Here is a 124,817-nt window from a genome sequence, read left to right as displayed (position 1 = left end):
ACCTGGGCCTTACAAAGGGATAGACAGCTGCAGGTTAGCAGCAGTTACAGGCGCTGTAGGGCATAAGAAGGCCCTGGCTGGGCTGTTAATCAGTAAGAGGAATGTAGCAATGGAAAAGGCTATCCTTCAGGCCTCCTAGAAGGCTGGCTGTGCTTAGCTCAGCACAGGAGGTGAACAGTACTGGAACTCTATAGGAAAGACAGAGCCTCAGGGAGGAGGGACTGGTCCCAGCTGAAACTGGGATGAAGAGATTGTAAGTCTTGAGTTTTCTTTTGAAAGACTTTCTGCAGGTTTTAATAAACTGGACCCTAGGAGGGGGGAATGTTCTGAATATCTGGCCTGTGTGGACTTTTTAAGGGAGACTGAGTTAAATGGAAGCTAAGGCAGGCCTCAGCAGAGCTATCTAGCTAGGAAGTGGGTAATGTGGGGTAGGAGTGCCCTTTGAAAAAGTGAGAGAAACATAAGGAGTAACAGACCCTGGCCAATCTTTATTTAGATGAAAGGCTTCATAAATTGTATTCACTGAGAATATTATATTCCTTATTTTGTATTCCCTGTATAATATAAATGTGACAACATGAATACTTGTCCTGAGGGCTGTTTGCTTGTCTAATTAGTTAGATAAGCCTTACTTGTAATCACCTTGAAGGGGCTTGGTACTAGATCTGTTTGGTGTGTCAGCTTAGTTGAAATACTTATTTTACATCTCATCATTAACTAGGGTGACCAGACAGCAAATGTGAAAAATCGGGACAGGAGGTGGGGGGTTAATAGTACCCTATATAAGAAAAAGACACACAAATTGGGACTGTCCCTATAAAATTGGGATATCTGGTCACCTTACCATTAACAGAGATGCTGTTCAAAACTTTTTTGTCTCGTGGGGCCAAGAGCTTGTTGATATAAGGCTCAGTCTTTACTTTGATTCAATCTCACTCAACTATGGTAACTAAGGTGACCAGATTAAGATAGCATTTCTTGTTCTGATGTTCCTGTGTTTAGGTTCAGGTTTACCTCTTTTGGGGGGGCAGGGAGGTATTAGCCTGGGGAATTGTTTTCTTACAGTGCTTCATGTATTTTCTATTGATTCCATACTAGCATTATTTCTGCCTCTGTAACATTAGTTGTCTACATCTCACTTAGAATGAAATAGTTTCTAGGAAAGCAAGTTAATTTGTGTGTTGCTTTTAAATGGGACCTTGAGCAATCAAGTTCTTTCTGCTTTTCTTTGGCACCAGAGCCCATTATGCTTTTTATATGGGAAAAATCTACCCCTTTGTCCTGGCACCCAGATGCAGCAGCATTACAGCAGTGGTGTGTTATTGTTTGCTACTATTACTATTTACAAAGCACACAAAATGTGCCATACATCAAATTAGTCTTTGCACCCAAAGAGCTTTCAAACTAAAATTGTGCTGTAAGTTTTAAGTATGACGTATGCATATAGTTACTGAATTGTTAGGAAAAGTCTTTTTATTCCCCAGTCTTCCTAAAATAGTTTTTAAAGTGACAATGTAAAACCCAGTAGAAATCATTCTGTCCTCCTCAAGAGGCTTATTTTTACAGATTATTTGCCACTTTCTTTTATATAGGGTTACCATATTTTGTGCCTCCAAATGGAGGACACTCCACGGGGCCTCGGCCCCGCCCCCAGCCCCGCCCATGCCCCCTCCCCAACTCCGCCCCCTCCCCAAAGTCTCCGCCCCCTCCCCTGCTTCCCGCGAATATTAAATTCGCGGGAAGCCTGAAGCTGGTAAGGGGAGGTGTGGGGGGAGCAGGCGCGGCCCAGGCTGGCCCCCCGGCGGCGCCAGCCTGGGTCGGCTCGGGCCCTGGGGTGCCAGCCCTGGCCGACCACCCCCAGCCCGCCCAGCACTGCCGGCCCCCGGCGGCCCAGCGCACCCCCCCCGCTATCCCGGACCGGCTCCCGGCCCCGCGCACCCCCCAGCGGCCCGGCCCCGCGACCCCGGACCGGCCCGCGGCCCCGCGCACCCCCGGCTCCCCGCCCAGCCCCGCGGCCCGGCGCACCCCCCCCGCTACCCCGGACCGGCTCCCCGCCCGGCCCCGCGGCCCGGCGCACCCCCCGCTACCCCGGACCGGCTCCCCGCCCGGCCCCGCGGCCCGGCGCACCCCCCCGCTACCCTGGACCGGCTCCCCGCCCGGCCCCGCGGCCCGGCGCACCCCCCCGCTACCCTGGACCGGCTCCCCGCCCGGCCCCGCGGCCCGGCGCACCCCCCCGCTACCCTGGACCGGCTCCCCGCCCGGCCCCGCGGCCCGGCGCACCCCCCACCCCGCTACCCCGGACCGGCTCCCCGCCCGGCCCCGCGGCCCGGCGCACCCCCCCCGCTACCCCGGCTCGCGGCCCCGCGCACCCCCCCGCTATCCTGGGTCGGCTCGGGCCCTGGGGTGCCAGCCCTGGCCGACCACCCCCAGCCCGCCCAGCACTGCCGGCCCCCGGCGGCCCAGCGCACCCCCCCCGCTATCCCGGACCGGCTCCCGGCCCCGCGCACCCCCCAGCGGCCCGGCCCCGCGACCCCGGACCGGCCCGCGGCCCCGCGCACCCCCGGCTCCCCGCCCAGCCCCGCGGCCCGGCGCACCCCCCCGCTACCCCGGACCGGCTCCCCGCCCGGCCCCGCGGCCCGGCGCACCCCCCGCTACCCCGGACCGGCTCCCCGCCCGGCCCCGCGGCCCGGCGCACCCCCCCGCTACCCCGGACCGGCTCCCCGCCCGGCCCCGCGGCCCGGCGCACCCCCCCGCTACCCTGGACCGGCTCCCCGCCCGGCCCCGCGGCCCGGCGCACCCCCCCGCTACCCTGGACCGGCTCCCCGCCCGGCCCCGCGGCCCGGCGCACCCCCCACCCCGCTACCCCGGACCGGCTCCCCGCCCGGCCCCGCGGCCCGGCGCACCCCCCCCCCGCTACCCCGGACCGGCTCGCGGCCCCGCGCACCCCCCCCGCTACCCCGGACCGGCTCCCCGCCCGGCCCCGCGGCCCGGCGCACCCCCCCCGCTACCCCGGCTCGCGGCCCCGCGCACCCCCCCGCTACCCCGGCCCGGCTCGCGGCCCCGCGCACCCCCCCGCTACCCCGGCCCGCGGCCCGGCGCACCGCCCGGCTCCCCGCCCGGCCCCACGCCTGGCCCGGCACCATGCCCCCGGCCCCGCGACCCCGGCCCGGCCCCGCACCGACCCGGCCAAAGAGGCCCCGCCCGAGCCCTCCATTCCTCCCTCCCGATTTTCCCGGACATGCCCGGCTTTTGGGGATTTCCCCCCGGACAGGGATTTGAACCCCCAAAAGCCGGACATGTCCGGGAAAATCCGGACGTATGGTAACCCTATTTTATAGACTGTTGAATACAGACAGATAAAATGTTATTGGTACAGAAGTAGAGATTTGAGATTCTAGTACTGTTCACCATAGGAAGCTAAGAGTATACAAGGGATATCATTAAATTTGCTGGATGTACAAAGCACTAATGAAATGAACTGAAGCAGTTACATCATTTTCTAATTAACCTTAAATATTACTGCAGGTCACAGTAGCAAAGTATTAAATATTGAACAGCAGAACAAGTTTTAACTATTAAATATGTCAGTCTTAAAGTGCCTCTGATTTCCCAAACTACTACTGAAACAACATAGAATAACAGACAAAATATGCTAGCTTTCTACAGAGGGCCATGTGGCCCATTTTAGATCCCTTGAAGTGGGATCCATGGACAACAGAAATGAAGAAGTAAGTCCTGCTATAAAGTATGCAGGATAATTGCTAATTTGGGGGCAAATTCTGAGAGATACTTGGCTTTTGTAACTCCTTTACAAAATAGATACATATGAAGGCGGCCAGCTCTTCTTTGGGTTGCTTTAAAAATTAGCAGTCTGTGTCTAAAATCCTGCTACCTGCTGACCTAAATTAGTTTGCAGTTATGCCCAGCAATTTGAATGCATCACTTACCCATTTATACCATTGATCAGTGTTTCATTTACCAAGCTATTCTCCCAAATTCAGGATACTATTTATTCAGTCTCTTTCCCACAACATAAACAAGTGAAAGATCTACTTTATCTTCTGTGATCATTTGGATCAGGGATCCTCTTTAGGAGTCTTTTCCTATGTTGCATGAATCAAGCCAAACAGTCTGATAGGGTCATCATGAATGGCTTCCTCTGTTGGTTTATTTTCAGCGGCCAGCTGGTCACTGTTGAGATAAATGCTAGTTTGGGAAGCCAGGGTGCTGTTTTTAGATGGCATCTCTTCTTCATTCACTTCTAACGGAGGAGCTTTCTTTTTCCTAGGCTTCCTGTGTTTTTCCTTGATGCTGTGATCGAGGGAGGCATAGCACATCTGACCTTCAGCGTCCACCTGAGAGGAAAATCATTTTTGTTCAGTTTAATCCTTTCCTTAATCACTACACCTTTTAAGATTTTCAGCTTCTTAAGGCAACCCACCAGTCTGGAACCTTCAGCATAGTGTTCTTGTGAGATGTTTCAGTTTTGAAGGATGAGGGATGTATTGTATAAGTCAGTGGTTTGCAAGTTATTTTCTGCCAAGGACCCCTTTGGCATCTGACTAAATGTCCTGGACCCCTTTCGTTTCTGGTACTATTGGAACATATCTGCCAATGTGACTTCTCTCTCACAGCATGTGTGAGGTCATGCTATGCAGAGGATGCCATTTTGTTCTCTGTGCGGCAAAAGTGCCAGAATGCTGTTGTGTTCTGGCCTGGCTCAAGGGACAGACCCCTGCATAACCCAGGGTGGACACCCAGGAGTGTGGGAACCCCACTTTAGGAGTTACTGGTATAAGTCAACCCCAAATTTTTGGGATCAGAGACATCACTAGATGGTTTCCCAATCCTGTTTCTTCTTTTCCCTATCCTGGTATTTAGTAAAGAGTTAACTCGGATGCCAGTTTTTTTGCAGGGTGTGCAAAATCCTACACCGGTTTTGCTTTGGGAGTAGGGAGGATGTGTGGTGTTGGCCACAGGGTGTGGTATTGACTCTGGGCCTTATGTTTTTAGGGTACTTGTACTGGGCATGTTAGAGATAATCAAATATAGAACTGTATCCCTAATGAATTCATGAGTACCATGTTTTTCAGCTTGCAACTTATTTGGCAACTTCTTATTAGCAATGGTTAGCAACATTTTTAATTTCAGGCCATTGCTGAATTTATAGTAGTGGATATGTCTTCCGCATAACCAAAAATCCTGGTTTTCTAGTTTTTAATACAGTATCCCAATACTACATGGCTGAGCACATTACAAAACATTGGTAATCAAAATACTAAAATGATTTCAACATGTAATCTTTCATCAGACTAATGGATGAATTGACAAGTTTGACACATCTGACTGGTACTTAGCTGCTTGCAATCCTCAGACTTCCTCAATTAAGGTCCTGATGGAGCAAAACACCCTACATACATGCTTAAGTGCTCTGCTGAATTGGTTTGTCCATTTTTGTAAGGAGAAGACTGAAGTCTTGGGTTATATTCTGCCATTGAGGAGCTCTGAGGCAAAGTGCCTTCCTTAATGCAGAAGGCTAAGAGTAAGAATAGAAATAAGGGTACCTTTACTTCATTAGCGTTTCTCCGCGGGTGGGCCTTCATTTGTTCATAGCAACATTCATCTAGAGATGATTAGAAATGGAAAAAATTTCATAGTGGTTAGAAGATTCTTCCTCTGTTTAAAGAGTAAACCGATACCCTGTTATAGAACTCAATTCTCCAAATCTACTTTAGTGGAAGTTCAGGTTCTAAACTATATTCCCTTTCTCACTCTCCCGGCTGCCAGGAAATAAAAAGCTAGGAAATCCCTGGGTAGAGTTTATTTTCACGGTATCACATTATTGGACAGTATTAGGTTGTCCAGAAAAAGTTTTACTGGAACTTTTAATTATGGGATAACTTAAAACATTGACAGACTTGATAGTGCCAGTCACCATGTAACTTGTCAGGTCTCACAAGCTAAATATAGCTGAGAAGGGACAGTACCTGGGTAAGAGAAATACCCGGAGTCAGTGTTAGAGTAACGGCAGGGCCTGGGGGGGGGCAAAATGACAAGGTTCTATTCCTCGCTTTGCCACTAACTTTCTATGAATTTGGGCCAAGTTACCTTTTCTTTTCATGCCTCATTTTATGCCTGATAACATGGACGTCTTCCCTCATAGAGCAGTTTTGAGGCTGAAGGTGTGAATACAAATTTGCACTGGTTCTAGTTAGACTGGTGCAAACCCCCTTGTGAACACTCTCTTCTTTGAGTTTAGTTTAAACCTATTGCTAATCTCTCTAAGAAAAAAACAAAATAAGCCTAGTTGAATCTGAAATAAGTCCACGCAGCCTTTTGTACTGGTTTAACATTGCACCTTTAGTTAAACTGGTGCAACTCTGCATGTAGACTAGACTGGCCCTTATGTGCTTTTGAGAACCTTTAAATAGCCCTCTTCATTCACATATCTTAATGTCTGGAGAGTAAAATAGCAAACTCAGTTTGCACTAGTCAATCCACTGTCTCAGCACTATCCCAAGTTCTAGGTTAATATTATGGGAATTAACACATTTTGGTTTTAAAATGAGCAACTTGGAGGTTCACTGCTTCTCTCCCCTGTAACTGGAACAAGTGCGTATCCATTTTATCAACAAACAGTGCTTCAGAAATTCATGTTTTAAGAGCCATTCATAAAGGATGTTAATCATTCTGACTCTAAGTAATGTATGTTGATTTTAATAAGTTCTTAGAATAAGATATCTTACCTAAAATCTCCTGATTGAGGTTGCCATAAACTGGGCATTCTTCAGTATAATCATCTTCATAGCTATAATGGGGAATCAGAAATAATTTTAATTCACTCTCTAATTGTGTGTTGAAGTATCTTATGCTGCACATAGCGAACCTGACCCTTTTTTATTTAAATTGCAGTGGTGTCTTGAGGCCCCAATCAAGGTTAGGAGCCCGTTGCGCTGAGCACTTTTCATATAGACCTACATACATAGATAACACTGGTTTACGATTTTTGAGAAGTCGTCTGCTTCAGAGATAAAATGTGCTATTTATTATGTATTTTGATGTGCTGAATTCAAATATGACAATTAAAACAACTGGCTACTGTTTCCATGATATTTAAGTTTTACATTTTATGTCTATGTATATTGTGTAGATAGTAGAGTTTTAATCATAAATTGTAAACCTAGGTCTTTTCATATGTTTATGGTTGCTTTACATGATAATATTTCACCTGTCCTGTTTGTTACACTTTAAAAATCAGCAAAAGGGTTATATAAATAAAATGTATTATGAAACAAAAGGCAAAAAACTATTATGTACATAATTTAGTCCTATTCAGTGTCTACTTGGCACTTCTTGGCTTGTCTTTTGTATTCATGGAGGCAGCATGCAGAAGTAACAATTGCTGGTATGATCTGTTGGCTCTCTCCAAATCATTGGCACTGCAAAAAGCATAGATTTCCTTTTCCTGTTCAACCACTGGCGAAGACTTGTTGCACAAGTGTTGCAGCATGTGTGGGGCCCACCTCTTGTCCTGATCTCCAATTTTGCAGCCAAAATAAAGGTGATAGGCTTTCTTAACCATAGTGGTTATACTGCGCTTTTGTGATGCAAAAGTCACTTCACCACAAACATAGCAGTTATCTGCACTGTTCACACAAGTACGAGGCATCTCTGCTCACTTTGGCTAAACAGAAATGTGTCCCTTTGCAAAATCAAACACTGACAAATAAGAGAACATGACACTGTATGATTTCTAGAGCTGATATAGGGCAACTTGTTCAGCAGAGTGATGTAAGCTCCGTTATGATTGCATCATCCATGACTTCTAGAAATAACATGATGCAATTCATATCATGTATGACGCAATACCAGCTTCAGATTGCATCATTCATTGTTTTGCCTAAAAAGCAAGTACTGTCCAAACCCAGTCATAGATTTATTCATAGATCCAGTCAAAGATGTATTTTAGTCATTTCTGGTTTAAATTGAGATCCCTTCCCTTTATAACTCACTTATCCTCCGCCATTCCCAAGTCAAGGGTCGTATATACTGACCCAATAGCATATCTTGAAAACTAGAGCCAATCAACAATTTGAAGCATCATTTTCGTTCTCAGTGACCCATAATTAGTAAAGTTTGACTACATTTATTTCAGAAGCATTTTGGCTGTAGAGCAGTGTAATTAACAAAAACCAATATGTGCCTTAGAAGAGATCACCTGTCTTGGCTATTTGGACTGTAAAGTGTGGGCGACCACAGGTATTATTTTATAGATAGGGGACCTGGGGCAAGGCGTCTGTGAAACAGCCAGGAGTTGAACCCAGATCTCCTGAATCCCAGTTCAGGATCTTAATTGTAATATCATCCTTGTAGTTCACTTGAAGAATTTAATATGCTTGTAATCCATTTTGTAAAAACCACACTTAGCCCAAATATTTTCTGACCTTCAAAGCTCTACAAACTGAAGGTGATGAAAGTGTAGAGGAGAAAAGCAGATCTGAAGAAGGAAAAAGAAATCATTGGCAAGTGCAATCCCCAGTTTGCATTATAGAACATCCAGAATCTTCCAGGTCTTGGTGCTCAAGAGCATCCTATACTCAATGAATGGTATAATTTAAAGGCTAGATGTTTTAAAATGGCGTGTGCCCAAAAAATGGAAATTGTGCATGCAGGCTTCTGCATGCTGAAAGATGTTTTGTATGACACATTCCTAGCTATGCATCTTATTCCGTGCCTGATCAGAATGAATGAAGTCATGGGGTATAGTTTTTCAAATGGTATTTTTCATTGTTTGGGCAGTTATGGCTGTCTACATGCTAACTTCAGACAAATCAACGGTAGGGTATTGTTGGAGGACAGCATTTTTGTATTAAGGTTTTTATGTGTTTGTTTTGAGGTGAAGAAGGGCTTTGTCAATGTCTCCGTTTTCTGAAAAACATGAGGTTAGATCATCCAGAGCCATTTTTTTAAACATATTCTGTAAAATATAAGTACAAATACTAAGAGTATAGAGTGGTAATTAATGAGAGCAGTTAGCAGTGAGTTCGGAGGGCTCATCTTCCTTCTCGCTGAGGCCAAGCAATAATAAATACCCATTTAGCCTGCTATCCTAAACTGATTAACTCTATCATACTTCTCATACTGCTAATAGAACTCCCTCCAACTGCTTAATAAAGTGAGTGCAGTATGTCCCATTACAAGTTGCATTCTTTCCTTCATTCCTTAAGTACCCTTTTTAGCTGTAAAAATGTTTCTATGTACAGTAACTCCTCGCTTAACGTTGTAGTTATGTTCCTGAAAAATGCGAATTTAAGCATTAAAAGATGTTAAGTGGGGTTAGGTTCCAGGGAAATTTTTTTCACCAGACAAACTATATATTGTATAGATATACACACAGTATACGTTTTAAACAAACAATTTAATACTGTTCACAGCTATGACGATTGTGAAGCTTGGTTGAGGTGGTGAAGTTAGAGGGTGGAAGAGGGAGGAATATTTCCCAGGGAATGTCTTGCTGCTAAATGATGAACTAGCAGTCGGCTGAGCCCTCCAGGGTTAACACGTTGTTGTTAATGTAGCCTCTCACACAAGGCAGCATGAACACGAGGGAGGGGAGACAGCATAGCAGACAGAGACAGACCCACACCTTGTGTGGGGGGGGGGCGAAGAGAGAGAGAGAGAGATGTACACTGCCCCTTTAAGTAAGCTGACCCACTCTTAAATGCATTGTCTTTTTAAGTGGATCAGGAAGTTGAGATAGCAGCTGCTGCCCCAAGCTCTCTATGCCTTTCTCCGTTCGTGTCCCCTCCCTGCTGTATATGGAGAAGGGGTAAGCGGGGTGCAGGAGCGGGGGGGAGACCCTGACATTAGCGCCCCTCTTTCCCCCTCTCCCCCCCACACACAGCAAGCAGGAGTCTCTGGGAGCAGCTCCAAGGCAGAAGGCAGGAGCAGCACATGGCAGTGGGGGGAGGGACAGCTGAACTGCCAGGAATTGATAGCCTGCTGTGCGGCTGCAGTACAGGGAACTTAGGGGAGTCGGGAGCTGATGGGGAGGGGGGAGAGGGAGCGGCCAGCCCACCCTGGTTCCAAGCCCCCACCAGCTAGCTGCAACGGGCTACTCCTCCTGCAAGCAGTGGACAAAGCAGGCAGCTGCCAAATGATGTTATAAGGGAGCATTGCGCAACTTTAAACAAGCATGTTCCCTAATTGATCAGCAACGAAACAACGTTAACTGGGACATCTTTAAGTGAGGAGTTACTGTACATCAAACAAGACCTTTTATATGTCCTCTGGTCCATTCCTTCAAATCCAGACATTGTAACTTAATACTCTATTTTACCCTTTTAAAATCAGACATAATTTATTTTCAACATACCTTGGATTATATTCTTGATAGTCTCTGTACGTGTAACCTGGAAAATATTTTAAAACACAAGTAGTTTAAGCAGAAAGAAAATATTAATTGTGTAATTGTTGAACAGTTCCATTTGCTGTCTTTACGGCTTTGTTCTTAACAGAATTGTGTTGTGTGACTCATGGAGAGAAACGTGATGTGAGTCTAAGAATGTCTCAGTAGCATTATTCATGCTGTTTGTGTGAGATTGAAAGCTGTAGGCTCTCAGATTCAGTTTGAGGATTTTTTTTCCCCCTCAGGAGTATCTAGATTTAAATTGTGGCTAACACCGTTTATTAATATTCTGTGTATTGTACTAATGCCTACAAGCCCCCATTAAGTCCCCATTTTAGTCATTGTGCCCAAAGAATTTACAGTGTAAACTTATGATGCACCACACTCGGTGGAGATAAACAGGATGTGGTAGAACAAGGAAACAATGAAAGAATGCTGTGTGAGTAAGCAGTAGCCTTGGTAGGCTCACCACCTTTTCCTCTTCATTTGGTTTTACAAATGTTACTAGTGATGTCTCAGTAAGGGGGTACCTACTGTTATACAAATAGGGAAAGCTAAGCAGAGAGTCCCAGGACACAAAGGGATGAATTGTTGGAGCTGGGTTTAGAATTCAAGAATTCCTGTCTCTCAGTTCTGCGTTCTGGCCTCCAGAATGTGCCTCTCAGAAAATCTGATTGCATGGACATCACATCCTCAATCTCATTGCTCCCCTGCTTAGTTTTGGAAATAATTTCATTTTCATCATAAAAATATTTTACCTTGCAGCTCATTGAGTAGGTGTCACCTTAGCAGCTCTCAGCCAAATCGTTTTTCTTGTGCACTGCTAGTACCAGTTGTTTACATAGGACTTCTTTATTCACAATTTGTATACCTGTGCACTGATATAGTTAAAGCAATATAACCCCCTCTCTAGTAGGGACACAGTTATACCACTCCAGGGCTGGTTATATCAGTACGGCTTACTCCTATATAGGAAGGGGAATAAGCTATCTTTATACTGGTGTAACTACATCCACTCTAGGGGTTGTACTGGTATAGTTGTTTCAGTTAAAAAAAAAAAAACCACCCCTATTCAAAAATAATTATACCAATGTAAAATCTGTGTGAAGACCAGACCAATAGTCATGGGCTAGCATCTATGAAGCAAAATAAGTCTCCTCTTTGTCAGCAATAGGATGGCTTGACAGCTACCTTGGTGTGCGCACACTCTCATGCGCACACACACACATACACAACCCCCCCTTCCTCCCCCCCCCCCCCCCCCCACACACACCCTTTGGAGCAGAGCTGAATTCCTAATGAAGAAAAAATAGAATTTGGATGAAGTCTGAAATTCTAATAAGCATTCCTGAATTCAGAGGGAGAAAATCTTGCCGCCTAGATTCATCGCTTGTATTAATGTGTGCTTCTAGTGCTGTCGTGTCTGAAATTCAGGTAGCTAAAACTTACAGATGGGGGAAATTGTCTATGTGAAAAATGTTGAAAACATTATCTGAATTAAAATCTGCCCCTTCCTCATATCTGGCTGGCTTGTTTGGGGACAGTAGGTTGGAGGATTGTTTTTAGCCTTTTTTTTTTTTTTTTTTTTTTTTAAATTATGGAGTAATACTGATTTGAAGGCTTTTATTTTTAGTTGTCATACCATGTGACATCAGGCATCCGTGCTTTGCAAGTTAAAAATGCATTAGTACTAGAATAAATTTTTAGAAAAAGATTCATTTTAAAAACCTTGTCTGCTTGCCAGAAAATTCCCAGTGGTGATGAATTTGTTTGTAGTCTCTCTCAAATACTCAAACACAATCTTTTGCGTGCGCATGCACGAACGTCATTTCTTACCTTTTTGCTTGTTTGCTATGCAGTATGAAATATTTATGACCAATGAAACAATCAGACCCATAGTCATAAAGGCTAGAAGTCCCCAGATTGAAAAGTGGCATTCAAACTCCATTTCTGTAACAGAAAGCAAATTCCTGCATATTATGCGTTGTCTAATAGCTGCACTTCCCCTCCCCTCTTCCCCCTTCTCGCCCCCTTTAGTTGAGGTGGTGACTTTAATTTTTTATTCCAGGCACAGCCACTGACATGCAACCCAATTAAATACTCGTGAGAACGTTTGGATGTCAAAGAGTACAAAACTAGTGTTGATAAACTACTTGTAGTGATGACATGTAACCCCACTCTAGGTCAAACCAAAATGCTGTTATCAGTTTATGATCCCCAAACTACTAGGAAAATAAAAAGGCTTCTACCACACAAATGCACAGATTTTTTTTTTTTCAAAAACTGCTAGTTTGTGGCTGAATTACGTGGGTTGGTGAGCCAAATTCTGAAGTTATAGACAAGCCTTTATATGAAAATTAATCTGGAATAAAGTATAGTGTGAATTGAACACAGATTAACTATTCCTGATTAACTCCATGTGTGGACACTCTTATTCCAGAATTAGAGTGCCTTATTCCAAACTAGTTTAAACTAATTCTGGAATATGAGCATTCACACATGGAGCTAATATGGAATAAGTGTTCTGGAATAACTCCCTGGATAGTCAAGGCCTTACTCTCTATTCAGGCAAAACTATTGGCTTCAGTGGGAGTTTGCCTCTTTAAAGGCTAAGACTTCATTATTTGGTCATATATTGGGACTTTTTTTTTTTTTTTTCCAAAAGGACCCCAAGGCTTGGTCTATTCTTGCATCTTCATATTTTCTGCTCCTTCTCCACATCTCCTTTCCAGTGAAAAATACATTAGCCCTGTTTCTCCCTCTTCCCCTACCAAAAACTGCCATTTTCTCCTCCTGACCAGCTGGGCTACTGGTCAGAAGTCTTTCTACCCCGTTAATGAGATGGGGGAGAGAAGTTGAGGACCCAGCACTGTAAGAATATAAGCAGCTGGGAGTCCATGGACCTCCAAAGGGTTTCAGAGGCAGATCTTAGCAACAATAGCTTCAAAGGAACCCTAAAGTAATAACCAGCCAGTATTAATTGTGCATATAGTGGGGGGGATATGGGGGCAGCTTGAGGCCCCTCCATCCCATGTCCTCCTCTCCTTGGTGTCCCAGACAGGTACTCAGGCAGGAACCTCCCTAACCAAATGCCTTCCTCATTTTTCACAGTGGTTCATCTTGTGATGCTAACTTAGCTCATTCAAATTCTCCACCACCAAGCCTGGGTGAGAAGACCATAGTGTGTTTGCAACCTCCTGCTCTGACATAGCCACAAAACTGGGCAGTGTGTCATGCATCTGACTACACTTATCTGCCAAGTAGTGGGAAAACTATTCCCAGAGAGAAACAGTCAACTGTATGAGTAGAGGCAACCTGAATCTACATCTGCTTCTCTGTAGGTTCTTGCTTCTCCCATCATGGCAGTATCTGAGCACTTGAAATGGATCTCTGCAGGAGAGGGAGGGCGTTGAAAGCACTTGAACTCCAATAATGCTGCAGGAAAGGACTGAGCTGGAAAAGGGGCCAATGTGGGGGTTGGGGCGTGGGGTGGCAATTGGAGTGAAGGTTGATCAGCAGGTCTGATCTGACCCTTAATGTCATTCTCATTTGATTGTCCTTGAACTTCCTTTGCCTATTTTTTACAAAGATCTAAAGGGGGGAAACTTTTTCCTTGCAGGAAGAGCCAGGGCTTTCACTCCTGTTGAGAAAAGACAGCTCAGCTCATTAGTTGCTGCTTGTTAGCTGCTGCTCAGCTCATTAGCTGCTGCTCACCTGGAGCATTGCTCCCTCTGGTTGCAGCACTTTTTATTTCCTAATGATGTACATACTGCAAGAGCTGCTTTTAAAAAAAAATAATAATAATAAAAGCCAAGTAGCGGTTGCTTCTGTGTAAAATGTCCTTTTCATAAGGTCCAATCCATCTGTCATTAAAATCAATGGAAAAACTCTAAATGACTTTTAAGGGTATTGGATCACACTCTTAGAATTCAATTTTGCTACCATTGAGGCCAATGACACAGCTTCCATTGATTTTACTGGGAGCAATGTCAGGCTCACAATTATTGCCCTGTGTCTGTACAGAACAACTGCTCAATAGCCAGAGCTAGAAATGTACCAGAAGAGCCAGGAGATGGTACTTGGTAGTAAAATTGCTCCCATCACAAATTGCACAAGTCTCTGGTATAAGATTCCTTCCCCCACAATTATTCCTCCTCACGCACAATTATTTCAAATTTGGTGACAATATATACCTCCAGACCAGTGGCACTGCTATGGGCACCTGCTTGACCCCACAATATGCCACCATTTTTATGGCTGACCTGGAACAATGCTTCCTCAGCTCTGGTCCACTCACGCCCCTTCTCTACCTACGCTACATTGATGACATCTGGACCCATGGGAAGGAGACTCTGGAAGAATTCCACCACGATTTCAACAGCTTCCACCCCACCATTAACCTCAGCCTAAAGCAATCTACACGGGGGGGGGTCCACTTCCTAGACACCATGGTACAAATAAGTGACGGTCACATTAACACCACCCTATACCGAAAACCCACTGACTGCTATACCTACCTTCATGCCTCCAGCTTCCATCCCAGACACACCACACGATCCATCGTCTATAGCCAAGCACTGATGTACAACCGCATTTGCTCCAACCCCTCAGACAGAGACCAACACCTACAAGATCTTCAAGCATTCTCAAAACTACGATTCCCGCCCGAGGAAATAAGGAAACAAATCAACAGAGCCAGATGTGTACCCAGAAGCCTCCTGCTGCAAGACAAGTCCAAGAAAGAAACCAACAGAACTCCACTGGCCGTCACCTACAGTCCTCAGCTTAAACCTCTCCAACGCATCATCAGTGATCTACAACCTATCCTTGTCAATGATCCCTCACTTTCACAGACCTTGGGAGGCAGGCCAGTCCTCGCCCACAGACAACCCACCAACCTTAAGCATATTCTCACTAGCAGTCACACACCACACCATAGTAACTCTAACTCAGGAACCAATCCATGCAACAAACCTTGATGCCAGCTCTGCCCGCATATCTACACCAGCAACACTATCACAGGACCTAACCAGATCAGCTACAACATCACCGGTTCATTCACCTGCACGTCCATCAATGTTATATATGCCATCATGTGCCAGCAATGCCCCTCTGCTATGTACATCGGCCAAATTGGACAGTCCCTACGGTAAAAGGATAACTGGACACAAGTCAGATATTAGGAATGGCAATATACAAAAATCTGTAGGAGAACACTTCAGCCTTCCTGGACACACAATAGCAGATTTAAAGGTAGCCATCCTACAGCAAAAAAAACTTCAGGACCAGACTTCAAAGAGAAACTGCTGAGTTTCAGTTCATTTGCAAATTTGACACCATCAGCTCAGGATTAAACAAAGACTGTGAATGGCTAGCCAACTACAAAAGCAGTTTCTCCTCCCTTTGGTGTTCACACTTCAACTGCTAGAAGAGGGCCTCATCCTCCCTGATTGAACTAACCTCGTTATCTCCAGACTGATTGATTCTGGCCTGCCTATTTATATCTGCCTCTGGAAATTTCCATTACATGCGTCTGATGAAGTGGGTATTCACCCACGAAAGCTTATGCTCCGATACATTTGTTAGTCTATAAGGGACTCTTTGTTGCTTCCCCCACAAATCTCCTCTTCTTTGTAGAATTGTTTTAATCATAACTTTCTCTCTGAAAGAATGTTGTTGGTTGTTGTACACTATCCATCCACAGCCACTTTTTGAAGCATTTTAAACTAAGCCATCGAATTTCCATTCCTTGGTTTTTTTTTTTTTAGCCTTTTCAGCCTCTCCCCTTCGGTATTCGTTTGTATAGTAGTACGATGATTTTATCTGTAGAGCACCAACAAGGTATTTCTCATTGTGTCCTATTGACCTCAGTCACTGCAGCTCGGATCTTGCCTCTGGTTTTCAGGGTGATTTGACCTGAGGCAACAAGACGGTCCAACAACTTGCCAGGATACAGTGGCACAGTGAGTGTATGGCATGGCCTCTCTTAGAACTCCCTGCTTCCCAGCTCTTTGCTGAAACCACCAGCTGACATGGCTGCTTCTTCATTGACAGCCAACTGACTTGTAATCAACTTGATACCCAGGCTGCAAGTTGTTCTCTTATTTAAGGGTTAAGGCCCTGATACGACAAAGAGAATGGCATATCGGGACCCCTATGTCTTTCCTGAGTCCCAGGGAAGTCAATGAGGCTTCACAGGTATAGAGATCTGCCAGTAACAGGGGCTAAGTGGTGTTACTTAATCATAGAAGATTAGGGTTGGAAGAGACCTCAGGAGGTCATCTAGTCCAATCCCCTGCTCAACACCAACTAAATCATCCCAGCCAAGGCTTTGTCAAGCCAGGCCTTAAAAACCTCTAAGGATAGAGATTCCACCACCTCCCTAGGTAACCCATTCCAGTGCTTCACTACCCTCCTAGTGAAATAGTGTTTCCTAATATCCAACCTAGACCTCCCCCACTGCAACTTGAGACCATTGCTCCTTGTGTTGTCATCTGCCACCACTGAGAACAGTTTAGATCCATCCTCTTTGGAACCCCCCTTCAGGTAGTTGAAGGCTGCTATCAAATCCCCCACCACTCTTCTCTTCTGCAGACTAAACAAGCCCAGTTCCCTCAGCCTTTCCTCATAAGTCATGTGCCCCAGCTTCCTGATAATTTTTGTTGTCCTCTGCTGGACTGTCTCCAATTTGTCCACATCCTTTCTGTAGTGGGGAGCCCAAAACTGGACGCAATACTCCAGATGTGGCCTCATCATTGCCAAATAGAGGGGAATAATCACTTCCCTCGATCTGCTGGCAATGCTCCTACTAATGCAGCCCAATATGCCGTTAGCCTTCTTGGCAACAAGGGCACACTGCTGACTCATATCCAGCTTCTCATCCACTGTAATCCCCAGGTCCTTTCCTGCAGAACTGCTGCTTAGCCAGTCGGTCCCTAGCCTGTAGCAATGCATGGGATTCTTCCGTCCTAAGCGCAGGACTCTGCACTTGTCTATGTCCAGGACTCTGCACTCATCAGGTTTCTTTTGGCCTAATCCTCCAATTTGTTTAGGTCACTCTGGACCCTAGCCTTACCCTCCACCATATCTACCTCTCCCCCCCAGTTTAGTGTCATCCGTGAACTTGCTGAGGGTGCAATCCATCCCATCATCCAGATCATTAATAAAGATGTTGAACAAAACTGGCCCCAGGACCGACCCCTGGGGCACTCCGCTTGATACCGGCTGCCAAATAGACATCGAGCTGTTGATCACTACCCATTGAGTCTGACAATCTAGCCAGATTTCTATCCACCTTATAATCCATTCATCTAATCCATACTCTTTTAACTTGCTGGCAAGAATATTGTGTTAGACCATATCAAAAGCTTTGCTAAAGTCAAGATATATCACGTCCACTGCTTTCCCCGTATCTCCTCATAGAAGGCAATCATATTGGTCAGACATGACTTGCCTTTGATGAATCCATGTTGACTGTTCCTGATCACCTCCCTCTCCTCCAAGTGCTTCAAAATGGTTTCCTTGAAGACCTGCTTCATGATTTTTCCAGGGACTGAGGTGAGGCTGACCGATCTATAGTTCCCCGGGTTCAACAATGTATGGAATATTTTGAGCACTATAACTACATTGCTCCCTCTGATTCAATCTCTCTCATGCTAGCATTCTCTCACATGGGGCATGAAACCTCCTTAGTTCATTTTCCTAAATATTAAGAAAAATATTTTCTTGGCAAGTGCAGTGCTGGTTTCAAGAAGCCCTATTTTTTTCTCCTTCTCCCAGAAGACACACTGCTGCAGTCAGATCACAGCTGTTGCTACTGTGAGACTTCTCCCATTATTTTGCAGTGCGTCTGAAACATCTTTCAGGCCTCTGCTTTCTGAGACTACAGTTCTGCCTGCCTAAAGTATTTCTAGGCTCTCCTTTGCTATGCTGTCTGAACACCAGTAACACCTTGTATGTTTACAAGTGCCTGCCATTTGAAGATCATGAATAGAACTTAGACTTCAGATCCCTATGAAATAGGTGTGCATTACCCCCATTTCTTCTCCAGGAGGAAATGAGGAACAAAGGGATCTCCTCTTAGGGGAAATTTCCAGGAACTGCAAAGGGTTTTGGGTCTCCTGAAAATCTCCCCCAAACTTGCCCAGTATCACAAGTCTTGCAGCAGAGCCAGGAATTGAACTCTGATCACCTGAGTCACGGTCCAATACCTTAATCACAAAACCATCCTTGCTTGTGTTGCTGTCTCACTCCTGAAGATATTTATTACCCTTCTCCCCTCCCCAACCTCTCTTTTTGCTTTTCATTTTCTCTACTTTCATTTTATTGCCAGGCATGGGGGAGAGAAGGAAATGACGTGGCTTGAGAGGGAGGAAAGTATAAGGAGCTGTAATGGATAAAAATGTCATTCCTGCCTTCATTGGATTAGAAAGTTTTGTAGAAGAGTCTCCCAAAAAGTGAGTTTTAAGGTGGCTTGCAAGTGGTGTTTTGTTTTTTTTTAAAGTGGAGATGGTGCCCCTTTCTGAAGTAGAGAAGGCCTGAAATTTAAAACAAACAAAAATCCAGTTTGTCCTTTTACTGAAGGAATATTGTGAATTTTAATCCTCCCTGACTTTGCTGGAGTAGGAAGAGCAGTCTGAGGTGTGAACTGAGCTTTCTCAGCCCCTAACTGAAGAGGCCGGGGTTACTGAACCTTTAAAATGAACAGTTCTCCCAGCAGGTTTGGGGGCATTTGATTTAATTTGGCATTAATAACAAACCAATATTTCAGTCTAGATAAAACTCACTTCTCAGTTAATCAGGTTTAACTTCCTGGGTATTTTAAGATGTCACAAGCCTCCTACGTCTTTTTAGAATCTCCTAGCAAAACCAGGAGATGCAAGATCTGAATTTCTAATGTAAAAAGACAACCAGACTATTTTAAAAACAAACTCCACAACTATTTAAAAGGGGGGGAAAAAAAGGCTTGTAACTTCATTAAGAAATATTTAGAAGGGCTGAGGGGAGGCACACACCCAATTGAGCTTTTTCCTCAGGGGGTCACTTTACATTTAAATCTTTAAAATTATTTTCCAAAGCCCTCATTCAAACATTCTGTTATTGGCTTTTATTTAAGTTGGAAATATAAATACACACATATTCCATTTCTATTCTGAATCTTTAATCGTTCTTACATAAGTGAACACATATTTGATCTGCTTGTCAGCCAACATTTTTTTTTATATTTCATGAACAATGAGTCTTAAGATATCCATAAGGCCCTAAGAATGCCTCTCTGTGTGCCCAACCCTTTTTAAATGTAAATTTCAAGCTAATTTCACTATCTAAACAGAAAATGAGCAAAATCTTGTAGTTCCATATTCCTAGCTTTATAGATATGTTCCCCTTCTTTTCCCCATCTGATCCTTTATCACCCGCATGCTTGCAATAGACTCCTACCTGTATTTACTATGCTAAATGAATTATTTCAATATCCACAACTTTGGAGGCAGTGGTGGGGGAAACCCAATAGCTCTGCACAGAAAAGAATGTCTCTGTAGATAATTGAAGCTGTCTATATCATTTGGATTGCTCTATGGATTAATTTCTCTAATTTTAATTCTCATCCACATAATCTGCTGTTATATATTGCAAAAACAGTACATTTTGTGTAGGCGAGAGATTGTTTTTAAAGATCTTTATCACCACATTTGGTTGCATTCTCTCCATTTATATGTAAATAAGTGATCAAACTGAACCCTCTTTTAAAAAACAAGACAAAAGATTGAAACAATTGAGTTGTGTGTTTTATTTAAAAAAAATGTCTCAGAACAAAGAAAATCTGTAGGAATAATAACTGTAGCTTGACGATAATAAATCTGCAATTTCATCAAGGGCTTCTAGGATCATTTTCAGACTCTGACAAAGAAACGTAAAGGGCTAGATTCCAATAATTTACTTGCTCTCAAAAGCAGCTTGCTCCAGGTACAAATCTTATCAAAGTCAATTGGGCTGCTTTTGGAGCAACATGCTCCTCTGTGTGTGAGGAAGAGGGTCACAATGTGGCCCAAAGAGCTTCATAAAACAATTAATGAGAACCAGGAATTCTAGGTTTCAATTTTTGTACCTTGTGGGGGGATATATTTAATACATTACATGGTTGTATATTAAAAACATTTTGCATTTGGGTCTCTTCTGAATTAATGCCACTTCTCGTGCTACTCTATTGTTTCCCTCAGCCAAGGAATTACTGGTTTGCAAACTACAGGTCAAATTGAGAGGGGAGACTAAATGAAACACACACCTTCCTCTGGTCCCTTTAGTCCAGGGGTTCTCAAACTGGGGGTTGGGACCCCTCAGGGGGTTGTGAGGTTATTACATGGGGGGGTCGCGAACGGTCAACCTCCACCCCCCAAAACCGCTTTGCTTCCAGCATTTATAATGGTGTTAAATTAAAAACATGTTTTTATATATTTATAAGGGGAGTTGCACTCACACTTGCTATGTAAAAGGGGTCACCAGTACAAAAGTTTGAGAGCCACTGCTTTAGCGTGTAAATTTCAACAACTGGATGATGCCTGTGTGTGCTTTTTTTGGCTGCTGATCTTCAGGGCAGAGTTTGCCCTTTGTTTTAGCATCTTGTACATTGCTTTGTACATTAATGGTACTATCATAGTGCTAATAAAAAGTTCAAGATTCTTTTTAAATATTTTTCTAGCAATGCAATTGCTTTTTACCCTTTTCTAATTCCCCTCTTCAGATATCTTGTGAATATCTTGTCCTGTTTGCAGAGCCCACTTTACTAGAATTGCAATCAAAAATCCACTGTCTGAACTCCTGCTCATCAGCTCTGATATAATCAGAAAGGGGGGGACACAGCAAGGCTTCTAACAGAATTAATTGGGTGCTGGTGAAAGGTGGTGACCTTTGATTGATTGACCGGTTTGGGGGCAATCAATGATTTATTTATCCTCTTATTTATCCAATAGTTATAGCTCGGGCTGTTACAGTGCCAAGCTTCCCCACACTGCTCCTGTACCTGATTTAGAGAAGCCATCACTAAGCAGGATCAGACAGTTCATTCTCTGTTCGGTTCTTTCAGCTGAGACTGCTATGAAGGCTTCTCTAAGTAAGGTACAGGAGCAAGGTGGGGGAGCTTAGCACTGCAGCAGCCCAAGCTATAGCTATTCAGAGGATAAATAAATGATTGAGGCCCCCAAACCAGTCAGTTCACCACCTTTCACCAGCACCCAATTAATTCTGATTTCTCATGGAAACCGACATCTGTCCACTTGGAACTGGATTCACCACATCCTCTAGCACCTTGTATCACAGAGGGAAATGTATTGAATTACTTTTGCGCACTACCAACATGATCCAGATTTTAAGGGGTGATTTGGAGGATAAAAGTCAGTGGATTTTGATGCTTCCATTGGCCCTTCTGTTTCTCTGTGCAGACTAAAATCTGATTTTAGTCTATGAAAAGAAAATATTCTTTCCAATTAAACAGTGGGATAATGTTCTGTAGTAATGACCCTTACCCAAAAATCCATTAAGTGACTGATGAATGTTAAATTAACATTAATAAAGCTTCCTCGGCTGTGAACTTTAAAGACAGGATTGATTCCCTGGAAAGGAGTCCTTAACTTGCAGTTAACTAGAGCGTGGCTAATTGCTTTTTAAGATCTCAAGTATGAAGTTTTATAAGGGAAAAAGCACACAGTAAAATCAGATCCCCCTATGCAGGCAAAAATTTTAAGTCTAAAAATTATGCCAGTGTTTCTTCTTCTTTAACAAATCTTCATGCACTTTGGCCCACTTAGCTGGAGATTAACTAAGGTTTATGGTGATGACTCATTATTATTAATATTCAGCCTTTGAGTCTCTAAGCAACATACTCGGGGGATATGTAATCCATTGAAACACTCTTTCTGTACAATACACCCAGAAACAAGAGATTAGGAAGAAAAGACGTACCTGTTCATATATTGCTGTTTTGTAGCAAGACCTCCCCCTTTATCTCAAACAAAATTTGGTTTTAAAACGTTGGCAGATGTTGATGTGCTGTTCTGCTTTGGCCTTGCAATTTGAGTATGTACCTGAGGACTTCTATTCAGTCTTAACATCTGTTCCTTGCACACTTATGAACAGGAAATGTGGTGGAGGCGGTTTTTATCTCGTATCAAATGGGCGATCTCCTGCATTGTTTTCCTCAAAGAGAAGTGAAACATACATGTGTGAGCACTTGAATTTGTATTTGGTATTATCTATCTGTCCTGCCACCAAAAAAGCATGAGACGGTGAGACTTAAAATTCTCATGTGATGATCCGGATTCTGCAATCCGCTCATGTTAGGCAGTACTTACATGAATAGTTCCATTAAATTCAATGGTATGGTTAGTATGTTTGAGTGAGAAACAAGGCCGATGCCCAAGGTAACAGTATTCAGTTACCTCAATAGCACAATTGCAGCACAGTCATGTATGCTGTGGAGTGACATCTTAATACAATGGATATATATCCTTCAGAATCCAGATTCAAACTTTGTTCAGTTTTGTGGGGAAACTGGACATGTATGAATGACACCAGAGTAGTGCTGAATTCAGGCCCACCTGTGGTTCCACACAGCAAATAAGGTTCAACATTTTAAGTTAGGGAAATTAACCACTGGAATGTCTTATTTAGGATTCTGGTGCGTTCTTTGTCACTTGAAGTCTTTAAATCAAGTTTGGATGTCTTTTAAAAAGATACTCTAGCTCAGGAGTCGGCAACCTTTCAGAAGTGGTGTGCCGAGTCTTCATTTACTCACTCTAATTTAAGGTTTCACGTGCCAGTCATACATTTTAACATTTTTAGAAGGTCTCTTTCTATAAGTCTATAATATAAAACTAAACTATTGTTGTATGTAAAGTAAATAAGGTTTTTAAAATGTTTAAGAAGCTTCATTTAAAATTTTAAATTAAAATGCAGAGTACCCCCGGACCGGTGGCCAGAACCCAGGCAGTGTGAGTGCCACTGAAAATCAGCTTGTGTGCTGCCTTCGGCACGCGTGCCATAGGTTGCCTACCCCTGCTCTACTCAACCAGAATTTACAGGCTTGTTGTAGAAATCACTAAGTGAAATTCTATGGTCTGTGTTATGCATAGATCATAGTATGGCCCCCATCACACCTTAAAATCTATTATCTAGGTTCTTGCAATATGCAGATTTACAAGTATAACCTGCACAAGACCTGGAGCAGAGGCCAGGTCATAGTGTATTGTATCTTTAAATTTTTGTGGTATCTGCCTGCTGTTCAGATACTGAAGCCATTTTGTTCTTAGAGAAGCTATAGCTTGTTGTCGAGGAGACATGCACACACTGCGCGTTCATGGAGACATGCCTTTTATTTTTGTTTTCCTCGGACTAAAATGCCTTATTTTAGGTTAAACCTATGTATACACTTTTTTTAATGCAAAAACAATCATTCTGACTCTATATAATTTCTGAATAAACCTACAGTAAGTAAAATGACCCTGCTGGTCTCTGCAGTCTATATAAGAGTTGTAATTTCATGTATGTTTTACATTTTTATCATACTGGTGCTGATTCCAGTCCCATTGGAAAAGACTCTGTGGGGAAAAAATATCCTGCTGTTTTCCATGCCTCTCCTACTCCAACTATTCCTTGAGGATTATTTTTATATATTAATTTTCTTAGATCAATATTTAGAAAATGCATTTACTACACCAGTATCTTATCTAGGGATGAATGAGTAAACAAGCTGGAGAATAAGGCTATAGATTTCTAGGTTTCAGCTGAACTGTTAAACCAGACCCCATAAGGGGAGAATAATTACAAAGCACCAGCTGTGGTGAAAGGAGTGGGAAATTGAGGCAGTGGCCTGGTCTTGTATTGGTTTGAATAAGACCCATCTTTGTGGGTGTCTCAGTATACTTCTGATTCTGAGTAGAGTACTCCACACCTTGCAGGAATAAGTTATTGGCCAGGGCACCAAGCTGCCTGAAAAGACTATCTTCGAGCAAAACTTTTTATCAAAAAGCCCATCCTTACCTTAATTGCTTTGTGTAGTTCTAATCCAAACCTCCACAGCCTGCACAATTTGATTGGAAATCTCAGACAAAACCAGGTTCGAATCCACTCAAATTAAAAGGAATGTCAGGATTTGTCAAAAATGTGTCTAAATGCTTCCACCCACCATCACCCTGCCATTTGCCCTCTTCTAATGGGAACTAATTTCTAATGTTGTCAGAGAGATGAGATTTGTCACTCCCTCGAATAGTTGCCCTACTGAAATGTTGTTGTTTATACGGTCTGTCTTATAGTGCAAACACTAGATGGGAAGCCTCAGCAGTTTTGTTAAAAAAATAAATTGCTTTTCAAAAATTGATGTAAAACAAATTAATCAAATAAGAGAAAAAACACGTACATAAATCAAAGGAATGACAGTCTAGACAGATGGTACAAGGCTCAGGTATACTTGATTAGAGTGGAGAGAACCATCTCTCTTTCAAGTAATAGGGTAAATTAGCTTCATAAATTGTATTCCATATTTGCAAACTCGCAATTTGCACATATTGCTGTAGGGGTTTAAGAATGAGAGTCATTCTATCAGTCTCAATAAGCATTGGTAATATAACTTTCTGGAATTGGGCTAAATCATCAGGTGTGTTTATGCCCCACATAACTCCTACTGAAATTAGTAGCATAACTGACAGCAGAGTTTGGCCCTTCATGTGTACTTTGTGTATGAGCCAGCTTCCTAAAGGATAATGATTACCTGAATCAAAACCACTGAAAGACAGACAGCCCTCAGCATAATAAGTGGCATCGTGGCTAACAATGGAATGCACTGGTGAACGGAGAGTGATTTAGTTTATGGTGAAAGTCCTGAATAGTTTCAGTGCTACTACAAGGTGCAGATAGTAATTCTGCTTACAGTGTGCATCTCTTAGGGCAGTGGATCTCACCCAGGGGTATGCATACCACTGGGGGTACACAAAGGTCTTCCAGGGGTATATGAACTCATCTAGATATTTGCCTAGTTTTACAACAGGCTACAGAAAAAGCACTAGTGAAGTCAGTACAAACTAAAATTTCATACAATGACTTGTTCATACTGCTCTATATACTATACACTGAAATGTAAGTACAATATTTATATTCAAATTGATTTTTTTATAATTATATGGTAAAAATGAGACAAAGCAATTTCTCAGTAATGTGCTTTATTTTTACTCCTATATTTTTGTGTCTGACTTTATAAGCAAGTAGTTTTGAAGTGAGGTGAAACTTGGGGTACACAAGACAAATCAGACTCCTGAAAGGGATACAGTAGTCTGGAAAGGTTGAGAGCCTCTGTCTTAGGGCACACAGCAACTGAGAAGGTGCTTCCCCAGCGCAAGTGGGCAGAAATGTGCTAGGTCTGCACCACTTAAGTCCCTCTCCAAAGGCTTGATTCTGTTTTCACAGCAATTTTACTCCAGTGTAATGTCAGTGGCATTACTCCTGACTTACACCACCGTGTAAACAGGCCCATAAGCAGGACTTGGGGCTCAGATGTGTTGAGTAGTCTCTGTGCATTCAGTGTCCAACTGCGGCCAGCTTGGATTCCACTTCTGCAGTGCCATGCACACTCCCCCTCAAAAATGTGGGTGTATTTCAACTATAGTTGTCTTTTCCCAGCGCTCCAGAACAGATTCACTTCAAGGGTGTTGCTTCACAGCTGCTGGAGTGTATGTGGATAGACATGCACTAGCTCTGCTTCAGCTAGCATGCCGGTGCTACTGGTTGCAGCTGGATCTAGCCACCTGCATGCAATCCTGCCTGACCCCCGTGTATGTAGCTGGATGACTACTAGCCTGATCGCTGCCCATGCTGCCACAGCCACACTGCTATTTTTAGCCCACTCACTCGAGCAAATGATGGCTTTTATTACAACCTGTATCTCAGATTTCCTGTGGGGAAACCACTACTTTTTTCCGATTTCTGCACAACCTTATTCTCAAGGACGCTGACACTAAGCTGAATCTGCAGAAAAACCTCTTATCTTTGTGGCAATCAGTGTCAAAATTTCCATTGAGAGAGAGAACACACCTTAGTCTTGCAATATTTAGGGATTACTTGCATGAGAAAGCTGAGTGGGTTTTGGACCCAAGTGGAATAGGCAGAGCCCGTTGTCCAGAATCCATTGAAGTCAATAGTAGTCTTTTCATTAACTTCAATGGGCTTTAGTTCAGGCTCAGGAGAGCTGCTACTGGGGGGAGGGGAAGAGAGAGACAGAAGTCATCCCTCTCTGCCAGTGGCTCTTTTGATAGCCACTGTAAAGAGGGACTTTTCCATTGGAGGAATGTTTTTATATATTCTACTTATGAGTAGATTTTTGATAGTCATAATTTCCCTTGACACTGTTAACAAAGCAACATGTGTGGTTTTTTATTTTTATTATTTTTTTTATTTTAAATAAGTTTTCCCCTTTGTAAGTAGAAGTCTGATCCTGCTGCTAACATGACTTGCCCCACAGAACTCAGGGCGTCTGGTTCGCCTCTTTCTTGCTGGCTTTACCCCCTCCCAGCTCTGTGAACTTCTATTCTCTGATTTGCACCATAGTGTGAGGTGAATTCATAACACTGTGGGTAAAACTTTCAAACTGTGCTTAACTCCCATTTTTAAAAGTGACTTAGGAACCCATTAGAGAGACAAGGTGGATGAGGTAATATCTTTTATTAAACCAACTTCTGTTGGTGAGCGAGACAAGCTTTGAAGCTACACAGAGACCTGAAGAGCTTGAAAGCTTCTCTGTCATCAACAGAAGTTATCCAATAAAAGATATTACCTCACCCACCTTGTGTCTTTAATATACTGGGATCAACATGACTACAACACTTCAGACAATTAGGAGCCCATTGACTAGAAGTGAGAGAGAAGCTGCCAAGCAGCTGTCACTTTTGAAAATGGGACTTAGGCACTTTAGAAAATTTTACCCATTGAGTGTCTGAGACTCATGTATACACATGGTGGTGATACTGTGTTAACCCTTCATTCTAATCCCCTTTGCATTTACACAGTGCTTTTCAATAGATCTCAAAGTATTATTGCCACTATTATGTTGTCAGCTTATGTAACTTTGTTCCCTGCTTAGGTGTTTGAGTTCCAGTCATAGGTGCTGAGTTTCTAATCTGCTGGGGGTGCTCCCCCCTAGGTCTGCCCGGCCCCACCCCCACTCCACCCCTTCCCCCAAGGCCCCGCAGATCAGCGCCTCTCCCTCCCTCCCTCCCTGCGCATCCTGATGCTGTGAAACAGCTGATCTGCAGTGGGCGGTAGGTGCTGGGAGGGAGGGAGAGATGCTAATCTGCAGGGCCTGCTGGCGGGGTGGGGGGGAGGTTCTGGTAGGGGGGCTACCAGTGGGTGCTCAGCACCCACCTCTCTTCCCCCCCCCCCCCCCGTGGGTGCTCCAGCCCCGGAGCACCCGCCGAGTCCGCACCTATGGTACCAGTGCCTTAGAAAGTAAAAGAAGTGGTGTACTATATTGCAGTAGCTAATAGGCTGAATAACCAAGCTGCTTTTCAGCTCAGCCATGTTTTGCGGCTGGCTATTTAAAGAAATATCTGATAGATGAAAATAGTGATGTCTCACCACACTGTACTGCTTTAGCATTGTTCTTGTGTTATTTCCTTTTCAACAGAATATGTGGGTTAAGAAAAACGTGCACCAACTTCTTTGTAATACAACAGTCGGTATGTGCCTACACGTGCAGTAGGGAAGAGCTCTGTTGCTAGTCCAGAAGACTTGTGTAAATTAGTGAGACCCCTATATGTGATTATCCAATTTTTTTTAATGCCTTTTGTGGTATTTCCTATCTCAAACAGACTCTCCTTGCTTTCTACTTCCTAAAGTCCTATTTTACACATTTTTATTTGGAGGTTATTGACACATTTGGGTCTAAAGAATAGCATTGCCATTCCTGTTGTATGCTAAAATCTTGTGTTCTAAAGAGGATGGTGATCAATTGTTCTCCATGTCCACTGAAGGCAGGATAAGAAGTAATGGGCTTAATCTGCAGCAAGGGAGATTTAGGTTAAATATCAGGAAAAACTTTCCCATTGGAAGAGCAGTCAAGCATTGGAATAAAGCTTCTGAAGGAGGCTCTGGAATCCCCATCATTGGAGGCCTTTAAAAACAGGCTCGATGAGCAACTGTCAGGGTAGGTCTAGGTTTACTTGGGCCTGGCTGAGTACATGGGGCTGGACTAGATGACCTCCCAAAGTCCCTTCCAGCCCTACATTTCTATGATTCTATGAAAAGGCAGATATGACAAGGAAATATTTTTAAGTCACTTGTGACTGTTTCTTTTCCCCACCATTGTAAGTGAATTTAGCACTCAAAAAAACTAAAGGCCATCACAGAGTCAGGTCATATCATTAGTAGATGATGTATGATCTGCACTGGGCCACTTTCAGTGATTTATTGTATTTTTAATATTGGTCAGAGGGGTTCAGTGGTGGTTTTCTTGTCCTTTCATAAAGATAAGCAAATCCATATAATGGCCTTTAAAAATAAAAGGTACCACTGTTGACATTAGCTGGCAGCTGCTGGGAGACTTCAGTTCAGAGCCTGATTTGACTGACAATTTAAAATGCTTGAGTCTGTTCACATCACTGAACTGTAGTACAGCACGCTGCTGTATGGCTGTCAATACAAGACCAGCCAAGCTTGTAATAATACTAAATAGACAGGCACCACTGAGAGAAATGGAATGTCTGACTTTCCCAATGAGTCATTCTTCACACTGTTTTAGGAAGGCTCCTGAAGAAGCCAACCATGAGGCTTACAAAATAACCTGAAGGGCAAACTTTAAAATAATGAATTAAAAGGCAGGCTCTTTAGCCGGTAGTCAGAAGCTGCCAGTTCCTGAATGCAGGGTAGGCAGTGAGAGCCCTAAGTGAAATGTTTGCTTTCATGTTAATTCACTTTCTCCATCAGTGACAACGCAGAATACTAGTATTAATAATATTACAGTAGATTTAGAAGACTGGACCCATGAGGTTACTCTCTATAACACATAACACAACATAAAGGATGAGCCATGCCCCCAAAGTGGTTACAATTTAAATGAACAGTAAGTGAGTTTAACATGCAATGGTCCCACATGTATGGAGCCCTTTGCTGACTTCAAGGTACAGTTTAAAACACTCAGCTTTGCTTCCAGGTGAAAGTATGATGGAAAATGCATTCATGGTCACCCTAGCGAAAGGGACTTCTCCATAGATGTAGTGAAATATTAATGTAAGAGTAGGGAAGAACCTGTGCTGTAGCTTTGTTTGACACTTGTAGTTTAAAAAAATAAATGGACAGCTTTTAGCACTGTTTTGTATATAATCCTCAGAAGGGGAGTGCTCAGTACTCAAACAACACAGGTGTTACAGCCTTTGTAAAAAGCCATGTGGTCAAGGCTGACCACGTTGGTTTGTGGGTTTTTTCCCTTTTTTACAAGCCCTTTTGTTCTTCCCTTTTAAATGTCTGTTCTGTGACTTTTACGGCTGTCCTGGCAGGCGTCCCCAGCTCACTTTCTTAAGATGCTCACTGTAGAAAATGTAGCCAGACACTAATCATTTATAAGAAAATAAAGAATCAAAGACTTTGAGGTTTAGTTCATAGTCAGGGACCAAGCAAAGCAAAGTTCGGTCATCATTCTTGAGACTATGTAACTGATAACCTTTTTTCACCATGTAATTCTGCATTTTTAATATTAGTAGACACAGAAGCCCAAGTTCTGCCCTCCATTACATGAGTGAAACCTTCTTGGAGTCAGGTACTACAAGGCACCAGAATTAGCTGTAAATGAGAACTGAATTTGGCCCAAAAATGAGGGTGAGGGGGAGTTTGGGCTAATTCCCTGTATATACCTGGTGATGGAGCTGATAAATGTATACACAACTGTGCAATACTTCATTTGTAAACACAAGCCCTTTCTCTCTGCAGTTACAGTGAGGGTACTTTTTTGATGTTTTTAAGTACATATTCTAGGAAATGATAGTATCTAGGAAAGGACCTGCCACCTCTTTTTAAAAAAAAAAAAAAAAAAAATCTCCCTCTAAAGATCTTCCTTTAAAGAAGTTTCCTAATCTCTTATTTATGGTAAGAGAGAGAAGAAACATCTGAGGGATTTGTAGCACAACAGATTGTATGTTTAACATTTTCTCTGATGCTTGGGTCTGTCAAGTATGTATAATCGGATGCAAGATTCATATGTTAAAATAGTGAGTTGACAAGACAGGCACTATTTCCCTATGCGTTGGAATTCAGTATTTCAATATGCCATCTTCTATCAACGTGGGTAAAACTAATCCCAAAATCTAATCCATACTGGCATGCAGGAATGAAAGTCTGATTTGAAGATTTGTTACAAAGGACGTACATGGAAATCATGTTTTGCATGCTTGAAACATCTCAAATGTTTTACAAATTGAACTCCATAAATGATACATATTATTATTCACCAGGATCATTTCATTCAACATTGAATTGCAGCCAGTTTTGATGTAAAACATAGCAACCATTCAGCAGTAACTCTACACAAGAGTTTAAGGCAGAAATGGAAGAATGCTGCCTAATGGAAAAATACAGGGAGAATTCTACCAAGCAGAATGTAATTAGGCAACTTGGAATTTGGCCAGGATGCTGGAGTTAATTTCCCTATTCTAAAGGGTGGTATGGGATCTTTAATTACTGTTCCAAAAGTGCCCCAAATCTTCTTTATATTTCATCTGAAAGACCGCACTGTCAGTAGCACAGTGCCCACTAGCAACATACTTGGAATCTGGTTTACTACTAATTGACGCCCTGATCATGCAAACTCTTTTGCACATGCTTCATTTGAATATGAGTAGTCCAACTGTCATCAGTTGATCTGTTCACAGGGCTAAAGCTAAGTGCACAAATGTGGAGGAATGGGGCCTACTGCAGCATTTTCTGCTTATCCACTTCCAGGGGTACAGATAGGCCTCTGTTGTTCTCCTTAGTTTTCATTCTTTCTTTCCTTCTTCCTTCTTTTTCTTTTTCCATTAGCCTCTAGCAGTTGGGTCACATTAGGAAGTCTGTCTCTATGACCCTGAATATCACAGATGCAGTAATGTTTGCAGAGAGCTGGACACAATAGCTCTGAAGTATGTATTGTCCTGTTCATTTCAGTGGGTGCTAACTGTGATGCCAATGATGATTCTTTAAATGTCAGCTTCAACTATTTTACTGCTCTTCACAACATATTAAAAAAGAGAGGGAGGAGTAATGGTAAGATCCACATTGTGTGTGTGTGGGGGGGGGGTGCTTGGGAATGCACAAAAGATTAGGTGTGGTAGAAAACAGAGGCGGTATATAGTGACGTATAGGCCTTTGAGAACATGTTGCAGGATTTCTTTTTTCATGGGGTAGGGCTCAGCTTTTAAAAGTTGGGAAATCACTGGCCTAACACAAGACTGCTGCCTGCTCCGTCCCCATTTAATGTTCAAATAGCGATCTGGCTCAGCTCAGCATAATTTGTGAAGTGTGATGGGATCCCAGTATAAAGTGGTAGGGGCACACACCAGACACGTTTCCCACCAGCCATATTGCCCAGGCAGTTTCGTAATGGAGGCTGCCCTGCTGTAACTTGGATGTAAAAATGTTGATGTCCTGGAACGATTATACTTACCTAGGTCTGGTACAATGATCCACGGGTAACACAATTGCAAGGCTAGCTACCCTTCTGTCCCCTTCTTGGCCTGAGCATACCCAGGGCCGGCTCCAGGGTTTTGGCCGTCCCAAGCAGCCCAAAAAAAAAAAGCCGCAATCGCGATCTGCGGCGGCAATTCAGCGGAAGGTCCTTCACTCCACACACACTTAATGCTGAAGCCCTTCAGCCAAGTCTATTTTTAATACATATATTCTGATTCTTCTTTTTGCCTTTACAACTTCAGTAACTTCCATTATTCTGTCGATATGTTTGCTTAGCATTCTAGCGTCCCCCCAAACCAGACTCTCCAATATGGCCTTCGGGGTCAACACCTCCCTCCCCACAGAGAGGAGTTCATGGTCACGTTCCAATATTGCAGCTTGAGCCCCTGACTGATTTTCCACCACTGGGGCTCTTGTGCCAGTGCCAGACTAGGCCCTACATTGAATTTAGCTCAATGTGCACCCATTCATTCAGATTTTTTCCCCTGGCCTTCTTTAAAGGGAGAGTATATTAACCATGTTTTAAGAAATCTTCCATGTTTAAATGTCTGTTGTACGGTTCAATAGCCTTTAACCCACTCTGATCAAAAACACTGCTCACTGGGTGAAATGCCCCCTGTGCAGAGGCACAGCACAAGTCCTATGCATCACTTAAACCTGTTATTTGTACACAGGAACATAGGACTGGAAGGGACCTTCTGGGTCATCAAGTCCAGTCCGCTGCTGTTGCAGGCAACTCCATCGTATAATCCCGTTTGTAAATTTATCAAGTGCTATTTTAAAATTAGTTAGGTTGTTTGCCCTATTAGAACCTCACTCCTGGTAGAGACCTTCTAATTTCCAGCTGAAATTAATTCATAGCCTTATGCTGGCTCTCTGCTTTGGAGGTGAATTTCCCCTTCCTAGAACACAATCTAGGCTGTAGTATTTCATGTCCGTTAATGTTGCAGCGTTATGAATGAAGAACGTTGCTTCGCCTGCTTCCTATTTTACTGCAGCACAAAGCAAAAAGTCTGACCACAAACCCCACCCCCTTTCTCTCTCCCTCTGTGCACTAGCACCACTTAGTGTAGTGATAAATAGACCTGATAAATAGACCTGAGGCCACCAATAGACGAATAGTCTTAAACAAGAACATATTCAATTTCAAGATGAAATTCAAGTTTTGAGTATACCTCAAGTTGACACGGAGGGATCCTCTGTACCTGGGGCCTAGTAGGCCTACCCTGACTGTTAGTCTAACTCTGAGAGAGTGGATAAAAGTTGTTAAAATGTCACTAACCTGTAACAATAACTCGTGATGAGGAGGTGCAAAAGAGAGACGGACTGAATTGCCTAAACAAAAAGGCCTCAAAGACTGTGTTAGAATCGTGCCCAGAAAACAGAACAAGTATGGGCCTGGAAAGCAATGGATCAAAATTGGTATTGGAAATTCATCCTATTTGATGGACAAAATGACGAGGGGATGAGCTATTCCACTTATCACTTCCCTGTTTTGGGTCCTAAAAAAAAAGACAGACTTTGGGAAGAAAATGTGGTGGACACAGATGCTGGCAGACTGAAAGATGAAAGAACAGGAAGGAGTGAACATCACCATCATGGCAGCCACCCCTACCACTTCCTGGGACCCTAAGATCTACTATACGACTGCGCTTCACTATCCTGAGCCTGTGTGGTGTCCAGACCAGGCCAAAGATGGGGACCCACATGACATCACCATCTCTGGCTAAGTTTCAAACCCACCTGGGATGTGAGACCTCATTGCCATCTCTTTCCCCTGTGTATCCTTTTTCTTCCCCACCTTATTTTTTCTCTTTTCTATCCTTTCCTTTTGCCTTCAGTCTAAGGCGACTTTGGCTTAGTTGGCCTAGACTGCATATTTTGCAACACTGCTGTTAGCCTGTGACCAAAAAGCAATGCCCTAATTAGCCTGACGCTGGTACAAGTTTTCTAGGTCTGAGTGGCTGATAAGACCATGTGCAGTACCCATGTCTTTTCTAGCATATAAGTCAGCAGCAAAGACAGAAGCTGAATTTTTCATCTTTGCTATTGTGATGAAGTGGGGGATTTTCTTATCTTTTCATTGTTTTCGAATGGTTTGCACGCAGTGGGAGTGGGACTCAGTGCCCCCTGGGTGTTACTGGTTTAACGAGGTGAGGGGAGAGGGAGTTTGTTGTTGCAGAGGACTGGAGAGGGAACTTGGGACCCCAGCCAATGCCCTGGAGGAGGCACACCCTGGCAACTGGTGACCTGACGACACTCACCGGAGACCCAGCTCAGGAGTCGCAGCCAGTTCTGGCCAGTGGAAGGACAATGGGCTGTGAAGAGAGGACCCCATGACCTAACCAGACAGTTCCAGCCAGAGGGGGGGTGGAGAGGAGAGGAGGCCCAGAGGACCCTGTTTACCTGGAAAGAAGACCATGGACAGAGGCGGGGCCTGGGGCCGGTGATATCAGATGCCCAGCTGGGAAGCAGCGGAGCTCTGAGCTGGAGAGGGCCTGAGGGTCAGAAGGTTTCCTGTGCTGTGCTGTGTTCAGTCGCTCAATAAACCCTCCTGTTTTACACTGGCTGAGAGTCACTCTGGTCTAGAGAACAGGGTTGCATCAACCCCTTCAGGGGGGTGGAGGCCCCAGGGGTCCAAAGCAAGTGGACTCCCTGAGGGGGCCCACGGCGAGAGACAGACATGCTAAGGCTCAGAGCATTGCAGCTCCAGGAGGTGGAGGGGCCTGGCTCCGAGAGAGATGGACTCCTGCGAACCGCTGTCTCACTGAAAGGGGCACCCCCCACGGACCACAGGGGGCCAAGAGTGGGCACGATCTGTGAGTCCGTGACAGATATTCTTTCCTCTTCCCTTTTGTCTTGAACAATAGCAGCTGCAGCTCCTCTCAGCTAACATTTTTTTCTTTTCCCCAAAGAGAGTATAGTTATTACCTTTAATACTATCAAAAAGACTGTCAAATAGGGGCTTTTTTCCCCTTATAAAGACTCCTAACAGCTAAAGGGAAAAAGGAATGTTGTTAAAATGAAACCTTTACTTAATACTTTACATTTCAAATGCTTAACTGTTTCTCCTTCTCTTGAATTTTTAATAAAAGGTTAACAAGATTTTTAATCATGTGTTTGCCATGGTAACAAGCGACCTGAGGTCTCTGTATACCGAACCCAGAAACTTGTTTAAAACTGTTTTCATGTTTAATGGACAGTGATAGTCATGTTAACATTTTTGAGACTCTAGATGTCCTGATTTTTATAGGGACAGTCACGATATTTGGGGATTTTTCTTGTATAGGTGCCTACTATCCCCCACACTCTGTCCTGATTTTTCATACTTGCTATCTGGTCTCCCTACTGTAGGCCCATATATTTCATCTAAAATAATTCACCACCCCAAATGAGTGGATGAGTATTTCATTATTTGCATTCTTTCAGTCCTTTCACTCTCTACAACTGGTAACAAGAAGGCCAATAGCAGTGGTATGTTTGTGAAGCGCACACTTAAGTTATTGGAAACTGGACTAAGACTCCTTTCACAGCAATTGCTGAACTTCAGGGACTATACATTTGGGATGATGCCATGTGCTTTAGGACTCTGTATATCACAACTTTAAGTCTCTGTGAACTCTCCTGAATAGAGAGAGAATCATCTTTGTCCTTCAATTTAGTGCTGACGGTTTCAAGAAATATTTACAAATCACAAATTTTAATCTTTATAAATCTGTTCTGTTTCTCCATATACAAAAGGCAAACAAATACTTTGTCTGAATTAAGTCTTCCGGTCAGAATGCTTTCCCTGTGCATACAGAGAAACATAACAGATTTGAAAAGGTGACTTTGAAATGAATGGATCTTTATCTGTTTCCTGACTACCCTGTTCTGCCTCACCTCAACCTGCCCCAAATGTAAACAAACCCTGCAAGAATTCTTAGCTTGGCAAGAAAATACCAGTTGAGAACAATGCTCCCATGCATGTTTAAAGATGACATTTCAGATACAAGATTGAGACATTACTAGTTATCGTATTCTACAGGCAATTTATTTCCCCTCGTTTGCAGGTGCTTGGCGGCTGCTGCTTTTGATCCAGTGACAAACTGATAATGCTTGTTTACTCATTTTAGCCAAAAAGAAAGTCAAGTCCAGAGGACACAGTGAGATGCAAAGTACAGATAGAACTCTCCCATGCAGGTCATGTGCTCGGGAAAGGCAAAGTGTAGTTTGTATGGCAAACAAAAAAAGGTTTGGACAGCCTATATGTAGTGCTGGTGTCTATCTTCAAAATCCTCATTGGTAGAGAACCTGTATGTGTCAGGGAACAGCTGTTCTTCCGCACCACCCTGCAAATACTCCGAGTAACAAGAACAGCAGAGTTGATGGAGCCCAGTGAAAAATCTTAGGAGTCAGAGACAGGGCTTCTGGAGTAGAAGGGCTATGGCTGTGAAGTTGTGGAAATCAGGCTGGGTTTGTTTCTCACTTCCTTGAGAGCGCATTACAAGACACCTCTTAATGATTAACAAGTAGCCAAGAAGGAAGAAAAATGGTTCATCATTTGCCAGTGATAACTATTTCTTTCTTGCTAATTCATTGCATTTGGTACCTTTCTACTGCAATGATGGGCATATTAAACTTATGTGGGGGAGGGGAAGGAGAGAGAGAAGAATGGGAAGCCCACCTGCTTCATGACTTTGCAAGACAGCAAACTGTTTATCTGCAGAGTTGAGGTTTACAAACTAGGGCCTTGATCCTGCAAACTTATGCATGTGTTTAACTTTAAACACAGGAGTTGTCCCATGATTTCTGACTGCTCTCCAATGGTAGAGGGTTCCATAATTACAGACCTGGTACAGAATGAGCCCTGAGTTCAGTGGGATTGCCTGTGTAAAGTCAACAATGCTCATAAATACTAGGATTGGGGTCTAAATATCTTACTGTAAAAATTCACATGCATCTAAACATTTAAGGCCCAGCCTTCTTTTGCTCCAAAGGAAATGTAAGGATTTTCCAAGAAATACTCAAATACATTAAGCTACCCTTACATTAAACATTCACCTCAGAGCTACTTGTGACACTCCCATACTTTTTCAAACTGGTCTTTTATACTTTATCCTCAGGAGTAGGTGTGCTCAGGTGTGTTGTGAGCAGAGCAATGCCTGGAATGATGCATCAAATGCTGGGAAATCAACAGATGTTTTTCTCTAAAGATAGGGTTGCCTAGAGTTCTCTTTCAGGCTCCACCCACACAACACCAATGTAGTTTCTCTCTCCGCTCCAGAAAGAGGTTGTGTTCTCGATTTCAAGAAAGTAGAGGGCTTCTGGGTTGTGGTTTGCTGCTGACTTAAAATCAGTATTCCTGCAATTTGACTGTATCCCCATGCTACTTACCCTGGTTATATTAGTTTTGTTTTCTAACATGGAAAAGCAATGATCTGTCAAGAGAAACCAACTGAAAAACTGCTAAGAAATCCTGTAGGTAAGAAAGGTATAGTGCTCTTTTAATGATTGCATCAAAACATATTTCAGCTATAAAATGGTGTTTAGGTTCCTCAAAAACTCTCATCGCTATTTGATCTATATAGCTTACCTAACTGGAAATTTTCTGTTCAGGAATTTTTAACTCTGAGAGGAGTGACCCACAATAAGATTTCTCTCAACAATTATGTCATAATTTTTAAATGTGTGGTGGGGATATGAAAGCATAACAGTTTATCTTGCTGATGCCTAGGTTGCTCTCCTTTATACTCTGAGGTCTGAGGTGGTCTTGCAGCCTTGATTCCACTTTCAAAACAGGTAGTGCAGGAATGGTAGATTAGTGAGGTTCTCTGTACTCTTGTGAGTGTTTTCTTTTCTTTTTTTGAGAGGGGATGGAACTATTGAGTGGTGAACTGTTAAACTATAGATGATGGCTAGCGTTTCATGAAAGCAGGACCCCGAACACTTTTTGTGCAACAGATGACTCATGATTGTGGTGACCGGCTGTATCTGAACATCTGATTTTAAGTTTCTGTTTTAAATTTGGGAACTTTGATTTCTTTATGACTCAATTGAACTTGAAATGAATCATTTTTGTTAGCTCATGGAGGAGACATGGGGAACATGCCTTCGTGGGAACTCTTGGGTGTTACCCTAATAGTGAGGCAATGCGAGCTTTCTTGGTTGTGATGATTTAGTTTTCCTGATTTTTCTACCCCACCCCATCCCCTTCTCCCCTACCTTTTTGGACAGCTGTGAATGAGGAAGAACTTGCCTTCAAAGTAAAGCATGCCTCCATAACACCAAAAAATATAAATAAAAAAGACTGAGTTGATGTTGTAATCACTAACCTGCTGCTGTCTCCTCTAAAGTTTTGCTGGAGACTGGATCCTTGCAGGCAGACCTTTGCACCCATTGATCTAAGTGGGACACTAAGAGAATTCATAGGATCCCATAGCCGAATTAGCATTTGGCAGTCTTCTCCTTGCTACAAACTGGGGTGGGGGGGCGGAACTTTGGTATCTGCCCTACGGTGTTCCCAAGTGCAGGTCTTCTAGGTGGGAACATGGCTCAAACCTCTCCTTGGCAAGTCAACCTCATCTCAACCACCCAAGCAGAAGCAATCTGCTCTGTAGCTTTATGCATTACAGTCTGCTTCCTGCTGTTGCTGCAGAGGACAAATTTGCACACTGAATGGAATGAGTGGTTCGTATAATGCTATCCCCTCCATTTCTTTTGCTGATCCCCTACAGCCTGTGCAGCAGCAGCGTATTGCCTCTCCATCATGGAGATGGAAACCTCCTGTTTCCTGTGTCTGATAAAAGACGGGAAATATCATTTGTAACTGCACATCTTCTAATTCCTCTCTGCTGAAGTACATTACATTGTTACTATTAATAATGTTTCCATGTATAATCTTCCAAGCTGACTTTCTTGTGCTTATTTAAGAATTAGGAGGCCAAGAGTAACAAAAATAGGTGCAAAAAAGCTATTCTTTCTGTTTTTAAATATACAACTGTGTAGAAACCAATTTTCTTACACTGGTAGCAGCTGCTCTGCTTGTGTTCATAGCACAACCCTGGCTTAGTTTGTACTGAGATGTGCAGCAGACACAAGGTAAAACAACCAGAAACTCCATTAGGGTTGAGAGCAGATCATATGCAGTGCTATCGTTGCTGTGGGCTAACCTCTTAACATTTTTGGAAGGATCATTTGAGGAAGGATGATCCTGTGGTTAAGACACTAGAATGGGACTGACATTAGTGATCAATTCTGGGATCTGCCACACACTTCCTGTGTGACCGTAGGCAAGTCACTTAGGCCCCCAGGCTCAGAAATACTTAGGCAACCAATTCCAAGTAGGTGCTTAATTCCTTTGAGGATCTGGGCCTTTAATCCATGTACCTGCATAATGGGGAAATATCCTTTTTTCTCTTTTGAAGAGCTTACAATGGGATTCTTGTCAGTTGGGATCTTTAGGTAGTACTGTAACAAAAATAAGCTTTTTTTTTTTTTAGCAAGACCACCTGGGGAGAAGAAAAATAAAATACCTTCCCTCCTCTTTTTTTTTTTTTTTTTTTTTTTTTTTTTTTTTTTTTTTTATTGACATAAACTTATTTTCCGGAGAATGACTATGGGAAAGGGTGGGAGGATACAGGATAAAGGACTGAAGAGGAAGGGTAAGATGGTAAGGAAAACAGTAAGTGAAGATAATGGAAATTTGGAAAGAGATGGAGGAGGGGACAGTAATAAAGGGAGTAAAAGGAAATGCAATTGAATGGTCAAAACTGTAAGGACAGAGGAATTAAAAAAAGATGAGATGCAGATAAGAGGACCTGAAGTGAACAAGGAGGTTGGGAGAAACAAGCAACGATGAAAGTTGGTTCTTTAGATAATAAACACTCTTGTTACATGCCATGATCTATAAGCATTGTACACAAGTAAAAGTTCACAACACCCCAGTAGCTACCATGGCATAAATGTTGTTGTTGTTGTTGTTTTCCAGATATGTTAAGTGACTCCACCAGGATCATGCTGGGAATCAGTGGCAGAGCCAGCAATGAAATCCGGTGGTCCTGACTCTGCTAGCCAGGTTGCCTTTCTTGAAGTTTGCTAGCTGGTAAACTCTCCATACAGCATGAAGGGTTTCTGCTGATGAAGAATGTGATTGGAACAGCTAATTGGCTGATGAGGAAAGCCATGGGCGTTGGAGAATGAAGCACTGTTACCGCTGAGTACAACAGACAACTACTTTAGAGATTTTAATTTGGTGAAAATAATATTCCAAAAGCTGAGCAAGGATTTGTAATGCTGGGCTTTGTGCTACACAGTGAGGCAACCTAGAGGATTAAGATAATAGTTAAGAAGATAAATGCAAAGGATATGAGCAAAGGTTATTCACCTTCATTGATATCAGTCCCTTATTAGCAACATCACAGAATGCTAGATGACCTAATTCTTAACCTCATGTGCTTGACCTGCTGCTAAGCCAATTTAAAGCTTTATTATTCTTAGTTGATGAGATTTACAGTAACCTCTACAAATCTGTTGCTCTTTAATGTTAATTCGACCTCCCATTTTTATAATGTTCTTTGGAGCCATTAGCAGTAAGTGAGACTGATTATTCTGTTTAACATTTTTCTGTACAAATTAGTTGTCCAGCTAACTCTCTTCCACGTAACATGGCTGAACCATCCTTTAGGTACTAAAAGCAGCATGTGGCTGGGGATATATTGTCCTGGTAAATTTGTCTCCTCCTGAGCATCTTGATATCTGTCTCCATGGGAACAGAATCCCAATTAATACTTATGCATAAGCTTACTGGGGCCTTTTCAATCTTACTCTTGCTTCTTTTAAGAAAAGGCAGTAGTGAGAGAATAGCACAAGTGAATTAACCCAAGAGAGAAGTCTTCTTCCTGCTTGACAGATAACTGCGATAATGCTGAGAAAAGTGATTCTCATGCTAGTTACACCGGGCTAGAATAAAAGATTTAAGGCATGTAGGTAAAGTATTAGAGAAGGTACTGGTAGCGTCTATCCAGAGAGGTTATTGGCTTGTGGTAACCAGATTAAAAGAAACATTGTAGTGGGCCTGGATGGCTCAAGGGAATTGGTAATGGGATACAAATAGTCTTTCACCTTACTGGTTCGAACATGGCTTAGGCTGAGAGTGAATGAACATTTGTCCTCTTTTGAAGGCTGTTAGGTTCCTATGAAAAATGGAATTCGACTGAGATCAAGTCTACTGGATCAGGTATCCTTCCTCCCACACAAACCCAACCACTAATGGCCTTCTCATTTGGACAACCTAAGCACTAAATGCTCTTAAAAACACTTCAGTAATTGCCCTACCACAGCAGTATCGTAGCAATAGGATAATGACCGAAGTATTGTTCTATAAGAGTGGGCATGAAGAACCAAGTGCTGCTTACCCTTAAGTGATCTTGACAGGCAGCAGTGAGTGACACTTGCAGGGCCCTGAGCGGAACCTTGTATTGCCGCTCTTTTTGTCTCACCTAGCCTAGTGAAAGGCTATCAGTCTGAAACCTTTAACATGCACTAACAAATACTTCGGATTTGGAGAAATAAATAGAAGTGTCATTAAAGAAAATTTTGTCTATAACGAAGACAGGCCTGGGTAAACCCTGGGTGAAAGTGCAGATGATCTATCCAACTACTGAAAGTGCCCTTTCTGGCAAGTGCGTGGATGTTCTCTGTATGATTAAGGATGAAAGGAACAGTTGATTCACCTGATTTTCATCCCTTGCTCTCTGCGGGGGGGAAAAACTGCTCTATAGCTAATTTTTTTGTTTGTTTAATTAAGCAGGACAGTCCCCTTCGTTTTTCTAATGATTCTCTTGGAAGAGAAACTTTACTCCAGATGTCTGTTCTGTATGTGTCCTCTAGTAGGTTTGAATCATGGTCTTTTCTGCCTCATTAGGTAGTTTGAACTGGAGCTGATTGGGAGTTTTCAGACTAAATGTCTTTTGTCTGAAAATGCTGATGTGTCAAAACAAAGAGTGTTCACTAGAAAGGGTCTATTTTGATGAATCTCCTGATATTTAAAAAAAAGTTTCAAAATTAAGTGTCTTATTTTAACACTTTTGAAATGAAAAGTTTGTTTTGTGCAAAAAGGTTCGTTGTTTCAAATTTTAGTGGGTTTTTTCCTACCAAAAAATCAATAGAAATTACTGACATGTTTTGGGGGGGGTTGGATTATTCGTTCATGAAAACTTACATTTTTTTTTTTTTAACCTTGAAAATTTTCATGGAATGGGAAAACCATTTCCCACTTGGCTCCACTTCAGACAGCTGTGTGAACGCTTTAAATATGTATGTTTAAAGGATTCATGTGGCTCAAGTCTCCTCTCACTCTTCTTATTTCAGGACAACTGGGTTACTTGAAGCCTTTCCAAAAAGGGACAGGTAGCTAAGTACCAGCAAGTAGGAGAAGAGATGAACTGTCCTCTTGTAGAGCTCTTCCCACCTCCTCTCTCAACCAGATGTACCATGTTTCATATGACTCCAACATATGTCTCCTCTTGATACCTTCTCTTCTTCAGAGGCTGACGTGTGTGTGTGTGTGTGTGTGTGTGTGTGTACGCACGCACGCATGTTTTTCTTTCTGCTGACACTATTTTTAAAATACATATTGTATTCAGAAGGGGAAGATAACTAAAACTTCATACAGCCAATTAGTGTGTGAATGGAAAATGAAATAGAATGGATTAAGTCAGTGGTGCTGGAACAATTTTAGTATTGGGAGTGCTGAAAGCCAGCTCCTTACCGCTGTCCGCGCCCCACGCCCCCCCTCTCCCCGGAGCTGAGGCTCTGTGTTTGGGAGTGGGGCATCCGAACGGGGGTAAGGAGGGCCAAGGCTGTGGCCACAGCTGGGGGCGGGCATAGGGCCAAGAGCAGAGCCCTGGGCAGGGGCCGGCAGCTGGGACCCCACATGCAGGGCCAGGAGCAGAGCCCTGTGACCAGGAGTGGGGCCAGCAGCCAGGGAGCAGGGCCAGCAGCTGGGGCCCCAGGAGCAGAGCCCCAGGTGTGGGGCTGGGTGTGAGCTCTTCCATCAAGATGAATGGCTCCTTTACCATGTTCACTAGTTAGTCAGAATGCTTCATAATGCAGGGGTTCATGGTGATTGCTTTTAAAAACAAACCAAAAGAACTCTTGTCAAGTTGCTGCAATCCCTATTATTTAGGCAGCCACAAAAAGATTGGCTTCTTGTAAAGGCTACAACACAACACAAGTGGTAAGAGAAACCATAAAAAATAATTAAGACAATGTGCAACTAACAACAGCTAATCATTGAGCTCCATGGGACATAAGCACTTGCTTAACCTCAAGTGATACTTAAGTGCTTTGCTGACTAAGGGCCTGACCTACATGCTACAATAACAAATTCTAGTTCTACAATGTTTAAAAACAAACAAATCAAAATCCCACCAAACTGATGCTATTCTTAAGCATATAGTGCTCTATACCAATCATGCTTTATGATAAAAAATATAATCATTCTAAAATTTCAACCAAGGCTGGGATAGCCACTTTCCAACATTTCTAGCTCCACAGTTTTCACTCATCACTCTTAGTACTTTCTTTTGCAAAAGTCATATCCACGTATATCAAAGAGTCTCTGCTTGGCAGTGAAGGAGAACTTGTGCAGGTAGGTTTTCTTCTAACCTGAAAAGAAAGCATTAAGATATATTACATAAACAGTAAGTGTGTGATCTGTTAAAGCTGCACAGGCAACTTAGACACACAAGAGTTGACTTCTATTCTGACTTCTTAATTTGTCAGTGTTGCTTTATCACCTTTAGAGGTAAAGATAATGAGCTTCCTGTAACAAGTCCATTGCACCTGATTCTGCTCCCACTCAAGTTCATGGTAAAAATCTCCCATTGACATCCGGGTGCGCAGGATTGGAGTCAAAATTGTCCTCCGCCACACTGCTTTGCTTAAACAATCTATGTTCTTCAAATATAGCCTGTGAACAAACGTTCATGGAGATTTACCTATGTGAAAGTGTGCAGGAACAATAGCAACGTGCAATTTTTGAGGAAGAGAGAAACATTAGACAACAGCTAAAACTTCAAATCAGGGTCACTCTTAATAACTAGTAACTCAAATATAGTTGAATTTTCTTCAAATTTTGCAAATTCCTTCTCTGTTTTCAGGATCAATATGGCAGTTTTCAGGTCAAGAACACATTTAAAGCCAAAGTTCTCAGAGTGCTAAAAGAGGCCTATAAAATGGAAGCTAGATGAAACTTTAATTATGGGGAAGCTGCTGCTTCTTTAAAACACAGACACAACTATAAGACCTAAATACATAGATTGAATAAAACAATAGCACAGTATGATCCTAATCATTGACACTGCTTGGGTGATTTGAAATGGTTGGTTTATCAGATAATTAGGAAGCAACAGTGCTGGAGAGACTAGCAGCTCATAAGACGAGGAGGGTCTTAGTGAGGATTTAAGAGTTTCTACTGTAGTTAGTTATAACTTCACCAGACACACATAATGTAGGATTTCTCTCCACCCATCCTCCCCCATCAATGCTAGTTATTTTCTTCATATCTTTCCATCTGCTAGGGAAAATGCACTGCAGGTCTTTAAAATACCTTACACTAGGTGAAAGACCAAAGGAAAAGCAGCCATTTTTGTAATAATATCTGATTTATTTCTTCAACCCCTTATGAGACTGATCAGACCCTATAACACCCCATGCAAGACTTGACATCAGAAATGTTGATAGTCTGACAAAAATAAACAGATAATACCAAGTATTACTTTGAGCATAAAATAGAAGACACATGATCTTTCACAATCGGGGGCAATTGTCAGGTGGGAGTTTTTTCTTGTTTACATGTTGACATAGACTGTGTGTGATCCTTTATAGGCCATGGCATGACAGTGAGTCACACAGGAAATTAAACTACATATGTCTTTATGCGACGAGCCATTGCCCAAATTTAATTAGGTAGGATTACAAATCGATAATAGGCTTCATTAGCATAATGTTATTCCCATGAAAATATGTGGTGGGATTATGAATTTAAATCATTTCTCCAAAGAACACACAGATTTCATTCATCAAAGCAACAGCAATTTTCACTTCAAGAAACATTCCTGATTTACATAATGATTCTCAACTCATGATGCAAGATTTATAAATCACATTGTCAATCTAAAAGATGCCCTCTATTCAAATTATGAAGCCTCTGTGACTAGGGACCCATTATTCTGAATGGAGAAGCCATAAAAACATCAGTACCTCTGACTTAAAATTGATCTATTAGGTAATAATGTTTCAAGTGGAACTTGGTACTCCATTTATCAAAAATGTATGTCTGTAGTTGGGTTTCACACTGGATATTAATGAAAGCCTGTATATTTCAATCATGATGTAGATTTTACAGCCAATATGGACATAAAATGAAGTGGCTGAAGGAGAGGCGTCCAGGCTGTGAAGACTGTCTCCATCCAAATGTCCCAAAAGTCAGAGGTGCTTGGATCTGAGCCACAGGCCAATGTTGAGTAGTTTTTCTTTTTTAATTCACTTCTGAGTGAAGCTAGTTTGCTGTTTGACACCTCCAGTATAAGTGGACAAGAACCCAGTCTCTTGGCCATCAGAATGTTCCGCTATTATAATTCAGCATTTCCATTTTCACAGCAGCCTTAGAAAAGGTAGGCTTTTCATTTTTCATTAGTGGTTCCTCTGGACCATCAATCAGCTTCCTTACATTTTGGGTATAGATCAAAAGTAAAGGTTGAAAAATGAATTAATAAAATGCAGCAGAGTGGCATCAAAGGATTAGTAAGAGGTATAGGGAAGCTTGAGTGGGAAATCTCTTGGAAGAGAAGGGAGGAGGCAAGTCCCTGTTCCTTAGGGGGGCTGTGTGTGTGTGTGTTTCCACTTCAGTTTGTAAAGGGTGGCAAGGGGCAGTGTACTGTGAGAGAAGCAGAACCCTGATTGGGGTGGAGTTTCCCTGATTATGGGTCCTATAAAGACAGCTAAACAGTCAGCCAGCGGCACAGGAGCCAGCAAACAGAACTGTAAACGGGAGTTTGTAAAGGAAGTTTGGGGAGGGTCATGTTTGGAGTCTTGGTTTTTCATTTTCCTTGACAGGAGGTTAGGCAGGAAGGCCATGATAGATAGTCAGCAGTGGTAGTGACCCAAGGAATGGAAGAAGCAATGAAGATGACTGGATGTGGAAGCTGTGGGCAGGGCCGGCTCCAGGTACCAGCCCAGCAAGCAGGTGCTTGGGCGGCCAAGGGGAAGGGGGCGGCATGTCCAGCTCTTCGGCGGCAATTCGGCGGCAGGTCCCTCACTCCCTTTCGGAGCAAAATCGCGATCATGGCTTTTTTTTTTTTTTTTTTTTTTTTTTTTTTGCTGCTTGGGGGCAGCAAAAACCCTGGAGCCGGCCCTGGCTGTGGGTTGTTGTACATGTTTCTGGAGTGGGTACCTGAAAAGAGTTTTGTATGGAGTACCACCTGATCAAGCTGATGGAAGAAAAGATCTGAGGCTTGGAGACACACGTGGAAAGTATGGTTGAATTTTGAAGGGGATTTGACCAGATGATGAGGGAAGGTGAGAGGAGCTGAAGGGAAAAGTCAAGACTGGTGGATGCAAGGTGGACTGAAGAACTCTAAGGGGAGACTGCTGGGTTAGGAAAGTGGCCAGTGGAAGCATGTGACTATGAGAACCAAGCAGAGAAAAAATAGAGCTCAGGAATAGCTTTGCTGAGTTGGAAAATGAAGAAGGGGCCCAGCAGGCAGTAACTGAAGGCGGGAGGGCCAGGAAAAAGAGAAGCTAGTCCTGTAAGAAGAGGGGAAGAGCCAATCGAGATATCCAGAGTTCAGAGCCCCAGAAGGATGCAGAATGCCTCACAGAAGATTGCAAGGGAGAATTAAAAAACAAGATGACTTGAAGCCAAAAGGAACAGAAGGAAGGCTGAGAATCACACCATCACGAAGAAAAGATAAGTCTACATTTTTGGTGACTCTCTACTAAGAAGAACAGACAGGCCTGTCCCTAGAGCTGATCCAGAGAACAGAAGGGTGTGCTGTCTTCCAAGAGCTAAGATATGGGATGTGGACCTGAGGCTGAAGAGGATCCTAAAGACACTTAAGGAAATGGAGGCTCAGGTGATCTTCAGTGGGATTCTTCCCATCCCTAGAGGAGGAGAATCAAGGTATGATGATCAACAAATGGCTCAGGCAGTGGTGCTATAAGGAGGGATTTGGGATGTTTGACCACTGGGAGGCATTCATGGGGAGAGGACTGTTTGTATGGAATGGACTCCACCTGCATAGGGAGGGAAATAGACTTCTGGAGTGGAGGTTGGCATAATTGATTAATAATAATATATGGAGATATACCTATCTCATAGAACTGGAAGGGACCCCAAAAGTCCAACCCCCTGGCTTCACTAGCAGGACCAAGTACTGATTTTTGCCCCAGCTCCCTAGGTGGCCCCGTCAAGGATTGAACTTACCCCTGGGTTTTGCAGACTAATGCTCAAACCACTGAGCTACCCCTCCTCTCAGCTTTAAATTGGGAATTTGGAGGAGACAGTCAGGAGACACTCAGTAATCGCCACACCTGATTCTATCATTGAGTGGGAGAAAAATCAAGTAAGAAAAGATACAGCAATGGAGAAAGGAACAGCAGTGGGTAGGAGAATGGACAATAAGAGGAAAGTCAGGTAGGTAACACTGGCAGTAGAATGACTATTCAGTTCAGGGCCACCGGGGGGGGCAAGTGGGTCAGTTTGCCCCGGGCCCCACAGGGGCCCCCACGAGAATATAGTATTCTACAGTATTGCAACTTTTTTTATGGAAGGCCCCCAAAATTGCTTTGCCCCAAGCCCCGTGAATCCTCTGGGTGGCCCTGATTCAGTCAGGAGGAATGTGGCGAAGCCAAGCAGCAACAACTAAGATGTTTGTACGCCAATGCATGGAGCCTGGGTAACAAAATGGAGGCACTAGAACTACTGGTGCAGGAAGTGAAACCAGATATTACAGGGATAACAAACATGGTGGAATAATAGTCATGACTGGAGTATAGCTATTGAAGGATGTGTGCTGTTCAGGAAAGACACAAATAAAGGCTAAGGGGTGTAGTAGCATTGTATATTAATGATGAGGTAGACTGTTTAAAAAAAAATTAGAAGTGTTGGATGGATAAAAGAGTCTGGGTCAAAATCAATTTGGGGAAGAAAGCTACTAGAGGTTCCCTTGGGGTAGTGCTTGGGGTATTCTACAGACCGCCAGAATCCGATTCAGATGCGGATAGAGACATCTTTAATGTTTGTAATAAAATAACTAGTACTCAGAATTGTTTGAGTATGGAAGACTTTAATTTCACAGCTACAGATTGGAGGACAAGTGCTACTAATAATGGTAGGACCCAGATTTTCTTGAATGTGATAGCTATTATATTTCTTCACTCCAATAATCACTGAACCAACAAAAGGTGATGCCATTTTAGATTTGGTATTTGTGAGTAGCAAGGACCTCCTAGAAGAACTGGTTGTAGGAGCAAACTTGATTTGAGTGATCATGAGCTAATTCAGTTTAAATTAAACTAAATGGAAAGATAAATAAAATAGATCTGCAACTTGGCTCCTTCATTTCAAAAGGGCAAACCTTAAAAAAAATTAAGGGAATTAGTTAAAGTGGACTGGACTGAAGAACTCAAGGATCTAAATGTGGCGGAGGCTTGGAATTAGTTTCTGCAACTTTGACTTAAAGTATCGGAAGCCTGCATCCCAAGCAAGGGATAAAATACAACATGGTTTTACAAAAGGTAGATCATGCCTAATCTCCTTCTATGAGAAGCTAACTGATTTTTGGCACAGGATGTGCAGTAAATCTACCTGGATTTCAGTAAGGCATTTTAGACAGTTCCACATGGGACGTTATTAGTTAAATTGGAGAAGATGGGGATTAATATGAGAATTGAAAGGTGGATAAGGAACTGATTAAAGGGGAGACTACAATGGGTCATACTGAAAGGTGAACTGTCAGGCTGGAGGAAGATTACTAGTGGAGATCCTCATAGATCGGTCTTGGGACCAATTTTATTTAACATTCTTATTAATGACCCTGGCACAAAAAGTGGGTGTGCGCTAATAAAATTTGTGGATGACACAAAGTTGGGAGGTATTGCCAATATGGAGGAGGACCAGAATATCCCACAAGAAGATCTGGATGACTTTGAAAACTGGAGTAATAGAATTGGGATGAAATTTAATAATGCAAAGTGCAAGGTCATGCACTTCGAGACAAATCACCAATTTATAGCAAAAATTGATATTAATCAGTCAGCAGAGACTGAGGAGGAGAAAGACCTGGGTGTATTGATTGATCACAAGATGACTGAGCCGCCAATGTGATGTGGCTGTGGAAAAAAGCTAATGCAGTCCTAGGATGCATCAGGCAAGGTATTTCCAGTAGAGACGGAAGTGTTAGTGTCATTATATGAGACACTGCTGAGACCGCATCTGGAATACTGTGTGCAATTCTGGTCTCCCATGTTTAAGATAGATGAATTCAAATTTGAACAGATGCAGAGAGAGGCTACTAACATGATCCACGGTATGCAAAACCTACCTTATGAGAGGAGACTCAGAGTTTGGCTTGTTTAGCCTAATTAAAAGAAGGCTGAGGAGAGAGATGATTGCTCTCTATAAATACATCAGAGGGATAAAAACTTAAATAACTCCTCTCCTTCCCTGGTAAAGTACCAGCGTGGATACAAGAACAAATGGCTATAAACTGGCCATCGACAAGTTTAGGCTTGAAATTACATGAAGGTTTCTAACAATCGGAGAAGTGAATTTGTGAAACAGCCTTCCAAGGGAAGCAGTGAGGGCAAAAAAACTAAGTGGCTTAAAGACTGAGCCAGAGGTTATGGGTCTATTACAGGAATGGGTGGGTGAGAGTCTGTGGCCTGCAATGTGCAGGAAGTCAGAGTAGATAATCACGATGGTCCCTTCTGGCCTTAAAGCCTAGAAGTCGATGCATCTCAGAATGAAATATAAAACACTAGCAGAAAATATAAATAAAAGCATATTATATAACTCTTGAGTCTCACTGTCCTGGAAGCTCTTTTGAGTGAGTAAATTCTGTGCATTAGGTAGTGAACAAGAATTCTGCACCACAGACTGTACTTGGTTCATCTTGTTTGACACGTATAGTTTAATTTCACTAATTTCTCATGTACTTAGTGCATGTAAAAATGTTTAGTAATAAGACTTCATTATGGCAATGACTCTTAAATCTGTGAGGAGTGGAGTAAGATGGCTGGGTTGTTGAGAGACTTAGGGGTTGAAGGAGTCCTGCAATTAGACTGGTAAGTTTCTCCTGCATAATGCAATATAGAGAGGCTCTACTTAGCTCCTACCCAACAACAAAGCCAATTTAAGGCTACACAGATTTGTAAATCATGTTCTGTACCCAAAAGCAGCTGAAACAAAACCCAAATACCCAGTGTATAATGTAAAACACAAGCCTTACGACAGTATTCCTGCCAGCATGCCTTTCTGAAGGCTTCCCTTGCACAAAGAGACTGCCTGATATTGTTACCAAAAAGGGGTGGGTCAGGAAAGAATGGCTTCCAAGGCAGAATCTGTCTATAGCAGTTTGTTCTTAGTGTGATCTAAATGATAATAGATAATACTATTAGGAGTACATCTGTATATATAAGCAAAAGGCTGATTGATTAGCTATTTATTAAAAGTCCATTGTTTCTGTAGTTTATAATCATCCATAACATCGTCTAGAAGCATTTAATGTGTTCTAGATGACTAGAAGCATATGACACTTTTGTCTGTAACATGCTTATAAAATCTATCATTAATTAAAGCTTTATAAACTATTTATTAAATTTATCCTTAGTATAAAGTGCAACCGTTACTTGGATTGCAGTAGCAGCCATAATGTGCGAGGCACTTTCCAAACACAGAGGAAGAGACAGTCCTTGACCAAAAGTGCCTTTGATTGGAGGCTTTAAAATTGCTTTACACACACAAGTTTTCTCTGGTGGGGAAAGAGCAGAACTACCTTCTCTTGTTGCTGTCTTGCCAGAGGACAAAAACATCGTTTTTAATTTCTAGCTAGAGTTCAGAAGGGTGGACGACTACACTGTCTCTGTAAATCAGATCTGAGTTTGTTGTTAGTCCCTGTGCAGTTTAGATCAGAACTTTGATTTCTGGGATGATCATCAAAGCTGCAGCCTTTTCCCCTTCCTTCGTCTAGATCTTTTTGTTTTAGTAATTACAACTTTTCAAGCTGATATGCAACTCAGTAGACACAAGGAATGGGGAAAATATTTCCAGTGTAATCTGGTATAAAAGACTAAAAATGTTACTAAGTAAACATTTAATCTCCCAAATGTTGGCAGGTTCAGGGTGGGTTTTTTTTTTTCTTTCTAATCATATCTGGTAACTTTGGGAGTGACTGGTGGCACAGTAATAAACTTCAAAGAAAAAGTAATCTCCTAAAATGCTTTAAGATACAAACAAAGAACAACAGAGGGTCCTGTGGCACCTTTGAGACTAACAGAAGTATTGGGAGCATAAGCTTTCGTGGGTAAGAACCTCACTTCTTCAGATGCAAGAAGAAGCAGTTCTTGCATCTGAAGAAGTGAGGTTCTTACCCACGAAAGCTTATGCTCCCAATACTTCTGTTAGTCTCAAAGGTGCCACAGGACCCTCTGTTGCTTTTTACAGATTCAGACTAACACGGCTACCCCTCTGAAACAAAGAACAGTCAGACTGAAATAACGCAATGAGGGCAATAGCAGACTGATCTAAAGAAAAAGGATCTGGAACTACAAGGCTTGCAGCTTCTAATTCCTAATGGGAAACACTCCGATGTTGCAGTTCAAATAAACCCTCCAAAGTCTGGAAGGTTATTGCAATTTACTGGAGGTGCTTGGATCTGGTTTTTTGACAAGAAATTTTTCTTGTGGAATTTCTACTATTTCCTACTTTAACCTATTTGATATACCCCCTAGGAGAAGTTTTTTGTTGTAGTATTATGCTGTTTCTTTCTGTTCTTATGTCCCAGACTTCCTGTGTGACCTTGGTCAATTCACTAAGGGTATCCCTACGCTGCAGCTGGAGGAGTGATTGCAGCACATATAGACGTACCTGAGCTAGCTTTAATCTAGCTAGTTCAAGTTCTGAGAGCAGTGAAGCCGTGGTGGCTGTATGAGCCCACCCAGGACCCTGGCTGTGTACTCTGGCGGTGGTGACTAGCCTGTGCTTTAGTCCATGTTGTCACAGCTTCACTGCTATTGGTATCCAAGCTAGCTAGATTAAAACTAGCTCTGGTATGGCTACAGATCCTGCAGTCACACCTCTGGTTCAGTGGCTTTGGCCTCTCTGTGACTCCATTCCCAGCCTGTACAATGAGGATAATAGTACTTCCCTACCTTACAGCGGTGCTGTGAGGAGAAATACATTGAGAGAGCCTCCATACTGCAGGACTGGGGGCCATGTAAATACATAAGATGGGTAGGTGGAGCTTCATATTTAGTTCCCTGCTGTATTGTAGGTTTTTCTCCTGTTGTGTTTACTTTGAGTTCAGGTTTGTACAACCTGCAAAAACTCAGTGGCATTCACCCCAAATCCCTGCATTTCACCCTGGTTTTGGGCCCAAAACCATGAAAAGTCCCAGTGTGCTGCAGGATAGTTTGACCTGAAATGATAACTTGGTCCCTAGTGCTTTGGAAAGCTAATCCAAAATCAGTGGTTTGCTGTGAACGTGTTGCACAATTTTAATGCTTTTAAGAATGAAATTGTCTTTGGTAAACTAATAGAGTTCTTTCAAATCTCAAAAGGGGAAGATTCACGTGAAGAGTTGTCCATTCCCTGGTCCGGTCTGCACACCTAGATACCAGAATGGTGAGTGTATTCAGACATGGCTAATGCATACTTCTTCCTGATGGCTACACTCCATGACCTTGGACAAGTCAGTTATTATGTAGTCCTGTCAAAACTGAGTACAAACAGGACCTCACTGTAAACAAAATGCTGCTATGTTAGTCTGGGAAATCTACTCATTAAAATGGTGTGCTTACCAGTACATAAATTATGGTAGTCATGATGATCACAAATGTATAGGCTGCCAGGATCCCCAAGCATATGACAAATTTAGTTTCTGATGACTTGCAGGAATCTTGCAATGTATCTTCTATTCCTAAGCATAAAATATTACAATTTAAAATAAAACCTGGTTCTGAAGCATATACTCTCCCCTCAGGTTTCATTGAGCTTTTCACAAAAATGTAGGCTTTTGCCTTGTAGTTTAAAAACAAACAAACAAACCAAAAAAAAACAAAAAAAACAAAAAAAAAAACCCCACACACTTCAAGAGAAATGTTTTGTTGTTTTTGCAGAGTCAAAACACAGGAACTCCAAAAGGGCTTTTGGAAAACAAAATGTCAAGCCATTTGCAAGTTAGTATGCAAAAATGTTTCACTGTCTAAAAACAAGGCCTAGAAATTAGAAACCAGCTGGAAATATATGACTGTATTGGGACTCTAGTTTTAATCTTAAAAATCATTAACATTATTTTAATATTTAATGTCTGACACAGAAGGCCAATAGTTCATAGATTGTGGTTTTCCTAGTGTGACTTTAAGAGCATCTTGTTCTATAGTATATAATCTATATTTTACTGAAATGAATAACCATTTATAAATACACATTCAGCCCTGGATGGTATCAATAAATCTATGACTTTGTATGAAAGCATCATTTATCTGCTACAGCACATAGGTGTGGCATTTAAAAACTTTTTTTTTTTTTTTTCCAAAATGCAAAGTTAGTGACTTAGGCTAAAGGAGAAACTTTTTAGGTGGAATACTGAGGATGTGATATTTACATAACACCCAATTTGTGCTAGGTACTTTAGTAGCAGTAAGGCTCTTCTATTCTGTAGGCTAGTCACTAGAGGGCAGTACTGTACCAAAACAGCATGGTAGAGTGGGGAAACTTGTGAATTGCTGATGTCCCTGGCATACTGGGCCTGTGGATAAACCTAGAACTTCAGTCTCCAGAGCTGTTGTTGATGCAGCATTTTGCATCAGCATTAAAGTGTGGGTTTTTTGTTTGTTTTCAGACTATGGGAAAAAATGCCTATATCTAAGGATAAAGACTGCTTATTACATTTAGACTTAAGTATGGACAGTAGTTGCTATTTAAGAAGTCACCATTTGCAAACGAATATCATACAATGATACATGCTATATTTCTCATGCTACAGTTTCTCTCCGTAGAACATAAGTCTGGTGTCCGTTGGCAATACTGGTATGTTAATAGCGACTGAAGTACGGTACCTTTAAGACTAACACAATTTAGTTGAAGATCAAGAAAAAGTTTCAAAATGAGGCTTAGCAAAATCCTACCACAGATGTAAGTTCCATTGCTACTTCCTTCTAGATATGGAGGTGGTATCAGGCGTGCCACTTTGCAGGTGTACAGACCAACATCCCGTGGTTGAAGATTCTTCACTTCTAAGAAGACTACGCCTTTTAGAAGATTGCCTGTGAGCTTGTATTTTCCATCATCCCTTGACAACAAAGCACTTTGGTTTAAAGGCAACCTCTTTGAAGACATGGTTATTTTCTTCATGGAATCATTAGAAAGCAGCAATTGTATATTCCAGTAGACTTCAATTTCAGCCTCTGATAGAAACTGGAAGTCAAATATACAATCAAGAAGTGCAGATGTGCCATATTTAATAGAGGCTACGGTGGGATATTGCATTACTGTGATATAGGCTGTGAAATAAAAGCACAAATCATCTATTAGTCCATGTTCCTTTCTTATCTCATAGATCTTCAGCTACTGCTTCCAAATTAGTCCTAAATTTTCACACTTGCTTTAAGATTTATCTGCCTCCAAATGTAATTAGGTACTAATCTGGCTGTTTGATGGATTAAAAATAGCCTTAATTAGAAGGCTGTGTGTTCTCTCAGGGGGCTGTTACATCAGCATTCCTGATTATATCACAGCAGGAGCACTGCTTTATCACTGTTTGCTTGCTTTAAGAAATCCCTCATCAGAAGGGGAGAGGATGTAAGAGGGTAATTAGAGATTAGTACAGCTCCTCTTCTGGAGAGAGGGATCTGGACTTTTCGTTCCTAATTCACACAGTTTTGTTGTTTTTCTTTAAAAAAAAAAATATTTTTTTGTTCAGGTTTTTCAAGCAAGTTTTTCATCTTTAAAAAATTGTCTTGTTAGGGAGGTGGGAACATACATGTTGTGTGAAAGCCCATGGCAGTGCCCAGTTGCTGTACTTCATCCAACACAGTCTGTTTCTGCAGCCCCAAAGCTGAGTAGTGCTTACACACACAAAAGTAATAATACCTGGCTCTTATATTGCGCTTTCCATCTAGAGATCTCAATGCATTTACAGAGGAACTCAGTATTCTTATCCCCATTTTATAGATGGGGAAATTAAGACAGGGAGGTGACGTGATTGGTCCAAGATCACCCAGCAGCAGAGCAGGGAATAGAACCTATGTCTCCTCCTCCTAGTCTGGTGCTCTACCGGTAAGGCCCCACTGTCTTCCCGATTGATGATGTTTGGGCAATACTGTTCATTGTGAGCAATCCTGCAGAGCTTGGCACTAATACTATGGAGGCGCACTTTACATGTGCAGCTACCACTGATGTAACAAGGGGATTGTTAAATGCTGGATATTTTCTGGTTAGACAGTTTAAATATTGGATCAGTTTGGACAACCGTGAGCCAAGGGAGCACTTTTGTGGAGAGAAGAGGATTGATGCTTCTTTCAGACCATAGAGTTCCTAAAATACTGGGGAAGCTGTTGTGATTCAAAACAATTCAGGGGCCTAGTTGTTTCCTCAAAAAGTTGTTAGCTTCATGCCTAATGTAATGTGCATGTCCTTACATAGATATTCAAATGTCCATAACTTGAGTTTCCAAAGCTTAACAAGGTTGGCTTTTCAAAAAGGGGCAAGTGATTTAGTAGCATGTTCCACTGAAAGTCAATGGGACTTGTACTGCTAAATTACTCAAATGCTTTTTCAAAGGTTCAGTTCAGATTCAGCTTTTTTCACATGCTATTGCCAAAACTACCTAAAGTGCATCCATTTTTTTTTCTTATTTATTGAGGAAGTTTTAACAAGTTTACAAATCCTTGCCATGTACATATGAGAAACAAAACAATCATTAGAACTGTTATCTTCTGTTTAAAGAGACATTATACAGGAATCTAGTCATCGGATCTTTCTATTTAACAGGGTGTTGCCATATTACAGAATGAGCATCATGACAAGACCTATGTTGTTTCTAGTGATTTCATTAAACTTAGTGAAATCTCTCTATATATGCTAATCTCTATATTTAACAGACCAGGTGTCTCTATCAAATGTTAATATTAAAAAAAAAAAAAAAAAAGGGCAGGTGTGCTGGGGTGGAGGTTAGGTGAATGTACTTTGAGTACTAGGGTGACCAGACAGCAAGTGTGAAAAATTGGCACGGGGTGGGGGGTAATAGGAGCCTATATAAGAAAAAGACCCCAAAATCATGACTGTCCCTATAAAATCGGGACATCTGGTCACCCTATTTGAGTAAAAGGTAACCAAATATCTATCTGTCTTTCTCTTATTTTGCTGCATAGATCATTGGTGTGTTAATTTTTTTCATAACCACAACTTACATTTTTTGAACCATTGCTCAATGGTGGTTGTTTTTATTTTTCCATTGAGACATGACCAGTTACCAAGCAGCCTCTAACAGATAAGAGAATAATTCCTCATTTCCTTTTGTGTGACCATTTCCACTAGGAAGCCCCAGGAGGTTTACCAAAGGATCATTTGGTGATAAATATCCAACAAGTTGGTTACAGATTGCATCCCAATACACTCTGACTGAACATATCCACCTCCTATGCATAGAATCTCTTCTTCCACCATAATTTTGCCAACATTTATCCCCATTCAGTCTCTCTCTCTCTCTCTTTTTTTTTTTTTTTTTTAACCTGGCTGGTGTGAGGTACCACTGAAATAGTATCTTAAAGGAATTTTATTGTATTGTGCTTCAGACTGAAGTTGCTGGTCCTCTTTTCCAGATCAAATCCTATTTCTCTGGGGTAATTTTTCTAGACACATACTTTTCACAAAGTGTTATATAGGGATATTTTTCCTTTTTAAAAAAAAATCTGTCTGCAAAGATTGATATAAACTAGTGGTTTGTCTGGTTTTGTTTCCTAATTGACCAGACACCATCATTTCTATTAAAGTTAGCTTTCTGCATAAAACAGATTTTCTAGAAAGTTGAGGAACACAGTGCCTGACTTGAAAGTACTGGTACCAGGGGAGAGTGGTTCAGTTAAAATTAATTTTGATTGCTAAATAACTTGCCCAGCCATTCAGCAAAAGTGCCTAACTGTGAGTATTCCACGGAGTGGTTTGACATTTAAATCATAAAGCTCTTCCAAGTTGTTTTAGATTTAAATGCTCACATCTCTTATAGAATTGGTTGCCTATTTATTTTCTGGAAGAGTGACTTTTAAGCTTCTGACAAATTTATATCTAGCATTTCAGATTTGGCATAATTTACTTTAAATCCAGATGCTTTACCAAAATCTTAGATTTCTTTAGATCCTAATTTTAGGGAAATATTTGGTTTAGGTAAAAATTACATCTGCATATAATGCTATTTTCTGATGTGTTCCTGCAATTTTTATTCCTGTGATGGATCCATTGTTCCTTGTCCTCTGTGCAAAAGACTCCATAGCCAGTGCAAAAAGTAAAGGAGACAGTGGACACCCCTGCCTAGTCCCACTGTGTAATTCAAACAGAGGAGATTTAATCTCATTAACTTGCACCGCTGTTTTTGGGCTGGTGTAAAGAGCAGCTATCCATTTAAGGAAATTGGGGCCGAAGTCCATGTGGGACAGGACTTGAAACAGAAAGTTCCACTCTACTCTATCAAAGGCTTTCTCTGGCATTATGGATGATTCCAAGCACTCCCCAGATACTGTCTGATGTTTGTCTATCCTTAATGAATCCAGTTAGATCTGGATTTATATAAACTGAGAGCATACACTGCAATTGGCTAGCGAATATTTTTGCTAAAATTTTTGTCACAATTCAACAGAGATATGGGCTTATAGGAACTGCATAAGGTAAGATCTCTTTCCTCTTTAGAGAGAACAAACGCGATAACTCTTTCTTTCACAAGTTGTAGAAGTTCCTCCCCTAACAGAATTGCATTGAAGCTACCTCTCAAAGCACCCACTAATACCTCCTTACATAGCTTATAAAGTTCAGCTGGAAAGCCATCAGGTCCTGGAGTTTTACCACTTTTCATACTTGCTACTACTTCTAGGATTTCTTCTGTTATTTCTTTAGATCAAGTTTCTTTATCCATTTGGCTTCTCTTTGGAGAGCCTGCAACTTCCAGATCTTTTTTTAATAACTTCACAGCTTGGAGTATCTGAGGTATAGAGTTTATTATTAAACAGCAAAAGTAGCACATATGTCATATTCCCATAAAGCCTTATGGGAGGTACCGTCACAATTGTTACACAGCCTAAATGAAATAACTGGAATATGTTTTGTGCTGTCTGTGCCATGTAACGTATCTCTGTAAAGGTTATGATCTACTATATCTATTCATCCTATTTGTACACACATATCATTTTGTACTTGAGGTTAAGAATATTGTCTGTATACTGGCTTGGTTTCTAAGTAAGCTTTGTGAGGCATTTGGTCAGCTTCTTTAGGAAGGAATTTGCAAGGTTAAGTACCTGATCAGAAAGCACTTGGGGAACAATGCATCTTGGAATGCTCCAATCCACATAAGAAGTCTTCCTGGGGACATACAAGATACCATGTGGACAATGGCTTCTACCTGTAAAGACTGACAAATTTGAGTCATGCATGGACATGTGACTTGCCCAGGTGACCCCAGAACTCCGTCTCGGAGCTGGATTTGCATAGGAGTGAGGAGGGGGGTCTCCACCCAGGAGAGAGAATCTATTTAAACCCAAGAGTTTAAATTTTGTCTTCAGCTGGCTAAAAAGGGAGCCTCTCCACCCCCCCAGGATACTTGGAAGAAACTGGAACAAAGGGGTGTGAGTGATTGCTGGACCCAGGCTAAAAGGAGATTAGTCTGTAAAAGGGAGCATTCTGGAACTGGTGGGATCTTATCTGTATTTAGTTTGATTAGACATAGATTTGCGTATTTTATTTTATTTTATTTTGCTTGGTGATTTACTATGTTCTATCTGTTACTACTTGGAACCGCTTAAATCCTACTTTCTGTATTTAATAAAATCACTTTTTACTTATTAATTAACTCAGAGTCTGTATTAATACCTGGGGGAGCAAACAACTGTGCATATCTCTCTATCAGTGTTATAGAAAGCGAACAATTTGTGAGTTTACCCTGCATAAGCTTTATACAGGGTAAAACGGGTTTATTTGGGTTTAGACCCCATTTGGAGTTGGGCATCTGAGTGCTAAAGACAAGCACACTTCTGCTAGCTGCTTTCAGGTAAACCTGCAGCTTTGAGGCAAGTAATTCAGACCCAATCTTTTGCTGATTGCTCTTAATTGGGGGGAATAATGTTGCTCTTGAATCCCTTTAAGCTTTGAAGCTAATAGCCTATCACTTTCATTTCCTTTTACATAAAACATCTGCTTTGTATCTCCAAGGGCTTTTTCACTGGCATCAACATACTCAACTTCCCTCTAAAATTAGTTAATTGCTTGTTTTTTCTGCACTTGTGTTTTTATGAATGTCTTGTAACCTTTTAATCTTCTGTTCTACTTCTATTTTTTTTCTAGACCTTTCTTTTTTCAATTGAGAGGCTCTGCTTATCAGCTAACCCATAACTATGGCTTTACCTGACTCCCAGAGAAGGCACCTTTTTATATTGTCCATATCATTTAATTCGAAGTATTGAACAATGTCCTCTTTTATTGCTGTAACCCGATCTTTCCTTGGAGAAGCAAGCAGTTCATTTTCCAGTATAGTGATCTTTGGGACCCAACCCAGCTATCAAATATTACTTCCACTGATGCATGATCTTGTAATGTTGCCAGTTTCTGCAAATCTTGTCTGCTTCATTAAGGATTTAGAGATTGTAAGGTGTAAATAACATGATTAATCTCTTTCCCCTTGCATAATTCTCGCCAGCAATCTGAAAGAGTGAATAGTTGGCACCAGGAATTCGGTGCTGTACCTGCTTCCCTATCCAACATGGGGTGTTTTTTTTTCTCCCCCCAGATGTGTCCCAGCACGATTGAAGTCTCCTCCAAATATAATTTCCCCTTCCCCAAAGTTTTGTCGGGTTTTAAACTGATCCCACTGTTATTAATAACCCAGCAATATAAATCGTCCCTTCTTATCCTTAAATTGATGTTTAATCTGAAAAGGTACATGTTTAGCAAATATTATGCCCACTCCTCTTTTCTTTAGCTGAAGTAAGATATGTCTGTTGAAACCAGTTGCCTTTCATGCCTATAATTTTCGCCTCCTGAAGATGGATTTCTTGAAGTAGAATAATCTGAGAGTGGGTTTTTAAGTTCCACCAGGGCTTTTTGTTCCTTTTAATGACATTATTTAGCTCTTTGACTTTCAATGATATTTTAAAAGGAAGAGACATTGACAGTAACTAGTTTAGCTTAAACCTGAAATTATGATTCTTTAGCTGTTTGATGACATGAGCACTTGTGTTGCCAATTTTTCTTGTTTCTAATTATGCTGCATTTACTTCAGTGTGCCGGAATACGGCATGATTTATGTTTGTGAACTTCCATGTCTATTTCTTGTATTAGTTCCTCCCTACCTCCCCAGTTACCTCCCCTCTTCTCCGTTCCCTTTACTCTAAATCCACAAATGAAATACCAACATAACATGTAAAACAGTACCCAAATGACTGATTTGCTGACCCCTGAGCCCATGTAATCTCCACAAAAGCACTTGGACTGCTTCTATTGCAATCCAAAAGAAGGTACCTGGTCCACCTATCGGACCTTGTTCCTCAACCTGAGGGATAGATTACCATCTGGTCATTTGAGTTATGCGATGGGTTCCCACAGACCCTCTAAAGGTTCCTTCCCTCCCCCTCTCTATTTTCTCCAATCTCCTCCAACTTTGAAATCCCACCCCCACTTCGCTATTATTGTCCTTCATTTACTCTATATTTTAAAATACAGAACACACCTATTACTCTTCTTCCCCCCCCCCCATTAAAATGAACATCATACTATTATTTTTATAACATTAACATAGTTACTGTTCAGCTGTTCATTCCTGGTGACTCCTAAGAAGTCCCTTCTGATTAGTTTTTTGGATTACTATTCAGGTGTCTGAACTTCTGCCAGTGACAGTATGGTCTATAGAGTCTCTTCTGTCGTCTTTTTCCTGGTTTTTAACCATTTGCCAAGAGTTTTTCAGCAGTTTATGTGTAGTTACTACCTCTGGAGAGCTGTCTTGTATTTCTGAGATTTGGATTTCTATCCCAAGTGACTGAAGTGTGTTTCCAACCCCCCCCCCCCCCCCCGCGTTTAGTCTCTAGTACTGATTTTGGAAGCTGAATGAGGGTTCAAATGGGAATCTCCATCTGCAGTGGATATCTGCCCTCCTGAGTGCAGTTATAATTCCCCCCCCCCCTGCCCAACTCTTCTCCTCTTTTTAAAAGTTAGGGCAGAAGAGGCCATGGAAAATTTGCAGGTAGTGGTCTTTTGAGTATGAGTTCTGAATGCACTCTGGCTTTTTTCACAATTTTTTTTCTGCTGATAATCATGAAATTTCAGTTGGGTCTCTGGGTTTTTTATGATTAGTATGAGGCCAGGTCGTGGGAGCAGCACTCCGTTTGCTCTCTCCACTTTTACCTCTTCCAGAGAGCTCAGATGTAACAACTCCACAATTAAATTTTTGGGTGGTGCTGTTTTTTTTTTTTTTTTTTTTAACACATGCCAGATTGGGTTTCCCCTCTCAGCGTGTTGAGGCAGTTCCTTAATTCTGATGTTGTTCCATCTTGATCTGTTTTCTATATCATCCCATTTAAATTGAGCAGAGAGAGAGAGAGAGATGCAATTAGTGTCATGCAGCTCTGGTTCCCTCACTTCCTTCTCTTGGACCAGCCTCTAGCATGTGACTCTCTCAAATCAGCTACTTCCTTTACTGTGAAAAGCTTGGTCATCAGATCATCTCTCATGGCCTTATATTCAGAGATCCTCCCCAAATGGCTAGCAAAGCAGACCACCTGATTTTCTTCATCTCTGGAATTTTTGCCTAGTTTGGCTGCTATGTGTTCACTTGGAGTCTGGGCGGTTTCTTCATGCTGTGAGCCAGAAGCATTCTTCTAAGTGAGGTAGCTTGAAATTTTCAGATTTTCTTGGAGAATCCATTCTCTGCAACTCTGTTCTGGTTTTGTTTTTTTGGGGGGGGTGGCAGGGGGAGGGGGATTAGTAGGCTTGGGGGGTCAATGGAAGCAGATTGCTTTGCTATCCTCTCAGAGCTCAGGCTTCAGGCAGCGATGTTGGTCTCTGGTGCATCCATGCATTTATTTACGTGTATAATAGGGAAAATTTCCCCTTGCCCACTTTTAGTGAAAAACAGCTAAAAGGATTCTGGAGGTGTTTGGAAAAAAGTGAACAAACCGTAAGGCAGAGACCAAGCATGCAGCCCCCAAAACGTGAGTGTTGCTGAAGACTTAGGTGTACATGCAAATGGAGTGGGGACTGGATTTGGAATAGAAACTGTTTGCAACCTTAGCAAAGTATCCACTACTATGAATAAAAGCTGGATTTAATTGTGGCCCTCATTAACAAGGAGCAGGTATCATAACATCCATTTCCTGTATACCTCTACCTCGATATAATGCTGTCCTTGGGAGCCAAAAAATCTTACCGCATTATAGGTGAAACCACGTTCTATCGAACTTGCTTTGATCCACCGGAATGCACAGCCCTGCCCTCCCAGAGCACTGCTTTACCACGTTATATCCGAATTCGTGTGATATCGGGTCGTGTTATATCGGGGTAGAGATGTACTTAGAAAAAGCAGCTAGGAGAATGTGAAACCCAAGGGTTTGATTGTCCTCCTCCAAAATAGGTGTAACTCCCTTTGCTTACAAGTGTAAAATAGCCTACAATATGAGTTATTCCTTTCATGCTGGAAAAGACTCAGATCCCAATAATGTTAGAGGGGAAGAAGATAGAGTAGGAGGCACATTTCAGCTGATTTATGAAATGTAGCATCCAAGCATGTTGACTAAGGGAGCAGCAACATAGCAGCCGGGAGGGGCCGTTCCCAGCTTGGGTAGATGTACGCATGCTAGCTTTGCTTGAGCCATGGCAGCATGGGCAGTGGCTCAGGTTACCTGGCCGAGTACAGTCCCACCTGGTCCCTGAGTACATACTCAGCTAGCCCAAGCCACTGCTCGTGCCGCTCTGGCCACACTGCTATTTTTAGGTGCTAGCTCAAGCAGAGCTAGTGCCTGTATGTCTACCTGAGCTGGGAATGACACCTCCCAGCTGCTGTGCAGATGTACCTTAAGGTTTAAAAGAAAACTCTCAAATCAAGACCGGGGGATATATCTTCTAAAGGGAAAGTAAGGTCTCTTTCTCACTCCTTTCTTGATGTTGCCAATACTTTGGGCTAGTTAATTTACCCCAGGATTCTGTATATACACTGGGATCATATATGTGGGCAAACTGGAGAAAGTCCAGAGGAGAGCAACAGATATGATAAATGGTTTAGAAACCCTGACTGGCATGCGACATAGCTCCACTCCTGCCTTCTTCCCCCAGGAACAGCTCCTTATTCCATCCAGCTGGCCAGCCTGATTGTCTAATTACCCCCATCAGCTTTCTCAGGGGGAACTAATTAACATCTGAGTGATCAGAGTGCAGGCTCACCTCCCAGAATTCAATAGGTGCACTCTGTCATGCCGACCTATGAAGAAAGGTTAAACAAGCTGGGCATGTTTAGGTTTGAGAAAGGAAGACTGAAGGGGGGACTTGATATGTTAAGGGTTGTTACAAAGAGGACAGTGATCAATTTTTTCCATGTCCACTGATGGTAGGATGAGAAGTAACTGGATTAATCTTCATCAGAGGTTTATTAGGTTAGATATTAGGAAAAACTTTCTAATTACAAGGATAGTTAGGCACTGGAATAGGCTTCCAAAGAAGGTTATGGAATCCCCATCATTGGGTTTTTAGCAATGGGTTAGACAAACACCTGTCCGGGATCGTCTAGGTTTACTTGGTCCTGCCTCCATGCAGGAGGTTGGCCTTGATGACCTTCCAGCCCTATATTTCTATGATTCTATAACCATTGATGTTGAAGATGGAAGCTTTAGTGAGTTATAAATATGAGCTTATTTTACAATATTTAATTACAAATCTCGTAATTCACTTCTTACTTCCTCTCGCTTATTTATGAAGTTCTGAAGAGCTCCTTAATGGCCTAGGATTTATCTGTCAATTGTTGCTGGTTGGTACTCTCCTTATTGTAGAATGTCTGTTAATTACTTCATAATGGATGACTAGAGCAAAGTGCTGCAGAAGGTTCTAATTCCTATTTCCTTTACATTTCATTCGCTTGTTTTTCAGAATCAACCTTCAGGCGTGAATTAAAAGCTCCAGGACTGCGTGAAATCTGGATTACAGTCTGTGACTCTTGCCTAGCTGCACTAATGGAACTGAATTCGTGGCTCAGAAATGAAGATTTTATTTGGGATGTTTGTGGTAAATAGAAATTGCCTGTCTGCCACAGCTGTATTTAAGGCATAGGCACCAAAGGCCAGTGCCTAGGACCCCATCTCTTGGAGTTGCATAATGAGATCAGGATATTGGCTTTCATTTTAAGAAGTTTCTGGCCCACATGGATGCAAAGAGAAGCTTGAAAATGTGAATGGAGTGAACTAATGGTTGTCGGAGTCTGCATGTGGCCTGAAACAATAACTCAGAAAGGCCTCAACTGAAATAGCTGCCACCCTATGGAAGGATGGGGCCATAGAGTTGAAACAGAGACATGGTGTGGGGGGTCAAGACATGGGGGACCCATGTGGACTTTGCCTGTGGTGCCAGATAGATATGGTAAGGAGAATAAATTAAGGCTAACAATGGTTTGGCTACTGTCATGCCAGAGAGGGCTATGTTGCTTCTGGTGTACCAGTATGAAATTCTATGGGTTTTGCATTGTTGTGACCCAATATTGGGTAAAATCTAGCTGTATTAGCTGAATTTATTTGCAATTTTTGGGTTAATTCACAACGGACGCGCAAGAGGTACAATTTCCAAAGCAAACTGTCATATGCGGGAGGATTAAAAATCCCCATGCAACTGGCTTCAATTATCCAATCCTCCCAAAGGCTGGTGAGAGGGGCCTGCAGCCTATGTAATCCAGACCCAGCTCTTTCTAGAGGGAAAAGACACTACTCAAAAAGTCTTGGGGGGTGGAAGGAATGCTGAGGGGGGAAAACTGCTCTAGAAAGGAGCAGCAGGAGAGCCAATCATCTTGGGGAGAAGGGTACTTGGTGTGGAGAGAGTTGGGCACCAACAGAGCTCTGACTGACTCTTTAGGAAGCTCTGGACTTGCCTGAGAGGTAGGAGAGCTTATGGGGAAATGGGACTAAAGACTTTTTATGTGTAGATAATGACAAACCATATACTGATGATGCTCCCCTTTATAAATACTACTACATTCTCCCTGGCTTCCTGTCCACCACCCCCTTTCTGTGGTTGTTTTGGTGTGACCGATAATTGCGACCCCATGCAGTATCTTACGGCATCACTGTATTAAATTTGTTAATGGTTTTGGTATGATTGTGTTCTACTCCATGGGGGCGGGTAACCACAACTCCTACAGGAGCTCAAAACAGTGGGTGGGTGGGGGGTGATTAAGGTGAGTTGCTCAGATTATAAACAACTCCAGAGAGGTACCACCTCCTGTGGTGGCTTGTATATGCTAGTCAAACTGAGTTTTTTCAGAAATCAGGAGATAAAGAAAGGCTTTTGATATAAGAGGCTGAGTTTACACAGACTCAGGTGTTAGTATATAGACCTGTTTGTTAGGCTGGGATAGAACTTTGGGTTTGACTTTTTGATACTTTTATGCTAATATGTATGAACAAAGTGTGTGTGTGTGTGTGTGTTGCTTCTGCCTGGCCAGATGATTGTTAGTAATATGAGAACAGATAAGAACAGTTAAGTGTTACAGGGTATGGTGGGAGTGTAATATATGAGCATACACTTGTAGGCTGCCTGGCTCCTCTCTCAAGCCAAGGTCAAGCAACCAGTTAGGAAGGGCAAGGGGGTTTGGGGTGGGAGGCATAAGACCCTAAAACCCAAAGAAAGTCCTGGCCTTGGCCAGAGCACAACCTTACTCCTTACCCCTCCCATGGGATACAAAAGAGGTGGGACAAGGACCCCAGACTCCCGACCCTCCAAAATGGAACATGTAAGGGGTGTGACTAGGCATGTGCACTGCAGGTATATTTGGGCCTGCTAAGAAGGAGGAGGTGGGAATGGGGAATGAGGCCACAGGCAAGGCTCTGCAGCATCAGAGCTGGCAACGGGGACACCGGGAAACAGACTCTGGCAGCGTGTAGAGCTATGGACATGTTTGCTTGGAACTAACCCCAATAAACATCGCATTGCTTGCACTTCGGACTGCTGGTTTTCTGCTTTCTGTCTGACAAGAACCAGGGGAGGGTGGCAGGGAAAACCCCTAACATCGGGGTTTTCCTTTTGATTTGGAAAACAAGCAGGACCTTTGGTTCTAAGGAGAATGCTACCCTTGCTGAAGGACTGGAGCAGGTGTTGGCCTCCCAGCCTCCCCAAGTGGAAGATGGGTGATTTCTGGTATGTTTAGTAAGCGTGTAGGAAGAACTTTTATTGTTTTTTGTATTTCCCCCACCCCACCCCTGTGTGGCTTTTCCCCTAAGGATAAACGTACTCTGCCGAGAAAGCTGTGTGGTAACTTGTGACTGTTCATAGCTCTGAGAGAGAAAGCAATGCACAGGCACTGGCTGCTAGGCAGACAGCGTGCTGAGGATATCACAGTGAGGAAGGCATGTAGCTTTGACATCCCCACTCAGAAGGGAGCGGGACATTGATCCCTGCCCAGAGACAGGTTATAGCTGGAGCCTGAGACCTGACTGGGCACTCCTGGAGCGGATCATGAAGTTGAGATAAAGGTGCAGTGACCCTGAAACTGTGACAATGGTCAAACTGTCTGAAATGGGTCATCTTGATTATCACTACAAAAGATTTTTTTTCTCCTGCTGATAATAGCTCATCTTAATTAATTAGCCTCTTAGAGTTGGTAGGGCTACTTCCACCTTTTCAAGTTCTCTGTATGTTTGTATATATATCTCCTTACTATATGTTCCATTCTATGCATCAGATGAAGTGGGCTGTAGCCCAGGAAAGCTTATGCTCAAATAAATTTGTTAGTCTCTAAGGTGACACATGTACTCCTGTTCTTTTTGTGACAGTCAGTTCATCTTGACCCTAGGCAATAGTTTGGTGACAGTAAAGCTGTGCAAATCTCTTGCCTAGCTTATGACAAGAGTTACCTGATCTCAGATTTTATTGCAAACTTGAACCTTTGGTCACGTTCACAAGCATTTTTAAGTAAAACAGGGTCACATTTTAGGTGCCAGACAGAGCTACGTGGCTTGGTACGAATGTGAAATTCTTTGAGATTTTGAGTAAATTCAAAACTGAAACTCAAGAAAGTACAAACTCTGAGCAAAAAACCAAGAAAAGCTTTGCACAAACCCCTTGAGAACAAAAGCTGCCAAGTTTTATACTGCATATCAAGGCTGTTATAGTGCTTAGGGCTGTCCTGTAATGTTGTTGGTTATGAAGAAGTGCAGATAAAGCAGAAATACATTGCATAAACCAAATAAGAGTTCCTTGCCATATTTTTAGTCCATTAGCTAGAAAGAGAGCAAGAGAGGGTGGGGGCAAATTAAACATGTTTGATTCCAGACTAATACATTCCACATCATTCCTCTTCCCAGCCAAAGGATGCAGGCTGCTCTGAACTTGGAGCATCCCCTTCTGGCTGATGCCTGCAGCATGACGGAGAGCTTCTTGGAACAAGACACACGTGTTCCATGGTCTACAATACAGAGTTGTTGACTGTAGTATCAGCTACTACAAAACTCCAAAACCATTAGGTCTGGCTAGGTAGCTCCACTCCTGCTTTAAGGTTGAGCTTGCATTTCAGATATAGCTGTGCAGTACTATAGGAATTTGGTAGCTGGTGGTCAGAGCAGGACTTGGCTACCTTCTCTGGTTCCTATTCCACCTGATATTACGGAATTGTTCCGTTAAAAGCCACCATATATAAAATGCAGTGGGACTTGGCTGGTGCAGGTCTTAGTCTGGTAGGATGGGACCCTTGAACAAGGTGCTTTGAAGTAATTGGAGGGCAAGAGGTATGTGCTGGGGAGTTTTTGCTTTTTTGTTTCCTGTGGTGATGTAAGATCAAGCCATGATCAATTAAATTGACAGAGCCGGAGATAAATTGTCTGCTTGACCTTAGAATAAAGCACAAATTAACAGTCATTAAATTTGTACATGTTGACAAATAATCTCGGTAGTGCTAGACATAGATGTATGTATATATGACTAGGAAAGAGAGGTCAGATTTTGCCAGCCAGTCAGCCTGCAGATAGGAACAGAATCTAAATCTGTGGACGGTTTTGCTTCACAAGTTTGCACACAGATTACTTGCTGTGGTTCTAAAAGTCACAGCACAGAACTTGCAGCTCAGGGGGAGGGGGCCAAGGACCTTGAAGCTATCTTTGTGCCCTCATGATTCTGGACTGCTGGGGACTGGAGAGGCCTGAGGCATAATGTGACAGTCCTTGAGGGGTGTGGAGGCTCTCCAAGTTGGAAAAGCCTCCTGGGGCTGCCCTTTGGGCCTCCGCACTGTATTTTGTGGCCCTACTCCCAGCATGGCTTCTACACCAGGGCTTGCAATAGGAGGAATTGTTTTTGGGAGGCAGATTTACTGCCGTTTGCCACAGTGCCTATACCAGGGGAATCCTATTCTGCTCAGGGCTTCTTTATGCTGCTTTGACCCTTTCACCCAGTGTAAAGGGGCCAGAGCAGGTATAAAGATCTCACCCCTGCAATCTTAAATGAAACACTGACGTTTCCATTGGTTACCATCATTCTCTGTTTTAGATTACCATAATTTTCTAGTGAGGTCTCCCAACCATCTTAGTTTCCTATTGGCAGCAGAGCTGGAAAATGTTGACCCTGGTGTCTAAATCCTGCTGAGGGCATAATACAGACCTCCAGCCCAACATAACACCAAGACATTGGGTCAATAGTGGAAGCTGCATAATGCATAGTTTATCGAGGATTATGTTGTATAACAGATTGCTGAATATGTTCAAGCCTGCATCTGAGCTTTTAAGCTTCTATATTTAAGAGCAATAGACACCAAGAACAAGTAATGTGTCAAACTGATGTTGTGGTTTTAGAGTAACAATAGAGAAACACTAAGGGCTAGTCTACGTTTGAAACTACAGTGGCGTGGCGCAGCTGTGCCGCTGTAGTGTCTCAGGTGTAGCCACTCACTGCAGTGATGGAAGGGGGTCTCCTGTTGGCGTAGTTAGTTTAGATTGATGAAAGAATTCTTCCAGCAACCTAGTGCTGTCTACTGTGCGGGTTAGGTCGGCTTTAATATGTCGCTTAGGTGTGTAGATTGTTCACACCACTGAGCGAGGTAGGTGGATTGACGTCACTTTTGACTGTAGACCTGGTCTTAGTGTCCATCTGTTCTTTGCTATGCCTACTCCAGGAAAACTGAAGCCCATTCAGATTAAAAATACCTGTCTCAAACACCTACTCAGCGAACTCCTATTTCGTTATAGGTCAAGGTCACTCACTTAACTTCACAGTACCACCTATTTTTTTAGCTCAGGTGTTCATGCTTAATTATTATGAGGCTTTAATTTTCACTAGCAAGACTTTTTTGTAAATGTCCAGCCATCACTATTAAGGCTTGCTCATTCGTCCTGGTGATGAAGTATATCCACTTAGGCAATGTTTTCTTGAGGAAGAGGGATCTATTTTCAGTACGTGGTCATAATTTATTGTGAATAATTTGTCATATAAACTCAGGCAAGGAACAAAATCTGCAAGATCTCCTAATATGCCAGCGATTTATCTAGGCCAATATCCTGTCTCTAACAGTGGCCAGTACCATATGCTTCAGATAAAGGTTTAAGAAACCTTGGTAAGGACACTACATTGCTGACTACCACTGGGTACGTTTCTTCCTAACTCCGGCAATTAGGGGTTGCCTTATGGTATGAGGGTTTATATTCTTCATACTTGGTAATGTTTGGCCTCTATAACCATGCTGGGTGGTGCAATGGAAGAGGATGGGCCAGGGGTTAGGGTACTATCCTAGGCCTTGAAAGATGAGAGTTCAAATCCCTGCTCTACACCAAATTTCCTATATGACTGTGGGTAAGTCCCTTAGCTTATCTGTGCCTCAGCTTCCCCCTCTGTAAAAAGGGAATAATAGCACTTCCCTACCTCTCAGTTGTTATGAGAGTAAGGCCATGTCTACACTCTCACTTATGCCAGCAAACTTTATGTCGCTCAGGGATGTGAAAAAAACAAACCCCTAAGGGACATAAGTTTTGCTGGCATAAGTGGTAGTGTGCACAGCACTATGCCGGTGGGATCATTTCTCCCTCTGACCTAGCTGCTGCCGCTTGTTGAGATGGTTTTATTATGTCGATGGGAGAACTCTCTCCTGCCAGCATAGAGCAGCTACACAAGAGATTTTACAGCAGTGCAGCTGTAGCAGTACAGCTGTGCTGCTGTAAACTCACTAGCGTAGACATGGCCTAAGTACATTAAAGATAGTGAGGTGCATAGATACTATGGTGATGGGGATCCTATTACAATGGATTGCCAGGTCTACTATAGTTAAGGTTTAGTCTAGCTGTCTGTTCAAATCTTTGTTATTCTAAGTACTCTAAAATCTGCATGGTTACTTGGATTGCTTTGGCAAGTGCCTTAGTTAGTGACTTGTACAGTTAAATTAGGCATTGTGTACAGTTTATTTCTATCCATTTTAAACTCATTCTCTTTCAATAACATTGCTTAATATTAATCTTCTCTCTAAAATTAAATAATCACAATCTTATTCCTTTCTTCTCCTAGAAGTCTTTCCGCACCTCTAGCTTGTCTGTCTATGGACTCCATTTTGCTTCTGTAAAATCTTCAAATTGAGTGACCAGAACAGAACACGGTATGTCAGGTGAGTGTGTTGAGGGTTGTCTCGCACCTTACAAATTGGAAATTAACAGATGAACTGTTAAATCTCAAACTGTGTTTAGACCACAAAACTGCTCTAGTTGTCATAACTAATTATAATGGATGCTCCAAACTGTCACCTTTTTTGAAACACGTTCCAAAAACAGAAGACTCGTGTCTGCATTACTTAGTTTTCAGGGTATTTTTGAGGTGGATGAAATAACCACTTAGAACCAGGTTATGCACATCCTGTTGTGGCATACTGATCTCATCTGAACCATTGGTGGTTTTTCTCCTCTTCCCACCTCACCCCACCCCCAAAGGTCTTCAGCTTGTTCACCATGTGGTTTTTTTAAATTCTCACCTTTTCAATCTCTGGAAACATTAACAACAAACTTAAGCTAAAGTCAGAAGCCAACCATACTTAAAGCAGTATCAGTCTGAGCATGTTGTTGCACTCATGGGGTTGGGGAATTCACCAGATGTATGCAGGCCAGCTCTGCAGCTCAACCTTAGTGAGGTTTGGTGTGAAATACTGACACAGCCTTTGGAATAGTAAAAGCAAGAAAAGGGTTTAGTTGAAACTCCATTGCAAATGATCAGAGGAGGGGTGTGATCATTCCCATGTTAAGTTCGTTATGTATTTGAGTTCCTTGTTCTCACAGAAAATTCTTGCTATAAGCTCAGATCAGCTCCTTGTGTGGAAAAACAAATAAGCAGAGGCTCAAGGAGAAGACACTCAGGTGAAGTTTCACCTTGCAGAAATTGTCCTTCCCACATTGTTTTTTTGAGAAGAGAAAATGTCCCCAAATCCAATATATCCCCTGGGATCCTTGGAAGGCCAGGGCCATTAGCACAGAGAGAGTGTGCCTCTGTCTCAACTGAGCCCCCCCTTCCCCAATGGGGCCCCTCTAACAGTGCAGTTCAGGGAGATTAATGCTGGCCACAGATGGGTGGGGGTGGGAGATACTCTGGGAAAAATACATAACCTGGGCTATCTCTGCAGGGGTGGTGAGGGAACTGATGTGCATTTCCCCCAGCTCCACCCCTCCTCTTGAGCCCAATCTGTCCACCAAGCCAATGGCAGAGCTGGGAAAGGACTCCTGAGTCAAGTACTATGCTTCAACCCCTAAACCCTCCCATTCATTTCAGTGGAAAAGCAGTTGAGCCAATGCTGGGTACTTCTGAAAACCCTAGCCTGTATCTCCAGTTGGCATGGAGCCTGCTGGTGAACAAGGCCAGGCCTGTGTATTTTAAGGGCATAACTCTCCCTCAGAGGACATAACCATTTGTTGTCAGTTGAGCAAAATGGCATGGATCCGAAGGATGGTGGGTAACAGGACAGATTAACCCTTTCCATGGAAAACTCCTGTCATCTCTTAATCGTTATTTTTAGGGTGATTTCCAGTTGTAACCAAACCTGAGGGAATATGTAGCGTAGCCAAAACACTAGGCCTGATCTTTCACTGGAACTAAAACAGGTTCTCTGCTTGCCGGCGAGGAATAAGAGCTTTTAATTTTTTGGCAATGCTAGTCAGTTAGCCCAGATCCTCAACGGACCTAAACGGTGTTTAGGTGCTTAATTCCTATTTAAATCCACAGGAGTTAGGTGCCTGAATATCCTTAGTGACTCTAGCCTAGTGTTCAGTATGTTACGTTTTGGGTAGTGTCTAATTTGGCAGGGCCTTGTAATCTTGAGCCTGTTCATTATTTTTTATTTCCTTAGGCATCACCTGCTAATGATCCTGCTGTCACATTAGGGATGTCATTTGTGGTGGAAGTGGAGGAAATGTGCATTCCCCCAACTTCCCCCCCCCCCCACACACACACACACTTGTGCCCAATCTGTCCAGTCTCCTACCCACTTCCCATGGAGAAGTCCCTGTGAGGTTTAGAGGAGTGGGGGGATTGTGCCAGGGGAGACATCCTCAGTCCCCCACTGTGAGGGAGACATAGACACCTGGAATTTGACAGGACAATCCAGGCCAAAGTAACATCTACCAAAGACTGTCTCTGGGCTAACTGGAAAATCACTGGGTTCAAGCTCCTGCTCAGCTAGTATTGCAATAATGGCCATTACTGCATCAGACTGCAGAGTTCTTCATTAGGCACTACTTATTGTAGCACCCGCAATGTGCTATTTCCTGTCCAAACCTAAAAGGTACAGTCCCTGCCCCCAAAGAGTTTGCAATGGTCCTAATCCAGCACAGTTACACATTGTGATGATGATAAATGGCAGAGAGTTCGGAGAAGAGCCACAAGAATGATTAAAGGATTAGAAAGCAGCCCTTATAGTGATAGTCAAGGAGCTTCATCTATTTATCTTAACAAAGACCAAGGTTAAGTGGTAACTTGATTACAGTTTATAAATACCTACATGGAGAACAAATATTTACTAAATGGATTTTTCAGTCTAGCAGAGAAAGGTGTAACATGATCCAATGGCTGGAAGTTGAAGCCAGACAAATTCTGACTTGAAATAAGGTGTAAATGCTTAATGGTGAAAGTAATTAACCATTGGCACAATTTATCAAGGGTCATGGTGGATGCTCCATCACAGACAATTTTTAAGTCAAGTTTGGATTTCTTATATAAAATCTAAAAATTATTTTGGGGAAGTTCTCTAGCCCGTGTTGTCTGGAAGGTCAGCCTAGATGATCCTAATGGTCCCTTCTGGCCTTGGAATCTCAGAATCATGTGAGGTGTAAGTGGCTGCTGGATAAGGCTGAGTGAACAAGGAATGTAAGAACCTCATGATTAGATGTACTGGGCCCAATTCAACTTCCAGTAACACTAGTGTAAATGGGGGTAACTCCAATGTAATAAATAGCGCTCTGCTAGAGTAAAATTGAGAGATCAGAACCAGATCCATTGTGGGGCTTCCCACTAACCTATGAATTATCCAACATTGTCATTGTTGGAAAGAAGCTACAGAACTAAGTCACAAAAGTAGCAGATATGGGAAAGACTTGTTGGATTAGTTTGTCCAATACCAGGATTTTTTCCCCTGCAGTGTAACAGATGAGCCATTGAGGTTGGGATGGAATCTGTTAATTATTTTTCTTTGCTCTTTACAGCACACATGTGAGGCAGGTAATTATGCTCTTGTGCATTTCTGAAAACTCAGGAGGGTCTTCAAGACAGTGTCTTCATCTCCTAGCACCCTAGACTGCAGCCCTGGAACTCACTGCTATAGATGGAGCTTCAGGGAACTCCAGGCAGAGCATTCTTTGTAGTGGGGCTTTGTGCCTAGTGAAACTACTCTGACGCACAAGCTTGGCCACCTCTACAGTGTCAAGGTTCATCTTGCGGCCCAGGCTTTTTCAACTGACCGAACTCTGAAGTCCTAGGATCTTAGTGGCACTTAAATATCAAAGCAATAATCTTAACTAGCCCTAAGAAGGTTGGACAGTAGCTGACTGGCCAGGTTCATTGCCTTTGTTTTTAAAGCTGCTGGGAAGGATGGTGTATTTCTTTCTGGATTCACAATGACACAATTTCAGCCACGTCAGTTGCACCCAGATATCACAGTGATGAGTGCCTTTATAAGTCTGTCACAACTGTAATCTTCCAGATAGGTGCTCTTCCCAAACGCTGCTATCAGTTGTCTAATCTGTCCAATACAGGAAGATATCTGGTTATGTTAGATCTCCAAAGATCAGCAAAAAATACAGTAGAAATTCAAGTGAAAAGGACAACTTTAGCTACTGGTCAAAACTATTTTCTGGCTGGAATTCTTGCTCTAAAATTTTAGAGTGGTTTTTTAAGAGCACCTCTAGTATTTTAAACAGCTTCTCTTAGAATGTATCATTTTTCACTCGTTGATGCAATTTCCATAGAAAAACTTTTTATACTACAAAGGCTTGGCCTCTAGTGTCCCTAGATACTTAAAATTGCCATAAACTTCAATGGAAGGTCTATAGAATCAGACTTTGTATGAATTAACACACAAGACTTAATTCTGCAAGGTGCTGAGCACACTGCCCCTGACCCCACGAAGCACTTAAGTACATGTTTAAAGTTAAACACATGTTCAGCCACACTGAGCTCAAAAGACGACTTATAGGCTTAAAGTTAAGAATGTGCTTCAATGCTTTGCAGGATAAAGGGCCTCAGGAATTAGCCTAAGGTGAGTAGCCATGATCTAAACATTTTGGCTCTACAAAATAATATTTGGAAGATTGGTTGTTTATTCTTGCTTTCAGATTTAAAAACTTCATATGTTTATATATTGGGTTTATCCATGACAGTTACCAATACTTCAGTATCAACCATGGGAACAGCTATGGGTACTGGATGGCTCTCCAATATGCCAACCTCTTCAAGGGCCGTCTTGAGGAAGAATTTCTGGACCAATGCACCACAAAACCAATGATATACGTTGATATTTTCATCCTTGAGACGGGCCACCTAAACTCCCGCATAGATTTCCACCACAACTTCAACCACCAGAATCCATCCATCTAACTCTCTCTCGTATACGCCCACACCAGAATCAACTTCCTGGACAACATGGTGGGCTTCAATAATAGAACCCTGCAGACAACTATATATGAGACACCCATGGATCACCACACCTACCTTCACAGACCCAGTAACCTCCCCAAAAACTCCAAGAAATCTTCTCTATAGCCAGGCCCTTAGATACCACACAATGTGCTCCAAGGAGAAACTCCGGGATCCATTTCTTAACACTTAAAACCACCTTCACCAAACAAGGACATTCCCTCCAGAAGAGTAGATCACATCATGGAACAGGACACCTAAATACCACCAGCACACCTGTATCAATACAGGGGAAAACCCTCTGACTGAACACTCCTAGTTGTCACCTTCCACATCACACTGGAACCTATCCGAGGTATCATTAAACAATTACAACCCATACTAGATGGGGACCACATCCTGAAAGAAATCTTTCCTAAACCCCCTCTTCTGGCCTCAAAACACTGCCAACCTTTCCAACATAGCAGCAGTAACACACTCCCTAGAGACCTGGAGCCACCAACTCAAAGCAGCACCAGACTCTGCCAGAATCACTGATATAAAATCTGCAGATGCTGATCAATATCCCCCACAACACACCTTGCAAGATCCATGCCATGCCTATCACAATATGTGATGTACCTCATCTAGTGTACTCTAAATGCCCCAATAAAAACCATGACTGAACATAGTGATCGTCTGGTTTCTTGAAGGAGTTCACACAGAAATGTGATAGAAGAAGAAAACCATGCCGCCTGCATGCAGATGCTTTTCACAAAACAATTGCTCCGTATCTGACCTCTCAATCCTCATCCTCAAAGAAAACCTGCACACTACCTTCAGTAGATGAGCCTGGGAGCTTAAATTCACAACTTTGCTAGACATTAAAAATCATGGTCTTCATAAACACTGGATTTATGGCTTATTATAGCAATCTGTAACCCACCAACCCTTCTCTTTTTGTCCTATGGCTGCAGGGGTGTGAATGTCCCTTAGAGTATGTGTCAAATACGTATGCTAAACCTTGTAATTAGCTGTGATGCTCTGAGTACCTTTCCCAGACCTGAAGAAAAGCTCTGTGGAGCTTGAAAGCTTGTCTCTTTCATCAAGAGAAGTTGGTTCAATAAAAGATATTACCTCACCCACCTTGTCTCTCTGTTACCAGTACAGTGCTGTTCATGGTAACCATTCTTCCTAGACTTTGTATTCATGTTATTCTTAACGGACAGAACAGGGTATATGTACAGAATAGAACAATGCAATCTAAAATTAGTTAATTCTTGCTCTCAAATATTGCGATGATAAAGAAATTACAAAGCAAAGATTTAAATTTCTTTGTTTGAATCTTATCTGCTATTTTAGACTTTATTTTGTATACATTGATTTAGAATGTTTCTCCTGTGCTTTGCTATGAAAAAAATTAAGTTCTGACTGGGTCTCAAACATTTCATTCCTCACCCTCCTAAAAACAGGTAATTGAATTTAAATGGATATTTCAATGACAAAACCACGGACCTCCCTGATTCTTGGTTGCTATGCTACTGTAAACATGAAGCTGCTCTAGTCACGTCATCTTTTATGGAGAAAGTATTCCAAAATAAACCACCTCTTCTATGTTAGTGAAAGAGAAGGGTAATCCAAACATATGGCTCTGAAGCAGGATATTTGGGGTTTTGTTCCTAATTCTGCCAGAGTCTTGCTGTGTGATTTGAGGGAAATCACACGTCCTCTGTGCTAATTTTTCCCCAGCCGTAAAAAGCAGATAAGAGGATTGCTCCATTTAATGTTTGCCAAATATTTTGACTGCAAAGAAGTTGTTAAAACAAATTCACAATAACAAAACATTACTATGCCTCCTTTTTAGAAATGTCATTGAGTTTGGCCATTATTTTGAAACATAGGTGAAGTCTGTCATCAGCAAATGTATCCAAGCCAGTCTAATATAACCCCTTGTCCACCAACAAGAACTTTTGCCTAATATAATGACTATAAAATTAAGTTTAAAAGAGATTGTGCTATAAAATGACAAAGGCACAGGATCCTGAAGCTCTGCCTTTTGATTTTAATGAAGTACCTTTAGTTTCATGACTATACATTTCTATAAGAGAAAAACACTTGACATGAAATCCACACTGACGTGCCCATTGACTTCAATGGGACCAGGATTTCAGCCTTATTTAAGATCAACATAGTGATAATGAAATAAACTAAACTTCCCCTCCAAAATTAGAACAGTATTAGTAGCTAAAGAAATAGATCTGAAATATATTATGACCATACCTTCACTTTGGACAGTTAAGCTCTTCCAAGCCTTAATTAGGAGAAAATAAAATAAACCAACTATGACTGGAGAATGCATTGCTTTTCTGTTCTGAGTTCCCAATTTAAGCAAACTGAAAGCTCGCTTTAATAAAACTGACTTTTTTCCCTCTTTAACTCTGCTAGAAATACAATAACACAAATAAGATTTACAATCATTCATGTTGGGCTCTTTGGAGGGGGGGAATGTGTTAACCACAACAGGAAACTTAAAACTAGACTGTGTTCTTATTGGGGGAAAGGACTGTAATGAACACCTACAAAACGAACAGAAATGAGACAAGCATGTGTCTGCAATTACTGTAAGAGCCAAACAGTCCTCACAAGATTGCAGGATGGTTTTATAAGTATTTCCTTTAGACATTGATTTAGCTAGTTGCACCTGCAAATCAGACTTGTTTTGTGCCCACAAAATTGAACTCCTATTTGGTTGTGGGCACAAAACTGGAAACCAGAATTCAATCTTTGTTTTAACCATTTTTGAACTACCAAACAAAATATGTTAAGTACAGTTAATCAATAAACAGGAAGGTAAATAAGCATGGAACTAATGTATCACATAAAACCATACATTTTGTTCTGTTGGTTCATAAATCCTACCAGAGTTGGTAAACACCTATTAGGTAATTTCCTCCAGCCCTCTGTCGATATAGCAGTGTGTTGTATGGTACATGCCCAAGTACTATGTTCTATTTAACTTTGTATGAGATGGGGATTCTTCCACTTCTTTCAAGACTATTCCACATTCTAACAGATCTCACTTGTTAATGGAGCTATTTTAAAGACTGTGATAGGGAACACTGGATGTTCCAAAAGAAGTAACATTGATAAATTAACTTGAATAAGAGGAGGATGATAGTATGTGCAGGGTTTTAATTAACCAAACTTTATTATTTTAGAGATTTATTTCTTGAAAGTAACTTCCTCTAATTAAAATTCAGATGTATGGAATTACCCTAGTCTAGAGGGCTTGGCACTAGAAAATAAAGTACCCAAAGATTATACCATATGTATGTCCATGGAATTGGAGACAATGTGATGTACAAATGTAACCTGACTCTTTCTTTGCCAAACTTTTTTCTCTTAAAATAATAATACCTAGTTCTTATACAGTGCTCTTCATCAGTAGATCTCAAAGTGTTTTACAAATGGAGGCAAGTATCAATATCCCCACTTTACAGATGGGGAAACTGAGGGGCAGGGAGGACCATAGCTTTCAGAATCTGAGTCAGGGTGTGAAAGTAAACATTTATAGACAGGTTCTGTCTGTAAATTCCACCTGGAAATGGTTACTGGAGTGTATTATTGATGGTGAGGTTGTTTTGACTTTTTAAACTACACTTCGGGGTTGATGATCTAGTGTCCCTCTGACAGATTCTTGAGAATTCCATCCTTTATGCTTTGGCCACACTTGTATACGTGTTATGCCAATTAAGTGCTGAGTCAAGTGCTGAAGCAGCAAGTGAGACGAGTCTGTCTGTTTACTGTACAATAAATGTTCTAGTAGTCATTCCACACCTACATGCTCTGGTGGTCCCTTCTGGCCTTAATCTCTGACTCTATGACCCAGGAGCTCTGACTGATCTTGGTCCAGCTCAATACAATACACAAAGTTGCTTAGACAGTAGCTATGCAACAGGGGGGATAGATGTGCATTAATATAAAGATATGTTGAATAGCTACTCACTATGAAATTCACCCCAGATCAGAGAGGCCCAGGCCCACTGTGACGTTGCACTCTATATGATTTTATGAAAATATGCTAATGAGTTTGAATATAATATAACTGAAATATGCTTCATGCAAAAGGTCTCTTGTAAGGTATCATTTCAAAGCTTATAATCTACTGAGTGTGGTCATCCTATTTGTATAAATGTATCACTATTGTATCTGAAACTGGAAATATGAAATAAACTCTGAAGGCCTATTGTAATTATGCAAAGTGTGGGCCATTAATGGTGGTTTGGAATCTTGATGGCTCCCATCAACCAGGACAATTGACTGCAGATGGCTCTGTTTTACCTGTAAGTCTTCCTGTATACATGTGTGCTGGCAAGTGGATAATGAAGTCTTACAGTGACATGTGATCATGTCACCTGAACTGGAATCCATCTTTAACCTGGTGCTTTTCCATTGAGCAGGAGGGGGTGGGAACCCAGAGAGGGACAAAGAACTCCCACCTTATGCAAAAGATCTATAAATGGGTGGAACAGAACAAAGCGGGGAGCCATCATGAGGAATCCCCTAGCTACCACCTGAGCTGGAACAAGGGCTATACCAGGGGAAAGGACTGTGTCCAGGAAGGCATCCAGTCTGTGAAAGAGACTTATTGAAACATCTCTCAGGGTGAGATTTTATCTGTAATCAGTTGTATTACTGTATTAGGCTTGGATTTGGGTGTTTTGTTTTAGTTCACTTGGTAATTCACTTTGTTCTGTCTGTCACTACTTGGAACCACTTAAATCATACTTTCTGTATTTAATAAAATCATTTTTTACTTATTAATTAACCCAGAGTATGTATTAATACCTGGGGGGGCAAACAGCTATGCATATCTCTCTATCAGTGTTGTAGAGGGCGAACAATTTATGAGTTTACCCTGTATAAGCTTTATACAGGGTACAATGGATTTATTTGGGGTTTGGACCCCATTGGGAGTTGGGCGTGAGTGTTCAAGACAGGAACACATCTGTGAGCTGCTTTCAGGTTAAGTCTGCAGCTTTGGGGCACGTGGTTCAGACCTGGGTCTGTGTTGGAGCAGACTGGTGTGTCTGGCTCAACAAGACAGGATGCTGGAGTATCAGGCTGGCAGGGCAGGAAAGCAGGGGCAGAAGTAGTCTTGGCACATCAGTTGGCAGTTCCCACGGGGGTTTCTGTGATCCAACCCATCACACCCACACAAAGCCCTGTGCAACAGTTAAGTCTTACTCCAGTCCTCAACATGGAAAGTTGTACCAAAAATCAGCTTGGTGTGGGTCCCTTCCTAAAAATCTCTCTGGGAAGCTGAATGTTCAGCTTTTCCATGCTGCTAAATCTAAACCGACCAAACCAAAAGCTAAAACGGAGCACATCTGAGCCACGAAGCTGCTGTTCTATAACAGCCTTCACTCTGGTCACAAAGTAAACTCACTTTAAAAATAAAAGGCGGGGTGGAAGGAAACCAACTGGCTGCAGAAATACCTCTGAGCTATGAGCCTTTGTTATTGTATGGTTGTAAGCATTGTCCTCCTGCAGCCTGTCCCTGCCTTTCATTATTTTTGTCTATGTTGTCTGACTTGGACTATAAATTCTTTGAGCCAGAAACCTGCCACAATTTGCCTATAAATGGCAATGAACCCCTATGGTGGTGCATTTATAATAATGCATGTTGGAATCTGGAGTGCTTCCATACTGGGTGATGCTGGAATTAGGAGTGCTGGGGGTACAGCAGCTCGCCCCGGTTTGAAGTGGTTCCCATCACATACAGGGTTTACAGTTTGGTTCAGTGGCTCTCAGCACCCCCACTATACACGTTGTTCTAATGCTGCTACTTCTATATTTTCTGACTCTTCATAATTGTAGTAGATGGTGAGCTCTTAATCATAGTCTGCCTGCACTGTCACTCTTGGTAGCTGCGGAAAGGATCAGGGCCTCACATGGAGAATATGGAGCCAGAGACAATAAAACAAGAGAAAAAGTCAGTCTAATATCCTGGTAATAAAAAGAGAATCTCCTAAAATGTGTTGACAGAATTGTGTGCGAGGAATGTTTGAAAACTTTCCATGAGGTAGCAGTGCATTTTTAATTTTTTTTGTCCTGTGTACCATAGAGGGTCTCTGATCACGGCCAGCATATGTGGTGTTAAACTGAAACCCCAGTCTTGTGGGTTTTAGTACGCCTTAGCAGTTAGTTTAGCGTCTGTGGTTTATTGTTTACTGCTTTGCTCTTATGCCTCGAAGCATATGTTAGTGAAGTAACTGCAGTATTCAAGCTGAATTTCCAAACTGAATGAGTTGTACTATATTTGATTATTTGTAGAACTTAAACAATGCTTCCTAGATTTAAAATCCTGTCTCAAAGGGGGGTGGAAAAAACAAAATACAAACCAAGTAGGATAGATGCTGATGGGATCCAAAGGGATGAATGATGAAGGACAAAGTACCCATTGATCAGGTGGAGAAGTTGCCATAAAACATGAAACTAAATTTAGCCCTGACAAAACCGCTTATTCCAATGCTGACTTTGGTCAATTCTGTCACTTTGTAAAATACCCAGTGAGCTAAATTAATATTTTTAGTCTAAATTTTGTCAATGATAAGCAGTGATTTACCTTTAAAATGGGGTTTGGCTCCTGTGCTATGATCCACCTGGCTATTCTGGAAGGAAATATTCTGATTGCTTGAAAAAGATTCTTTTCACTTAATTAGAATTTAGTGCTGGTGATGAACATTTGACCAACTCATGAGTTAGACATTTTCTTTCTGTAAAACAGGGATGTCACAAGCAGTAGCAGTTCAAGTTTCTCCCCACTGAATGGATCAATGGAACCTAACCCTGATCCTCTGCAGGCATTGCCTATAGAAACAAGAACATAATTCAGTCTTTATGATCAGTTATGGGGTTTTTATTTGGGGGAGGAGGGTAAGAGTTGGCTTCTCCATCCTGTCCCTCCCACTCCCTCAAAATTTCCCCAAATGGTACAAAATAACAGCCACTCTGGTGGCTTTTGTGATCTGGATGCCTGCCAACTTAATGGACCAGGCTATCAAACCACCCTCAGATGGTAATGGCTTTCCCTGCCTAATCGATTGAATAGAATTGAGAATTGGCTACCACTAGTAGAGGGGAAAGACATTATTACCCATAATCTCCTGGGCCAGGCAGTCCCACTAATGAATCTGCCTATAGATCGACAAATAGTATGCTGCTAAGTCTGATCTAAAGCCAACTGAAATCAAGGAGTCTTTTCATTGACGTCAGTGGGCTTTGGATGAGGCCTGTATTAAAAAACACCATATATAGTATTTTGTATAAAAATATTGTTGCAAAGTCAAGCACTCAAAACTTAAAAAATGGTAGCCTTTAGAATGCCTGTGCAATCATAATTTGCCCCCCCTCTCATGAATTAGAATATTCTGCCTTTACATGATCATATACTATTTTTTCCACAAGACTCCTATGTCATGCAGTATCCAGGACTGACAGTGCTCATTGAATTGGGTGGTTCAATATTGCTTATCGTCTCTCTGTGTGGCAGGGATTTCTCTACACCCCCCCTGAATTTCCCCAATCCCCTCTTCCCCCCCCCAGTTTTGTGAACTAGTTACATGCAGTGTTGCCAATTTAGTGATTGTTTGGAAATTTGAATTGAAATTGAAACATTAATACACACTTTAAAAGCATATACAGTGTATGATAAAATACGTGTATCTGAAAAAGTATAATAGATTTGAAAAGTATGAACATAGACTAGCTTCCTTATACAGCTGTTGTTTTTTATGACCATGTCGGTGCATTCATTTCGGTGATGTTGGCCAATCTAATAATTTCAAAATATGTTTTGTAAACAAAGTCTAAATGAGCTCTCCCTGACAGCTAGTGATGAGCTGGGGGCTGAGGGGAAAGGCTTCAGGACCAGATTGTATTTACATTCACACCTAATTTACCTAGGTATCCAGCAAATTGAGCTGCGTTGCCCAAATGATAGATTTTTGGCTGGGGTTGGATTACAAATCACTTGTGTGGCGGGGGTAATGAAATGTTGTTGTTCTTATTGTATGAGTAAAGGGCAGTAGAACTGTACTTAGCCTGTGCTGATTGAGGGCATCAAGAGAGAGGGTGGGGACAGGTGTTTTGCTTGATGGTCTGCCTGAGTCACAAGTACTATTTGATTTGCCCCTCTCCACTGTTTAAAGACAGAGCTGATTAGGCTCCAGAGATAATCTTTTGTTTTGTTAAGTGACCACTACAGCTGAAATCACTATGATCAGGTCTAAGTGCTTAGATCTGCTGTGGGACAGTGTATCTGTGGAAGAGACGGCCCAGTCTGCACTAGCAGTGAGATTCCCCCACTGAGAGCTCAGCTGAAATCGCTGAGAGCTGGGTGGAACCTCAAGAGACCAACTAGTAGAGGTCACAGTGGCAGGTGGCAGCAGAAGGTGATGGTGTGACAGATTTCAGTTACCAATCTGCCTGAGGCGTTAGGTGATCAGGCTGAGGCCACAGGATTGTTTGGGGAGAAGATGATGCAACACACCAAGCTTTTAAAGCTTTATTAATAAAATAACAGAGGAGAGTGATGGGTGCTCCCCATGTCACTCAGAGGAAGGAAGAAAGCGTTAGTGCCCCAAGCCCTAATCCACTTTCATACTCACACATACTCTACCCATGGCTGGCCAAGCCTGGGTGTAACATAAGAAGAAGAGGGGGAAGGGTGGACGGGAGTTTTGTTCTGGGCCCAGGTCATCCGGGGTCCACTGTAATCCTCTCCTTGTTTGGGCTTTTGGGAGGGTTTTAAGTTCTGGGTTTCTTTGGGGGTGTTGTTGTCCAGGGTCCTCTGTGCCTTGTGTTCTTTGTACCAGTCCCAATTGGGCTTGCTGTGGCCTTCACCAGCTCTGGAGACTTTGTTTTCCCTCCTGTTGGCCTTCACCGTCGCTGCCTTATTCACTCTCACTGTTCTCACTGCTGTCTGTGCAGCTCTGCTTAACTTAGTTGTATTTTTTTCTTACAGCTGGGCAGGTGTAGATTTTTTTTGTCTAGCCCATGACCTTGGGCAGGGGCCAGCGTCTTATCTCCACACGGAGCTAGCTGAAGTGCCGAGTTAACCCGTTCTCTGCTCTTTTCCTTCTTTCCCCCTCTTGGCCTCTTGCACCCTGCAAGGAATCATCCATTCCACATTCACACCTTTGGCCTTCCCCCAAAATGCCTTGTGATGCTTGCAACTGTGTTAGCAACATACAATGCTGATTTGCCTTCCATGGGACTCCCTGAGGGAGGGAGACCTTGGGCCTGTGACAGTCCCTCCCCTTCCCCCCCGACCCCAAATCAACATTTTGTTGTGAGGGGTCACCATTTTGGTTTTTACCCTTTTTTTGACACTGTGACTGGGGTTACTATTGACCTTTTACATACACAGCAATATAGCACCACACGCTACAAATTTGTTGGGTTAAATATTGTTGGAGCTGGGAGCACACCGAATTTTATATTAGTTGTTTTTTTGGCCTTAATTATGGTTTTAATTAGTTTTTGCAAGGTATTTTGCGTGTGGAGGGCCAATTTGGCAACAGAGCGATGGAGTGAACGGTGGCACAATGAACAACAGCGGCCAGAGCGACGAGTCAGCAGCTGGAGGAATGAGCAAGGTATCTTCTTGCCCCCCACCTGGGAGATGAACTCATGTGAAAGCACCTCTGAACTCTGAGTCTCCACTGAGCAAGGACAACACCGGTGAGTGTTAATGAGGCTGTTAAGAATGCTGGAGACACAACACAGTTCATGTGAACAAACAAGGCTGTGGCATCATACTTTCTATTTAAGCAAGAAATACCACACACTACAAACTGGAGGCCAATGTTAAGTGCATTGTCACTTGTTCATCCTGAAGTTGAACACTGATTCCGAACAAGACCAGCAAATGCTCACTATCTTTCTGCAAGAAACTCAACTGACTGACTAGAAGCATGTAGTGCAACACTGAAAGACTCAACAGTTGAAAAAGTGAAGAACTCTCTCACCACATTCAAAAAATGTACATACATGGCTGATGAATGCACCGATGCAAATGGGCATCAGGTATTAAGTCATTGTGTATGTTATCTTGATGTCAGTGATAGGCCAGTCGATGCATTTCTAAATGTTCAAGTTATAGAATCCACATCGGCTGCATCTTTGACAACCCACATCTTAGAAGACTTAAATGCTTGTCAGTTGAACCCCAAAGAGATGGCTGCTTGTGCATTTGATGGAGCTGCAACTTCTCTGGAAGACATGGTGGAGTACAAGCTTTGCTCAGAGAAAAGTGTAACCCTAATCTCTCCTATACACACTGCAGAGGCCATCTACTCCAACTAGTGCTAGCATGAGCTGCAGACTCTTCAAAAGACATTTAAAAAGCTATACATTTAATGTTTTCATTATATTCTTTTTTCAGCAAGAGTCCAAAAAGACTGAATATTTTGGAAAATATAGAAGGTACACTGGAACTGAAGTTCAAATTAGTCCAACCTGGGAAAACCCTCTGGTTTTCTCGTGAGCAATCCTTGGCTGTTGTCTTAAAATTACTCCAGCCATTATTACTGGCTTTGGAAAGTATCTACCAAGATGGGATGGATCTAAGTAGTGAAGCTGGTGGATTACTTTCGCTATTATGTTCAGAGAAGACTATTGCCGTTCTCTCTCTTGTAAGTCTACTGTTGAAACCACTTGGGTCATTAAACAATGCCATCCAGGCATCTGCTACAACAGTAGTAGATCTTTGTCCAGCAGTAGAAGCTACATTTGGATCAATCAGAGAGCTATCCATTGCAAAAGTACTGGAAGAAGCAAAACTTCAGTCCAGAAGTTGACTAATGAAGACATTTATATTGAATCCTTAAGTGAAGAGGACAAGAAGTGTTTGTTAAGACAACTGAAAAAGTACACGGACTCTATTCTTAAAAATCTACAACAATGACTTCTAGATTCTACTCAACCTCTATGTAGCTTTTACAGATCCCTGTCCTATAAAACACTGACAGTTGAGTGAAGTGAGGCACTACCAGCAATGGGGCTGACATATGCTCAGCACAGAATAGAGAATTTGAACACAGAGTGGAATATCATACAACGAATGAATGAAGATTTGATTTAAACTTCTTTTTTATCATCACTAGTGGCTCAACCCAATCTTTGTGTTATGTTTCCTGGGATGAAAGAAGTAGGTATTCGTCTCTTGCTACTCCCAGTCACAACAGCTACAGTTGAGCGTTCTTTTGCCTCATTGAATAGAATTGTGTGTTCTGAAAGAAGTCGCCTTCTGCCTGATCATGTGAATGAACTAATGAGCATATCAATTGAAGGAATGGAAGTACCGGACACACGAAAAGCCACCAAAGATGAATGCACTGCATTTAATAAGTTCATTAACAGAGTTGGGCAAAATTATAACAAGAAACCAAGAAGGATGTAATGCTTCATAGAAGGCTTGAGTAGCCAACTTTAATTTGTGTGATAGCTTTAACTTATGTTTTAAAACCAATAAAATGGTCATGAAACATTTTTCAATTTTTCTATGGTGCGATATAGTCCACCTTCACCCTCACGGACTCACCCCTTCATCAGCCCTCACCCCTCCCTGTAAATTCGAACACCTCCCTTAATTTCAATTCCTGGGGAAAACACTGCTGTGTGGCGCCATGCCTAACTTACTCTCCAAGCCCTGTACTAAATATAAAATTAATTTATTGAGATTCCTTTTGTTGCAGTTTGTACAAAAAGACATTCGAGATGAAGGGAGATCTTATGATGAAGGAATTGAACAGACTCAGGAGATCTGGGTTCAAATCCCCAGTATCACTGGGGCTGTGTGAATAACAGATTTTTAAATCTTTGTCAATTCCAAAAAATCAGAGATTTTTGTTTTGAGTCAAACTAAATATTTTGAGGATGAGTGGTTAATGTTTAATTAAACCTGAAGGAAACTTCTAAACAGTTACTTCAAACCAAAACACAGTTACATGTTCATTTAGACAATGTTGAAATGTTTCATATCAACTACTGGAATTCCCCCATTTGTTTGTTTTTCCCTGCCATGAACACTTTGGCGAAACTGACATGAATTTGTGAAATATTTCAATGTCACCAAAACTGCATTTTTCTCAGAAAAAAGTTTTTGACAAAAAATTTCACCCTGCTCTAGTTGTCATGGACGTCCTGTATTATGTTGCACAAACTGCTTAATTGCTCAGTACCTCAGTTCCCCATCCATAAAATGGGAATACTTACTTTTGCCCACTGTCCATCTTTTGTGGAAAGAACTGTCTCTGACTATGTCTACACTTATGGTGGCATGTACAGTACATACACTCCACACACCCGTAGGACAGGTCTATATAGCAGTATAGACTGAGAGGCACTGCTTGGGCATGTAGAGAAATATGTAGAATACATACCCTAAGGTTCTCCTGTGTCTATGCTATACTTGCCTAAGCAGTGCCTCTCAGTCTATACCGCTATATAGACCTGTCCTACGGGTGTGTGGAGTGTATGTACTGTACATGCCACCATAAGTGTAGAAGTAGTCGAAGACCCACAAGAACCTTAGGGTATGTATTCTACACATTTCTCTACATGTCGAAGCAGTGCCTCTGTCTTCTACACTGCTCTGTGTAGCACTGAAGTGTCCCACTGCTGGAGCCTTTCCCCACAGCAGGGAAAGGCTTCCACTCCCCGCTGCCGGAGTCCTTTGCTGTCCTGTGTAGCTAAAACACTGCAGCATGGATGAAGCCCGCTTTTCACTGCGGGGCGTGGCTACACATAAACTACACAGTACCACCCCCAGGGTAGCCAAGGCATCTTACTATATCTAAAGTATGGTGCTTGGCACAATGGGCCTTGGCTCTTGTTTGGAACCATTAGGCATTAATGTCATACAAATAATCACATCATAATCCAATGCAGGATTGTGCCTGTATATTGAAAATCTGATGACATATAAGGTCTCCTTCTCCTGAAGGGTTGAGGTGTCAATACAAATAAAAAAGTTGAAGGGATTGAGCATAATCTATGTGGAAATAAAAGTAGAAAGGAAACAGTACCTGTCCTATTTAATAGATGAAGTGGTGAGATATTCTTCCAACATAAAAAGGATAATCATGTTAATGCAGAAGACCAATGAAAACAAACACCAGCTCTCCACCATTATAACTCCATTGATTTTCTGACTTACAGTGGTCTCCTCCAGAAGAAAAACCAAGCCTTAGGGGTCTGTCAGTGATCACTGATCTTGCTATGACCAGGCTTGGCACAATTCGATTTTTATTTTTAGTCATAATTTTGACAAATAAGATCAATGCTTATTTTTAAGCATTTTTTCCGTTTGTATATATTTAAATGTTTACCGTTGCAGGAAATTATAAGGGGGAGGGATCAGACAATTATTTAATGACAGTAAACAGAGATTCAAAAAGTTAAAGCTTTAACTATTAAAACACACGTCAATATCATATATCAAAGTATACAAAGTAAATAGACTTAAATCAAACTCAGAATTCACAACAGCATTTTTCTTAATTTGCCCATCTATCAATTTTCTCTTATCGTTGATGGAAATATGTTTTCATTGGTTTGTGCATGTATGGGGAAATCTGTGTTGATTGACATTTACTGATAATCTAATCCTTCCAAACATAGTTACAAGTGAACTTCTGCATTGACAGGGATCTAACACTTAAGCTCTAAGCAGGGGATTGCAAACTTTAAGTATCTGACAAAGGCATTTTGCTCTTTCTACAGCTACAGTTGAAGCTCGCGTTTCCTTTGCAGCTGTTGGAAGTAACACATGATGATAAGCACTGGAAAGCAAAACTGTCACTGGCACATGCCCTAGCAATATGGTTTTGGATTGCCAAATGAAACACCTGGGTATGGTTTCTGATCTTAAGCTCTTGTTTCTCAGATCTTTGTAATTTAATAACAGGACATATTGCAGAGCCATGTAACACTACTTCAATAAGCCAAAGATTTAAAAACCTTAGTCTCTTTGGGATTCATTTTTACTAAACTCATACTTGGGCAGCAATGCCCTAAAGTTAAGATGATTTATATTTATGCAAATGAAGCAGCAAAATCTAGAATTTCTTAATTTGTTAGGGTCGCCATGGTCCCAATCCAAATGTGTGGAAAGAACTTGCTTGCACATTTTTCATCTCTGCCTTTTAATTGAACTTCACATCATAATTTCTCTAAGCACATGTTACTAGCCATTAATAGAGGGTTCAGTCCTTTACAGAACTGAGCATGTTGGCCCTTATCCAATAAGATAGCTAAGCATGCACTTAAGCGGTTTGTTGAACAGATGCCAGAGCGCTCAGCATCTTGGAGTATCAAGCTCATAAGAAATGTTAAAAGGGCTTGTCTACATAAACATTTCATTTGAGGCAAGCTGGGGTGTAAACCTCCCCCCCCCCCCCCACACACACACACACTAGCTTGCTGTGCACTGAGTGTCCATGTGGACGGTTCCTTACTGCATGGTAGCTCTACCCCACTTTGGAACAGGAGTTGATCAAAGTGCACTAAGGAACTGTTACTGTACATGGCAGCCTAGTGCCGGGTAGATTCACACCCCAGCTTGCTGTGAACTAAATGGGTGTGTAGAGATTGGGCCCTAGGACACTGCTTCAATGAAGCTGGAGATCTGACAGTAAAAACCAGTATTTAATTTAACTCTTCCTATCTGGGGTTTGTTTTGGCTTAGGTTTCCAGTGGATCTAGTCACAAGACTTCAACAAAAATAAAACAGGAATAAACCATAATTTTCCCTCTTTGATCTCAATAGTCTGCAGAAATGTAGCCCCTTTTACAGATAAGGATACTGAAGCAAAGAAGCTATGTGATTTGCACCTGTTGACCCAACCACAGTTGGACCATGATTTGGAACCAGCTCTTTTTAACTTGAAAAGGTGCGTGAGGCAGGATCTTTTATTGGACCAACATCTGTTGGTGAGAGAGACCAGCTTTCGAGCTTGCACAGAGCTCTTCTTCAGGTCTTTTTAGCTTATCCGTGTCACTTTTCACTTTAATTGCCAGGACGTTGGAGAACACGTGCAGATATCTCACAATTCAAAGCTCTTTAAATAGCGATTATGGCAGTTACTGAGGAATAGAGATCTGACTTTTTCTCATATTAAGCAATCTACAGTAGAGATCTCTGACCATTACCTGTTTTAGCATGACAAAAGTATATCATACTTCTCATCTGAGGACATCAAAGCATCAAATTATTCACAATAATTAAACTTATTAAAGTCATGTGAGAAGTATTTATGCATTTTACATGTGTGGAAACTAACCCATGCAGGTTAATTAATCCACCCAAGGTCCCACAGTCTGTGGTTGAGATACAAGAGCCCAAATTCCTAATACCCTGTTCTAGCTAGAGGTTTGATATAAGGTTTAAAACTCTTGCACTTTTCCATATGTGGATCAAAGAGTGCTTTATCAATAATAATGAATTAAGCACCACAACACCCTGGAGAGGCTGCTATTGTTCCTGTTCTGAGGTATTGATTGTGACCAGCCTGCTACAAAGTATGTCAGTGGCAAAGCTGGAAACAGAAACCTGATCTCTGGGCTTCCAGGCTTGTGCCTTAACCATAAGCCTGTCCCTACTGCCCACTCCTCTAAGGCAGATGCCTGCTGAGAATAGCAAGGGCCCATCCCAATATCTAAAGGATCTAAGCAATCAGCCTCTTCCCCTTCAACTAAAATGCAACACATTCTACGCTTTGATGTTGCTGTGACACAGCGCTTGCATTCAAATGAATTGCTTTTGGGAACAGGTGACATGAGGGCAAGAGATTATTCATGCAATATGGTAACTATGTGATTTCTTGCCCTCTCCATCAGAGGTTAGCTAAATGGTCACAACTGGTAGACAAAATGCTATTTTTAATAAATTTAAACTTGGAGCTTGAAATCTGAACACAGAAGGCCAGATCCAACCTCTCATGATGGATTGACACATACAACGAAGTCTGAATCTGTATGAAGGGAATTCCACTGGTGCAGGGAAAAACTTTTTGTGTAAAGTTTGTGAAGGCACTGTATTCACCAGCTGTCCCACCCAGCTCTGGTGGAGGGGACATGGCAAGGCAGGCCTATCCTATTCTGGTCAGCTCAGAATTGAAAATTTGCTACTGCTATGACTATAAGCGGTATAACTTGTAGTGGCCAACGCCGAGTGCTGGGAGGCAGTTAATTAACCCAGAAACCTCAGGACATGCCAATGGCTTTGGGCTGATGAGTGCTTGAGGAGGGTAGTGAACCCTCGATGGAGGAAATGCCATTAAAAGGCGGATGAGCAAATTTACTCAGTGTTTTTGCCAATGACATCCACGCAGGACAGATTGGCTCCTTCAGCTGTGGCTGATAACCAATGTAGGAATGGAGCCCCGAAAGGTAGGCAGATGGAAGATCTCTGCCGCTCTGGCAACTCCTGCAGCATAGCTGGTTCCAAATGTATCAATGTCCGTCCTTCCTTTGGTCCAAACCAGTGAAGTCACAAGAGGGACACTGACACATGGGCAAAGCAGCACCTCCATATCAACTGCCACATGCCATGGAGAGAACACTCCATCCTTGCTGGCAACATGGACACAACACAGAAGGTGGCAGTTACGGGTTATAAGCTTCCATTTGATTAGCGTAGAGGAGGGCACCATGGGTCACCTTAGACAGTGGGAGGAATCACTGTGTTCCATTGGTCAACCACCACCAGCCACAAAGCTGGGCAGCCCCTGGACAGTTAAGTGATGACCCGCCACAGTCTGCCCATTTCATGCGGTGTATGGGGCTAGACCAAAAGTTGAATGGCAGATGGAAACTTTTCACCTGGCAAAAATAAGAAACCAAGAACTTTCTGGCTTGGCAGCTGGAATGTCAGGACCATGTATCTGGGATAGACAGACAATGACGACCTACAATACACAAGCAGTACATGGAAGTCAGCTTTGATAGACTATGAGCTGTACAAACTAAATGTTGACATTGCAGCACTTCAGGAAACAAGACTTGTAGATGCTGGTTCTGTCCAAGAGGCCAATTAAACCTTCTTTTGGCAAGGTAAAAGCAGAGAAGAAAAACATCTGCACGTTGTCGGTTTTGCTGTGAGAAACAAGTGGGTAAAGCGCCTAGAAACACCCATTGGGAAGTCAGAGTGTGACGTTGTGCAGTCTATATGGTTTTATAAAAACTTGATAATAAGTCAATATAATGTAACTGAGCTGGTTTTAGAGAAAATACGGTAATAAGTGAATGTAACGTAACTGGGATATGCTTCATGCAAAAGGTCTCTTGTAAGGTATCATTACAAAGCTTATAATCTACTGAGTATGATCATCTGATTTGTATAAATGTACCACTCTTGTATCTAAAACTAGAAATATAAAATGTAACTCTGAGGGCCTATTGTAATTGTGTAAAGTGTGGACCATTAATGATGGTTTGGAATCTTGATGACTCCCATTGTTTGCAGATGGCTGTATTTACCTGTGAGTTTTCCTGTATATGTGTGTGCTGGCAAGTGAGTAATGAAGTCTTGCAGTGACATGTGATCATGTCACCTGAACTGGAATTCATCTTTAACCTGGTGCTTTTCCAGTGAGGGGGGGTGGAAACCCAGAGAGACAAAGAGTTCCCACCTTATGCAAAAGATATATAAAGGGGGGAAGAGAAGAGAGAGGGGGAGGAGCCATTATGAAGAATCCCCTAGCTATCACCTGAGCTGCAACAAGAGCTACACCAGGGGAAAGAATTGTGCCCAGGCCTGGAAGGTGTCCAATCTGAAAAAAACTTACTGAAGCATCTCTGAGGGTGAGATTATCTGTATTCAGTTTGATTAGGCATAGATTTGCGCATTTTATTTTATTTTGCTTGTGACTTACTTTGTTCTGTCTGTTACTACTTTGAACCACTTAAATCCTACTGTCTGTATTTAATAAAATCACTTTCTATTTAGTAATTCACTCAGAGTATGTATTAATACCTGGGGGAGCAAACAACTGTGCATATCTCTCTATCAGTGTTATAGAGGGCGAACAATTTATGAGTTTGCCCTGCATAAGCTTTATGCAGGGTAAAACGGATTTATCTGGGTTTAGACCCCATTGGGAGTTGGGCATCTAAGTGCTAAAGACAAGCACGCTACTGCGAGCTGTTTTCAGGTAAACTTGCAGCTTTGAAACAAGTGATTCAGACCCTGGGTCTGTGTCTGGAGCCAAACGGGAGTGTCTGGCTCAGCAAGACAGGGTGCTGGAGTCCTGAGCTGGCAGGGAAAACAGGAGCAGGGGTAGTCTTTGCACATCTGGTGGCAGCTCCCAAGGGGGTTTCTGTAATCCAACCCGTCACAGTGGCGTAGTCGAGCAGGATCTGTGCACAGCTGATTGCTTTGAGATACCGGTAGTAATTTTAAGTGAGTTTTAAGTGTGGTGGCTGGAAAACAGACAAAGTGGTTACTGGTTTGTTATTTTCTGTTTGCTTATTTCGGGAAAGGGAAGTAGGGACAGAAAAGGAAGCAAAATAAGTAAAAATGAAGATCAAAAGAAGCTAAAACTACACAAGTTGCAAATTGCCCAGAAAGACTGAACAATGGGCACTGGAAATGTCTCTGTTAACTAAGAAGCCCCTGAGCTGAGTGCATCTCAGTTTCAGTGAACTGCAGATGGGTGTGGCCCAACCTCTGTCTGTGCTGAAGCTGACTGGAATGTCTAATTTAGCAAGACAGGAGTGGAGGGGTGCCTGTTCTGGCAGAAGGGTGTTCTCTGTGGTATCCCAGCTCATCAAGTGATGGTCTCAAGGGAAGATAAATGAAAATTGATGTACAATTTGCCTGGGAAAAAGAAGAACAGGAGTACTTGTGGCACCTTAGAGACTAACAAATTTATTAGAGCATAAGCTTTCGTGGACTACAGCCCACTTCTTCGGATGCATAGAAGTGGGCTGTAGTCCACGAAAGCTTATGCTCTAATAAATTTGTTAGTCTCTAAGGTGCCACAAGTACTCCTGTTCTTCTTTTTGCGGATACAGACTAACACGGCTGTTACTCTGAAATTTGCCTGGGGAAAGCCTGACCTGGAAAAAGAAAAGGCTGCCCACCAGCCTGGACTTAAGAGACAAAGCAATTAAGACCCAGAAGCATGACCTGGCTGTAATGAAGTGGAAGAGGTGCACAGAGACATGTATCCTGGAGCTGGAAGTTGGGGTCCTGGTGACTGCTGCGGTGGGAACAAACCCCAAGGACTCTAGCTGAAAGCAAACCCAACCTAAGTGAAAGGGGGGGGGATTTTGCTGGCCAGTGAAAGGTCCCTCATAGCTGGAAGCTGTGAGCCTACAGCTGGGTCAGGGTCTCTTTCCCTTTTGGGGGACACAGGAGTGTCTGCCCCATAGGGGAGCCCAAAAATGAATTTTAGGTATACTGCCTCCGCCATGGTCAGTGTCCAAGTCTCTGGCAGTAAGTTCAGGAGGAGGGTGTGACGTTGTGCAGTCTATATGGTTTTATAAAAACTTGATAATAAGTCAATATAATGTAACTGAGCTGGTTTTAGAGAAAATACGGTAATAAGTGAATGTAACGTAACTGGGATATGCTTCATGCAAAAGGTCTCTTGTAAGGTATCATTACAAAGCTTATAATCTACTGAGTATGATCATCTGATTTGTATAAATGTACCACTCTTGTATCTAAAACTAGAAATATAAAATGTAACTCTGAGGGCCTATTGTAATTGTGTAAAGTGTGGACCATTAATGATGGTTTGGAATCTTGATGACTCCCATTGTCTGCAGATGGCTGTATTTACCTGTGAGTCTTCCTGTATATGTGTGTGCTGGCAAGTGAGTAATGAAGTCTTGCAGTGACATGTGATCATGTCACCTGAACTGGAATCCATCTTTAACCTGGTGCTTTTCCAGTGAGGGGGGGTGGAAACCCAGAGAGACAAAGAGTTCCCACCTTATGCAAAAGATATATAAAGGGGGGAAGAGAAGAGAGAGGGGGAGGAGTCATCATGAAGAATCCCCTAGCTATCACCTGAGCTGCAACAAGAGCTACACCAGGGGAAAGAATTGTGCCCAGGCCTGGAAGGTGTCCAGTCTGAAAAAAACTTACTGAAGCATCTCTGAGGGTGAGATTATCTGTATTCAGTTTGATTAGGCATAGATTTGCGCATTTTATTTTATTTTGCTTGTGACTTACTTTGTTCTGTCTGTTACTACTTTGAACCACTTAAATCCTACTGTCTGTATTTAATAAAATCACTTTCTATTTAGTAATTCACTCAGAGTATGTATTAATACCTGGGGGAGCAAACAACTGTGCATATCTCTCTATCAGTGTTATAGAGGGCGAACAATTTATGAGTTTGCCCTGCATAAGCTTTATGCAGGGTAAAATGGATTTATCTGGGTTTAGACCCCATTGGGAGTTGGGCATCTAAGTGCTAAAGACAAGCACACTACTGCGAGCTGTTTTCAGGTAAACTTGCAGCTTTGAAACAAGTGATTCAGACCCTGGGTCTGTGTCTGGAGCCAAACGGGAGTGTCTGGCTCAGCAAGACAGGGTGCTGGAGTCCTGAGCTGGCAGGGAAAACAGGAGCAGGGGTAGTCTTTGCACATCTGGTGGCAGCTCCCAAGGGGGTTTCTGTAATCCAACCCGTCACAGTAATTCTTTCCCCTGGTGCAGCTCTTGTTGCAGCTCAGGTGATAGCTAGGGGATTCTTCATGATGGCTTCTCTCCCTCTGAACTTACTGCCAGAGACTTGGACACTGTCCATGGCGGAGGCAGTACCTGTAAAATTTCTGTTTGTTTCTGGTCACACTTCCTTTCAGTACCTTGAAACCATATGATGTCACTCCTGGGGGTTCTAGCCCGTTTTGGGGTCCCTGGTCCCCAGATGCTTGCAAACAGGTAGGGATGTAGTATTGCTAACAGAATGCAGGCAGCAATACTCATTAACGTGGAGGTATCTTGGCATTTAGCCCCCAATGCCATGAGGCAGTGTGCCTCAGTTTCCCCTTCTACACAGCAGCATAGGCCTGTTATGCTTTTGCTGCTTTTTACAGGTATGGGCTGTAAAGTAACATGCTGGTGGGGCTGTCCTGTCACCATCCCCAGCATGTATAACAGCTTATTCCACGAATCAAATATGTTCCACATCTTTAAAGGGTTTACCACTAGTGTGAATTCTTTTGTTTTAACCCATAGGTGAATTAGCAAAAGACACAAGGTTAACAGCAAATCTACAGTGGACAGGAGGCCAATTAAACCTTCTTTTGGCAAGGTAAAAGCAGAGAAGAAAAACATCTGCACGTTGTCGGTTTTGCTGTGAGAAACAAGTGGGTAAAGCGCCTAGAAACACCCATTGGGAAGTCAGAGCATATCATCTCACTTAAACTTCAGACGACCATTGGCTCTGTGAACATCATTAGTGCCTATGCACCAACACTCAAATCTATCCTACTTCTCAGGGCTACATTTTACAGGTCTTTGCATCAAGTTGTCAAAAAAAATACCATCAACTGAGCAACTTTTTCCTCCTTGGTGACTTTAATGCAAGAGTTGGTGCAGACAATAACTCATGGCCAGATTGCCTAGGACATTTTGGCATTGGCAAGATGAATGAGAATGGCCAATGACTTCTTGAATTCTGTGCCCAAAACCAAATGTGCATTACCAATTCATATTTTACAGGAAAAGATCGCCACAAACTGTCATGGCATCATCCACGATCAGGCCACTGGCACCAATTAGACCTTGTTATCGTCAGGAGGAAAGACCTACCCTTAGTGCGGAACACTCGCATGTTCCCCAGCGCTGCTTGTGACACTGACCACTCCTTGATTATTAGCAAAGTGACAATTGCAGCCAAGAAACTACATAGAGCAAAGTTTAGGAGCAAGCCCCAAATCAATACTATTAACACCAAAAACCAGAGGAAATGCCAGGAGTTTGTGCAGGCTTTTGAACTTAGCATGAATGGGAAGTCATTACCAGAGAGGGCAGAGGAATTTTGGGAAGATTTAAGAACCACAATCCATGAAATTGCTTTAGCTATATTTGTGGAAAAGAGACCATCAAAAAAGGACTGGTTTGAAGGAAATGAAGCGGAACTGTTACCTCTCATCAATATTAAGAACACAACCTTTCTGGAACACAACAAGAAGCCAAGAGAGAGCACCAAAGTGAGACTTTGACATGCAAAAAACGAAATACAGAGAGCAAGCAGACACTGTGCTAGTGTACCTTATTGAATATTTCCCTTTATTTAAGTTCACAGTAGGAGAGCAAATTTTAAGTAATTGCTTGTAAACAAGCTCAAACAAATTGGTTCTTTACTTAACTGCATTTAGAGAAAGGCCCAGTTCAAAACTAGAGCTGTTTGAGAAGACTTGATTTTTTTTTTTTTTAATCCTGCAGGTAATTCCATTATTTTGACACTAGCAGTACCTTTTGCGGAACAAAATTCCAAAATATTTCAATTTGCAATTTTTGTTTTGAATCTTCAATCAAAATCAGAAAATGTAATTGAAACCCATGTCGGGATATTCCAAACTTGAGTAAATTTAGATCAAAATCTGAACTTCACAGTTTAGGATATATTGGAGATGAAGCTTTCTTCCAAAAGATCTCTTTCAATACCTGGTATTCTTCATTTGTTTACTTCACAGTGAGGTGGTTTCAGGGCTTGGTTTGTGAACAGTTCTCTGGCCGTATTTTCTTCATTCTAGGTGAAAATGTGGTGATCCTTGAGTGTTTGGATTTGGATTCAGTTTAATTTAGCGAGATGCAGCTGTGAAGCTGGTATTTGAATTTTTCTCAGTCTTGGGGTTATGCCTGAGGTCCATCTCTAAATAAAATACATCTAAGTGCAAGATCAGGTAGACTCTGCTGCCAAATCATTTCTTATTGCTAGCTGCATTCCTTGTTGATGTATTTTTGTAGATGAAGGCCAAAGTATCTGCAGTCTTGCTAGGAACACAGAATGTAAAAGATGACTAATACAAAGTGAAATAAATAAAATGCAGTCTTTAGCATGCATGTGCAATATCCGTTTCTTGTTTCCTATTTTTGGTTGAAGGGGTTTATAGAGGGGAGGGAAAAAGCAGCAACTGCAATTCTGTAAACGAACATTTCACTTTCTATAAATTGATAAGACCAGGGTGATTCTTGCTTTGCAAAACATAAATTAGATCCACTCCCCATTTTATCTGAACTGCCTACATTTGGGAATTCATGCAAAACCTTGCCTACTCACTTTTATAAACGGATTGTTCCATTTAGCCTAACTATAAATCTGCCTCGGTCCAAACATTATACAGCTCCTTCAGTCCTGTGGTAGTCAAATTGCAGATTACACCAAGTAGCCTAGGCAGAGGTTCAAACTTTACACTTGGGTTCGGGTCCATTGTCAGCTCCATCATGCTAGCTGCACAGTGTAGTGCAAGGTTACATCAATCAATCTAAATTACCGCTCCACTGCAACTGCAGACTGCCCAGCAAAGTCAGCTATTTGGCCATCCATCTGCTCTCCTGGATCCAGGGTTCACACCAGCCAGAAGCCACCAGTATATCGCATCCAGCACAAGGATACAGATCTTTACCGTGAGCAGATTATATGACATGTTCCAGTTTTGGCCCCTCTCATATCCTGTCTGCTTTAAGGAAATTCACATGAACTATATCCAGGATGAGCCCGGTTACTAGATACGCTGCGCCACTTTAAAGCAGCATTTATGCCTGTGCAGCTTAATCTAGTATCCCAGTGAAGTAAACTGGGATTAGCCCCACTTTGGACTGGTACCGTTTATCTGTAATCGGGACTTGGACCAGTGAAGCTGCACGGGAGTACCTGTACTATGAATTTCCTTAATGTAGATAGGGCGTCAGACTGAACGAGGGATCGGTAAAAGGGGTGGCTTATCAACTGGAGTTTGTTTTCCCAAAACAAAGCGTTGGTTCAGATCTGGAGATGAAATTTAATGTTGATAAATGCAAAGTAATGCACATTGGAAAACATAATCCTGATTATACATATACAATGATGGGGTCTAAATTAGCTGTTACCACTCAAGAAGGAGATCTTAGAGTCATTGTGGATAGTTCTCTGAAATCATCCATGCAATGTGCGGTGGCAGTGAAAAAAGCGAACAGAATGTTGGGAATCATCAAGAAAGAGATAGATAATAAGACAGAAAATATCATATTGCCTCTATATAAATCCATGGTATGCCCTCACCTTGAATACTGCATGCAGATGAGGTCGCCCCATCTCAAAAAAAGATATATTGGAATTGGGAAAGGTTTAGAAAAGGGCAACAAAAATGATTAGGGGTATGGAACGGCTTCTGTATGAGGAGAGATTAATAAGCCTGGGACTTTTCTGCTTGGAAAAGAGGCAACTAAGGTGGGATATGATAGAGGTCTATAAAATCATGAGTGGCATAGAGAAAGTAAATAAGGAAGTGTTATTTACTCCTCCTAATACAAGAACAAGGGGCCACCAAATGAAATTAATAGGTAGCAGGTTTAAAATAGATACAAGAAAGTATTTTTTCACACAATGCACTGCCAACCTCTGGAACTCCTTGCCAGAGGGTGTTGTGAAGGTCAATACTATAACGGGGTTCGAAAGGGAGTTATATAGATTCATGGAAGATAGGTCCATCAATGGCTATTAGCCAGGATGGGCAGGAATGGTATTCCTAGCCTCTGTTTGCCAGAAGCTGAGATTGGGTGACAGGGCATGGATCACTTGATGTTAACCTGTCTGTTCATTCCCTTTCAGGCACCTGCCATTGGCCACTGTCAGAGGACAGGATACTGGGCCTGATGGACCTTTGGTCTGACCCAGTATGGACGTTCTTATGGGTAGTAAAGTTCAGGTACAGGTAGGCTAAACAAATGTTTCCACATGTAGTCAATTGCTATCTACCTGCCAGAGCAGTTAGGTGGCCAAACAAAGGTAATGTGTGTTTCCATAAAGTCTTACAATGTCCTGAAAGGACACAAACTTTTGTTGCTTCATGGTGGCCATCAACTTCCTGCTCTGCTCAAGCATCCAAGCATGCAGAAGACTGAAGCAGGCCAGAAGTCTGCTTCTGAGGACTATTTGTTTTGTTCAATGCAGGGAAGCTTGCTAAGGACTTTTTTAAAAACGTATACAATGTGAAAAAAGAACCTCGGCAAACCAAACAATATGCAGAGGTATCCTTCCTTGTAACCAAGTTCTCCTGCTGTAGCATTGCAATGGTGGTCAATGTCCTCTAGGAAATAAGGGATGATTCTGGAAAGCAGGAAGGTAATCTTGGAGCAAGCCATTTGGGTATGTTTACACAGCAGCCGGGAATGAGCCTTCTAGGCCTGGTTGACAGACTCGCTAGCAGGGCTCAATCTAGAATGCTAAAAATAGCTGCAGCACCCAGCAGATAGTTCCAAGCCTGAATGGCTAGCCCAAGCCCCTGCCTGTGCTTCAATGCAAACACTGCTGTTTTTAGCATGCTAACTCAAGCCCTGCTAACACAAGTCTTGCTCCCAGCTGCAGTGTAGCCATACCCTTGAGGACCTGGATAATTTAAACATACTGTAGATGCATGTTGAAATGATTGTTTGGCTATTCAGCTACTTAAGACATTAGCATGGCATGGCTAAGACAAGTGCCGTTCACCTTTCAAAAGGAGAGAAGAAAAGAATCCTGCCAACTGGCTGTGTGTGTAAGAGAGAGCGAGACTCCTGCAGCTTTATCACGTGTCAGTAATGTAAAGATCAAGGAGTTTGCTTGTTAAAATATTATTGCTTTGTTTACCTCTGCAGTTAAAGCTGTCTTGGTTTTCTCTTTCAATTTATGCCTTCTAGTTTATTCCTGCTGCTCACCGAGATCTGAAACACAAAACTCAGGAGCAGTCAGTATTTATTTAAGACTTTGACACAGGGTAGTTGTGTAGCAGAAGGATACTCTGCTCCCTCTTGGGTTTGGTAAAGAAATTGGCTACATAGAGAGATTTATCTAAGAGTTCTAAGAATATCAGCTGCAGTAATGATTATTTCTCCTAACACTCTTATTAGCCACAAAACAGAGGTCAAACAGCTTAACTGTATGTTTACACTGATGTGAACCAGGAGAACGTCAGGCACAAAGTTTGCTACATCTGCACTCCGCTAAATACTTTGTAAATCTCTGAGGCCCAGATGCTCAGAGACACTTAGGAAAAATAATTCCCATTGATTTCAATGGAAGTTAAACACTTTCTAAGGTTCTGGGCCTGAAATCCTTCAATGAAATCACAAATATTGAGCCTCAATCCTGCCTGTAAGGCAGACGACTTTACAGCTGGATCAAGAGACTAGAGAAGGTATACTGGTTATCTAAGGTAGCACTGTGGGCCTCATCTCTCATATCTGTTTTTATCTTGAATAGTTACTTCTGATTAGCCTGGGAGTAACTGAGAGCAAAAACAGTTGGCATTGGCAGAGTGGGAATAAAATGTAGGGTCCTAAAAGCAGTATCTTCCTGTGATCCTAAGAGTCCCCCAATGCCAGTTGGCATACAGTTATAGTGATATATACCCAAAAGGTGGCATGTAATATATCACTGGAAAACCAGTAACTCACGGATCATTAATATTCTTGTGTGTTGTATGTACAGTAAACCCACAAAGAACTTTATATATATGTGCTGGGAATATGTTCTTAAAAAGTATTTGGCAAGCAGTGTCTAAGCCATGCCTGATCCAGACAATGGAATGTGGTTCCACCTGCTTGAATGTCTCCAAGGTAAATTAAGAAAGGTGTGCCGAAAGACAAAGAAAAGCAAGGTAAACAAAAGAGAGCAAGTAGGGAAAGATGACCATGTAACAATCTCGGTGGGGGATGGAGATCGCACCTCCAGGAAGCCTCCCTGCCTCTTGAAGCAGGGTCAATGAACTTGGGGAAGATATAAGCAGAGGGAAAAAAAGACATTTGACATCTTTCACCCAAGGAGAAAAAGAAAGCAACCCCTTTGATCTCTGTGAAGGGTCCTGGCCAGAGAGTCTGGTCAGCCTTGCTGGAAAGAGACTTGGTGAGAAACACTTCTTCAAACATTAGACTCTAGGTTGTTAAATCAGGTTTTAGTCTTGGATATGTATTTTTACTTTTTTGTTGTTGTTGTAACCCTTTCTATCTTTATTCCTTATACTTGATATCACTTAAACCTATGACTTTTTGTTTAATAAACTTACTCTACTTTAAACCAGTTCAATGCTTTGATTAAAATAGTGTGTTTGTACCCAGTTAAGATGAGCTGCTGGGTACTGTCTCATTCAGTTCGCTGCTCCTTTAAAAACCTCTGTGTGTGCTTAGTGAGAGAGCAGGGCAGAGCAGAGAAATGTCTCTGAAGAACTTGGGCATTGGAGTTCACTGCCTGCTGGGCAAGGGTTGGCCTAGCAGTGTGCTGAAGAGTTTGCTGGCAGGGCAGATAAGTTGGTATGTCAGGAAGCTGATACATAGCTCAGTAGCTGCAAATCTCGAACTGCAGCTTGAGGGTGAGAGGAGTAACACATTAACTCACAATTCAGGGAACTGCAGCAGATTTGTCACACTGGCTCCAACCTCTAAACACTTCCATTCACTTCAAGGGAAGCATAATGCTGGGTTCTTTTGAAAATCCTAGCCTCTCTCTCTGGTTTGAATAGAGCTTGTTAGTGAGCAAGGCCATGCCCATGGATTGTAATGCCCAGCACTCCTTCAAATGCAAAAATTTGTGGTCAGCTGAGCAAATGATGTAAAGCAGATCCTCGGTAATGTAGGGTTACCATACGTCCGGATTTTCCCGGAAATGTCCGGCTTTTTGGGCTCCAAATCCCCGTCCGGGGGGAAATCCCAAAAAGCTGGACATGTCCGGGAAAATCGGGACATGGGGGCCGGCGGTCGGCTGGGCCAGGCCGGGAGCTCGGGGGCCGGCGGTCGGCTGGGCCAGGCCGGGAGCTCGGGGGCCGGCGGTCGGCTGGGCCGGGCCGGGAGCTCGGGGGCCGGCAGTCGGCGGGGGTCGGCGGTGCCGGGCCGGGGGCTCGGGGGCCGGCGGGGCCGGGGGCTTGGGAGCCGGTGGGGCCGGCGGTCGGCCGGGCCGGGGGCTCAGGGCCGGCCGGGCCGGGGACTTGGAGGCCGGCAGTCGGCGGGGGTCGGCGGTGCCGGGCTGGGGGCTCGGGGGCCGGCGGGGCCGGGGGCTTGGGAGCCGGTGGGGCCAGCGGTCGGCCGGGCCGGGGGCTTGGAAGCCGGCAGTCGGCCGGGCCGGGGGCCGGTGGCTCGGGGGCCGGCGGTCGGCCGGGCCGGGGGCTTGGAAGCCGGCAGTTGGCCGGGCCGGGGGCTCGGGGGCCGGCGGTCGGCGGTGCCGGGCCGGGGGCTTGGGAGCCGGCGGGGCCGGGCTGGGCCGGGGACTTGGAAGCCGGCAGTTGGCCGGGCCGGGGGCTCGGGGGCCCGGGGGCCGGCGGTCGGCGGTGCCGGGCCGGGGGCTTGGGGGCCGGCGGCTTGGGAGCCGGCGGGGCCGGGCCGGGCCGGGGACTTGGAAGCCGGCAGTCGGCCGGGCCGGGCGCTCGGGAGCTGGCAGGGCCGGGCCGGGGGATCGGGAGCCGGGCCGGCGGGGCCCGGCCGGGGGTGCTCGGCCAGGGGCCCAGAGGCCGGCAGTGCTGGGCGGGCCGGGGGTGCTCGGCCGGGGACCGGCAGTGCTGGGCGGGCTGACCCAGGCTGGAGACGCCGGGGGGGGCCCCAGACTGGGCCGCATCTCCTCCCCCCACACTCCCCTTACCTGCTTCAGGCTTCCCACGAATCCAATATTCGCGGGAAGCAGGGGAGGGGGCGGAGTTGGGGCGGGGACTTTGGGGAAGGGGCGGAGTTGGGGGCGGGGCTGGGGCCCCATGGAGTGTCCTCCTTTTGGAGGCTTAAAATATGGTAACCCTAGGTAATGGGTCAGATTAACCCTTTCCATGGAAAACTTAATTTAATTATTTTTAGGGGTGAATTCCAATTGTAATCTAAACATAAGGGAATATGTAGTATAACCAGAACACTAGCCTGATCTTTCACTGGAACTAAAACAGGTTCTCTGCTTGTCATTGAGGAATCAAAGGTTTTAATTTTTTGGCAACACTAGTCAGATCCTCCAAGGTGTTCTAGGTGCTTAATTCCTATCAAAAACAATGGGAGTTAGGTGCCTACCTACCTTTGAGGATCTGGGCCTTAGTGACTCTAGCCTAGTGCTCAATATGTTGTGTTGGGTAATGCCTGATTTGGCGGGGCCTTGTAATCTTGAGCCTGTTCATTAGTTATTTCCTTAGGCATCACCTGCTAATGATCCTGCTGTCACATTAGGGACGGTGCTTGTGTAAAAAGTAGTTAGGAAAATGGCACCAATTTTTATAAAGATAATTTAAGCAGTTTAATCCCACTACAGAAACAGGAGAAATGTTTGTGCCTGTTCCAGGACAAGACACAGTATAACCTTATATATGCTTTAGCAAGATAATGATAATCATACGGCTGATTAACCCTTCATTACTGTTGTGTACACCACACAATCCAGCTATAGAAATGAAAATCATTGCCTCTTGTGCATACAACCATGCAATGTTCATCACGTATTCAGCCCCTAATTAATTGTATTGAAGCTTGCCAGTTCACTTTCTTTAGGAAAAAGCTGGGCACTTTGTTATGCTTATCTATTAGCTATACTTCCCGCGTTAGCTACGAGCAACTTCTGTAAGATAATTTGTCAAGCATAAGCTTATGTTGTGACCGAAGAACTAATTAACCACTATAAATTAAGCTATTACTGCACTTGCCCAATATATAAAGAACTCGAAGCATATTGCTTGGCAGCTATAAATTCTTTTCCACCTGGCAGTTCAAAAATTAACTGTTTTGAATGGTATTGCTCTCTGTGTCTTAGGAACTAATACAGAGGCACAGTGCCACCTAGAGCCCGTAGAAAGTTTTTGAAAGGATTTCCGCTCTGATTTAAAATAAATAAGAAGCTTCAAGGCTATGTACGTGCATGCAATCAAGCCTCTTTGCTTTCAGAACAAAACAGTACACTGAGAGAATGACTTTTACTCTTCAGCTGTAGCCACTGTCCCATCACCATTTCCACATTCGTGTCCAGATCCTGATGCTAAAAATTAAGTTAACTAATTCAAAGGGGATGGAAAGGAAAAAGGCAAGAAAATAATTGAAATAGTCACATAGTTAACTACAGTTGTTTTAAGAATTATGTTGCAGTCACAGATGGCGCTGTATTCACTGTAAAAAGAACAGGAGTACTTGTGGCACCTTAGAGACTAATAAATTTATTAGAGCATAAGCTTTCGTGGACTACAGCCCACTTCTTGATCCGAAGAAGTGGGCTGTAGTCCACGAAAGCTTATGCTCTAATAAATTTGTTAGTCTCTAAGGTGCCACAAGTACTCCTGTTCTTTTTGCGGATACAGACGAATACGGCTGCTACTCTGAAACCTGTATTCACTGTGTAATCTTTGTGGATGTCAGAGTTGCTATAACTGACGTGTGTTGTCCTTGTCTCAGCTGGTTTTCATTGGCTCGAAGAAATCCCCTCTGTGTTTCTTGCCGTCTCTTAAGCTTTATGTGGTGAAAATGTGTATATTTGGATTGCAAAGTCAAGTAAAAGTCTGTCTTTGCAAAAATGTACCATTACACTTATTCCTATGAAGTACAGTATCTAAAAATGTAGTGAAACAACTGAGTTAATTTCCATGGAATGTTGTTCTGGTTCCAAAATCTGGGAAGAATACAGATTTAGCAAAACCATTTGGCCCTTGCCAGTAAAACTGAAATAATCCTTCAGGATGATCCATACCTATAACTATTCCACTTTCATTCTCCAACAGACTTTAACTTATGTCCTGTCATGAAAGAAAATCCTTCAGAGTTTGAGGAAGGATTCTAGTGTCAATTGGATATTATCAACTTAAACAAACAACTTTCCATTCAGGTGGTTTGAGGGTCTGAATGCAGAGTCAAGGTAGAATGGCCTCAGGATGAAAGGTGAAACATCAGTTTTGGGAGTTGGGCTAGGTAGCTTAATAAGTCTTCCATATCTCTGGTTTCTTCTATACGGCACTCAATTGGTTAGTCAAGAATGGTTGATCAGGTGGTTGCTAGCATATTAGAGAATTTTACATGGTTTTAATGAGTATTTCCTCTCTCAGGGCCTCCAGAGGTTGGTGAGTAAGCTAAGCAGTCAGAACTCACCAAAGGGCTGACTGCCCCAAATCACAAATGATCACCTTTGTTCCAACAGATGCCCCCCCCCACTCTTTTGGGGGGAAGGCCCAGTGGTTTGCAATCCCCTGTAAACTATTCAGGGAGGAGCAGCAGATCCACAGTATTGCCAGTCCCCAAAATGTCAAAAATTGTGAGGTTGGCTTAAAATCATGAGATTAAAAAAATGGGGTTCTTTGTTTGCCACCTCATGCCTGCTCTGGGGTTACCCTTTCAAGCTTTCCTTTGCAACCATGAAGGCTAAAACATTTTTATGAATTGAAAGCTGAGAATTTCATGTAATTGGTTGTCTTCACTGGGTGTAGGTTTAAATAAAACCTCAAATATTGCAGGACTTGTAATAAAATAATGAGAGTTGGCAACACGGGGCCTACTCCCTCTACTGATGTTTTTCAGAGAATATTGCTTCTGTGTCTCTTGCTGCAGAATGGGGGCAGATCATGGGATCTCACTCTCTCAGGAGCAGGGCAGAGTTAGGCCTTCCCTCATCTGTCACTTATCCCCTCCATCTTTCTGTGGCCTTTTTGTCAATTTGAGATGTCCACGTCCATGGGCCCTATTCATCTCCATTTCCTCCATGGCTGTGAGTTGCCCCAGGAACATCTGTCCCTGTGCTCCCACCCAGAGGAGGAAGAGAACAAAGAGGTGAGAGCTACAGCAGCACGTGGGAGCCTCTGCCCCCTAACTACTAACTGAGAGAGACCTAGGAGTGTCACAACCAGAATTGGGCAGCCAGGTCTAGTAGTTGAAGCAGTTGCGGTCGGAGGTCATGAATAGCACCAAAGTTCAGTGGCAGGGTCAGGACTCCGGAGTCAGAGCCAAAGGTCAGAGCAGGGGTCAGGAGTCCAAGCGCAAGCCAATAGGCAGATCCATCACTACCGTTGTCAGTGGATACCACCTTGTTCCATAGCCACTTCCTGGAACTCCTCCTCGGATTAAATAGGACACCTAGACCAATCGGGGCCGCAAAGGAATCAGTCCAGCCTTCCGCGGTGGCTTTTCCTGTGGTGTTTATCTCCACAGAGTCTATGTGAAAATGCGTACGGTCCTATCACAGCTTCCAAGTAGTGTTATGGAGGTATCAGCTATCCCACACCTGGCAGAAACTCACAAAGAGCTGCTGCTGCAGGCACTAGCCCTGCCACACACATTTAAACACCAACTCCTGACCTCTCTGCTTTTTTTTTTTTTTTTTTTTTCCTCCTCCAGTAAAACTACTATCAGATATTACTGGGCCAGGAACTGCATTTTGTTTCCCTGAATGGGAAGAAGGATCAGAGCAAGGAGCTTGCCAGCTGCCACAGTCCTGGGAAATTGGCTAGTAGTTCAGTTCTCCCGGACTGATGTTCAAAATCTTGGGCCTGGTCTACACTAGGAGGTTATGTCGAATTTAGCAGCGTTAAATCGAATTAACCCTGCACCCGTCCACACAACGAAGCTATTTAGTTCGACGTAGAGGTCTCTTTAAATCAATTTCTGTACTCCTCCCCGATGAGGGGAGTAGTGCTAAATTCGACATGGCCATGTCGAATTAGGGTAGGTGTGGATGGAATTTGACGCTAATAGCTCCGGGAGCTATCCCATAGTGCACCACTCTGTTGACGCTCTGGACAGCAGTCCGAGCTCGGATGCTCTGACCAGCCACACAGGAAAAGCCCCGGGAAAATTTGAATTCCTTTTCCTGTCTGGCCAGTTTGAATCTCATTTCCTGTTTGGACATCGTGGCGAGCTCAGCAGCACTGGCAACGATGCAGAGCTCTCCAGCAGAGGTGAGCATGCAATCGCAGAATAGAAAGAGGGCCCCAGCATGGACTGATCGGGAAGTCTTGGATCTGATCGCTGTGTGGGGCGATGAGTCCGTGCTTTCGGAGCTGCACTCCAAGAAACGGAATGCGAAGATCTACGAGAAGATCTCCAAAGCCATGACGGAGAGAGGATACAGCCGGGATGCAACGCAGTGCCGTGTGAAAATCAAGGACCTGAGACAAGGCTACCAGAAGACCAAAGCGGCAAACGGACGCTCCGGATCCCAGCCCCAGACATGCCGTTTCTACGAGGCACTGCATTCCATTCTAGATGCGGACGCCACCACTACCCCACCAGTGACCGTGGATTCTGACGATGGGGTATTGTTGACGGCCGCTTCCTCAAAGATGTTCATGGACGGGGAAGATGAGGAAGGAGATGAGGAGGATGAGGCAGTCGACAGCGCATACAACGCTGATTTCCCCGACAGCCAGGATCTCTTCATCACCCTCACGGAGATCCCTTACCAACCCTCCCAAGGCATTAACCCTGACCCTGAATCAGGGGAAACATCAGTCGGTAAGTGTTTTAAACATGTAAACATTTATTTTGATCAGAACAGGAATGGAATATTAACAATGGGTTTTTCATGATTACTTTGCCCTAGGTGCTTTACTTTTTAGTCCTTGCCAGTGCAGCTACTGGAAAATTCTGTCAATATGTCCAGGGATAGAGCAGAAATCCTCCTGGGACATCTCCACGAAGCTCTCCTGGAAGTAATTTGAAAGCCTTTGCATTAGGTTCCTGGGGAGAGTGGCCTTATTGCATCCTCCATGGTAGGAAACTTTTCCGCGCCAGGCTAGCAGCAAGTACTCCGGGATCAGTGCCTCGCACAGCATGGCCGCATATGGCCCTGGTTTTTGCTGGCATTCACGCAGCATGCAGTCTTTCTCTGTGTCCGAAATCCTCATCAGAGTGATATCACTCATGGTGACCTGCTTTAAATTAGGGGAATGTTAGTATTGGGACTGATTGCCTTTTCCTTTACATAACTGTAACCGGCGGTTTACAGCCATGCGGTGAAGGCGGGACAGGGGCAGCATACAAGGATCTTTCCCAGGGACAGCCGCGAGGGGGGTGGGACAGGGGCAGAGTTCATGCTGGCCGGATTGCCGGCAGCAGGAACTGGCCAATGCTAGGGGCATTGCTTTGAACGTGAAAGGAGGGCACAGCTATAAATTAAGCTTTCAGCAGCCAAAAGTCTACGGCTTCCCATGTCCACCTGCTACCCGAATTCTGCTGTCCTGCCCCGCTTGTGTGATCTGTACTCCAAGACCCCAGGCACTGAATGGAAAGGCCGAAAATTCGACCTTGTCCTGAGTGTGCATGTGATAGGTGCTGTGCATGGTCTTGTTCACAGAGAAAGACTATGTTCATTGTTCACAAAAATGTATCTTTGTGAGGAATTCACTCCCTTTTTCCCATCCCACAGCTGCGAGTGTCGCCCAACCTACCCCGGCATCCCCCTCCCAGAGGCTGGAGCAGATTAGGCGCCGAAAGAGAAGGACACGGGACAAGATGTTCTCCGAACTTAGGGCTGCTCCCGAGCCAAGGCGGCACAGCATATTCAGTGGAGGGAGAACATGTCGCAATACCAGCGATCACACAGCGAACGGGAGGACAGGTGGCGGCAGGAAGACCAGCAGGCGACTCAAACGCTGCTTGGACTAATGAGGGAGCAAACGGACACGCTCCGGCGCCTTGTAGATGTTCTGCAGGACCAGAGGCAGGAGGACAGAGCCCCGCTGAAGTCCAAGTCCCATCCCCCCTTCACCCAAAGTCCCAAGAAGGAGGGGCGGCAGGGGCCGTGAAAACAGTCACTCCACCCCTGCAGACTGCTCAAGTACCAGACGGCTCTCATTCCCAAAGTTTTGATAAGTCCTTTCCTTCACTGCAAAAGCATCTCACCCAAGCCCCCATCCCAGTGTCATCCCCTAACTGTGTAGTTGTTAATAAAAAATACGTTTCTGTTAATTACTGTTTCCGTAAACAGTTCTTTTAGAGGAGAGTGTGTTTGAAGGGGGGGAAGGGGGTTGGTAATTGGAGAGGACTGTCACCTTTACCAGGGTACAGACACGGGGACAGGTTCAGCAGAAGGTCACACACACACTGCAGTCACTAGGCACCCTGGTCAGTCTGGCAGGTGGTTTTCATGCTCTGTGTGGGGGGAGCTATGTGAGTTTGTGGCGGGGGAGGGCGGTTACAGATCTTATGCAGCGGTCCTTAGCCTAGATGACAGAGCCATGCAGGAGGGGATCTGTAACCATCCTCCCCCGCCACAAAGTCACATAGCTCCCACACACAGATCCCGAAAAGGAGGGGTGGCAGGCTCCGTTGAAACAACCAGTCCACCACTGCGGACCGCTCTAGGAGCAGGAGCCTGTCATTCCTCGAGTTTAGAAGCGTCCTTTCCCTCACTACTCCCGCTCCCCACCACAGTCTGCGTCCCAGTTTCAACCCTTTACCACAAAACCCTTAATAAAGAAAACGGTGATAATGAACAAAGTTCCATTTATTTTATTTTTAAAGGTGTGTTGGAAGGGGAACAACGGGGTGAGGGGGGTATGTAACTGGAGAGGATAGTCAACATTAAGTGGGTAAAGAAACAGGGGCAGGTTCAGCTTCTCTTTAAACAAACTTAATAGTCACAGGTTACCCTGCTCACTGTGGAACCTAGCTTTCAAAGCCTCCTGGATGCACAGCGCGTCCCACTGGGCTCTTCTAATCGCACGGCTGTCTGACTGGGCGTAATCAGCAGCCAGGCGATGTGCCTCAACCTCCCACCCTGCCATAAACGTCTCCCCCTTGCTCTCACAGAGATTGTGGAGCACACAGCAAGCTGCAATAACAATGGGGATATTGGTTTCGCTGAGATCAGAGCGAGTCAGTAAGCTTCTCCATCTCCTCTTGAGACATCCAAAAGCACACTCCACCACCATTCTGCACTTGCTCAGTCGGTAGTTGAAGAGTTCTTTTTCACTGTCCAGGGCGCCAGTATAGGGCTTCATGAGCCAGGGCATTAGCGGGTAGGCTGGGTCCCTGAGGATCACTATAGGCATCTCCACATCCCCAACAGTTACTTTGTGGTCCGGGAAGTAAATACCTTCCTGCAGCTGTCTAAACAGACCAGAGTTCCTGAAAACACGAGCGTCATGAACCTTGCCTGGCCATCCAACGTTGATGTTGGTAAAACGTCCCCTATGGTTCACCAGTGCTTGCAGCACCATTGAAAAGTAACCCTTTCTGTTAATGTACTGGCTGGCCTGGTGCTCCGGTCCCAGGATAGGGATGTGAGTTCCATCTATAGCCCCACCGCAGTTTGGGAATCCCATCGCGGTGAAGCCATCTATGATGACCTGCACGGTTCCCAGGGTCACTACCTTTGAGAGCAGTAGCTCAACGCTTGCGTTTACTACTTGCATCACAGCAACCCCCACAGTAGATTTGCCCACGCCGAATTGATTCGCGACTGACCGGTAGCTGTCTGGCGTTGCAAGCTTCCAGAGGGCTATGGCCACTCGTTTCTGGACAGTCAGGGCTGCTTGCATCCGGGTGTCCTTACGCTTCAGGGCAGGGGACAGCAACTCACAAAGTTCCAGGAAAGTTCCCTTACGCATCCGAAAGTTTCGCAGCCACTGTGATTCATCCCAGACCTGCAGCACTAAATGGTTCCACCAGTCCATGCTTGTTTCCCGGGCCCAGAATCACCGTTCCACAGCATCAACATGACCCATTGCCACCATGATGTCCACGGCGCGGGGTCCCGTGCTTTGCGAGAGGTCTGTGCCCCTCTCAGACTTAATGTCCTCACCGCGCTGCCGTAGCCTCCTCGCCCGATTTCTCAGCATCTGCCTCTGAAAAAGGTGGATGATAAGGTGCGAGGTATTGACAACGGCCATAACTGCAGCGATGGTCGCAGCGGGCTCCATGCTCACAGTGCAGTGGCATCCGCGCTGTCACTCACCAGAAAAGTGCACGAACTGATTGCCCGCCGGCGCTTTCGGGGAGGGAGGGTGGGAGTGATGGTTGAATGACGACAGTTACCCAGAACCACCCTCGACACATTTTTTTCCCCAGCAGGCATTGGGGGCTCGACCCAGAATTCCAATGGGCAGCGGGGACTGAGGGAACTCTGGGATAGCTGCCCACAGTGCACCGCTTCTAATGTCGACACTTGCCCTGTTAGTGTGGACTCACAAAGTCGAATTAATGTTCTTAGTGTGGATACACACGTTCGACTTTGTAATATCGGTTCCACTAATTCGATTTAAGTAAAATTGAACTACTCTCGTAGTGTAGACATACCCTTGGACTAATCCAGCCAAACCAAGACTGTTGACAGTGTGCTTGCAGCTTGACAATGCAAAAGAATTTTTAATTGCAAATATTACATTGCTCAGCATTAAGGTGCTAGGGGTCTGGAAAGGGCTTTGCAATGTATAGGTTGGAGAATGTTTCTTTTTCTCTCTCTTTTTTTTTCCTCCCCACAGACTTAATCAGTCCCTTTCAGGAGTGTGATCCTGACCCAAAACACAATGGCTTTGTAGCTCCAGGGGCTAGAGACTGGAGTGGATGTTGGGAAACCTGAGTTCCCATCCAAGGTCTGCTACTGTTGCCTCTGTGCCTCAGTTTCTGAAGCTGTAAAATGAAAATAGTTACCCTCCTTGTAAAAGTGCTTTGAGATCTATGAATGCAAAACACTTTGTAGAAGTTAGTATTGTTGGTGACTGAACTAGAAAGAAAAACTTCTATCTATGTCTGCTGCATGAAATGCACTAAATAAACAGCTTACATACTGAAAAGGATATTTTATTTTTGAAATTAGCAGTATTAATAATCTATGTTGGATATAAGTAAGGATGCTTCTGTGTAGTCCCCTTGTTTCTATTTCTGGCAGATACTAGTCAAGAGGAGAGTAAAGTAGTTCTAGTTGCTTTTAAACTCTAGGATTGTACTGCTGAATGTCTTAACATTTAAGGGTTAAAAAAGATTTTTCTTTACAAAACTTAAGAGTAAAACGTGTTCATTTTTTTTTAAAATTATGGCAAGTTTTGGGATGATCTTAACACTCCACGGCAATGTTAAAAATGAATGGAGAAGCAAAATGGATTAGAAATTAAATATTAGGAATTTAACCTGTTATAATAGTAGCTACTGGACACTGACTGCCACATGACAGGGACAATCTTTTGTTACCCTAATGCATTCTATGAGACCAGGGACAGGAAATAAAGATTGGTCTTGTTGACACTTCTGTTTCTCACCTTTTAACACACCAATCGAACTTATTTAGGTTCAACTGAGGTCAAGCTTACACTTCAAAGCGAAGTCAAAGTATTTACATCAGTCAGGGATGTGAAACACCCCCCCACACACAAACCTGACCAAGATAGCGACACCGACCTAACTCCCAGCACAGATGCAGCTGTGTCAATGGAAGAATGTTTCCGTCAACGGAAGCAAACTTCATTCAGGGAGGTGGTGTTCCAACGCAGATTGGAAAAAAACAATATAAAAAACAAAACCCTTCCATTGGGGTAGATTGCATCTACACTACAGGCTTACGCTGACGTATCTATGCCAGTATAGTTTCCATAGTGTAGACACAACCTGAGTGATATGGGAAAATCTGTGTAAACAGAGAAGAATGAACATTACATTACATTTGGCCAGTCCCATGGTTTAAAATCATGTCAGCCACCTCCCAAACCCCATGAAATTAGCTTTAAAATGAGGATTTTTAAAAATTGTCTTTTTATTTGCCTTCTGGTTTTTGAGCCTTTAGTTTTGTTCATCAAGGTGTTTTGTTTTTTTTCTGCAACTAGGAGGGCTAGAAACTTACCTTCATTTAAAAATTAAGAGCAGGGATTCTCATGTAAGAACATGATTACAGGAGCTGCAGCTTAACATAAAACATCACATACAGTGAGGTTTGCAATAACGACATCACAAGAGTTGGCTGCACTGTAATAAATGACTAAAACTTTCTAGTTTGGGCCCCAGCCCTGCAAAGGGATTTGCACAGATGGAACATCCTGCCAATCTAGAGTCCCACTGAAGTCAGTAGGACTCTGCCTGGGTGTAGGACTCTGGATTCAGCTCATGTGGATCCCTTAATAGGATCGGTGTCTTAGTACTACAAGGTAGTGTTAGTGTAACACAGGGAAGGAATCTGTTTTATGTATAATAATTAGCTTGTCAGTTTCCCTTTAACATTCCATATGTGAGCAGAGTCAGAATGAGCTCTACCCTGACATCTGGTGGTGAGCTGTGGAAAAGGACTTCAGGGGCTGATCTTGTTTGCATGGGCACACTCACCCCACCTAGCATGATGGACTGCTTGCCCAAATGGTCACTTTGGCTTCTGTGGGACCCCCCAGTCTCTTTGTTATTGGGGCTGGAGTAATAAAGTCTTGTTATCCTGGTTATGGAATCAAGGACAGTAGAACTGTACTTTGCATTTTATGATGGAGGGACTTGCCCCCAACAAAGTAGCACTCGCTAGGCAAGGGACATGGGTTCCAAAGCCCAGTGAACTGAGAGAGGCTAGGGATAGGTATGTTTACCTGGTAGGATAGGTCTCTTCTGAGGGCCCTAAACACCACTTTGACCCTCTCCTTTCTCCATTGTGTAATAACAGAGCTAATTTTAACTCCATTAGGGGTCTTCTTACATGCTGCAGAGTTGAAATCACTGACTCCTAGGTCTAAGCATTAGACCTACTTTGGGCAAGTGGTTCGGAATGCACCAGCACTGGGGCTTCCCTACTAACAGCTGAAATCACTACAGAGCTAAAGTTACTACTGAAATCACTGGGAGCTGTGGTAGGGGCTGGGGGGGGGGACGGGGACTGAAGACATATCGGTGAGCAGCTAGCAGGACGGCTGGCGGAGAGGAGCGGCTAGCAGGATGGCTACCAGAGAGGAGCAGCTGGTGGCGAAGACTGTAGCAGAACCCTGCTGAGAGGTGTGGCAACGGCCGTCGACCCGAGCAATGGAGCATGTAAGCTGCCCCCATACCTCCCCCCACTTCCACCCAGGCTGGGAGCTAAACTCTACAGATGAACTTCTGAACTCTGGGGGCTGCACTGACCACGGACAGAAACTGTGGGTGGGGGTGACTGTTGGGTTGCTGGACTTAGGACCCTAAGGGGAAAAGGACACTGCCAAACTTACTTGGGCGTGGGTCTTTTGCTCATGGTTTGTGTTATGAATCCTGTTTGTGGTGTTTCCCCTAATACTGCAATGTTTCCCTCCTTTATTAAAAGGCTTTTCCTACACTCAGACTCTGTGCTTGCGAGAGGGGAAGTATTGCCTCTTAGAGGCGCCCAGGAGGGTGGTAGGTAATTGTCCCAGGTCACTGGGTGGGGGCTCGAGTCGGTTTTGCATCGTGTTATTGAAACGGAACCCCTAGATACTGAACCCAGCCCTTGTTGCTGCCAACTCTGATGGGCAGAAGGTTTACACATCTTTAATTTAATAGTGCAAAAACAATCTCAGTGAAACTGTATAACGTGACTGAGAAATGTTTTACTATTTCTTCTTGAAAGTTGTTTCTTGTGTATTTCTTTCTCACTAGTAAATGTTGATGTTTGAGCTGGTAGTTCAGGACTGGGAGGTATGCTCTGAGCTGACTGCATTTCTTTAAAGTCTGTCACGCAACTGGAGTTTACCTTCCCATTGTCATATATTCAGTACAGCTTTAGTGTATTTGCTTATAACAATTTGAATGACATTTTGTTTTACAAAAGATCTTGAACAAGTCTATGGAGCTGCTTTTAGACTATGACAGGGCAATTTGTTGAATCATTTCAGCATGAAAAGCCAGCATGACAGACCTTGCTTATTTGTCAGCAGGCAAGAAAATAACTCCTAGAAAATAACTTATCATGGAGTTAATAGGCACGGCTGGGGAGCAGAGGGTCTAATCATGCTCTCAGAGGGTGTACAAGAAACAATCAAATAACCTCTTGATAGCTTAGGGATTGGGTGGCTTTGAGATGGTGTTACAGGGTGGAGTTAGTTTTCTAGGTGGGTGAAAACCACTTTTTGTTTTGAAACCATCATGCTTTAAAAATCTCAAGAATAAAATGAGGGATAAACTTGCTCATGAAGGCGTGTAATGACCCACCCCTCTTCCTGGGGCCCGCTTGCTGCCCCAATAAGGCTCAGAGAGGCTTCAGGGTTATGCAACACCCATGTCTTTATTTACATATGGTTCTCCCACCACCAGTTTCTATCTATCCAGAAGCCTTGCAGGATTAGTCACCTCCTTTACAGGCAGAGTCAGCCTTCAGCTAGAAGGTCTTCAGCTCCCTCCCTGACGGACTTCTCCCTGGCTTCCCCCTACCTTCTGGCCCCTCCCAGCCTTTATAGCCCTTGGCTTGTCAGGCCAGCAGGTGTTGCCAATCCTCAGCCCCCCATCAGGCCTTTTCATCAGCCCTAATCTGCTTCCCCTGATTGGAGCTGACTGGGCAGGGGCTAATTAGGTGCTTTTGCACCAGCACCCTGCTACATACCTCCCCACTTAAGCTGATGCCGGGCCTGATCTTCCTCAGCCCTGCTTTCCTCAGCCTGGGGTTTTACTCTGGGGGTGGCCTCCCTACTCAGCAGGGTGGTCCCCGGGCTCAACCCTGTGGGGTTTTGGCATGCTCCGCCCAGAGAAGGTGCACTAGGTAGGGGGTAGACCACCCCACAAGTCGACAACCTCTGGGCAGAGGTGGCCACACCAGTCACAACCTTGAGCAGGTCGCCCCGGACACTCTCTTTCCTTCCCTGGTGGGGTAGATGGTCAGAACTCACTGCCCCAAGGCTACCCCCTGTCTCTGGTTCGGGCCCTCTGCCTCTTGGAGTTTGGGCCTCCCCCTTTTGTGTTTCTACTCTCTGATCTTTCTTTAGCTTCTCTGCCTCTATCACAGGGATTCTCTCCCCTGGGTGGTCCTGTCCTGGGACCTCCATTCCCTCATCGGTCTCTCCCAGAGGGTCCCTATCCTGGCTGTGTTGTCTAGGGTTTGTATCTTTCTCCCTTTGAGGTTGTGGGGACTCCCCTTTCTCAGGCTCCACCCCTGTAGGGGCCTGGGCCCTTCCCTCCAGGGTTCTCTCTCCCCTTTTCTCTGTTGGTCTTCTCCCCTTTCCTTCTTTCCCTTTTGAGGAAGGGTTCCAGTCCAACCCCAGGACCATGGTGTAAGGCACCCCCTTTATTACTCCCACCCACTTCCAGGCAAACCTTTCCTGCACCTCCAGGGGTACCTGGGCCATGGGACAATACTCCCCATCCTCGTGGATGCATTCCACCAGGATCCTTTCCCCTGGTATAAGCCAATGCAGCTTTACCAAGTGCCGCTGTATGAGGGAGCGGGCTGAGGCTATATCCACTAAACCCCTCTGGGGCTTTCACCCCACCCGCACAGGGATGGTGGCTATTCCACACCTCTTCTTCTGCTCCCCCCCCCCCCCCAACCTTCGTCCACCCACAGACTTCAGCAACCCCACAGTCCATCACTGGGCAGTCATGGCTCTTATGCCCCGGCTGTCCACAGCGCCAGCACATAAGCTGCCCTGGGTGGCTAGGGGTTCCCTTGTGTTCCTCCAGTCACTTGTCTACCGGCTTTCCAGCGGTGTGCTCACGAGGTTTCTTGCCTCCCTCTGCGTCTCACAGGGTCCGATGCTCCCTTGGAGGGGGAAGTCTGCCTCTGCATATTCTTCCGTCCTTTTGACGGCGGCTCCTACGGTAGCAGGCTGATGTCGCCGCACCCAGACCCGCATGCTATCTGGGAGGCACTGTACAAACTGTTTGAGGATCACCTGATCCATGATCTGCCCCACGGTTTGGGCGTTGGGCCTCAACCAGCACGTCACCCAGTCCGTCAATCTCTGGGTGAAGGCCCGGGCCACATGCCCCCCGGGCTGCCCGAAACTTTTGCTGGTATTTCTCTGATGAAGCCCCAGCGGCCAAGATGGCTGCTTTCACTGTGTCAGTCCCTAGCCTGGGCATCTGTCAGGGCCACGTATGCCACCTGCACCTCCCCAGCAAGATATGGGGATAGCCACAGGGCCCAGGTTGTCCTGGCCCATCCTGCACCCAGCGCCACCCGCTCAAAGGTACCCAAAAAAGGAATTGGGATCATCTGCTGGGGCCATCTTACAGAGGCTGAAGTTCAGGGGCTGGGTGCCATCTCCCCCTGCAGGACTCACCAGTTTCTGCAGGAGCTGCTGCTGCACTGTTGCCTGTTCCTTGATAAAGTCCACAAAGTCTGTTATTGCTCAGTCTGCCAAGCCAGTAGAGCTTGCTTCTCTAGCTGGTGGGACTGCTGCAAGGCCTGTAGTGTCTTTTGCATCTCCCCATGTTGCTCTGTGAGCCACTGCAGAGTAACCTCCATCTCTGGGTCGCCAAACTATGTCTCTGGCAAAGGATCCTGGATGAGCCTCCGCATGTAACAGGGTTCACAACCCGCCCCTCTTCCTGGGGCCTGCTTGCTGCCCCCAATAAGGCTCAGAGAGGCTTCAGGGTTGTGCAACACCTGTGTCTTTATTTACATACGGATCTCCCACCACCAATGTCTGTCTATATACAAGCCTTGCAGGATTAGTCACTTCCTTTACAAGCAGAGAGACTGACTTCTCCCTGGCTGCCGCCCTGCCTTCTGGGGCCCTCCCAGACTTTTAGCCCTTGGCTTGTCAGGCCAGCAGGTGTTGCCAATCCTCAGGCCGGCATCAGGCCTTTTCCATCAGCCCCAATCTGCTTCCCCTGATTGGAGCTGACTGTGCAGGGGCTAATTAGGTGCTTTTGCACCAGCACCCTGCTACAAGACCATTTAGTTTCAGAACCAGCTGCTCCACTTACACATTTTGCAGCCACATTCCAGGTTTCTTCATTGTTTTTTCCAGGTTTCAGGACAAGTTGGAATTTGACACCCTGTTTTCTCATGTCCTCAAAGTACCTCTTCATACACAGGCTTCTGGTGATATCAGAAATACAACATCAAATGGAGAAAAGGACAATGGAAAGGGAAAGATGCAGAGTACAGAAACACTAACAGAGGTAAGATTGTCCAAAGGCATAAATGCAGCACCGTACAGCTACTCTAAGGTGCCTTCTAGCCTTCAAATTTCTGCATGTTAATATTCTTGCAGCCCAGTGAAAGAAACAGCAGTACCTTATCCTCAAGCAAAAAACTTGTGGTGGAATGTGGTCAAAGTATCTTAGCCTTCAGAATGTCATCTGTTCCGTCCTTAGGGTTATTTCTAGCTAAAAGGTTTCTGCATTTCAATCCCTTCCGGTAAGTTGAAAATCACAAAGCTGCAGCATATGACTGCCCTTTTGCTCATGCCTCAGCATGAGTGGTGTTTCACAGGGCCTGCTCCTGGGTTTTTGCCGCCCCAAGCAGCAAAAAAAAAAAAAAAAAAAAAGCCGCGATCGCGATCTGCTCTACCGCCACCGTTTCGTTCTTCAGCGGCAATTCGGCAGCAGGTCCTTCGTTCTGAGAAGGAGTGAGGGACCCGCCGCCGAAGAGCCGGACGTGCCGCCCCTCTCCGTTGGCAGCCCCAAGCACTGCTTGCTGGGCTGATGCCTGGAGCCAGCCCTGGTGTTTCATGCCACACTTACACTACACTATGTGTTTAAAAACTTATGAATTGATTCCCAATGAAGCATCTAGCGCAAATAATAAAAGGTTGGGAAGTGGACAACAATCAAAAACAAACACAGCAAAGCAGCAAATAAAAACTTGCTACACTTATAAATTTGTTCTGCCATTTACACTTGCATTAAAAAAACTTAATTTGAAGAATGTTTGTTAGGCTGCACAGTCAAATACTCAAAAGTTAGAAATGCAGAGGCAACCTTAATTCTAGCTACTTTAATTTTAGTTCCTTTATGCATTATCATAGTCTTTAATTACATGATCACATGCTATTTTTCCCCACGGGACTCCTTTATGTATCTCCATCAGCTTCGCAGACAAGGCCCTGAATTTACTAAGGATGCAGAGGTGGAAATTTGACACTACTCATTTTCTTTGCTACTGCTTCTTTTGTAATGAATATAGTTATCAGTACGATGGAGGAGATTTTCAAATGTACAAAGGGCAGTTAAGCAACCAATTCACAGTTATTTCCTTTCAAAACTCTCATCTTCTTCTGAGTTGGAACCACATATTTAAAGTGCACCTTCAGTAGAAGGCAGGCATTCATTAGAATTGTTTATCTGCTGTGCTGAATTGAAACAAACCAGAACAGAACTTTATGAGCAAGAGTTACTGAGTTGTACTAGTGATACTGTCATATTGAGGAGGCCTTTTATTTTAAGCCCCTCTTCTCAGGTATTTAACTTTCTGGAAGGATGTCATCCTCTAGGCCAGTGATTCGAATCCAGTCAAGTAACAGAAAACTATTACCAACTGATGGCAGAGTGACCTATGAAAAATGAATTGCTGTCAATACCAAACATGATGGTAGCTAGTTAGCACTAAGACCTGGATTAGTTGTCAATCCTGGCACAAAAGCTAAATTGGCAGGCAGGCAGTTCACCAAAGGTAGATTCTCTTTCTTTTCAAAATGATAGAAAGCTAGAAGACCAGTTAGGGATTCAGGATAGCATTGTTCACTAAGCAGCATAGGTGGCTTTATGTATAGTCTGATCGGTGGCAAATGGCACCACAGTACTGTTTGCTGATATCCTCAGAAATCCTCAAAACCGCTATGGGAGGAACCCAAGTGGGAATTACTAGTGCTGATTTCATAAAGTACAGTACCAGATAAAGAAGTAGTTGAACCAATTCTGTCTTACCAGAGATGTCACAGCATTTAGACCATTAGAGCTGACACAGTGTGCAGTTCCTCAGTGAAGCAATAATAATGCGGTCACACTGTTTTACAGTGCAGTTTGTGGGTTATGTTCACATGGAAGCCAGGTTATTCCCAGTAAAACCATGCAAAGTGCTAGAATTGTCACTTCTACATGAGCAGTGCTTAATTATTAAATGTGTTTAATCAAGTGATCAAAACAACTGGCTACAGAGGAGAAGGGGATGGTAGAGTCCAAAAAAACCTCATTACGTGTGAGCATCACAAGAATTCAGAAAACTTAGAGCCCTCTGGAATTTGATATTTATCTAAGTGAAAGCACTGTCATTCTGTTTTAAATGTTTTAAATTAGCAATGGTGGATTAACATAGTGAAAATAATCTTACTTACACAATATCTTTAATTTAGAAAGATCCTTGAGGATTTTGTAAACTGAAACCATTCAGGTTTCAGGGTACCAGCCGTGTTCGTCTGTATCCGCAAAAAGAACAGGAGTACTTGTGGCACCTTAAAGACTAACAAATTTATTTGAGCATAAGCTTATTTATGCTCAAATAAATTTTTTAGTCTCTAAGGTGAATACTCTTATACTCTTGTTCTTTTTGTGAAACCATTCAGTACAACTCCAATGCAGCCACCTCCAGGGTGGCAGACTGTAGCCAATGGACACCTAGTACAACCATGGACATTTTGACCAAAGACACAGAGATGAAATCCTAATTTTAGGAAAAGCCCTGGCAAAGAAAAACAGGGCCAGGATTTTAAGGGCTCAGGAAAATTGGAGAGTAGACATTATATACTGTTGCCATGGAAATCATTAGTTTGGATAAACTTTTTCTAAGAAGAGGCTAAAGCAGACCATCTCAGCCGGTCAGACTCATACTCATAAAGGGCTTGTCTACAATGGCAAGTTTTGTCACCAAAAACTGCCCTTTGGTGACAAAACAACAATAGTGTACACACTGCAATGGGACTTTTGTCAAAAAAAATGCCCAGTTTTGGCGACAAAAAACTTCCACCCCTGTGAGAGACTTTTGTCTTTTCCCCTCCCTTTATTGTCGACAAACAGCCAGTGTAGACACCACACCTTTTTTTTTTTTTCTTTTTCTCTATTTTATTGGCCTCCAGAAAGTGTCCCACAATTCCCATGCTGCTGCTCTTTTCAGCGGTTTGAACTCCACTGCCCTGCAGCCAAACCGCTCCTCCCCTTTGCAAGCTCCCGGAATTTTAAATCTCATTTTCTGCTTGCTGGCTCCCGCTTGGACCACCACTGAGCTGTTGGATCTGATCAGTATATGGAGAGAGGAGTCTGGTCAGTCGCAGCTGCAATTGACCCATAGGAACCGGGACACATATGGGCAAATTTCTCGAGACTTGTGCGAAAAGGGCTATGATCAGGACACGCGGTAGTGCAGAGCAAAGATAAAGGAGCTGAGGCAGGAGTACCATAAGGCGCGGGAGGCAAATCATCGCTCCAGTGGTGCACCTAAGACCTGCCGCTTCTATAAGGAGCTGAATGCTATCCTCGGTGGTGACCCCACCTCCATCGCCGATAGCCCCATGGATACTTCGCAGGCAGCAGAAAGAGGGGGTAACCCGGAGGCTGAAATTCTGCATGAAGAAGTGGAGCTACTAACATCAGAGAGGCTTTGAGGAACCACTTTGACAATGAGGGGCACTAACAGGTGTCTGCTGTGGAGTTGCTTCTCTGGTGCATCCATGTACAATTTTGGGGCCCAAGATCCATGCAGCAAAATACTTTAGAAGCCTGTTCCCTCACTCAGGGATATGAAAAATCCATACCCTGGAGCAACATTGTTAAACCAACCCAACCCCCGCACGTAGACAGAGGTAATCTGCCTTTCGGGGCAGTGTCCACACTGATGAGCTACAGCAGCATAGCTGTGGCATTGTAAGTGTAGACAACTGGTTTCCCTAGGCTTCAGCCATCCCATTGTCCTAAGGTGCTCCCTCTGAAGGGGCCCGCCCTCACTCTAGTAGGGAGGAGACTAATGAGCTCTTCTGGGCTCGTTCAGCATTAGCCGGGTGCACCTGTAAGGCTTGTGCTGCCTGGAGGGGGAGTTTAGAAGGGGAAAACCTGCCCCAGGAAGGAGTGGTGAGCAGGAAGAAAACTGCTACACCCCAGAGACTGCTGACCACTGGGACAGATCAGCCAAGAGGGAGACAGTTGCAGGCCTCAGTACCCCTGAAACTGCACAGACCTGCTGTAAAGCAGGGTGCCGGAGGTAGACCCTAATTAAAGACAGTAGACCAGCTGAGAAGCCAATCACCAATGGGCTGACACCAGAAAGACTGCCTAAGAAATAAGCCATCTTTGCCTTTGTTTCACACTGATCCCATGTCTCATGAGGGAAAGAGAGAGAGAAAAGGGCCTTTTGTTTGTTTTTGTTGGGAAAACCATTATGCTACAAATGGGGAAGACTTGAATTGGGGTCTGGTGGAGACTTGGGACCCCCAATCCTCTGATCCCCCCCAATCCCATTAAAATGTAAGATAGTCATCTTAATAACCCTCCATTGTCCCTCATCTAGAAGGGATATGACACCAGCCCTGTTAGCAGATTACTGACTCCGCATACATGGAGGCATTCAATGATGCAGCAAATTCACAGGCTGTACATAGATCTCACATATGGTTACATCTCTTCACCCCATTCTCCCTTCAAAAGGAATGAAGCTGGGATACCTCCCAAGTACCCCAGAAGAGCTCTCATACTCCTCATCTGCTATTACCTCTTATTGTTTCAAACATTAATGTAAAACAGTCCTGGGAATCATCCCACCAATATGCAGTTTTCATTACAGATCAGTTCCCACATATGTCATACAAATCTCTTCCGTCATGATCCCACAGGACAGGTACACATGGGCAGAGTTTGTGTGCCCCATATGGGCTTGTCAATACTTCTGAGTGGTTGAGGGGGCTAAAAAAAAGCCTGGCCTCCTGCTGAGTGAGCCTTAGCCCTGCAGAGCTTCTGGTAGATATGAGGTCCCTGTTCCCAAG

General features: G+C 43.3%; 2 protein-coding genes and 1 long non-coding RNA gene across 3 annotated transcripts; 1 reads left to right on the top strand and 2 right to left on the bottom strand.

The window, feature by feature from the left end:
* Positions 1 to 3,336: 3,336 nt before the first annotated feature.
* On the bottom strand, positions 3,337 to 22,484 carry LOC128846464 (T-cell receptor-associated transmembrane adapter 1). The gene is made up of 6 exons (XM_054045582.1): positions 22,364 to 22,484; positions 12,245 to 12,358; positions 10,376 to 10,412; positions 6,747 to 6,808; positions 5,565 to 5,623; positions 3,337 to 4,355 (listed from the first exon to the last, which is right to left on the bottom strand). The coding sequence occupies exons 2-6, from the start codon at positions 12,354 to 12,356 to the stop codon at positions 4,104 to 4,106; spliced, it is 522 nt and encodes a 173-aa protein (XP_053901557.1). The 5' UTR covers positions 12,357 to 12,358; positions 22,364 to 22,484; the 3' UTR covers positions 3,337 to 4,103.
* Positions 22,485 to 43,086: 20,602 nt separating this feature from the next.
* On the bottom strand, positions 43,087 to 80,574 carry LOC128846457 (uncharacterized). The gene is made up of 4 exons (XM_054045569.1): positions 78,144 to 80,574; positions 54,491 to 54,865; positions 53,162 to 53,280; positions 43,087 to 43,747 (listed from the first exon to the last, which is right to left on the bottom strand). Exons 1-4 carry the CDS (start codon positions 78,658 to 78,660, stop codon positions 43,640 to 43,642), a joined length of 1,119 nt encoding a protein of 372 aa, XP_053901544.1. The 5' UTR covers positions 78,661 to 80,574; the 3' UTR covers positions 43,087 to 43,639.
* Positions 51,764 to 77,212, top strand: LOC128846468 (uncharacterized). Its single transcript, XR_008446787.1, has 5 exons — positions 51,764 to 52,985; positions 62,682 to 62,767; positions 64,692 to 65,177; positions 71,286 to 71,382; positions 75,629 to 77,212. It is a non-coding gene; the product is annotated as an uncharacterized LOC128846468 (long non-coding RNA).
* Positions 80,575 to 124,817: the final 44,243 nt, after the last annotated feature.

The sequence above is a fragment of the Malaclemys terrapin genome, chromosome 1 (assembly GCF_027887155.1).
Source record: "Malaclemys terrapin pileata isolate rMalTer1 chromosome 1, rMalTer1.hap1, whole genome shotgun sequence".
Lineage (NCBI taxonomy): Eukaryota > Metazoa > Chordata > Testudines > Emydidae > Malaclemys > Malaclemys terrapin.
The sequence above is the reverse complement of the archived record's forward strand: the minus strand, read 5'-3'. Positions and strand labels throughout refer to the sequence as shown.

Bases quoted from the DNA above. Each gene is read 5' to 3' on its own strand.
- LOC128846464 (XM_054045582.1), bottom strand. From the start codon at position 12,356: ATGGAGTTTGAATGCCACTTTTCAATCTGGGGACTTCTAGCCTTTATG. The intron at 10,413-12,244 runs GTAAGAAATGAC...AATATTTTCCAG, and splicing joins CATAGCAAACAAGCAAAAAG to GTTACACGTACAGAGACTAT. The intron at 6,809-10,375 runs GTATGTTGAAAA...TCCCCATTATAG, and splicing joins TATCAAGAATATAATCCAAG to CTATGAAGATGATTATACTG.
- LOC128846457 (XM_054045569.1), bottom strand. From the start codon at position 78,660: ATGGTTAAAACAAAGATTGAATTCTGGTTTCCAGTTTTGTGCCCACAA. The intron at 53,281-54,490 runs GTAGGATTTTGC...TTTTATGCTTAG, and splicing joins CAATGGAACTTACATCTGTG to GAATAGAAGATACATTGCAA. The intron at 43,748-53,161 runs GTAAGCACACCA...CTTTCTTTTCAG, and splicing joins CTACCATAATTTATGTACTG to GTTAGAAGAAAACCTACCTG.